This window comes from Anser anser (assembly GCF_964211835.1).
Source record: "Anser anser genome assembly, chromosome: 2".
NCBI classification, from domain to species: Eukaryota; Metazoa; Chordata; class Aves; order Anseriformes; family Anatidae; genus Anser; species Anser anser.
Window position 1 is genome coordinate 147,484,035 of NC_139721.1, and position 144,179 is coordinate 147,628,213.

Below are 144,179 nucleotides of genomic sequence, written 5' to 3' on the forward strand. Positions count from 1 at the left end.
ACAAAATAGCTACGCACAAAGGGCATGTAGCTTATACCACACGTTTTGGTGCTTTCTGGAATCAATTAGCTCTATATTTTAAGGATATAAAATGCTAGGAGACAGTTCAACCCCTTTTTTTTTTTTAAATAAGGAGGTATATTATAAAAAGGCAAGTGTAATATAAAAGAGCTAAAAGTTGAAAACAAGTATAGTACAGAGGCTGATTTGTAAAACATAATGGCTGATATTACTTATGAGTTCTCTGTTTTAGTTTTATGGAACGCATATTTATTTGAAAAAATAGATCTTCACAGCAATAGCCAGTAGTAGCAGTGAACATCTGATGTCATTCCACACTCCAGCCTCACTGGAAGATTACTTCCTTGCCTTCCCCCCCAAAAAAAATGAATCCAGAGTCAAGCTAGGATTAGAAATCCCAGTACATTTGACTCTTTACATATATGCATCTTCTCTGGCCCTACTTTTCTTGTGCCTACTTAAAACTGTAGCAGATTTTGAAAGTAGAATATGTTAAGGGTAAAACATTTTTCTCGCTTATCAACTATTTAAAAAGAGTTTTTACAGAAGATGCTACCATGTTTTCATAAACTGAGGAATAGGCTGTGTACACTAGGTTACATACTCACTTCTTTATCCATAAATATTTGCAATTTTGTTTATTTTTTTTCACTCAGCCTACTTTATACCCAGTTTCTACTATTGTAGAGCTCACTCATCAACTAATTATATAGCAAATTTGATAAGGTGTTTTTGGTCTTTTAGCTTTGTTATGGTTGACTACTCTGAACTGATAAAAAAAAGTATTACTGCCCACCCCTGTTTTCAATAATCACGTATTATGAAATAGCAGTTTAGGAAATTCCCATCCTTTGTTTTCTTTCCATAATTTACTCTTTGGAAAAGTATAGGTGGTTCTTTTGTTCTATGGTAAGAGATGATGGATTCTGTAAGCATATTCCTGGTTTACGTTTGCTAGTGATTCTTCTGTTCAAATTTGATTCTCAGCTATCTTTTTGTGCTTATGTTTCATATCATTACAAATAGCTAAATTCTTTTAAGTCATCGTGGTCAACTAACTGGAGTTTGGATTAAAATGAAGTAAGTGTAGGCAAATATGACACTAGATGTTCTTCATTTTATGAAGTTTCACGCTACAGTAGTAAGTAGGCACATTGTAGAAATTACCTTAACAACATAAAGATTTCAGTCACAAATGAACTGGTGTCATTCATAGTAAATTTCACCTTATCTGATGATGTCAGCTACCTGTTATAAAAGAAATAATGGACCTGTCAAACATGTAAAGCATTCAGATACCACACTACAAAGCTGGTACAAAACACCTGCGATAACTTCTGGCAGATTCTGAAAGACAATTTAATGTCTCATAGCTTTGGTATCTCAAAGAATGATGTGGTATATTCACTCAGTTATTTTAGGCATTCACAGTTGAGATGCAACAGATACAAAGCTTGTCTGAAGTTCTTATTGAATCATAACTTGAAGTAGCGACCAAGTGAATCACTGTTCCTCACTTCTTGTCTCTATCAGGAGAAAGTGCTTTGTCATACACACACACACACTTTTTTTTTTGTTTCTGTAGCGAATGGGAAGGTACATGTACTGCATGACCAATTCTTTTATTACTTTTTTTTTTGTAAGCACCTTTAATTTACACTTTGGAATACAAAATAGAGCACAGAATGGATAATACAACACCTAATCTTCTATTTCTGTTCCCACTCAACATATAGAGGGTAGAAGCAATCCTTTAGATTCTAAAGCTGCATAATTTTATATCTCAAAAAAAAAATCACTGATAAAATAGGAAGCTCAGAAGCATTAAACATGAGCATTTTTTCCACCATAAAGCCCATGACAGCTAGTCTCATGAACAGTACCTTATGCGAAATGTCTAGTAAAGCAGCCTAACAAAACTACCTGTCCTTAACATTCAGAACAGAAACACAGAAGTTGACAACAAAATCTGAAGTTTCAACGCTTTGTTGCAAGTGCCCATACTTAAAATTGGATAAAGGATTACCATCTGATCAATGGGTTTCACATTTTACAACTACATGAAGGAAGTCACAAGACAGCATTACCTAATGTAAAATAAAGTTAACAAAACACGACAGGCTGAAATGAACAATAGTTCCGTCATTTCACAGGCTCTGAGCACAAGACTGTGGTTTTATAGTGTGCTGCCTTCATTAACAACATTGGCTTAAGATACTACAGTCCTGCTCTCTGCTCTGCTGATTTGTTCTTTCTCCTTTCTCAGATCAGGTGAATGATTGGCACGTGGCTGCTGCCACCTCAGGGATCTGGGATCTGTGAGCTGGGACGCTGACACCAGATGGGACGCAGCTGGCCAGGTGTGGCAGGAGCATTCTGGGCAAAGTTGGCTGGGCTTATTAGCAGAGCTTTAAACTGGATTCAGTGGAGGAAAGGAGATGTAGTTCTGAGTGACAGGGAAGAAGCAGGGAACACCAACACTTTAGGAAGCAGCAGGGAAATACTTGAGAATTGTCCTAAAGGAAATACGGAGGGCTCCTCTAAAAAGGTGATGTGGCTGAGAGCCCAGCTGAAGTGCCTCTACACAAGCATGCAGCTTGGGAAACAAGCAAGAGGAGTTGAAAGACACAGTGCAATTAGAAAACTATGAGCTAATTGCTATCACAGAAACATGGTGGGACTAATCACACAACTGGAATATTGCAGTCGAGGGCTACAAACTTTTCATAAGAGACAGGCAGGAAAGGAGGGGTGGTGACGCTGTCCTCTACGTTGAAGAATTAATATATTGTGAAGAGCTGCCTCTGAGAAAAAGCTACAAACAGGTTGAGAGCCAAAAGGTAAACACCAAGGACCAGACCAATAAAGGACGCCTTGTGGTTGGGGTGTACTACTGGCCACCTGATCAATGTACTACTGGCCACCCGATCAAGGGGAACCTGTTGACACGTCCTTGCTTCAGCTGCAAGAAGCACTGCACTCATGCTCTCATCCTGATGGGGGATTTCAACCACGCGGATGTCTGCTGGAAAAGCTACGCAGCAGGCTGTGAGCAATCCTGGAGACTCCTGGAATGAGTTGAAGATAACTTCCTGGTGCAGGTATTAGACAAACCAACCAGAGGAGAAGCGTTACTGGACCTGGTGCTCACCAGTGCAGATGAACTCATTACAAAGGCTAAGACTGGAGGCAGTCTGGGCAGCAGCAACCGTGCCCTGGCGGAGTTCCTGATCTCAAGAAATATCAGCCTGGCAGAGAGCGAAGTCAGGACCCTGAACTTCCAAAGAGCGAACTTCCAGCTATTTAAAGACCTAGCGGATGAGGTTCCCTGGGAAACAGTCCTTAGGGACAGAGGAACTGATCAGAGCTGGCAAATCTTTAAGGAGGCTTTTCTTACAGCGTAAGAACTCCCCACCTCCACGTGTAAGAAATCAAGCACGGAAGGCAGGAAGCCGGTCAAACAGATGTAAGAAGGAAGTGCACAGGCAGCAGAAGCAGGGACATGTGGCCTGGGAAGAACACAGGGATGCTGTCCAGATGCATAGGGATTGGATCAGGAAAGCCAAAGAATATGTGACACTGAACTTGGCAAGGACTGCAAAGAGTAATGAGAAAGGATTCTAGAGGTACACAGGTCTGAAAAGAAAGGCCAAGGAGAGCGTACCCGCTCTGACAAACGAGAAGGGAAAACTGTTAACAACAGTTACCTCTAGGCAGGGGCTGGAGGAGCAAAGTCCCTCCTACTGTAAGCAAAGAGCAGGTTTGATGAAACTGAGCAAGTCCTTGGGTCCTGATGGCATCCATCCCAGGGTCCTGAGGGAGCTGCCCGATGTAGTTGCCAGGCCTCTCTCCATCATATTTGAGAAGTCCTGGTGGTCGGGCAAGGTCCCCGGTGACTGGAAAAATGGAAACATCACTCCTGTGTTTGAAAAGGGTAAAAAGGAAGAACCAGGAACTGCAGACCAGCAAGCCTCACATTTGTGCCTGGGGAGATCCCAGAAAAGATCCTCCTGGAAGCAGTGTCAAGGCACACACAGGACAAGGAGGTGATGTGAGACAGCCTGGTGCCCTGCTATGATGGAGTGACTGCATCAATTGACAAGGGAAGAACAACCAACGTCACCTATGTAGACTTCTGTAAGGGCTTTGGCATGGTCCCACATGACATCCTGATCTCCAGACTGGAAAGAGATGGATTTGAAGGGTGGGCCGTTCAGTGGATAAGGAATTGGCCTGATGGCTACAGCCATCGAGTTGTAGTCAAAAGCTCTATGTCCAGGTAGAGGCTGGTGACAAGTGGTGTTCCTCAGGGGCCTCTCTTGGGACCGGTCCTGTTTCAGTACCTTGATCAGTGACACAGACAGTGGGATGGAGGGCACCCTCAGCAAGTTCTCAGATGACACCAAGCTGAATGGTGCAGTTGATACAACATAAGGAGGGGATACCATCCAAAGGGACCTGGACAAGCTTGGGAAGTGGGCCCATGTGAACCTATTGAGGTTTAACAAGTCCAAGTGCAAGGTGCTGCATCTGGGTCAGGGCAATCCCAGACACAAGGACAGACTGGGAGAAGAACTCACTGGGAGCAGCCCTGCAGAGAAGGACTTCGGGGTTCTGGAGGATGAAAAGCTCGACACGAGGCAGCAGTCTGCGCTTGCAGCCCTGACGGCCAACTGCATCCTGGGCTGCATCAACAGCGGGGTGGCCAGCAGGGGAGGGAGGTGATTGTGCCCTTCTGCTCTGCCCTTGAGAGGCCCCGCTTGGAGTGCTGCATCCACGTGTGGGGCCCCCAGCACAACAAGGATGTGGAGTTGTTACAGTGGGTCCAGAAGAGGGCCATGAGGATGACTAGAGGGTTGGAGCACCTCTCCTGTGAAGAAAGGCTGAGAGAGCTAGGGATGTTCAGCCTGAAGAAGAGAAGACTCTGATGAGACCTTATTGCAGGCTTTCAGTACTTAAAGGGGGCTTATAAAAAGGCTGGAAAGCTTCTTAAATGGGCAGATGGTGATAGGACAAGAAGGAACGGTTTTAAACTAAAAGATGGGAAATTTAGATTAGATGTTAGGAGGAAATTCTTCACTAAGTGGGTGGTGAGGCACTGGCACAGGTTGCCCAGAGAGGTTGTGGATGCCCCATCCCTGGAGGTGTCAAGGCCAGGCTGGATGGGGCTTTGGGCAACCTGGTCTGGTGGGAGGTGTCCCTGCCCATGGCAGGGGGATTGGAACTGGATGGGATTTAAAGTCCCTTCCAACTCAAGCCGCTCTGTTTCTATGATTCTCTGTAGCAACACTGTCCCTTCATTCATATCAGGACACCTGCTTATGAAGCTGCACTGAACACCAAGTTGGGGATCTGATCAGATACTTCAACAACTCAAGAAAAAAACAAAAACAACTATATAAATCAGAAGGAAAAAACAGTAAGAAGACCCGTGCTAGAAGTTGTTCTTCAAGCTACAGCTTAATGCCAATGCCCTCTTCCCTCACGTGATCCAGTCTGTGAAAGCCACAAAATTCTGGAATGATAAACTTATGCAAAAAGGATTTGAGAGTGACCAAACTACATGCAATTTACTACATACTCAGGACAATAAAACTGTCATACGCTATATATTTGAAAACCTTGACCTATGAGACTAGTGTCTGAGCTAGTCTATACATGAAGCATTAATTATTTTCTTACAGGCTGGTTACAACTGTGTATGGGTGGGATTTTATCGTTTCTATTACATACAGAACAGGCAACCTTTTTCCACCTGAGTGGAAGGCATTAGATACCATTTTAGCAAAGTAATCCTGCTTGGAGAATGTGTAGGACCAGTCACACATATGCAAAAGTGAAGTCCAGCATCCTCAGGGTAACTGTCTAAACATAATCCTGGAATAATCAATTTACTGCAGGCAGAATTGAAAACCCAGGCTGAACCTCAAAGGTTGTGCCACTGAGCTACATCCAAAAGAGGAGGTAAAGCCAGCAGCAATCAATTCTTTTTCTGAAAAGAAACAAAGCTTACAGAGGAGCAGCAAAAGCTATTACCACACTTCTACTTGTACAACTGGAGGTAGGATCTTCAAGACATTGCAGGCACTCTGCCTCCACAGGAGGAGCAAAAAGTCTGCAAGAGGCACTAATGACTTACACCTCCTTCTAAAGGAGGATTATTATTTTAAACAGTCAGCATTTGTTCTAAGGCAGACAGAATGGTAGAATAGTCTCTATCTGCCTAAGACATCTGAAAGCACAAACAGTTTGCAGGGTATGGGTTTTTGTTCATTTTTATTTGTTTTGATTTAGGGTGGTTGTGTTTTTTTTTTTTCCCCTTCCCCTGGCACTGTCCAATAGAAATTAGCTTTATATGGCTTGTTATTTAGGAGACTTAAGTTTTTGTGTGTGTGCGGAAAGCAAGTTATGATGGTAGCAGTGATTGTCAGATACAGCAGTGCTAAAGAAACAAAAATTACTTGTGCTGAGACTCTTCTATACTGAAAGAGATATCTTTCCCTTTTTAAGTTCTTTTGAAGTTTTAGAGTTCAAGATAACTATTCTGAATCCACTTAATGTTATAAGGTAAATTATTTGGAGTTTCTCTTTTATTCTTCAATTCTGTAATATATACTCCCTCCAAAATACAAAGCTAGACACACCTTGAATTCATGCTCTAGTCATCTTTTCCAGCAAATATTCCACAAAATAATATCTAAGAATTTAGTAATACGACAAAGTTGTAAAATATAACTCTTTAGTGAAGTTAAAAATAAATAAATTAAAAAAAGGAGGGGAACAAAAAATCCTGAAATGTCTGACTTTATGCTCTATTCTATAGTTTGGAATATATCTATTCATGAGATGATCACTAGAAAAGAAAATGAATTTGTGGTTTTCTAGAATACCAATGCAGTAGTTGATTAATTTTATTATGAACTGGACAACTTACATGAAATATACAATTCCCATTGTGAATTACTTGATGCTCTACTTTTTTCACCTAACAGTTTCTCTCTTTTCTGAAACTGTGGTGTAAGCTGAAACTTTTAAAGACTCTTCTATAGTTATCCACAATTCTCATCTAAGTTGAAGGAGTACTTTCCCCTTCCTTGAGTACTACTAAGTTCAATGCTGAATACAAAACTTAGTAACCAGACCAGCAGATTAACACATCAGATATTGACACTGGTCCTTTTTTTTCCCTTAGCACTCAGCATAAGCACTTAATTTCAATAGTATAATTGAATTTATAGTATTAATGGAAATATGTTTATAAACTACATTAAAATAATGCTCCTACTTTAGGAGGTGTAAGTCTTTAGTGCCTCTTGCAGACTTTTTGCTCCTCCTTTTGTTCCTCCAGAACACCTGCAATTTATTTTTAAATTTATTTTTCATTTCAGTTCTTCCTATTCCACTAGCAAATGACTGTAAAGCAATTAATTTTAAAAAGTAACAAAGTTCCAAAATGAAATAGTTTATTATGAATGTAAAAAACTGCTCTAGGGACCACCACAATCTCTCATATTTGGCTGCCTTTATGACATTCACTGAAGCTTATAGAAGGAACTGCATTAGTGGGATCCTAGGCTGAGCTTGTAGAAAACAGCACTTTGATGCTGCCTCCCCCCCCCCCCCCCCCGCCCCCCGAAGTCCTTTAAAGAAGAAAAAGGAAATTTTAGGACTTTTTGAGAAGCTCCTAATTAAAAGGCACTACCTATGTAGTCCTTAAACTTTGTTAGTCTTTTGGGCATTTACAATACATTGTTACCACATCATAGGGTTTCTGCAGATGCACCCAAACCCCTCCAGTTAAGCAGATACCAATCGGGTGCTGTCATCAGGCAAGAGGAGTTTATGTTTCAGTAGAACTCTAAGTTTCAGAACAACAAAAAAACAACTTTATCCAAAACATTTTTGATTCTGAAATGCAAATCAATAATAATATTAGAAATCACTATTCATTCTTTTGTCATGCTAATTATTCTGGTAATTAAATACTAGTTAAAAAAGCCACAGTAACTGAAATTTGAACTTGGCACACAGGCTACCCACCCCTCTCTTAAGTATGAACTTCTGAGAACACTGGTTTATAACACACACTTACTGAGTCAAGTGAAGTTCATCACATGATTGTGCATTTCCAGTAGAACGGCAAGAATCTTATCCTTTTCTTGCTGGAAATGCAGAGGATTGGGCTCGCCAAAAATAATAGTAAAAAATATTAAGACCACCAAATTAAAAAAAAAGAAAAAGAAACACACCAAAGCCACCCTCTCTACCTAACACAACTGCTAATTCATTAATCAAAGAGCTAAGTATAGACTACTTTGATATTCCACATAGGATAAGCTGAAGGGCTAAAAAGGTAGAGCAAATATAGAAATTATGGTTATACTTAGGTTTAATGGTAGGCACAGCGATGAACTCTAGCTTTAATCTGTCAACTGACCATCAAGTTAGGAACAAAAGGCCCCCATGCCACTACACAAACCTTAGGCTGCCACAATGTCCACACACTGAGCTGGGATAAAGGGATGAAAGAGTGTACTGGGGCCAAGCCATGTTCATGGCATAACTGGAGAAAGTTTACTGCCGTAATTGTTAATTGCATGGCCCTGTGCATGTATTTGCAACTTTATTGCAAATTCAATCCACAATTTTCAATGATTTTAACTTTTTAAATTTTGTTCTTAAAATAAAGCATTTACTTTAATACCTTACTCTCCTAGGATAGAAACACTATCTTGCAAGTTGTTGCAAGTGCTTCAGAGGTTCTGGACAGAATGATCCAGTCCTTGCAGACCTTCAGAATTATATCGCTGATGTTAAATAAGGCAGAATTATAGCCGATACCTACTCTATCGTGTCACATGCTTTAAATTGTAATTCCTGGTTCAGAATGAAAGTTGTGTATCTGCTTGCCTCAGGCAATCCAGGAGAGCACTGATTTATACCTAGATAGGAATTAGCTAGATTTCAGATTTTTGAGGGGCAGTACAGTGTACTTGCCTCTTGGAACGAAGAGGTATTGCCTAATATACATGTTTAGAGGGGAGGAACAGCAGGGTGGAAGTTAGTGGGAAATCCAAGCTTTTTTGTTCAGTTAGTTTTGTTTGGTTTTAAATGTCAGTGGCCCTACCTACCCACCTACAGTATGACTAAACTCAAATTCCAGATCAAAGTAATAGGATTGCGCTGTTCCTTTCAAACAACAGATGCTTGTGAAATTCTGGGTTGTTACACTTAAATTCTAGCGGCTAGTGGAGTTTGTAGGAGAGTTACTGAAAATATATTAGGAATATAGTAAAGTCACATAGATGTAACCAAGCATCTAATAGAGGCTATATCATTTTTACTTAGAACCAATAAATTTCTCCAAAGAAAGAAGAAAAAAAGACAAATCTCTCATCTTTTGGATTCTGAAAGTCTGAAACTGCAAGACTAACACTTAAAAAATCTGTAAACTGAGGGATGTTTCACGTATAGACATGGCATCCTGAAGTACAAGTTTTTTTAGTTATTTTTAATGGTTAGTTACCTTGATTAGCTTTTGTCTCCTCAGTCTTCAATTTGAAGATTTTTATGGTACTTCTGGATTTTTATTAGCTTATGAAAACACTAATTATTTCAACCTCAGATATGGAATCCTTTACATTACACACTGTATTTTGATTTATACTTCTAAATTAAGCATAAGAGAGAACACTACAAAGATATTGTTTGTCTTTGGGATACAAACTAATCATGATCATATTTATATGCAAGCATTTGTATACATGCTTCAGAAGGCTCAAATAATACCACTCTATTAGTGGAAAACACAATGAACTGAGTTTGAATGTACATATCCAGCAGAGGAGGCTAGATCTGCATACAAAACCAATTGACAAGACTGTTCGGTGATATTATATATGCATATGTGTGTACCTGAGTGTGTGTGTGTATAAATGATTCTATCAGAGGCACGAAAATGGAAAACTGATAGGGTTAACCTGAAGATACATTGTTAGAGGTCTTTCAACATTTAGAGAATGCAAAACACTTGTGGGAGTTTGGCAGTTGTTGACAGGGAAAGTGTTTCAGTTGAGAAGGATAAATCAAGCTGCCCTTAGACGAAAGAAGAAAGTAGATTATTTTCCCTATGCCTTTAACATATGTGGGCTCAGAAAACCAAAGCTGACTTGATATGGGCTAAGGGGTTGGTCATCCTGTGTAGATTACATTCTGTGTAGCCACAGAATGGCTTGGGTTGGAAGAGATGTCAAAGACCATCTGGTTCCATCCCCCTGCCATGGGCAGGGACACCTCCCACCAGACCAGGTTGCCCAAAGCCCCATCCAGCCTGGCCTTGAACACCTCCAGGGATGGGGCATCCACAGCTTCTCTGGGCAACCTGTGCCAGTGCCTCACCACCCTCCGAGTGAAGAATTTCCACCTAATATCCAGACTAAGTCTACCCCCTTTTAGATACTGAAGTAGTCTTCAAAATAGATCAGGACACCACATATATTTCAGGTGTTCTCCTCAAGTCCAGCGTAAGGGCATCCTGAGAAACACAAGCAAGTGGAAAGTGGTATTCACAAATTACTTAGAGTACTAGTTAAGGCTCTCTCCCTTGCTCCAATACAGATACTTGATTCTCTTAATGTGTTAAAATATTAAATAATGTGTTTGTTTTATTGTTGTCTGGCACTCTCACCTTCCAAGAGGAGACAGACCACTGTCATTAACACAGGGGCCTGTGCACAAGCCAGCTACAGGTCACAGGTGCCAAGTTTGCAGAACTTCATCTAATTTGTAAGCAACTCAAGAAGGCTGTTAGCACAGAAGTTCATAACCTAATTAAAATAATGTAAAAGTAAAATTAAAAAAAAAAATCAAAGAACGTAGAAGACAGGATGGAAGACAGTTTCTCATATTAAAGTAGCTCATCTGAAAGTATCCTTGCCTAGAATTTCTAACCTGCTACAACAGCAGATTTTTAGCTGGGAAATTGACTCAGAGATGACAAAAGAAATTAGAACATGTTTTTGTGGAATTCTCATTCTTTGAGTGCTTGTAAATGGATATGGGCCAGAATATGCGCACGTGGAGTCAAATATAAACTGTTTTCCCCTCTATCAAAAAAAAAAAGCTGATTGCATATTCACAATTCAAAAAAAGTGCTGCAATCAGCATTGAATATCATCAAGGTATTCTGCCTTGTATGGACACCTTTAAGACCATCAGAAATAACACAATTGCTCTGCATTATAACATTTTGAAATTAAATTTTAATTTTTCTTCAAGAAAAAACTCCCTGAACCAATACATCAGGCTATAAGATGCTCTGTCTAGGCCTGGTATTAAAGAAGATGAAAAGCTGCCAGGTGAAAGGACTCTGAGGAAATTATTCTTTTAGTCATCACATTGTATCAGCAGCACCAAGATTCCTAGTAAACAAATATAAGACCTAAGGGATGCCTAGAGTGCTGAAAGGCCCAGAGTTGAGTCACCTATTTTTCATCCTGTTCAAATAAACATGAAAAACTCCCCCTTATTTCTGTTAGTGAACATTCAAACTGCACATACCTCTAAGGCCAAGGAGATCTTGCTTATGTTTAGCAAGTTTCTTAAAGCTCTGAATAGGAGAGAGGATTAAGAACTAACTCTTCATTACCTAAATCACACACATGTCAAGGTGAAAACAAACATTAGGGTGTGGAATTTATCTGATTAAGTACGGATATTCACATCTGAGCTAGTCATACTAGGCAGGTGGAGATCTGGTCAGGATAATTAGCGAAGTTTAAACTGTTCTTCACCTCCAAATAGACACAAAATATTTGGGTTATTATTTGTAAGATATGGAATCTTCAACCTGTTTCTTTTCAGCAGTTAGGGTTACAGATTTAACAATACCCATCTAAAGTCAGTTAAAGCAAGTTCTACATTAAGCGTTTATGATACAGTGATTCCAATTTACTCAGAAGCATAACTTACTGTTAATCCACTGAAGCATAAGTTAACACCATCTTACGGGCTTGTTACTTTGACATCTAGCCATATGTTTGTTCCCAGAGAAAAAGCAAAATGGAACCTGACACAAAGAGGACTGCTCTGGGAGGAACAAGTCCTTGGTTCTGTTCACTATTCCTGGGTTTTCCTACATTTGTTTTCTGTTGTACAGTATTATATGCCTCTGAGCAACCATCCATTTACCATCTGGGATCTCTATAACAGTATCTCAATTTCCTGCACAGCCAGCAAGGATTAGTACTCACAAAATATTTAGCAGTTCCCTTTTCTCTCTCTGTTGTTTATAGGGGAAATATTTAAGGTGGGTAAAAAGAGTCATTTTTAGCAAATGTATGTAATTTTTAATCACTTCAGTGCCCACTTTAAGGGTCAAATTTTGCACACCGATTTTAGGTTCTAGCTATTATCAGTAGAAAAGCTTATGAACAAAACATCCTATTAAGGAAACCTATAGTACTGATATATTATCTTGCTGCCAGGGCCAGTGGTAATATGATATACTGGAAACATGACTTAAGAATCTAAAGAAGCCCTGGGGAGCTGAAACCACTGGTTGTATGCGTCAAAAACGTACATGATTGCTTTGTTGTGAACAACAGCAAATCAGAGAAATTGTTTCAAAGCACTGATTTATTTTCTTCCCCACCCACGTATATTTACTAAAACACTTACAATCCTAGATTGTCTCATGGATTTGGACCTCTACTACAACATGAATTACCTTCTTGAGCCTTTTGATAAAAGAGGAAAAATATGAAGAATGCTAGGTGGAAGGATGCTTTAACCCTTGGATGCAGCTTCCTCTGACGCATAACACTGAAGAGCCATACAAGTTGCAGTCTGGAAGAGGCATGGAAGAATGAGAGTCTGGAGCAAGACAGACATCCTTTGTTCACAGCTGGGAAACAGGTTACCCTTGAAGAAAGTTTTTTAAAAAATATTTATTGCTATGATTTGTTGCTGACATGTATGATGTGGAGTACTACAGATAACAAGGAAGGTGAGAAACAAGATTCTATGTCAGATGGGTTTATAAAATAGAGAAGCCTCTTTTATTCCCCTTTCCTAAGCCTTGTTGAGTGTTGAATCAAAGGATCAACTAATAGTTTAAAACCTTCAAAAAAGGGAACAGCCAGGAGTCAAAGCCATCAAGGTACGTTACCACATGCAGGAAAAGAGGAAACAGTGGTATATGGAGTGAATACATCAGGAGGTACGGATGGCTGTGATTTGAACTGAGTCCCGGGTGATGTTCTCTTACACCACTAGCACACATCTGGGGAGCTGTCTTCACATCGTTATTGGCTAACTTTGGAAGCTGGTTAGATCTGCCTGGGGTCTGTAACATACATCTGCACCTCTACAGCCAGCCAGCGTTACCTTCTCTCTCTTACTTGAGTATATAATACTAGTAATATTGGTAGGAGGAACGTCACGAAGGCATGCAGAACCTATTGATTGATCACAGGTCCAGCTGATCGGTCAGGATGGGTTAATATCTTAAAGATTATTTAGTTTATGGTTGGAAGCTATACTTCAATTAGTTTTAAGCCAGGAGAGCCAAATATCTTGAAAAGGTATATGAGGTCTACACAAAGTTTCTAGGTAAAAGGGGAAGTGTATTACAAGCAAATCATATTAGTTTTGCTGTCTGAGAATTGGAGGGGTATATAGGGAAAAAAAAAATCAAGATCCCCTCCAAAAAACCAAACCAAAACAACAACAAAAAAAACCAACAAAACCTACAACCTCTTGTGTTTTAGATCCTGATATTCCACAGACGGGCACAGACATTTCAGAAGGAGTGGGGCTGGGAAACGTGCAGTCGAGGCAAAGCCACTCCTCAGTAATGTGTCTTCCAGACATTTCTGCAGAAGATGCAGGAAGTAAATTAGTTGTGACTTAGCTTTGAGAGAACACTACATCTTAATCAATTCTTATTCCTCGTTGGCAACACATCTGCTGGGAACTGTTTCTTGTTCAACAATGGCTCAAAAAAGAAGCAGGAAAGAAGTGAGGAAACCACTAAGTTGCAAAACATCAGCACTTCACTCCTCTTACCTTGTAACTTCTTGGTAAGAGTGAGAATAGACGCTTTCATAAGATGTAGCAAAGCTGCAAAACCACAACCAATGATAAATAATAGCCCTGCCCGAAGAGGAGAAAATAGCAAATTTCTACTCAGAATTCATATTTTTGCTGACCAGAGCTAGAAGCTGCCTCTCAGCAGCATGATCACTAGCAATCAGTTCGCTTGTGGCCTGCACGCACACACTGCAGTCACAAGAAGTCACCACTTCCATAGTCCAGGATGGCAAGAGGAACAGAAACATGAAATTGTCTTCAGAAGTTCATCATTTGTTCAATATTGTTATCAGTGAATGAGCAAATTGAACACTGGTCTACATAACGTAAAGAAGAAAAGGAAAGTTGTGTAAGAATTACTTAAATCTGTATGACCCAGAGATCCTCCAAGATTTATCGTTACTATAATAGATTCAAGAAGTGGCTTTACTGCTACTGGTGTAACCTCAAGTGCCAACCTTGTGATCTGGCAACCTGGTTTCAGAGATGGAAAATGTCCAGAATTCTTCGCAGAAGGCCCATAGCTTGATACAACTCTTGGATCTAGGAAAAGTACAAGGGCCTTGAAGACATAATGCTCATAATGAACCTTCATGGGCCAGCGGGGCTCCATGCTGCAGCCAAGACTTGATAAAAGCAGATCTTGTCTGACAGAGAAAAGAGATCCTGGAAGACGACTGCTGTCTCGAACATAAATGCCTCTTACTGGAGGAAGGTTACAAGACATATTTACCTAGGACAGAATTAAATTTTACTTCACTTTTTTTGAGAGAGAAGGAGGGAGACCATTACAGAGAAGGAGAGAGACCATTACTTGAAGCTGCACATCACTTTACATTAAACTAAATAACTTAATAAGCAAACTTTCTTTAAAAAGAGGCCAAATGCATTTTTAAAGATGAAAGCGCACAAGAAAAATGTAAAGATGGTTTTCAAATAGTAAAATACTTGTCAAGTTTATTCTTTAAAAGCAATAAACATATTAAGGTATAAGATGCAAAGGTTTGTAAAATTATTAGCTTCATATTACTCCAAAATAATGGCCACAAGGATGCCTTAAAACCGTGGTGGATTTAATGTTAATTTATTCCTGAACCTGTTGAGTTTTTTTTAATGTATGCTCTGCTCATAGGCTTGGCTGTGTCTTCCCACCCATCTTCTTCCAACATTAATCACTCCTGTTTTCTTAAACACCGAACATGGCTGTTAGCAGAGAGCCTTCTGAAAGATTTGCACTTGGAGCTGAGGTGAGGTGTAGATTGTAACAAAAGGAAGAGAAGGCAGAATGAGATACAGATAGATAGACGGATCGACTGATCTGTCGAAACTCATGCTCCACTTAGAACAGGGAAGAAGAAACCCACCCACTCCAGGTGAACCCTGTTTCCACTCTGAAGAAACGGGTCACGTTTCTCCATTCTTTACAGTCCCCTCCCAAGCCCAGCTCCTGGGGACAGGGGAGCCCAGGGGAAGGAGGCCACGCCGGGGCCGAGCAGCAGCCGCGGCCGGCCCCCGGCCCGAGCCGGCAGCAGGCAGACAATGGGCGAGCCGCACAATGCGCGGCGCGCAGCCTTCCATATTGCGCGGCAGCCCAGCTCCAAGCAGCTCCTCCGCGGCCACCGCAAAATCGCTCGGGGAGGGGGTGGGGCCGAGAATCTCATTACCGAAAAAAAAAAAAAAATTAAAATCTTTAGGTGGATGGGGATAGAAAAAAAAAGGGAAAAAAAAAGGAAAGAAAAAACCCAGCTCCCTTCCACAGAGCGGCGGCAGGGTGAGGTCGTGCCCGCTGCTGCGGGCACCTCCGGGGCGGGGATGTAGTGGGGCTGCCAGCACCCCACCTGCCCCCAGACCCCCCCTAGATCCCCCCAAATTCCCCCCGGGTCCCCCCCTCTGCCGCCAGGGCCCGAAACGTGCGGGAGCGCCACAGCGCCGCCGCCGCAGCTCGGCGCAACACAAAAAGGGGCTCCCCCCCCACCTCCGACCCCCCCCCTCCCCGTGCGAGAGAAAATGCGCCGAGAAAAATGCCCAAAATTACAAAATGTCTCCCAAATGTACCTTTCTTAGGAGGGAAAAAGGCAAAGAAATAAAACGCCCCCCCCCCGCCAGCCATCCAAACGGGGAGCGGCGAAACGAGAGCTTTTATATAACTAATGCTCGGAGCTAATTGCCGTAACAGCGCTAATTTGTAAATAAAAAGGTCACGGTTTACTAACAGCCATAACTTCATATAAACCCTGCTATGTCAATCCCCACCTCCGCCATACCAAGGGCAGTTTCCCCCCGTAGTTTAGACCAAAGTAATCCATCAAGAGCCATCGCAAATGGCATTTTAAACTCTTTTCGCCACGGCCACCGCCGCCGAGCAGCGACATAATGTGCTGCCGTGTGGCTCTGGGCTGCATTGTATTTCTAAAGACGGGAAAACACTCGGCCAGGGCTACGTTTGTTACTCGGTAAGGAAACCACCCCCCAGATCAAAAGCCAGAAGGAAAAGCCAAGTCCATCTCAAAAAAATACCCGAGTTCTTCCACCCTTAAATCGAACTTAAATCGTTGGTAAGCTCGGCGTGCATTAAATTTTAAAGAGGAAGCAAAACTGACTTTGGCAATTGTCGCTATTAAGGAGACATCGCTGGGTGGAATACACACGAGATCAAAGCTAAGAAAAATACAAGGCTCTGTTTTGTTCGCCAGCACAAGGCAAACCGTCCACAGCACGAACACACGGGAAAAGAAAAATAAAAAATAAAACCCCACGAATATTTTCGCTTAAAACCCCGAACTTACCTTCGGAGAAGGCAGCCCTCGCAGACCGCCTGGAACAATATGGACCGCATACTCGCTCTCCCACCGCCAGCCACCTCCATGCCGCAAAGGGCTCCCCGAACATCCTTAAAATATTTCGCAAATGCAAAAAAAAAAAAAAAAAAAAGAAAAAAAAAGTCAGACTTTCTCTCCCCCCCCCCGCCCCCCGGTCCCTCCCCCCGCCCCCGCCTGGCTGGAGGGCGAGGAAGGCGGCGGCTTCCCCGGGCTCTGCGGGCGATGCCGGGGGGGAGCCACCGGGGTCACAACTTTGCCACGGTCGCCCCCGGCTCCCCCCCCCCCCAAAAACATCTCCACCGCCACCGCCTGGAAAAATGCGGCGTGCCATTTTCCAGCCGCCTTCCAGCCACCCAGGACCAAAGTCTAGCGCTGGTTTTCGGTGACACTGCAAAACTACGGCTCGCTCCGCGCAGCCCACCCCCGCCTCGCTTCCCCCCCCCCCCCCCCACCTTTTTTCCTTTTTTTTTTTTTTCTTCTTCTTTCCCAACGCCAGCAGCCGCCTCCCGAGAACGAATAAATAGAGGCAGCTGGAGCAAATAACGCCGAGACTTCGCCCTTCTCCCTCCCTCCGTGCCGCCCCACCCCGCCGGCAGCCCCGCAGCAACTTGGTGCCCGGGAGCGCATCCCCCGGCCGGGCCCGGCGGCGGGGGCACCCCGGGGCCAGCCCCCGGCCCCGCCGCACCTCAGCCCCCCCCCCGGGCGGCTGGAAAAGCCCCAGTCATGCCCGAAGCGAAGCCTGGGAAGCGGGAGGCTTGAATTCCCAGCGAAATCCTCGCTTTCCTTACGCGCGGAACCACCTACCTTCCGCGAGAGCTAAATTAACGCTAAATTCACCGGGTACGCCCGTCACGGCGGGGATAGTTTTTCCATAAATGCCGTTTTAAAAACCCCTCCTCGGACTGACTGACAGAATTCTACCATGCTGCCCACAAACAAAATGGCTGTGGCACCGAGTTTTTTGGTTCCTCCCACCGTGCCTCCCCCTGGCCTCCAGGAAGTGGTAGAAAATCCAAAATAAAAATCGGCACGAAAAAAAGTACAATGCGGCCCCAAAACTCCGGGCGGCACCGCCAGGCACCGGGGCCGGGGGAGCACCTTCCCCGGCGCCGTACTTTCTCGAGGATTTTATTATTATTATTATTAATTAATTTATTTATTTTTTAAAGGGCATCAATCACTGGAAATTTACATCCCTGTGTAATTCGAACTTCCTGCTTTACATATTTATAAGGTCTTTCACCTATCTTGGCAGGCGTTCAGCTGAAGTGGGTTGGGAAATTCGATGCTGTGGCTCCAGTTCGGGAGCTGAGTCAGGTACTCGGCTGCTGGAAGGCGGCTGGCGAAATGCTGGCAAATTCTCACACTTCCAGGGCTCGGCGCGGGATTAAATCGCCCCCGTAGCCTGGAAGCGAGCGTGCAGCCGCAGACAGGACGCCGGAATGGGCATTCTCGTCGGGATCGGGAATTTGGGGCTCTTGCACGTAGATATCCGTTTTGTAATGTTTACCTTTTCGCGTTTGTGGCTCACGGTAACCTCCCCGGGTTATGGTTTCTGCGGAAATAATGTTGCATTTTCCCTTGTTACACCCCTGTATAGTGTTACCACCTTAAACTTTTCTTGATGTTCACCTTAACTAAATAAACACGGAGGTACGGCGTATTCAAATTAGAGATGATCATAAAAATGTCAATATGTGGTCCTCCATCCCAGCCAGCAGCCTCGCTAGGCAGTAGCAGAGCTCCTCCTGCACGCTGCTTCTTGGGCCCCATAGGGCCTGATTCATTTCCCAGGAGAGTCTTTTCACTGCCTTTAGTAGGAGTCACGGTGGAGACAGGCTGTCAGACCTGCTGAGCCTGATCCAGCGCTAATTTAAACGGCTTGAATTAATATTCCCCTCCACTGCTATTCTAAACCTTTTTCAGAAGACAAAAAAAAAAAAAAAAACAGTGAAATTGAGGGGTTTTGTTCCTTAACCACCTCCTATTTCTAGGCCTTAAATTTCAAAAAATTATCTGTAAAAGAACATAAAGCAAATTTTGTCATAATTGTGATTTGTTTGTACTGTCCTGATATCTAGCAGCCTTAATCCTGGACTATGATTATAATAATATACCACACAGAAATATAGGGCAAACAGATAATTCCTACCCTGAAGAGCTCAAAAGTGTAAGACAAAAGACAGCAGATGGCTACGGACAGATGAGGGAAACAATGAGCCTGTATTGATCAGCCAGGAAGGCACAGTTTGCAACACACCATCAGCCCAACCTTGTTTCTGTGTATACACCATGGGAAAGAAGACATAAGGTGGGATTTGATGAAGAAAATTAATTGTTCTTATGGTTGTTTAAAGAGGACTTCTCCGACAGGAAGGACAGCATGGAAGAAAGCACAAAGAAGCTTGTATGAAAAAGAAGCAGATGAACTACATAAGTCTAATAAAATTGTCATTAATTTCTTTATAATGACAGAAAAATGATGAGGGGGGATGTAGGCCATGACAGCATTGAATATACAAATGTAAAGCTTATCTTTGATATAGGAAAGGTCAGGCAGTGAAAGGATCCAAAAGGCAGGTTGAATGAAAAAAGCATAAACCAGGCCTTTTGGCAGTCAACAAGTCCTAGGAAAAAAAAATAATATATATAATATATATATATATATACAGTAGCTTAAATTTTATGGGTTTGAAGAGGTGAAGCTGTTGAGATTCTGTTTTGTTTTGAAATTCACCGTGTTTTTGTAGGAATAAAAGTGTTGTTCTTAACCATTACCACTACATGTTGCTCATCTGAAACTCCCGCCTAGCATGTGCTTAGTGAATTCATAAGTGCTATTTCTTGTGGCAGCGTTCGTTATATGAACCACTGCTTAGTGAATAAGCGTCACCTCAGGCCTGTTAGTGCAGGTGTTAGTACACAGGTCAGCCGGCACCAGGACCATGCAAGCTGGGAAGGTTCCTTCTCCTGTTACCTGCTTTTTGTGAAGTCCTAGCCTCCTTGCAACGTCCCGTAACTTACACGTCCATCCAAAAACACCAGCCCTGATTGGAACGGTGGGGAAGGCAGAAAGGGCCACGCAGCTCTGCTGGATGGCGGAGCTACCTCCAGAGAGCTAACCGTGGTCTGGAGGAGGAGGATGGTATGTGGGCTCATATCCTGCTCTGTTTTATGCAACGGTGTTTTGCATTTTTAAACCTTTTTTTTTTCTTTCTTCATTCTTATCCACATTTAACAGCAGCTCTGCAATAGTAGCAGTTGCATATTTGCAAAGTCTGTGTAATTCTTTTGCAGGGAATGCCTTTAGTACAATTATATTTACTATACCAATAAGTGCATGTTAGCTAGTCATGATATAATGCATTTTAGTAAATTACCTTAATAGAGTTAGGCCTTGGTGGATGTCTGTGGATATCGTGGTGTGGCACGGGTGAAAGACTTTGACTGGATTCTTTTGTTGCAGGCTCAGCTAAACTGAACCATCCCAAGTTTCCTGCTGATTTAAAGCTCACCAGTTCTGTAGATGGGCTGGTGTATGGTAACTGTTAAGCCAGCCGGGGTTGTTTTCTCTTATGTTTGAATTCATCATCAATTTTAACTGAAAATAGTGGATATCAAGTGCTAAGTGCTGAGAATTGAGATAGTGATCGAAATGCCCATTGCAGCTTTTTTATCTGAGTAACTGTTCCAAGAAAAGCCGAATGATACATTCCCATGCCTTAAGAATGGCCCTCATTTGACCTGATGTCAAATTTTCCCAAATTTCTTGTTGTTGAGACTAATTCCAAAGAGCACCACCACGGTGAATCCAGTCTGCACTTTTCTGAAGGATTGCCCAATGCTTGTGTAAGTGTTCATCTTGAGATTTTACTCAAAACCAGGGAAATAGAGAACCTGTGTGGGAGCAGAGAAACAAACTGGCTATATTTTAAGATGTAAACTAACACAAAAAGTGGCTAAAACTGATAGCATTCAAATAACATTTTCTTACTCAAATGAGTAAAACTACTTCTTAGTCTGTCTGCCATGTAATTGCTTTTATTACGCTTCATCTTTCATTTCCATTAATCTTTATCTTACCCATAAAGATTTAACTCTACTGCCATATTTTCCAAGTAGGTCTCTGTCTCTACTCTTGTAATAAACAAATTACACTGATCTTCTTTTTACAATCTTTTCTTGACGTCTTTATGAAGTAAATTATCAATCCTGTTCAGTCAGTAAATCATTTGGTAGACAGCAATAGCTGGGGGATTTCAAAGTGCTTTTACCACTGGTATGTAAATTATCATTTGTTTTCTTTTCATAAAACTGGCATTGAACGTTTCGCAGTTGAAAGATCACTAAATGCATAAATATTTTGCATTTTAATTCAGTAGATAAGGTTCACATAGCTGCATAATTGCTCTTGAAGAATTTAAGAAACCCATTTGCTGTAATTTGGAAAATTCATAAATTATAGCATAAGAATGGATCATTGATGCCTGACTGTATAAAAGAGGACATAAGACTTCCCTAGCTTAATTCTTGTTTGACCCAAGTCAGATATTTTTAAAATGTATCCAGTCTTAACTGAAAATATATAGTGATTAAAAATCCACCACAGTCTTTTCTAAATTGTTAGTGACTCAAAATTTAAGTCACACACCTTGTAACATATTAAACCTCTTCTTTCCATCTCTCTCTGTCCAACTTCTTTTTTTTTTCTTTTTTTTTTTGAGTATATGAGACTCACAGAATAAGATGTTTTTCTGTTATAGACGCTACACGATGGTAGTGCTTCTCTGAGTTGTCTCCAGTTTATCAGCAATCTTCATGCTTCACAAGTCATGGACATCAGAAACAGGTGTAATATGCCAACAACAGTCATGCTGTTTGCCACATACTGAAGTAAGGCAATACCTGATCTCCCCAGATTTCCTTTGCTTTCTTGCTGCATTATCATTATGAGTGCCTGCCTTCAGTAAGCTGTCCAATTAATTTCCATATCCTTTACAGTCAGCCCTTTTTGTTCATACCTTCTTATTTCTTTTGTCAATAGGATTGTTCTTAGAATATTGTTTCCCCTCTGTGCAGATATACATGTTGCTCACTTGTGCCCACCTTAATAAACTAATCCAGGTTGCTTTTTACAAATAACCCGTCAACCACTATTTTCCTTTCATACAAACTCTTCAGTAATATGGAGCATCAGGAAGGATTTTTTTGCTTCATAATCTCACTTCAAGAAATGTTTTTTCTTTGTTTCAAACAGTAACATTGCTGATTTTCTTTATTTGTGCTGGGTCCTCATTGTCAAATATTTTATGTTTAGACCAAGTAGGTTTAAATTACAGCATTGTCACAGGTGGATGTGTCATTCATCCTTTTCAGATCAGAAGTCCTGCCAGTGATAGTTCAGATGGTTTTAGGATAATGTTCAGTGACAAAAGCTGTGGAAAAAGAGCCAAGTCAATAAAGTTGGAAAAGCGGTTGGTTACAAAAATGCATGGGAGTCTTCTGAAAAAAAAAAGACAACAAAACCCGTCAACATAGAAGTAAACCTCCAAAACATCTGTTGCTGGTAGTTGCCAAGTTGTGCCACACATTTGTGATGATAGTTTTTTTTTTTTTTTTTTTTTTTATCCCTGTTATTTGTGCTACATCCTTGTATAGTGGTCTGAAAGTATCTACACAGATCCACTGTACAGATTGGTCAGCTCATAATCTATATCTTTTTATGCATTAACAATTTTCATGAGTTTTGGAAAGTATTGCTGCAGGAATCAAAATGTGCCATAGAATTAAATCTATGTTCATATGAAAGGTCCTATGTAGTAGTATTCTTATTAAAAGTTTGCTGTTGCCGTAGGATATTAGCACAGATGTATTTCAAAAAATTCTGGTCTTTCAGTTGTATTTTAGTTTGTTGGAGCTGGTGGAGAAATACTAGACATGAGTTCAGAGCAAAGTCAGAAAAAAAAATAAAGTTCACTGTAAAATCTTTCTCTTAACTTTGGCAACTGCTTGACTAGCATTGTTCTGCACACTTTCCTTGTTATGTGATCATGTTTCAAAAAAGGTCTCATCAGCCCTTGTCCAGGTCTTGGAATTTCAGGTGTAAAATTATTCATTGCTTTTGAATCCGATAAGGCACAGAATATTTGTTCCTCATCCTTGTGTAGAAACTGAAGCTGAAGAAATATTCACTGAGATGTTCACAAGCAGAAGTAACAGATGAAGCATCTTTTTCACGTGCATGCATTCCTTTTTTATGTCTGCAGTGGTTCTTGTATGAGCATTGTTCACAGACGCTAAGATGCAGCAGTTGCCACTGCTGTTGGGTTGCTTACAGTGTGTTGTGCCAGGCCAAGGGAACATGCAAGTGATGCTTCTGCTTTATTAAATATATTCTGTCGTCTCCTCTCTCAGGTTTTCATTTTCTGATGATTAAGGGGATCCCTTGTGGATTTCATTAGATGACCTACTATTGGAGACAATTTCCCCATATGATTTTCTCTACCTAGGAAATTTCAGTAGAAATGTGATGGATTTAGTTAAGGTGAATAATGGCTTCAGTCCATCTGTGTTCAGCCAACTTCCCTGTTGACTGGTTTATGTGTTCAGCACATTTTATTTGTTCTTTTCTGAATTCATGTTTGTCATTCAGAATAAAGGGCCACTACTGAAAGCATCTAAGAAAGGTTCAGTCACTCATAGCACTCATTTTTATTTCTGCTGCAAACAAATGCATCATCTGTATGGCAAAGGCAATGCTGTCACAATTCAGTTTTCTTTTTTTGAAATGTTCTGATGATGTGATATAATGAACTGAAGCCAGTTTAGTCAGCAAAAACTTGATGAGCATAGGAAGAGTATATCAAGGGAAATTTAAGAAAAGCCTGTGGTTGTATACAACTTTGAGGATATTCAGGTCTGAGATGACTGAACCAACGTCCCTTACAGTTCCAGATTCAGCAAGACTGCAGTGAACCGCAGTCATAAAAGCTTTAGCTTCTTCTCTTTGTTTAGTGATTTCTATTTCGTCTTGGGTACCTTTTACTGAGGAACTAGAATCAGACAGCATAACCTGGTCATCAAGCTCAATGGATTCATTGGGCAGCTCGTCTGGAATTCCAGGATGCAAATGATAAAGGATTAATTCTTTTAAGATATCAGAATACAGTGGCTGTTGGAAAATAAAGTAGTTCATATATATCCTCTGGTATTATTATGTCATCCATCATATTCTCAAATATGAAATTACCTATTTGACATATCTGCTCCTCTGCATTATTTTTATTAGCTGTAACATTTCAAACCACTCAGGGGCAAATAAAATACCTGCAAGCTTTTTTTTTTTTTTGGGTGGGGGGGTTAATTTCCATAAATTCTTTCTCATAACCCTAATTTTTCTGAATGAATATTCTTTGATTTTTCACATTCTTGAAGATTTCCTAGAGATTCTAACTTATAATACATATTTATTGTCAGTTTCCTTATTTTTGTGTTTAAACAATGTGCTTACTATTAGCTTCTTTATTAATGTTAGAAAAAGCTCTGAAGACTATGCCCAAACTTAGCTACCTTGTTGATTATAAGTGTAATCAATAATCCAAAGAAGGTATATATCAGTAGACATACCATGTTGCAGTGATGTGGCATTTTCATTTAATGTCCTGTATATCTTATGTCCCACTGGTCCCAGTTTTGCCTTCCCCAGTCTCCCCACCCTCCTGCATGTGCTACAGATATGATAGTAACATTCATTCCCATGCTGCTCATGTACAATCAGCAATGCAGTTCTTGCCCTGCTTGTTCCACTCATATTGACCTTCAAGGTAGCAGCACCTCTTAGCAAGGGACATGAAGAATTTTTCTGTTGTGCCAAAAAAACTTCTCCGTAGTTTCCACAAAGAAACAAATATCCAGACCAAAAGGAAGTATTCTAGAGAGTAAATCTAGTACATGTGTTGCCAGCTGGATCACAATACCTACTTACAAAGTAAATTTCCAAGAAATATTGCCAGAGCTCATATGGTCTTAGCAAAGATGCTAAGCCTTGCACGCTTAGCCACACAAAAATCTTAATGCAAATGCTTCTTATTGGTTTGTAATTGACACACCTGCAAGTGATGAGCTACACTTCTAACACTGATCATTAAATATTATAGAAGCGTGATTCACGCTCTAGTATAAAGCAGAAAAATGTGTTTAGTTTTGCCTTACATACCTATGTCAACCTAATGTAGTATGTTGTCAGTCCATAAATGGAAGAAAGGGGAACTTAGTTTATAAATATATGCTTTACCTTCAAAATAACACCTGATTATTTCTTTTATCTCTCAGGTTCCTCTTCATTTTTAAAACTAGCATGGATTTTTCTGTGTGTGATCATAGAACTTAGCTTTTACCTTATAGCCACTAAATTTTCTCCTGGTGTAGCTTTCCCTAAAATTATTTAGCTTTGAATTGATTGATTTTTGATAATTAAATCATTTAAATCATTTATAGTTTAAAAGTTATTTGCAGACATATTTACTGCTTTACGACTCGAGTTTTTAAGGGGAGCAAATAACAAGATATTAACTGTCCAGCAAAGGTGTCTATGTGTTCCTTAGGAACAGAAATTCCTTGTTTTAAAAACATTCCTATTTGTGTCATTCAACTATTAAATTAAATGTTGGAATATAAATTTTAAATAGTTCTCCCGTGCAGCTGAATCCTTTATGTATGAGACCTGAGCATCCACTGAAATACAGACCACCAGAAGGTCGTATGGCTGGCTACTTTTGTTTTGGCTGGGCAAAACCTGGACAAGTCTCCCTGCAGCCTGTCTCTTCAGTGACCAAGGGCTTAGCAAGCCCCATTAATTAGGAACTGGCCACTGATTTAGCATTTCCCCAATTTAGGCTGTATTATTGTTAGGACAGAAGCTGTCCTTCACTATCAATGTACTGCTGTGCTATCAGATTCTCCCAAAGCTTCATTCCTGCTGCTTGACAGACCTGTCTGTCCTGATCTGCTCCTCTGATGTACATAGATAGTGACAGTGACTCCTCTCCTTCCTGACTTTCGGTTGTGCCATAGAATACACTCATATCTTGCTCTTCAGACTGAGTCGTCCACTGGTTTTTAATCCTGGGTTACGTTGGATCTGTTCCTGTCTTTAACCTGGCTAAGTTACTTTAAGCTGACCAGTGTGCTCAGTGCACATGCAGAGGGCTGACTGCATCTCTCCAGTCCTCTCTCAGGTGAGATCCAGACTTCCACATCTGAGGAATCTTCCAGACCTTTTACCATGCCAACAGGTATTCAGGCTCTTTAGTACTTACTCCTCCACTTACCCATCGGATGATACAGGTTCCCCTTGTTTCTCCAGCAGTGCCTAACATTCTTCTGTCGTCAGCCAGATTCTCTTAATGCTCTCGGTTCTTCTCAGGGCTGTGTGCCCTGCATGCTCTTCTATGTAGCTTTGCCATTCTTTTAATCCTTTGCATGACTCTTTATTTTAATTTTCCTGTTGTGACCTTCAGTCCTCATTTTCACCCCATTCCACAGTCACTGTGTGTCTTCTTCTCTTTCCCCATATGAGTTTTCTCTTTCTTTCCATTTGCAACACTATGCCTGTAACTTCTATGCCCTTGGCACTATTATTTCCTTTTCTTCTGTCTAAAAGATAAGACAGAGAAGCTCCTAGAATTTTAAAACTGTATTTGGCAGATCAGAATAATGTTATGTTCAAAGCTTCAAGTTATAGGGAAAAGGAGAAGTAATCGTGTGCTTTTTCAGTCTAACTCTGAAGAATTCTCATCTGTTCCTGAGCGCTAAGATTGCGGCTCCCAACAGGAGCTATTGATGTCTCCTAAATGAACGACATATTTTTGGGCCAGTCTTAGTCTTTTCTCCTTCTTACTGTTATGCATGAATAGGAGTAAGAAAGGTAAATGTGACTGCTGGTTAGTTATCCTTGAAATAAAGGTGGCTGAGGCTCACACGAAAGACAGCCGTGATTTTCCAGGCCCTGACTTTGTTGAAGCGTGCCCCTCGGTGTTGCACGGCCACGATCCCTAGGTGGCACAACAGCGTAATAGCAACCGCCACCACACAGCCGGAGCAGCCCTGAAGTGCTTTGATTTAATGGGTCAGAACTGGGCCTAAGCAGCCATATCCCCTCTTCACCTTGAATCTTGCTCGGAGAGCAGCTCAAAGAACAGAATTTTTCTGTCTTTAGTTTGGAACTTCCGTGTTACTTCACGTGTTGCAGCTTTCCTCGGGGTTCGGTGCTTAAAAGGATAACTCCTTCACTCCTTCACGTGCTTACTAGTTTTTCACAGCTGCACCAAACCTCGAAGGAAAATGAGTTTATCTAAGGAACAAAATTTGCCTTTGTGACTCCCTTTGTTTAAAGGAAACAAACAAACAACAGCAAAACACCAGAATATGCCTTATAGAGCTTTTTGAGCAACTCAACACAAAGAGGTGAGGAATAGTGCTGGCAACGTAAGGAAGGACCCAAGAACAGCAGCTTCTAAAATATCAAGACACAGATCAAAATAAAATGTCTTTTGCAGCACTAGTTTTTGTGGTTTATTTTGTTTAAAACACTCTTTGTCTAACTTTTGGTCTGTAGTGGGTTTACGTGGCAAGGTTTTGGTAGCAGGTGGCCATAGGGGTGGCTTCTGTGAGAAGGATCTAGAAGCTGCCCCATGTTTGGTAAGGGCCCCACTGCTGACCAGGGCCGAGCCAATAAGTGGTGTTGTTTTGCGCCTCTGTGAGAGCATATTTAAGACAGGGAAAAAAAAACGCTGCGCCACACAGCAGCTGGGAGAGTGAGAGGAGTGAGGAACAGCCTTGCAGGCGCCAAGGTCAGTGAAGAAGGAGGGGGAGAGGTGCTCCAGGAACTGGAGCAGAAGTCCCCTGCGGCCTGTGGTGAGGCCCATGGTGAAGCAGGCTGTCCCCCTGCAGCCCGTGGAGTACCACGGTGGAGCAGGGTTCCACCCTGCAGCCCGTGGAGGAGACCACGGTGGAGCAGGTGGGCCTGCACCGACGGAGACTGAGGCCTGTGGAAGACCCCTGCCGGAGCAGATTCCAGGCCGGACCTGTAGCCTGTGGAGAGGAGCCCACGCAGGAGCAGGTGACCTGGCAGGAGCTGCTGCCCGTGGGGGATCCAGGTTGGAGCAGTTCGCTCCTGAGGGATGGACCCCGTGGTACGGACCCATATCTGGAGCAGTTCCTGAAGAGCTGCTGCCTGTGGGCAGCCCACGCCGGATCAGTTCAGCAAGGACTGCATCCCGTGGGAGGGACCCCACAGCACAGGGGACGAGAGTGACCGAGAAGGAGCGGTGGAGAAGAAGCGCCATAGACTGACCATAACCCCCGTTCCCCCGTTCCCCTGCGCCGCTTGGCGGGAGGAGGTGGAAGAGGGTGGATGGGGGGGAAGGTGCTTTTGGCTTCTTTCCTTTGTTTCTCACTTCTCTAGCTTGTTAGTAATAGGCAATAAATCTTACTATCTCCCTATGCTGAGTCTGTTTTGCCTGTCACAATAATTACTGCGCGATCTCCCTGTCCTTATCTCAACCCTTGAGCCCTTTTCATCGTATTTTCTCCCCGTTCCTCTTTGAGGAGGGGGAGTGAGAGAGCAGTTGTGGTGGAGCTCGGCCGCCCACCCGAGTAAAACCACCACATGGTCACCTGACCATAGGAGATTAAAAAGTAGCCCTGAAAATGGATACCGTGCTGTTTGCCTTAGGTGTTCATTCAGCTACAGGCTCTGGGAAAAATAGGCTAAAAATTCTCCAGTGTCTGTAAGCAGACAAAAATATATGAAACAATCTCAAGAACTTTCTGGAAAATTTTTGTCTAAGTGTATCTCACGAACCTTTGAATTTAACCCAAAGGTTCATGATGATTCTTTGTGAACAATAGGTAAGGCCTTACATATGCTTTAGACTATTTTGTTGCCTAATAGCTTTAAAGTAATTATTCAGTTCTACATGTGGTTTCACAATGCAAGGGCTGGCTTTCGATATTAGAGTAGTACCTTTTTAATAGCTGACCTGTAAAAAAAGTCATGAAAACATATACATTACTGTAATTATGTCTTATTAATCCAAAATAACAATGAAAACTGTTACTGCTGAATATGTACTCTAACCTATAATATTGTATTTTTTTTGCCCCCAATGAATGCTTGCAGAAGTTAATAGGTTTCACACAGCCCTGATGGTTATTAAATATACCCTAACTTTCCAGTCTTTTTTGGCAGCTAGCCATAACAAAAAGACCACGTGGCTCAAGAATCATCATTCAGGCTTTTTGTCAATTCATTCAGTACTGGCTTGACACCAATGCTAACTGCAGCTGATGAAGAACAGTTTGGTGTCTAGGACAGCAAACAACTGTCCTAGAGTCCCTAGGTGGATGGAGCATTTAGAACATGGTCTTATTTTATAAGGAGCTGGTATGCCTTCTAGTCTCAAAGGACGGACTTCTGACTCAGATTGTAAAGAAATGATACACTAGACCTTTCAATTCCAGCCTTGATTGGTGAAATAATCTCTTCTGAGTTAATTTCTGTACCCTGCTGACATATGTGACAGCAACTGCGGATTTACTAAGAGCTAAGAGCTCACCAGTCCCTGTGCCTCTTGTTGCCTGGTGCAATAGGTGTGAACTACACACACTTATGACAGGTAACAGCCTTGAAACTTCTATTCCCCATCTGTGTTTGCACAGCGGTTGCCCTAATCCTTGCACCACAGCATTGAGTGTTGAGTTGTAACTGGACGGGAGATTTCTCATCCCCTCATCCTGATTCTAATGTGACGCCTGAAGTCCCTTCTCCTGTACTGAGCAGCACATAGTAGCATTATTTCAGATAATACAGAAAACGTTCACATGAGAGCCTTGCAGCTGTGTGGAAGTGGCTGATGGTACCCAGGTGCGTACTATAGTTACTTGATATGAAAACGAAATGTTAAGAAACAGTGAAGTGCCTTCTGTATGTTTGCCACATGGGATATCTCAGACTAACTAGTGCCAGAACACTTACGTGTGATAATTTGTATGTGGTTAGGAGAGGTACTGGAGAACCAGCAGTGAAGCTTTAGTGTCTACTGTCAGCTAACACGTTGAATGAACTGATGCAAGTACAGATGCAGCATTTTTTGTTTATATGTGAAGAAACAGTGATGATGAAGTTTTGGACAAATATTAGGTAGCTTCACCATCATTTATATTTCTTCATAATTGTTGTTAAGTACTAAAGTGAACCATGAACTAAGATAATCCATATTGCTTGGAAGTACTTTGTAAGACTGGCAATACTTTTATGCAAAGCACTTCCCAAGAGCTATGAACTCACAATGGAATTGAGCTCAATTATTTTTACATGAGACAGCTCTGTTTGGTTGCTTTTTATCAAGCTTTAGCATAGACCTTTATTTCAGGTAGACCTAAGAAGCTTGTCAGAGAGGATAGTTATAAACATTTCTGTCACAATGCAAAAAACAGCTTACCTGGTTTTACTTCATTTTAGTCTAATTTAGTTTTCTGAGACAAAAGTCATCCTCCCCACTGTTAACACATTTTTCTCATTACTTACTGGATATCATTTGATGGATCACTAGTTAACCTGTTGACACTACATTGAATTTCCTCATTTATCAAACAACACAGCAAATAGACTTGGGAGCCAACATAAAATCAAATGGACTTTATCGCTACAGAATTACTAGTTAACATCTTTCAAAGAAAGGAAAAAAGTACTGAACACATTTAAGTTTTGTAATTCTCCTTAGACTTAAAAAAAAATGGAAAAAGAAGATGAGATTTTCTAGAAAGCCTGTGAGTAAAGCTTCCCAAATGAAGTATTACTTGCTGAAGGACCGGAAATCTTAAGAATATTCTATTTTATCAGCTTTAAAACTAAGAATATTCTATTTTATCAATTTTAAAACCCATCCTAGAACTGTTAGTGTTTCTTGGAACATATTAGAAAATATTTAATATGATAAAAAACATTATTATCTTTGGTGTAGTTTTAGTATTGGAACTCTGTAGACTTGTGAAATTGCTTATAAACTGATTTGTTTCCCCTTCTTCACTTTTCATAGTAATGCTCAGAAGTTCACTAACACTTTTATTCTGTATAATTGCCTTAGAAGATTTTAAGTAGAGAGTCCTTAGTGTAAGCATAATATTAGAACTTTGTAGTGCCTAAATTTTACATTAATGTAATTCATGAAATGTTAACTATATTTAAACTAAAAGTATTTCATGAATTTTATATATCATTCTACTTATTTATAATTTCAGTACGTTAAGTCAACGCTTTTTTTCAGCTCAGGTTCTTTGCAGCAGCAAGTTCAGTGAACAGAAAATCAAGGGACAGCAGATCAAACTGGCATAATCCCACATTCAAATGTACCATCTATGCCTATTTTCTCATTGATATACTTACTTTATTGATATACTCAGATGTAAAATTGCTAAGAATGTACTTTTTTGGCTCCAATGATATAATTTAAAAGAAAAATTCTTTAATAAAATTCAAAAACCAAGAGCGGTTTGTCAGTCTCTTTGCAGTCAGTCATCCAGACCACTACAGATGAGAGAGGGAGTTAGGAGAATCTTAGCAAGTAGAGGTAGAGCGCTGACAGTATCAAACTAGTGGATGCTGCTTAATGTCTTTGCTAACTATTGTGCATTGTGCAAATTAACTAAAGCAAGAAGCCTTGGGCCCCTTACCAAGGTGAGTCCCTTGATAAGAATGTGAGCCTGTCCTAAGAAACTGGCAGAAACTGGTCCTGCGGATGGACAAGAGCCAAGGAGCAACTGAGTCTGCTGCAAAGACAAGAGGTCAACTAGCGGTGACGAGGAAGAGTCACCAACCTTCATCCCCACGACCCCCGGCGACCACCACCAGGAGACACTGCGCAAGCGCAGATGGGAGGAGCTCATGGAAATGACTTCTGGAACTAATTTTAATGTGAAGCGGGGACAGGTTATGCATATGTATAGGCACATTGTGAAACTTCATGCATATGTAACTCTTTACTGCATATAACCATGGCAAGTTGCTGCGTCGCATGCACACGACTTTGGTGGGACTACCCCCCGTGCTGCCCAGCACTGAATAAACATACCTACTTTACAATCTTACTGATTGTGGAGTCCGTTTTCTGCAAGTCACAGGCACAAAGGACCATGTTATTTTCAGATAAACTTGATCTAGAAAATCAAACTTAAAGAGTTCTAATTCAGTGTACAAATGTGTTCAAGTATTGTTACTAAATGTCTACAGGCAAATGCAAGCCATTTCTTTTCTGAGCTTTCTTACATGTCTATGCTTACAGAGGCCTTCTGTCTTGAAGGTGACTGATTAGGACAGCATCTGACATGTCAAACCATTGATTCATTGTCATTCATGTTGCTTGCTAAATGAGCAACAGTTAGAAGAGTGAGTTTGGTACTTCTCCTGACTTTCAGAAATCTGTTATTTCAGCAAAATGTCCTTCCCATTCAGAGTAATGCCACTTTGAGTTATCCCTTGCAGTTAACAGTTTCCTTTAATGTTTTCGATGTCTCTTTCTTCACTCTTCACCGTGCTTTTACTTTCTTTGCTCATTTCCATGACAGTAAGGTCCAAAGATCATTTCCTTCTGTACAGCTCTTCCCTTAAAGTTCTCACATGGCTTTGTAGCAGGTTTTACAGGGAAATTAATCTTGTACAGTCATCTACTGTAGTCCTCCTTTAATTATTTCTGAACCTGCTGGCCAGTTTCAATCACACGTGACAGAGGAATAAGGAGTGTTTATATCAGTCTGCTTTTGGATGCATGATTAATGTCTAACCACAATCAGAGTTTTGTGAGCTCCTAGAGTGACAAGTATGTATTTAAATGTATTCAACTCTTATTAATTTCATTAAGACAGAGACACCGTATTAATACCCACACTGAAGAAAAATAATTGCACAAAAAAAGACCTACAGTGGAGGCTAGGCTTGTATCCTTCCACTGTTTTAAAAATTCTTTAGTTTCTATTACTGAAATTATTTTTAACAAAGTACCATCCATTCCATTCTGGGGGTAGGTTTTGGTTTTTTTTTTTTTTTTTTTTTTTTTTCTGGGCTCCGTTACCATGTTAACAGTTCATTTGTCTGCTTAGGATTGCATCCTATTCATCCTATTCATTGGCATGCAAGGAATACTTTCACCCCATTTGTTGAAAATTTTAGAAATTGTTGAGAAGCCTGGTTCCATTATTTTACGAAGTAAAATGTATTTTCTGGCAGAGGTAATTTCCCTATTTCTACTGATTATAATTTTAAGAAACGTAGAAGAAGAAACTCAAATTTGAACCCCTGTTGAAAAGTAAGGTGCCTCCATAAATAGTTAGTTCTGGGTGGTGAGGAGTGGGAGAGTTTTCACAATATCAGAGAAATATTTTCTTTGATGTGAAAACATAGCAAATATACAATTAGTGGAAACTGAAAAAAAGCACAAGAATCTAGGCCACATGCAGATCAATGAATGCTTTTGCTTGTTTATTTGACATACTCTTGCTATGCTTATATTGCTCAGTAATGCAAGAATGTAAGAACAGCCAGAGAGTGAAATGAAATGTCAGGCTGCTGCTGCTGCTAACGACAGCAGGGAAGAATATAGGAAACAGGTCAAGTATAAAGTGATCCTTGCACTGGTATACATACATGCTCAGCTCTGACAGGTGGCGAGTTAGGGATTTCTGAAGCTTGTGTTTGCTTCACTACTGATATAGTTCACAACACTTATTTGCCACCAATGGGAACACACTCCATGAATTTGTGCATTATTTTAAAAAGCCATTAATATTTTTCATTTTTATAATATCCTGTGATGTCCAATTTGACTTTATTTGTAAATGGCTGATTGATCTTCTAACATACAACTCCCTGTTTATTTAATTTTTAAAATGGTGAATAATAATTTTCAACTCATGTTCTACAACCACTCGTAATTCTACACCATTATTTCTCTGATGGATAGTAGGGATTCTGCTGTATTTTGGGGGAAAATAAAAGCAAGTTCTTGACTTGAACTGAAGTAGTTCAAAGCTTATTTTTATCTTTGTGTCTTTTCTTTGCACCTTTTCTATTTTTTTATTCTGAGATAGGAATGTCAGAAGTAGATGTAGTAGTCAAGGTGTGACCATGCCATCCATGCATGCAGCAATAATGAAGTCTTCTGCTGTATTTTAGTTTTCTTTTTTCTTATTCTCCTTTCCTTATTTTTGTTTTCATTTTCCAACAGTTTTTAATATTATTTTCTTAGTATTAAGAGTTAGTTTGGAGAAATAACTGCAATAACTTCCATGTCTTCCTTTTGCAGGAGAGGAAGGAAGAATTAATAGCGACTTAGGATCCATTTATATATATGTAGTTGTATTTTTTTTCCCAATGTGCATTATTTTATACTTAGGGAATTGATGATGACTCTTCCCCAGGTATACCATATTTATCCACCTGTCTTTCAGTACTATATCTATAACAGTTTCTATGAGTTTTCCCAATATGAAGGTAAGTCTTGGTGGTTTATAGTTCCCACCATATACCATATTTTTCACATTTAATTTCCCTGGTACTGAGATTTCAGAACTATAAGGTCTAATATCACCACATTTTGGAGCAGGGATTTGGAGTTTGGCAGCAGAACCTCTCTGATATTAATGATATGCATTTGCTACTTTTATGACAGCCATCAAATATTGGCAGAATAAGCCCCTGAAAAACAATTTCCATCTGTTCAGTAAATACTACTAGGTTTCTCTTACTTCTACCTATAAATTGTCCAGTTTTATTGTCTGCACTTCTACATGCAAATCTTGTAGGGCTTATACATTTCAGAAAGATTGCATCTGTATTTACTCTGCATACGTAGAGTTCCTCATTGCCACATAGCTCCTATATATTTACTAGACTCTTATTCTGCTGCATCTTGAATGTCATCAGATCCTTACAACAACTGTTTATATAGTTCTGCTCTGATTTCTCCTCCCTTCTGGCTAACAAAGTGGTAGTTAGTCTGAGGACTGCAGAGCTCAGCAGAACTTCTTACACTTCTGTTATGGCATTAAAAGTTACAGTGGTGCTAAAACTAAGACTGGGGATAATGTCTGAGGGTTTTCCTTGTTCAGCAACTAATGTGCAGAGAGTTTGCAGATGCAGTCTGACTGGAATACAACTCTGCTGGGCTGCTCTTATTAAAGAAGACAAAGAGAAGTTGATTAGGAGGACAAAAGCAATGTAGAATGGCTAAGGAGGAAGGAGAAACTTCCCTGAGTGCCTGGAATTAATCCATGATTCTTGGAGTCAATGTGTGCCTCTGCCATCCGCAAATAGCAGTGGAAACAATGAAAAGGTACGTGACCTCTCTTCTGATTTCTGTGTGTAGAAGACAGTGACAAGTTACTGGGCAGTTGTCTGTGTGGCCAGTCTGAACACCGCAGTATTGTTCAGAATCTGTGTAGGGTATATACATTTCCACGTGATGAAATGTCTGAAGTAGAAAGGCAGAAAGCATGCATGTGTGTCTCCCACCGCCCCCTTTTTTTAATGTTTGATAAGTTATTTGCGTATTAAAGCAAAAGAAAAACAACATACAAGGCCCAATTTTAAAGGTTATCTCTGATATTCCAAGTTCATTTGTTTTCAGAATATGCAAACTGAATGTGCAGTGAATGAGGTAGAAAAATGCCTCAGAAAAAGAAAGGATTAAGGCAGCTTCATAATCCCCAAACAGGACTGAATTTCTCTCTTCCTGTATGATTCTGGCCCAGTTACTCCAAGAGAATTTAGAAAAGTGGTGGAAATGACCAATCCGGAAATGTCACAATGTGCAGAGGGACTTAAAATTCCTAATGCATGGGAAGTGAGTGGGAAATTTCAAAAACAGGTTGACACTACTGACTTTGGTCTCTTTACGCTCATTTATAAAATAACACCATGACCTCATCCACCATCCAAAGTGTCTTTGAAAACACGTGAATTCACATTTGTAAAGTACTCATACTGGTGACCTGCATTGTAAAGAGGAAAAAGCCATAAAGAATTAATAATCCCTTATGTATATCAACAGTAAGAATAGAATGAAACAACCACTAACTGCTGGTTTAGGGGTTCCCATCTTGGAAAGTGAAGAAGTTTCAGGTATATGATAACATGTTAGTTTTTCCATGGGACCTTAAGGTGTGTAAAACACAGAGAGGCAGGAATTAACATTTTTTGTGCAAATTTTATTATGCCATTTCCTAACCTGCAAAGACTTGACCATACAACAATAAATATTTAAATATAGTCTATATGCAAGTTCAACAATTACAATATAGTCCAGTCTAATAATCTGCTAATGATTACACAGCTTCACTGTATTAATTATGAAGTATGAATAAATAGTCTCTGTGTTTACATAAGTTATTCAGCATCAGTATCTTTTCAAAAGTGAATGATCATATTCATTTTTTTCCCATTTTCTCTTAGAAAATACATGGTATAACGATGAGTTGGTGTATAAAATGAACATACACAATTGCAGATGTTTATTTCTTTATTTTTTAAATGTTAGCCACTCTTATTTGCTCTAGATTTTACTCAATCTATCATGTAAATGCTACTCTGTTTTATTTAGACTTTATGGCAGGAATGGGGTTTCTGTTTGTTTCTTCAGGGATGATTTCTCTCTCACTGGAGCTGAGCACTCCTAATGAAAATATTATGTATATATCAAGGAGTGCTATTTAAATTATTTTTCAGTTGATAAATTTACTGCACTCTATTGTCACATCTCATGCTTCTCCTTGAATTTATATTTGATCTAAGCAGGTTATTTGTAATGGGAGAATTTTCCATTACAGAAGGTCCCTGTTGTGCTTAGCAACCTCCCCCCCTTCACATTTTAAAACAGGATTCTCTAAAACAGGATTCTCTTTGGGGTTTATGTATACATTAAGTCTGATGTATTGGAAAGATTTATTTATTCTTTTTCCCACAGGGTGAGAAAGAGATTCTCTTTCCCCCTGTCTAAAAGGCTCATTTCTGTTTTTTGTTTGCATGTGATGGGAATACACCACCTGTTGCCTGTGTGTAAAACAGAAAGTATTGACGTTAGAGGCCACATCTAGCTGCACTTTAATGTCAGATTATTTTAATTAAAGCCTGAAGCTCCAGTAACAATAAGGACTTTAGATTACTTGGTTGCTCTTTGTCATCCTACATTATTCATTTCTGAATTGCACAGCCCCGGCTGGGTTGACCAATTCCAGGCCCAGACCGCTGCTATCGTGTGACTATAGGTGTGAACATGCGGTGAACAACGAGCACAACACTGTGGTTCCCCGTATTTTGTGACACTACATGCAAACACACAGCTCAACAAGGACGATCAATTATTTTAGCTTTGTTTTCGTTAAAGTTGTTTTGTTGTACTAATTGCGCACAGCAAACAAGGCCTCGGCTCGGGAGACCGTGCGCTCTCCTCACAGCCAAGAGTTGGATTGGCACTGGGCAGGCCAAGCCCCCTCCAGCCGGTGTGTGTGTGTCTGTGTCTGTGTCTGTGCGTGTGTATACCGAGAGGGGGTGCCCCTCTGGCTCCCACCTTCCTCCCCTGAGCCTTGCTCTGGCAGGCCTTCGCTGCATCCCGCATTTGATCCCCAGATCCGGTCCCCGGATCGAAGTTCCAGAGCTTGAACTTGAAGATGGTGATAGGATTTGCGCTTTTTCTATACAGTTTCCAGAAGGACAAGATATAATTCTTTCATCAAATGGCACAGATATGGAACTAAATTGTCATATTGGCTTCAGATCATCTAGGCCAATTTAGTCTTTACGGAGCATATTCTTCACTGATGAAGAAGAAAAAAGGCAAGGAAGAAGAGGAGCTGAAGTGGGAATTTACAGGAAGAGCGTAAGCTATGTCTTTGCTCCTCTGTGACTTCAGGGCTGTTTTTGTTCGTGGCAAGGGAACTTTTGCATGCCTAGACAGAAGGAGAAACGACCAGGGATACAGATATTCTTAAAGAACAAGATAGGTGTATGGACTAGTGTGTACTAACAACCCCGAATTTTGGTGCAGGAAGAACCAGGAGCTAGCCCACATCTTTTGCTACAATACTGGAATCTGCTGAGGTTAAGGTACATCCGGGTGCATTCTCAATAGTTATAGCTGTTGTATAGTTTGCAATGGAACACATCAAATTAGAGCTACTGAAGGAGTTACTGTCCTCAGTAGGACTGGACTGTGAAAGCCCCTATCCCGATGTATATTTTACTTTAACTGGACTAGAGGATTCAAAACATTATGACTGGTGTCTTCCCAAACCCTGCATTACCCACAGAGAAAAGCATATGCAGAAGGTGCTATTCAAATTAGTCTTAAAAAAAGACATCACTGCTTTCAACAAGCAACAAAAAATAACCACGTAAAGCTAGAGGTAATGTTCTCATTAATACAAAATACCTTTTATTCCTATGTCTGTCAAGTTTTCTGAAAACTCTTTTAGAGATGGATAGAACTGATCTGTAGCTAGATGGATTTGAGGTGGATGTTTGTTCTGTATATCTGTGAACTTCTTGCAGCCAAGAATGATTTGATTATTTGAAAGAAAAAAAGGAAAAATTAAGGAACCTCCTAAAATAAATTTTCTTGCTACAAAAGCTCTCTTCTGACTCCTCTGAATTAGAATCCTGATCTAAGAGTATGATGAAAAATGTTGCACTCCAAGTTGGAAATTGGAGAGGAAAATGTTCATGTAAATGTAAGAATTGTACTCAAACAGCTGATGTTAACCTTTTAAAGAAAAACTTTAAACCTGAGAAGCAACAGGTAGTTTCTACATTTCCCTTGGGGATAGTGTACTTTTCTGTATTTTGTTTCCATACAAACAGTTCAAAATTTTAAAGTCATGTTGTCAGTCATACAACCAGACAACATTGCATGGCATTACATGTTCCCCCCCAGATAGATCAAGCCCTGAATGCAAGACCAGACACGTAAATAATGCCAACATGTAAAACTAACTTGTAAATACATTGCTTTTTGGCAGGCTTTTTGGCACTTTGTGGGGCTTAACTGTACTTCAGTGAGAAGAATGTCTTCTGGTGTGAACTGAAATTATACCTCTCTGCCACAATGTCTTTTTTTTTGGGGGGGGGGGGGGGTGTGTTGTTAATTCCTTGTGGACACCTGAAGGAATTGCAAAATAATAAAATTTAGGTGAAGGAAAAGTTCCTTCTCTTAATTGTTGTTGTTGTTTTTGTTTTCTTTGCCATACAGTCTTAAAATGAAGGTCCCATTTTCTGGCCTTTGGCAGATTGTAAGCATGCCGGAACACTTCACATTATGTAGATCACATTTGTCTGAAATGATAATATCGTACCTATAGTCTGCTGCAGGCTGAAAAGTAGCCTATGCCTCAGGTACTGTTTTATGCCTTTGCTTTTGTTACTACATCCTTGTACGTCTTCAAAAGGGAAATGAAATTATCCTATTCAGAAGAAACACCATCCAGAAGAAACTTCAGGCGTTAGGGCCTGAATTCTCACTGAAATCAAAGGCAGGTATAGAATCGTAGAGTAGTCTGAGTTGGAATGGTCCCATAAGGATCATCGAGTCCAACTCCTGGCACCACACAGGTCTACCCAAAAATTCAGACCGTGTGACTAAGTGCACAGTCCAAATGCCTCTTAAACTCCGACAGGCTTGGTGCTGTGACTACTTCCCTGGGGAGCCTGTTCCAGTGTGCGACCACCCTCTCAGTGAAGAACCTCTTCCTGATGTCTAGCCTAAACCTCCCCTGCCTCAGCTTGACACCGTTCCCGCGGGTCCTGTCACTGGTGACTAAAGAGAACAGATCGGCGCCTGCCCCTCCACTCCCCCTCATGAGGAAGCTGTAGACCACGATGAGGTCTCCCCTCAGCCTCCTCTATTCCAGGCTGAACAGGCCAAGTGACCTCAGCTGCTCTTCATACGTCTTCCCCTCTAGGCCCTTCACCATCTTTGTAGCCCAGTATCTTACTGACTTGAAGAAAGAGGCTTTAATCTATCCTGGTTTGTTTACTAACAAAGGAGCATGAAAGAGACGCGTGTCCTTGTCTCTGAAGAGGAGGTGAAGGAACAGCTAGTGCAAGGAACACAAAAATCAGTTGTGCCAGACTAATATGTGGTTGTATCTGAGCTTGGAGACTGCAACCCTATTCAAACTTCCAGATTTAGAGGAACACTTTGGCTGCAGCCTAAAAGCCATGTGTACATAAGCTCCCCCAAGCCAGCCAATCTTCTTCCCATGACCTGCCAGGAAACAACAATCACAGAATCACAGAATCATCTAGGTTGGAAGAGACCTCCAAGATCACCCAGTCCAACCTCTGACCTAACACTAACAAGTCCTCCACTAAACCATATCACTAAGCTCTACATCTAAGCGTCTTCTAAAGACCTCCAGGGATGGTGACTCCACCACTTCCCTGGGCAGCCTATTCCAATGCCTAACAACCCTTTCCGTAAAGAAGTTCTTCCTAATATCCAACCTAAACCTCCCCTGGCGCAACTTTAGCCCATCCCCCCTCGTCCTGTCACCAGGCATGTGGGAGAACAGACCAACCCCTACCTCGCTACAGCCTCCTTTAAGGTACCTGTAGAGAGCAATAAGGTCGCCCCTGAGCCTCCTCTTCTCCAGGCTGAACAATCCCACCTCCCTCAGCTGCTCCTCATAAGACTTGTTCTCCAGACCCCTCACCAGCTTCATTGCCCTTCTCTGGATTTGCTCGAGCACCTCGATGTCCTTCTTGTAGCGAGGGGCCCAAAACTGAACACAGTACTCGAGGTGCGGCCTCACCAGAGCCGAGTACAGGGGGACAATCACTTCCCTAGCCCTGCTGGCCCCACTGTTTCTTATTCAAGCCAGGATGCTGTTGGCCTTCTTGGCCACCTGAGCACACTGCTGGCTCATATTCAGCCGACTATCAACCAATACTCCCAGGTCCTTCTCTGCCAGGCAGCTTTCCAACCACTCACCTCCCAGCCTGTAGCTCTGCTTGGGGTTGTTGCGCCCCAGATGCAGGACCCGGCACTTGGCCTTGTTGAACTTCATACAACTGGCCTCAGCCCATCGCTCCAGCCTATCCAGATCCTCCTGCAGAGCCTTCCTGCCCTCGAGCAGATCGACACACGCACTTAGCTTGGTGTCATCTGCAAACTTACTGAGGGTACACTCAATCCCCTCATCCAGATCATCAATAAAGATATTAAAGAGAACTGGCCCCAGTACTGAGCCCTGGGGGACACCACTAGTGACCAGCCTCCAACGGGATTTAACTCCATTCACCACAACTCTTTGGGCACAGCTACCCAGCCAGTTTCTAACCCAACGAAGCGTACGCCAGTCCAAGCCAAGAGCAGCCAGTTTCTTGAGGAGAATGCTGTGGGAAACGGTGTCAGAAGCCTTACTGAAGTCAAGGTAGACCACATCCACAGCCTTTCCCTCATCCACCAAGCGCGTCACTTTGTCATAGAAGGAGATCAGGTTCGTCAAGCAGCACCTGCCTTTCATAAACCCATGCTGACTGGGCCTGATCGCCTGGTTGACCTGCAAGTGCCGCATGATGACACTCAAGATAATCTGCACCATGAGCTTCCCTGGCACTGAGGTCAAACTAACAGGCCTGTAGTTTCCTGGGTCAAGCTTCTGGCCCTTCTTGTAGATGGGCGTCACATTTGCTAGCCGCCAGTCGACTGGGACCTCCCCCGATAGCCAGGACTGCTGATGAGTGATGGAAAGCGGCTTGGCCAGCTTTTCCGCCAGTTCTCAGTGTAGGCATGTAACCAAATTAAAGCCCAAACCTTCAGCCCAGTCCTTGACCTGAATAGTGAGTGAGGATCCGGATCCTGGCATTTATATGTGATAGTTTATACACAGCCGAAGTAAATAGTGTAGTCAGAGGTCACGGGGCTAGATTTTGAAAAGTCCTACATAAAGAAGAGATCTCAGAAAAGCAAATTTAAATAACATTTATGTGAAGAAAAGTAATTCTGATTGCTATATTCTTTATCTGTCGTGACTAGACAGATGATAATCTATGATAGCAATTTTGCCTTTAAGGTCATTTTCTTTTTTCTTTTATTTCTTTTATGTCTTTTATGTCTTTTATTTCTTTTATCTATCTATTTATTTATTTTAAGAGGCTCTGTACTAATTTTCCTCACAGAATGACTAACAGAAATATGATCCTTGTGCACCTTTTGTAGTTAATTCATTAGGTCAACTCTAACCACTAGGCCCCTTGTCAGGTTATTTCTCTTAGCGATAAGGAGAAATTGACCTTAAAAGACTGAAGCCAGGTAGATGAGCCTATTCCACAAGGTCTCTTGGCTCCACCCTTGTTAAGTGAAATGTGCCAGGTGTGGATCATTTGACCTTTGCTGTATAGGAAGCATGAGAGCTTGTGGGGAATTGGCTCCCTGGGGGAGTTTGAGGCTTAGGTTGCTTTGGGTGCTTTCCTACTTTCCTACCATGGTGAAATGGACTCAGTGTTCCCTAGTAGGCTGCTTTTTCTTCATGTTTTCTACCATCTCTGTGAAATAGTTTTAGTGAATCTATAAGCTAGCTACATTGGTGGTGCCTTCTCAGTACAGTAAAACCCTGGTGGGTATGACTTCACTGTGAAGTAGTTTAGAAGTGATTCAAGCTCAGAAGCTGGCAGGTAAGTGTTCCTGGGTTCTACAGTTGTTTAATGTCGAGGAGTTTGAGTACTTCCTTCACCTTGTTTGTTTTCAGTGAAATTAAAACTACTTATGTGGATTCTCAGCTCCCTTTCCAGCCCTTAAAAATATAATAATAATAATAATAAAAAACAAACAAACAAAAAAACCTCAGAAGCTCAAGTGCTTACAGGTAAGCCTGACTTTGAAGAATGTTCTTAAGTATTTGTTAAGATTGAACAACAGACTGTGTGAAAAAGGTGCCTTAATGTGAATTCAAATTATGCCTTGTGGTAGGTAGAAACAGATTTGGATAGATACTGGTGGCATTATCGTTACTTTCACTAAGTGGAAATTGTGAGAATGTGCCGTTCATAAAAGAAATGCTGTTTTCCCAATATGCAAGTCAATAGCCTTTAGATTACCAGAAGTTATACCTTCAAGGCGATAACTTTAAAGAAAGAAAGTATTGTTGGATGTTTCCCCTTGACCCCTCTGTAGATTGGCTCCCTGAAGAAAAAGCGTGAAAGGTGTAATTGTTAATAGTTTCTGAGGTAGGGTCAGGGGAAGGTGTTTTTTCCCACTTGTTCACTCTCCCTTTCTTCTCCTCCAGGAGTGTTATGGTAGCTTTCCAAAACTTCGACTATCCTTGGGATGTTCAGACCAGCATGTTCTTATCGTTATGTCTCCTGAATAGACTTCAGGATTTGTCAAAGGTTAAACAAATACTTAAGAGTGTCATCCAGAGATCTGTCCTGAGGCAGGATAGTTGGGAGTGGCAGGGAGAGTGGGAGGATACGGGCAGGCATCTAGAGCAGGGGGCACCTCCACTGGAAAGGCCACGAGGAACCTACAGTGGATGAATTGGCTAAACAACCCTGGCAGTACGAAGAAAGTCTCTCCTCTTCCCTACAGGCCTGCGTCTCGGCTGTGGGTAAACTTTAGGAAGAGGTCCACTGACTGAGAGAATCTACCTCCCTCCCCACCTGTACAAACGAGTGTCTGAGGCATCAGGGGTAAGCGTCCTTCTGTGCAAGCAACATGACAGAGTGGGTACACAGCCCATGCCACCCTGTGGTTGTAACAACGTGACCATGCAGAGGACATGAGAAAAAAGGATGGAAAATCTACGTTGACACTACAGGCACAGGTACGTGATCTGGTCCCCGCTTTAAAGGGCTGTTGAACCGTGTTGTGCTGTTGCTGGCTCACCCAAGTGTACCTTCAGACCTTTGAGAGCTTTCTCAGTGCTAATAATTGTCTATTATGCTGCTAATATCATTGTTAGACTCCCTCCCTTAGTGGAGGCTTTGGGGCTCCTGGCGCTGTAGGTGCATCAGGGAGGCTGTTTTGTTGGCATATGATCCCTGCCAACAAATTCCAAAATCAGGTGTTGTGGGATGTTCTGACCAGGAGATACAGAGAGGAAATTACCTGTCGGAAAGCTTGGTAGCTGCTCCTGCAGTAGTCATATCACCTGTGCCCCGTCCTGTGTTTTATGAAAAGTGATCTGCTCCTCTGGGCTTTACCGGATGGAGTCAGATATCACCTGAGAAGCCAAAGAAACAAGAAACTTTCCCAATGCTGGTACTACCGTGTGAGGGAACAGGAGCCTCCCTTGGGCCTGATGTGCTCCTTGAAGTGTGTATGCTAGCGCAGTTAAAAGGCATGTTGTTAATCACATGGGGAATATGTCAGAATACATGTTGCGTCTCCTGTGTGGAACTTGTTCTGTGAAAACCAGAAAACAGGCTTTCTGTCCTGCCTGCACTTAGAAATAACAAAAGAGGCTTTGCAAATGAGGGGACTGGCAACATTGTTTTTACTGAGTTGTGGTTGAAGCACTAATATCTATTAAAACAATTGAAGTGGATTAATTCTTATACTGGTGTGGTTGTCACAATTAAAAATACAACATTTGGATTAGATTTAAAAAACTTTCAGTAGGCTGTACAAAGTTAGATATTGATTTACTTAATTCAACTACTGTATTGATTTACTTAAAGCTTAGATTACTTTTTATTTGGATGTCTTTTTAAAGGTGGGAAAGAGTTTCCATCTGCTGAGAAACAGTAATATAAAATTGAATTCTTAGAATACTTCTTCTAGTAAGTATTTGTTTCTCTTAGTTTTGCTTGTATCCTAATGTCAAGGTGTCGTTAACTTTCCATTACTTTAAAGGTCATGAATGCTTGTAACTACAGGGAGCTTTTCCACAAATGCAGAAATGGTGAATGCAATAGTGGCAATTATATTCACACTAAAGACTTTCTTTCATGATGTTATAAAATGGATTATAAATAAGCCCTTCTTTCCTATCATATTCCTCTAGTTTCTGTAAGCTAAATTGTGACTTTAGCTTAAAAATCTATATGTATGTATGTAAAACACAGACAAAATTGAAGTATAAAACAAAATCTGATCTACTTAAGAAGGAAAAGAATATATAGAGAAAACATTAATGCCCTTTCATTTGCATGCTGAACACAAGAGCCAAAAGTCCAAAGGTGTTTTCTGCTGTGTTTTTTATGGTGCTCAGAGTCAGCTTGAAGTCAGGGTTATCCAACCAAATCAGAAAAGCCTGAGAGCTCTTTCATTTTTACTACTTCTGGAAATGTGATCATCTTGCAACATTTTGTCTCTGATTACTCTGGAACTGTGCAATGGCTTTTAATTTTTGACTTGGCTATGAGGATTTTTGTAGGTAACCTGAAATGTACCAAGCACTTTAAAAAATATATATATTTTTATGTAGTGCTATGGAACACATTTGCTTTTAAATGTGCCAAACATTACTTTGAACCTAAGTGAAAGTATGTAATATTCTGTGCTTTGTTCTGAAAAAACACTCTTTTTATACAATTGCTGCAGATAAATGGTTACTACAAAAAGCAATAATACATCCTCTTAAAAGTAAACAGTACAATTTCTTGCTTACCTGTTTTCTTTATATTTTTGTTTTTTAAAAACAATACAATAATGCCATATTCTTCCCAGCGATTTGATTTCCTTGATAGCGATCAGGGAGCTGGATTTAACTTTTCAGCAGTATGACTAGGCAGCAGTGGGAAAGATCAAAACAAAACATCAGTTTGATTTGTGTACACAGTGACCTAACTCTTAATTAGATTTTCCCCATTTAATCTCCCCCATTTAATTAGTTGTTTATATCGGGTATAAGTAGAGGATGGGATTGCATGTGCTGGGGGACAGGGCTATGAGTTGTTGAACACAGTGGTTTTGGTACAATTTTAGGTTTAAGTTTGCAAGGAGGTGGAGAGAATTCATGTTCTGTGTACCAGTTTTGTAAAACCTCAGCTGTCTGCTATTAGCTGTTGCTGAAGGCATAGCAGAGGATGTCTTGGTGTGACTGGACATAGTGATCACAGTATAGCATGTGATTACGTATTGCCATTTTGACCAGCTCATACAACTCTTCTATGTAGATCTCACTCTTTAGGTTGGTTCTAACCTCTTCAGTTTGAATTCTAACCTAAATTCCTACCCCATTTTCTTGATATTTACTTTTATTGGCCGCGTATTTACACACAAATTGTATACAAGAAGCACTATTAATGGTAAAGCAACCCTGGGAAGCTATAGGCTATTATTCTAGGGAGAAACTGTGCAGCAGGGGTAATGTTATTTTGTGTCTTAGCCAGCCAGGAAAAGCTTTGGAAAACACAGTAACTTATTTTGCCTGTCTTCCTTATACCAGGAGTGACCTGGAAGGGAAAGGGAAATACCAGCTTCTTCTGCATTGTTTAGGGAGGGAGGCTTGAAACAAGAGGAAGATGTGCTCAGAGTTACTAAGAAAATGAGCTTGAACGAATTTGGGTTTGTTCATTTGCAGGCAATACACCCACTTACACGAAACCCATTTGCAGTGTCTAAGCACTACTTTTATATTGGTCTGATATTAACTGGTCCTGCTAGTCCAGCCTAATGCTGTTACTGCTTGTTGTTACCAGAAATGGGCAGTATCACATGGACACGTGTGAGGAATGAGAGAGTTTCCATAATTAGCTCTCTCTCCCAGCCTTAACAATGCCTGTGGAAATGGATGTTTCATAGCTTTCTACAGCCTTCAGCCTGTCTGAAAAGATATACCTCCTCAGACGGGGTTGAATGAAAGCAAAATAAAACCTGATAGGTTTGGCCGTGAACAAGTGAAATTGCAGTTTTTGTCACTCTGACGGTATTGATTAAACACAGTTTTGTATTAACAGCTGATGAGGGTTTTATACTGCGGTAAGCATTTAGCCAGTCCCAGACTTACCCTCATACACCCATGGCACACCTTGATGATGACAGGAAACAGCTGCCGTTCCTGCAGGAAATGTGATTGCGATCATGTCTTTCCTTCCTTGGGTGTCCTTCCTTTTCTACACGTTATTCATTAATTGCTGTGTGTTTATTTTGTTTTTAAACATCTGCTTTGCACAGCTCCTGATAGCACAAAATGAAAATGTTCCAATCTGTATGAGTCTGCTTTACCACACCACTTTTGGCTTCTGGTACTCTAATAGAAGCTGCTTATGCATTAAAAATATTAAGAAAATGATTGTCCTGACTGTGTCCTTAAGCTTTCCTCAGATCTTCCTGTCTTCTCACAAATCAATATTAAGTTTTAATTTCCTTGTAATCATGTTTACAGAAGCATGTAATTCTGTCTCCCTAAACATAACAAACAATAACAGGAGTCAATTTTGTACGCTTACACTAGCACGCTTTGTCTTCAGCTTGCTCTCCGGCTTCATGTCTTCAACACAGACTGGAACAGGTCTGTTGCTCATGGCATTTGACAGGTGCTAATTGACTTCTGTCAATACTTGGCTAATTTAAAACTAGCTCAGATATTTCTTTAACTTGGTAAGTAGCTATAGTCTACCTAATACGAGGTTTGATTTTATATATTATTTGAAGTAAGATGTAGGTTCGTGTCACCTGGACGCTTGCTGAAAAACATTATGTCAAAGAGAACTGGGAGCTGATGGAAGAATTCAGGTAGGACAGTATTGAAGCAAGGGCACATTAACAAATTGAAAGGGTTTTTATAAGGGTTTCCTAACCTTATATAAATACTGGAGGGAGGCCACTTATCTTTGTCCAAACAGGGAAAGAGAGAGGATGTTAAGCAGAGCTCAGGCATTGGTGAGGAAAGAGAGAGGAAATAAGATCCTCAATCCTCCCTCTGCATTTTTAATTTTGTGAGTGAAAACTGTAAAAGTATCCTGAGATTATGTACCTGAGTATCCAGAAAGTTATTTTTGGAAAGTAAAGATACTTTTTTTTGGAAAGAAAAATAGATCTTTTCCAGAAGATTACTCAAAGATGATAAAACCTTGAAATGACATAATCTGAGAGAAGGACAGAGGGAGGATATTACAAGAAGAGCAATTAATGATGCTGAGCTTGATTTATTAGTCATCAGCATAGAAATGATAACTGAAGATGTGTCAGCTGATGAAATTGCTTAGAGAGAACCTAACGTGAGATGAGAAAAAGGCAATGGATGCTGTCCTGGGGAATACCGAGAGTGGGAAAACAGCAAAAAGGCACATCAAGACTAAAAGAACAGTCTTGAAATGGACTGTAACAAGAAAAGCAATCTTCAAGCCTAGGGGGTGTGAAGTGCTGGGAAGGCAAGGTGGGTCAATGGCATCCAAAATAGGAAGAAGACAGAGAGAGAAAAGATGGGAGAAGACCTCATGCATTCCCCATCTATACATCTGACCATGATTCCCTCTTCTTATTGTAACACGTAAGATGGGAAAATAAGATACGATCCAGAGATCGGAATACGAATCACAAGTGCATTGTGATACAAATAAAAAGATAATCTTTGTTTTGCAGGGCTTAAATATATAACACATATAGAAGGGCAGGGCTGACAAAGATAATATAAGGCACAAAAGCAATGGTGCTTCTGCAATTTTTCACGTTGTTATTTAAGTATGAGGAGATAACTTTCAAGGCAAAGATTTCTTTTAAACATTACACTACAGGCTGATAACTTACTATATTATGGATGTCATTTCCAATATAAAGTTTTATGTTTAAGGTCAATCTGATAGGATTCAATTTTTAAACAAAGTACATAAAGGTAGTTTTCTAATTAACCACCTATATTTTACAGTTATTGCAGAGGATAGACTAAATGAGCTACCAAAACAGAAGAGTTCTTGTGATTTTTGGTATCAAATCTGAAAGGAAACATTGCCTTCAGGAAACTGTCTCCGGCAGCTAGTCGAACAGGCAGCATGCGTGGAAAGCACGCAGCTGAAGTCTGATACCGTATTGCTTACGGACACACAAAATTGTTAGTGAACACACTGGAGTTATTGAGGCAGTCTTATCTTCATGGAGTAACAGTACGGGATTTTTATGAACATGGAAATGATTTTAGAAAAATGTTAATGTTTAGAATTCTTTTGTTTGAGACTGATGTGAAAACGGTTAGAAGGCAATGTCTATTTTCACATGTCAAATTAATCATTGACTAAAGGAATGAGCAGTTCTGGCACTGGAGTGATATGTTAGGTTGCCTAAGTGCTACTTTGGTATTTTTTAAAGAAAATACATTTTTAATGGCTGATAACTTAGGAGCATAGTACTTGAATATACATAAAAATATCATCCTGATCCTTGTCTCAAGTACTAGATAGTCACTATAATTGGAAAATGTTTTCAAATGTATTATATAATAAGGTAAATGTTTCAGCAGACAGAAATTATTTAACTATTTATTTATTTTTCCCTTTAAGCTGCCCAGAGACAGGGTTTTACATACCTGCATGGTCTCTTTTGTGAAACTGTCCATAAAGTTTATAGAATAGTTTTGTTCTTCTGTGTACATATTTTTGAAACAACTTGAAGTAAATGTTGTACCTGATATTTAGTGTATTGTTTTTACTATGGGAATGCAAAGGCAAGTTTAATCAGCCTCTGAACTGTATTATACCTGTCCACACCCAGGGGAGGCTTGGTGCTCTGGATCCTCAATGAAGATAACACAAAAGTGCCAGTGCAATTCAGTAAGTGATCCACAATTTTATTTTTCATAATTCTTATTTAATTTCTTATTTGTTGACTATGGATGATGCTTCAAGCGGGAACACAGAACCATCATATTTTAGTTTTGGGGATTAAATTGGTTGGTATGTGGTTTGTTTTGCTAAAACACCAATTCTCATAGAAATGTAGATGGATATGCTTCAAAGTCTTAGGTGGTTTTGAATATCGCATATATTATAAATATTATTTCAGGAGGAATTCTTTCAGGAAGAAAATTCAGGAGGTAACAAAGAGGATAGATTTGCATACTAACCTGGAATCAAACTGGAAAGGTCTGTATTTTTTATACTCTGCCATTTTGAAATCAAGCATTGCTGTAGATGGTTTGATGTTTTCCAGTCTTCCAATAATAATATCCAATCAGTTATCACCCTTAGACTTTCTGATACACCTATTGTATCAGCATTCTTATTTCAGAAAGCAGAAATACTTAGACTATTACTGCTTTTGTAGAACAGATATATTTGATCTGTTTTTCTGTGCCTTTTTATTTTTATGGGGCTTTGAAGTAGGCCTTGATCCTGATTCCGTACTCTTCCACAAGTGTATTACTGATTATTCTTAGGGCCTGTGCTTTGGTTAGGAAATACTTTTAGAGTAAAATGTCTGACACTTTAGATATGCATTCATTTTTCACCTGTCTTCACCCTGTACTAACATAAAAATTAAATTAGATGAGAATAAAGCAATAGTTTGTTCATTTTCAGTATTTGTTTTACATCACTTAATTACTCGATCTAATGGAATGCAGTGGTTTTATTAAACTATATGGACTGTTTTGTATTGCCATGATAGTATTGTTGAAAAAATGCAAGCATTTTTTCCATGTTCAGCATTTCAGTTTTCATTTTACAGAGACACTCTTTAATACCAATCACACCTTGCATAAGTGCCATGTACTGGCTCCATCCTTGTCTTTGGTATACGGCCTCACAGTTAGCAGAGGAAAGGAAAAAACAGGTCATGATGAGTAGGTGTATTAGAGGCAAATCCACAGTACCTAATATATGAAGAACACTCTACACTTACATCTACAGCGTTAACTCATTCTTCACACTGAGGTAGTTTTAGGTGATAATGAATATCTTGATAAGAAATACAACTTGAAAATTTCAAATAGCAAGAAAACTGACATGTAAAAGACTATTGAATATAGTTTGCAGACTGATAATGGAAGTCTTATTCTTTAAGTCATTTAACAGTGACATTAAATATAAAGTGTGCATTAATGTTTGCTTTGACAATCCTAATAATATATGTAAAATGAGATGAAAACGAGTTTAAAATTTCACATAGCAGAGAATCAACAACACAGTACTCTTAGATCTTTTCTGGATCAAAATACTTGGTTTATGTACTATGTAACACAGTATTGAAGTATGTCAAGACAGATCATACAACCATCCTATGAAGAATGAACATACAGTGTATCTGATAACTTTCCATTGACAATATTTTACTCATTTTGTTTTAGAAGATATTTCTTAGATTGATATGCATCATTCTCTTCAGTTCATCATTAATCTTAAAGTCCTGCCTTCAAAAATTAGTATTTAACCCCAACATTCTTAAGTTATTTGATATGGTGCTGTAGAGGTTGATTTTTCCTAGCTGTAATTTATCCATTTTAATGAGAAATATATTAACCCCATGTGATTATCATTAATAGGCATTCACTTGAATTACTTTGCAGCACTATGTCATGATACTTGTATTCACAGTTGCTTATAAGTATTTTCTTTCTGCCAAATACTTTTGATTTCTTTTTCAAGAAAAAGAATTGCTTAGAAAACAGCCTGTAAACAGTACAGCTTTGTAGCTAGAGTATTCTTTATCACCTCTTCTCCTTGATCAAAACCAAAGCCTCAGTAAATAGTTTTACTTCAGAAAAAGGTGTTGTTTTGATATATTTAAGTCACATTTATAGTAAACAAAGATAATGAGATCTTCTGGACAAGACTTGATCATGTAATCCTTTTGGACAGAGAGGGAAGAGAGTGTTACTTGACTAAGAATAATATGTAAACACCAGTTGATTGAGTTAGGCTGTCACACATTGACATTTCCATTCAGGGAAAATTGATAAAAAAAAATAGAGAGATACCAACTTTTTGACTATAGATAATTTTGTCCAAAGTAAATCTGATTAAATTATTATTTACAATGCTTTTGTCTTCTGTATTTGGAAAGGGAACACAAGCGCCTTCTCAAACTAAGAAGCAATCCAGAGCAGTGCTGTGGACTTTGTTATGAAGGACAGCAGGCTACACTATTCTACACTATTGCATGGCTTCTTCCAATCTGTGAATTTGCTCTCACTTGCACCAACCAGCAAAAACCGTACCTGTTGCCAAATCCAGTAGCCCAAGAGAAGCAAGGCTGCTGCAGCACCATGTCGCCAGGGCCAATTGATAGTGAGGTGAAGCACACAGCAAGTGTATACACACAAAATATGCACATAGTACATAGATAGAAAACAGCACTCGGGATGACTGCCCTCATCTGATTTCCCCTTTCTGGCTGATCACAATGAAGGCCCAGTATTGGGAGACAGACAGATAGTGTCTGTCCCTGCAGTGACTGGGCTTGGTCTAACCAGGAGCTGGTCCCTGTATCTCCATTCCCCTGTTGCTGCTAGCTGTGAAGGCACTGCTCCAGCAGTGATGCAGATCTCCCCCCCTTGGAGACACCAACACACACAGGCACACCCTATCTACTGCTACTTCAGTTTATCCTGAGAAGTTTTAAAAAAAAAAAACACAAAACCCAAAAATTATACAGAGTCGATTCCATGGACATACTATACCATGTTTTTAATTACAAAGTGGTTTTGATAATACATCTAGAACATTGCACCCTTAAAAATTCATTAACATTTTCTTTTCCTAAAAATGCATTATTTTTCTCATGTGTTGTGAAACAGCATTAACCACATAGTCCGTTTGATAGAAGAGTATTGAACTACAGCACTTCTTTAGCACACATACAAATAAAAGGCAGTGGCTTAACATCAGTTGTCACTGTACGTGATACGTTGATGCTGTATGTGCTGCACCCTGGCCTTTATGCATTTTTATACAACAAATGACTTCTGTTACCCAAGATTGCTTTTACCTAACCTACCTTTTTAACCTAAATTTTCTCAAATTTTATGTAAAAGATGTACTTTGTATTATTAAGATATCTATTACCTCTTTCCCAGACACAGTTCTTTATTTTTTTCCCCAATAGTATCATCTTTAAAAGACAAAGAGACAAGATTCAAGTATTTTAAGGTACTTTTATTTAATAAATAACTTCAGTAATAGCACTGTAAAAAGTGAACATCTGTTAAAATAAAAAGGCACTTAAAACAAGAAGATGACTAGGATGCAGTTTGAATGGTCAAAGGCAAATATACATGGCACATGTCAAAAATGTGTGACTTGTCACATGACAAACTATGCAATCTTAGCTACAGGGCAAAGGCAAATTTACAGCTAAGACTGCCCAAAAAGAAAAAAAAAAGCTTGTGTTGATACAAAAATATTACAAAAAGAATTGCAAACAAATACATTAAAAAGATTAGAAGGGTGACAAAGCACCAGGCTTTAAACTAAGAAAACTACAGAAGAAAGACACAGTATGACATAAGGCCCTTATGGGTTTTGAGGATGTCTTGGTAAAGTACTTCATGATACTGCCACCCAGGGCTTGAATTTACAAAGAAAAACTAGGCAAGTTACCAGTCAGCAACTTTTTCAGTAATGGCACGTGTTTTAAAGCTATTTATTCCTTCTTAAAATTCTTTCCAAACCCTTTCATCTTAACCATAACCTGGCAATAAGCAATTAAAAATAAGTATGCACACACTTTTTCAGTCCTTTACTCTCCTCGTTTCCAACTTACTCAACTTACCATATACTTAATCATATATCTAGTAAGTAGAACACCAGTTATTCACCAGCTCCATGCTACATGAGTTTAATTATACCTGCAAACTCAAGCCCTGATTTCCCTGTAAAGCTAAAAAATTTTAATACTAAATGGCTAGGCAGAGCCCTCATGCTGATTGCTTTAACCATTTCCCTCCCATCATGTCATAGCAGTATCACACCCTGTAGAAGATCTAGATTCACAGCAAGGGAGTGGAAAAAGGTCAAAAAGGCACCATGTGACCTTAGCTGACTAGGCTATACAGTCTCAAGTTTTTTTGTCAGACCCCGGCACTGATTATTTTTATTTGCAAAAAAAATAAAAATAAAAAAATTACATATGGTACATTCTCAAAACCTGAACAGGAAAACAAACCTATATGTAATGAATTAGTAAAATCACTGCAGTTTGCCCTAAATCTATCTTACTGTGACTACAAAAATTGCTATGCTGCATACAGTGTTGTGAAGTTATACAAGCAGTGTTCATTTTCCCTCATATTTAGGATTGACCACAGTTGTCACTGCACTCTTGTAAATAGGATTTTCACCCTAGAAAAAGAAAAACATTTATATTAACATTCAAAGAGATGAAAAAAGCACTGTGTTTGCAAGAAGTATGAAAATTAGCTTAAGAAATTATCCACAAATGTTTTGTTTGTATACAAACAGCTTAAGTCAAACTATTTTTCCCTCTTGCAACTTTAACAAAGGCATGCTTAGCTAATAAAGCAAAGGGTTAGGGCATGATCCTATTCAGTTTATGCCACAGGTTTCCTTCAATACTGCTGCACCTCATATGCTCGTATCTCAGGGCTGAGCAGTCAACTCAGGTCTGTAGCCCATTATGCTTTTTTAAAGAACTGCAAACGATATCTTTTGAAACTATGACAGATCACAGACCACATTCTGCTATAATTAATATCTGAATAGCTTATTTCATATTATAATTTAATTCTAGTAACAGATTGGAAAGGCTTGTACTATTTTAACAATACACATACAATATTTAATGTTGAACATTAGCACTTGTCATTCTCATTTTATTCCTGCAGGTTTCCCCCCATCCCAATATACAGAAAATGCATAGTTAAAACTAAGAGATTAGTGTCCTGGTGAGAATGCTGTAATAAAAACATTATTTCTACTGATAAGAGGAATGCCCACATAATGCCCATCTCTTACTGAGATTTGAAACCCTCTAAAATAAGCTTACTTTAAGTTTAAACTTCCCTTGTCCCCAAGTTTCCTTTTATCTCAGTAAATCTTACTCCATTTATGGCACATCTTTGCACACCTACGATGAACTCCTTGAACTCTAAATGAATAGATAAGTCTTATTAGAAAAAACTCCACCTGCTAGAACTCCACTGATACAGCCTGCATCTCCAGTACTGTACTCTTACCACAACTACACTTCAAGCTAAATAAACATTGTTTATCAATGTAAAGCTCTTCTGTGCATGTATGAATAATTTCTGAGGAAATTCAGTACAGAGCAGATCTCAGCCTGAGCACTGCTCTGGCTAGAACTGTATCTGGCCTTCATTAGCAGCAGGGGAATATCTGAAGGTTAGGAAGGGAGTATCTTTGAGGTTCCTCCCAGCTGAGATAACTTATAACACCATTATTCAATTCTGCCCTATTAAATTACAAACCATTTAAAACATTTCAGGTTAAAATTATTGTTCCTACAGTCAAAGGAAATCCTAGCCCTACACCCCAACCCTGGATGACATTTTTTTTCCTTTAATCTTTGATAGTCTGGCTTTGGGTGTAGAGCAAACTGTGTCTGGTAGAGACTTATTGCTTTAATAAAGTAGATTTTCAAGTAGTCTTTTATCGTACTTCACACAGCACTTCAGCTCAGATGGCACATAGCAGGTGTTCTGTAAAGTATCTAAACCTAAGTGACTAGTATTACCCATTAAACGGGTTGCATCTTGCCATGAGATGCTGTTCCGAATATTCATTTTATTTCTAGGAAACCCAAAGCCCCTGTAAATATATGTGATTTATAGAGATTAAGCATGCCTGTTTTTTCCAGGGTCGTAAACATTGAACATCAACTACAAATACCACAGGATGTGCCAAAAGGTGACAAGACAAGCAAGAAACAACTTGGTCTGAAACCTTCATATCAATTCCTAGGAAGTTTGTTGCCTTCTATTTGTGAGATCTGGCAAGGGACAAGTGACTGTACCCCAACAGAGGCAGCTCCTGCTGCTAGGGCAAGCCCAATTAGCTGGTATTCTGCCTTTCTGTCACAGTTTCTCTCAGACAAAAAGGGTATTTCTCCTTAAAGTAGGCTTTTCTACATGCCAGAACCAAAGAAGCACATGCAATCTTGCTAGATCTGCCACCCCAGCCTAATCTCTCAAGTCCAGAAACTGCACTGCTGGACAGTGTCTCTTCCCTGGAAATCAAGATTCTCTACTTCATCTCCTCAAGACCTGAGTCAGCATCATCTGGTTTGAGGTAAACGTGGAACTAGGTGTCCAGTGTTGGCTAAACTTCACAAATACACGGTAACAGTAAAAGGCTCTTCTATCAGATGCCAGGACAACTCTCTCTTGATTAAAAATCTGTCATCTACTGGTTTGGAAAGGGATGGGTAGCTGAGGGAAAGAATTTATTTCTGACAGAAACACAGTGTTGTGGCTAGTTCTCAGCCAGAAAAATTATCAAGGCAAAAATTATTTGTACCTTCTTCCCAGAATATTTTTTTATTAAAAGGTTTTGAAACAGTAAGATACAGATTAAACTGAAAAAAACATCCAGGGATAAGGGATTTCATCAGTAACTGAAATACCTCATTATGCCTCAAAGGGCTCGGCAACGTATGTTGATTGTTTCCTAGACAAGTTTTAACAAAAACTTCGGAAACAAACAAAACAGGAAAAATCCACACACACAGAAAAAAAAAAACAGTAAAATTTGTAGTTCAGAGAAAGTCTATAAGCTTAGTAGGCTATATTGAATACAGATTAGAAAATAATGCACATAGCTTTTCAACAGCAAGGCATTATATAACACTTGTTACTCTGTGCTTTTAACCTTCAACATTTTACAAAACAGACTACCCCCTGCACAAGCATGGAGGTATATGTTTACATTTTCTTATTTGTAAAAGAGCAGTAACTTCCATCCATCAGGTATTGCAGGAATCAGTCCAAAGGTTAGGAGTAAAACCTGGAAATCTGCAGGGTACGACTCATGCAATTAATTTCTATTTGGAATCAGGTCCAAAATGCAATTTGCAAAATATGACTGTAAATATTTATTATAATGCTTCTTTAAGAGAAATCATGATTTGAGATGTACAAGCTCTTTATTTAGCTAGCATAAGGCCTATTTACAAAGAAAGTGAGATGCTGTACTGTCTTCCCCTGGGCTTACATTTACAAGAACTCACACTGGGATTTAGGTCACAGAGCAGCACTTAACCAGGTGCCTCCCCACATCAGCTGAGCGTCTCAGTTCCCGCTACGAATAATGGAGATTCAGTCGCCACAGTCAGAACTGTTCAGCTTAACCCAACCTGACGCTTAATCACCTTAGCAGCCTGTGTGGCTTTACTGCCTGTAACCAGAAGAGAGGCGCCCGAATGGCTTCTGTTAGCCAGGCACTGGCAGCACTGGCCCTGCCAGCCACGCTCAGTCTCTGTCTCAGCAAAGTCTTCTGGACAGTTTATTATTAAAACTAACATGGAAGTAGTAAATAATACATCCACTAGTCTAACCCAACTCTCACCTCACTTAGGCCCCTGACAGCTGGCACACGGTACGAACTTTCAGAGGTTAGCAGCATTCCCTATTTTTAACTGGCCACTAAAACGTGGTATTCCAAACTTGCTTAGACAAGAGCTACGGCTTTGTAAGTAAACCCATTTCCTTTATGCCAATGCAGAAAACACACTGGTTTAAGCATGCAAAGTTAGGAAAAACTTCTGCCACAAGTTCTTATAAATTAAAACATCACACACACTTAAACAAAAACAACAATAAAACAAAAATCAACAAACAATAATTATATGCAAGATAGAATGAAATACATTGGACAAAAGATAGAGGCATTTAAAAAAATACCTTCAAGAGAGAATAAAGCGTCATGTTCTTGCAACAGTACTTATTTTTAATCAGACTGGGCTGTTCAGAAGTAAACAGTTTAATCTGGTGCTTTATAAGGATAAACTTATTATACAGGATGTTTGATCAACCTTTTTATTCCTTTTTTTTTTTCCATGGACTTACTGCTTCAACAGTCACCTGAAATACCTATATAGTGGGTTTAAACCCTAGGTCTGTAGGAAACTGCACTCCAGAATATTTAAACTCGCCCAAATTGTTCAAGAGCTGGCTCTTACGATTTTCAGCTCTCATACTTTTGTTTTATTCATTATATTATCATTATCATTACTCATTATTTTACAGTAAAAGGACAAGTCATCTGTCAATCTGTAAATACAGCAACTGAATCAGAGGATAAAGCAAAGGCCCAGGTTGAGGGCAGTACAGGTGACAGAGGGCATCACCTACCACGACTGGAAGACCAGAAGAAAACAACTAGCCTACAACTAAGCAAATACTTTTTTAACAGCACAAATCTAAACCGTGCAGTCGGTGCTGCAGGCCAAGGACAAACTGAACTCGGTTCAGCGTAGCTGCCCTGAGCACCAGATGCAAGGGAGCTGCGGGGCAATCCCTTCGCTTGCCACAGCCCAGGGCTGGTGAAGTACCCGGGCACCTGGTCCATGGCGAGCTGTGTGCTGCTGCAGCTCTGCTTGCGGCAGTAACCGGGCCACGTATCAGTATGACTGCTATGGAAGGGATACACAAAGTGCACACAATTTCTTTTATTGTGTATGTACACATCTGGAGGGAACTTATTCCGGTGGATTTTTCTTGTAATGGGATTCCAGAAAACTTCCTTGTCAACGTGAGACAGTTCTTTCTTCCTCTCGTATTGAATGGAAGCCCAAAAAATCTGAGATATAGGGAAAAGGAAGACTTTCTCCTTTTTCTTTTTATGGGTGACCTGTTCTGCCAATACTTTCTGGTGGCCAATAAAGCTAAAACAGCCTGCCCTCTCTCTCCAAGGATCGGATATTTCCATGGATACTAGAAAGGATTAAAATCATACTTGAGAACCTACACTCCTTCATATTTTTTGATTTTCACAGTAAGTGAAACAAGAAGGCAGGATTCACTCTCCATGGAAAGAAAGCTTTCTGCAAGAAGTGAATTTTGAGAAGAAATGGCAACACTGAAGACATTATATCCTGGGAGGAGTCATGGGGTAGAGAGTGAGAAGAAAGAATGGAAGTTACACACCATGTGGTTTGTTACATGCTTGTTCTGCACGGAACAGAAAATACACAAGTCAGTGAACAGCAGGAAAAGAAGGTAACAGAGACTTAACAGATGGAATACGTGAAATATTCAAGAGGAGTAAGAACTCAATCTCCTCCCCAAAATAATCAACTCTGAGAAGAAAAAAAAATGGAAAGAAGGTGAATGTGGTCACTGTGACAAGCAAAACATTTTTTTTAAATTTTTTTTTTTTTTTTACAATCCGTTTTGGACACACTGGAAAATAAAAAGATTGTAAAGAGAAAAGGAAAGTACTTTTCATCAAGCTGGAGCTCAGAATGCTAGACAAAGTATTTGAAAATGTCATAGTGAGGACAGGTAAGAGCTCAAATACTCTTAATTCCCATTTTCTCTTTACAAAATCTTTCAAGTGCAACACTGGAAAATTGAAACAGCAGACAGAATAAAATTTGAGATAGAGATCCTTCCCTTCCACTAGCTCCTGAAAAAAGCCCTTTGATATTTAAAGGGATGTGCTGCCTTCCCAACGTTTTCAGGTCCCACTCCCTCCCTTTAATCAGATTTTCTGCATTTCTTACCTCTCAGCACTCTGACATCTGCTCCCCTACTCATCCCCCCTTTCCCACTCCTTCCCCAGCAACTGGGAATCCCAGGGAAGGAGGAGAATCCTAAAGCATTCAAGACAGTGCAATCTTAAAGTCTACACAGGATATCCATCGCTTCTGGTTTACTGTCTTGCTCTTCTGGATACTACTGTTTGTCTCTGGGTATGAAGAGAACTGAAGTCAGCATTTCCAAACAAATTAGGAGTTCAGACAAAGTTTAGGAAGGACTAAGAAACTAGGGCAAAATGTACATCTGGAGGGGACAAGAACACTTCCTCCTCTCACATGAATGCCCTTTTCTAAGGAAGGCCCCAAGCTGACTGAGCTACAAGGATCGATATTGCCAGTTACAACAGAAATAGGGATGGAAAAAATAAGATGCATATTTAATTACCAAATGAGTAGAGTATATGCATTTCACACTTTAAATTCAGGCTCATTCTATGCTAGGTTAATAAGCCAAAGCACTTAAAAAAAATATTATATTTATAGGCTGGATATCTCAGGAATATCTAAACCAGCTTTGCAAACACATCAGTTTTAAGCAAACTGATTGCTGATTTGAGGGTGTAGAAGATAAATCCTTCCCTGAACACTGCATTTCTTCACAATCCAAAGAGCTTCTTTAATCCAAAGAACTGTTCTATTATATACCCACATAGTTATTCACAAATAGTTCATTTAAAAAAATATATCACTTGTAGAATAGTTTAAGCCAGTACTGGTGATATTAGTAAGTAAGCAATCTTTCTGTCAAAACAAGTTAGACTTTCAAGCTGCATTCTTTAAAACCCCAGAATCAAAGCAGCAGTAGATAAACTGCACAAGACTCAAATTGTGATTAACTGACTGTGACACACAGTGAGTTCGAAGTGACATGCAAAGGAAAAAAAAGGAAGAAAATGAAAGAAGATACAAACTGAGACTTAGAGACCAGCTTTACGTCCATAGTTTGGATTCTTGAAATTGTTAATAGGACTCTTGTATATTGGGTTTTCTTGCTGAAGTAAAAGAAACGGTCAATGTCGAATAATTCAACAGGGAAAAAAAAGCAACATTCTCAACTGTTACTGAAAAAATCATGCCATATATAAAGAAAATTGTTAGTATTATTTTTCCAATTTAGACTTAATTTTCTTAACAGAAGACATCCTAGGAGATTTTTTCAAATTATTCCCTCACCAACCGTATATGGGTATTGACCTATAGAACAGTAGCACAGGGTTTTTGATTAGCAGATTCCTAGCATTTCCCAGAGGCAGAGACCCAATATCATATGTAAGCCTACAGACCATAAGGCTTGCTTTTCTTACGTATTTTTTCTGTTGTCAAGAGGTTGGGAAGATTTCAACAAGCCAGCACCAATCATGACCTTGCAACCAGTTATTGAAATCTCCCAACTAATCCCATGTGAATATTTACAAGATCTCTTTCATAAGCATAAAATTTCCTTCTTTATTTTATACAAGTGTGATTTTCACCTTCTAACAGACATTTTAATAGTATCTTATAGAATGTGGTACAACTGCAAAGCTGAACTATTCTCTCACCATCACATTTTCTCTCTGAAATTTTATTACAACTGAAGTTATTACTCACTTTTCTAAACCAAGATCTTCTTCTTGAAGAGGACTGTGATTTTTTTTGTTTGTTTTTGTTTTGCTATTGGTAACAAATGACACATTTTAAATCAGCTTAAAAAAAGGATATTTCTGTATTCCTGTCCTATGGAGAAACAAATCTGAAACATGTAGGGCATGTGAACAACAATCTCCTAATCCTCACCAACTACTGCAGCTTTTATACAAACAAAAGCCTCCTCACTTACCGTATCCCACTTGGCATTCATCTTCTCCTTTTCAAATTTAGCAAATTCTCTTCTGTCATGAATGATCATTAGTAGTTTCCAAATCAATAACAACGCAAGTCCAATAAGAACAATTCCAGCAACCACACCAGCTACAATAGGAATGATGTCAGGGCCACTAGGGCATTCTAGGGAACAAAACAAGGAAAAAATGATTTTACAGAATGGTGAAGGTAAGGTGTATGAAGATGCCTTTAAAATTTTATTTTGCGCTGAAGCCAGTATTTAGAGTACCAAAGATAATACTACTTTCACTTCAAATTACTAAAGTTTTAGTACAGAACATCTTGTAACATTCCATCTTATTTTTATCCTTCTAATTTTTGTTTAATCTTAGCAATAGAATATTTAATATTCTGATGAAGTCTACACACTGCTAACCCTTTAAGCAATTCATCCAGAGTATAAGAATAAAATAGCTAGCAATTGTATTTCAAACATGCAAGAGCTTTAAGTTAAAAAAGGTGTTCCTCATTTTATCTCAGACTGTAAGTAATATATATAGATGTTACTTAGATATGTGCTAGTTAGCAACTAACACTTTGCTTCTACGCAACTTTTTTTTCTTTTAAATATTTCCTTATCTTAGGAATCGATCTCTACTGAAAGAAAAAAAATACAAACAAACCGAAAACAAATCTATATACCTGATTTTTTTGTTTTTAAAAAACAAAACCCTTTCCCATCAGCCTAAAGAAAAAACAGATCTAGAGAGACTTATGTTTTTAAAAAAGCCACTGTGTTTCCAGAGATAAGCAACTCTCACACAGGAAATAGTTCCTATTGCTGAATGCATCTAACTCAGGCAAAACAACCAGAGCGACTTTGTACTATGTAAGTGCAGAAATTAAGGTGACAGAGAAATGACAACATCATGTTTATACCTGGGGTCTCTACCACATGGACATTGGCTTCACCATTTGAGTTGACGGAGTATGTGAAGTAGAACCAGCAGTCATCGACGTCCTTCTCTTTGCAATGAGACAGTGGATCGGGCTGGCCTGGTTGCGGTAATTTGTCTCGACTTTCTACCCGTGTCATGTTAAAATGCATACATTCCTGAGAACATGTTTCCTTCTTTTCACCCTTATTGAAAGCTCTGCATTGAACACAGTCCCTGTGGAAATGCAAATCAGAAGCAATGCTTTCTAGTATATTCACAAAAGATTTTCAGCATTTAATCTAAAGAAATGTAAATGAGGGGAAAAAACCAAAAAACAAAAACATTGCCATAAAAGCAAGAAAAAAAGAAGCAAGACTTTTTTTTTAACCAGTCGTAACATTAATGTATCTTTTGATTAACAAAAACCTGCTTTGCCAAATTTCTGTTTTACTGAATGACTGGCAAGCTTCAAGGACAGAGGGTTAAAAAAAAAGATAAAAGACCTAAACTTCTAAAAGGAAATAATTCTAAAACACTTTCAACAATTACACCTGGAAAATGAATATTCTCTCAAAGAAGTTAATGTAGAAGCAGAAAATTTACAATGAAACAGTATCTGAGAGACTGATGAGTTAAAAAGAACGAACTGTGTAATTAGTTTTACAGTAAGATATCACTTGAATAAATCATTGAAAAATAGCAGACTGAGCAGGATTTTTATAGTAAAAAGACTGAGCTGAGAGAAATCTTAAAGTCAGTTGCACAAAGCTAGGAATCAGCAGAGCCACTACTAAAATTTATTTCAAAATTCTGAATGTAGAAAACAGTTTCCTTGAAAAAATCTGGATTTCCTAAGACAGGGATGCAGATTTCATTGGCCCCCACACATCTAAGTTTAGTTTTTGCCTGTCAGGATAATCTGAATTCTTCAATAGGATTTTAGAAAAAAAAAAAAGGTTAAAAACAAAACAGAAGTTCTAAGCAAAAAGCTTAGCTGAAATTTTAACTATTCTGGAAACTGTGCAGTTTATCTATGCTTACTTTTGCTGCATTAATTTCAAAAGTTCAAGACGGTGGGACTTGACTTTACAGCCTGTCACATCAGACCTAAGCTTCCTGCAACTCTGCAGAAAGTTGGCTGTTAGCAGGCATACATGAAATAGGGGAAAGCTGTAACCTGCCCAAGTCAACGTGAACGGATAAAACGGATTTAACGTAATATACCCATTTCTGTGCGTAACAAAAAACAGCAGTGAAAGAATTTAAGAAAGAATTTTTAGAAAGAATTTAACACTGTTTAGTTTGTAATTCTTGATTCTCACCTTAAGACTTTTATTACCTAAACAGATAGCATTATATTCCTGCATTTCAGGGCACACCATATTTTTCAAATTACGCATAAATTCACCATGAAGCCAAATGAATGGAAGCTAGGATTTGGTTTTCTAGATACTTACTTGTGCTCTGCACAGACACCAAGGCAAGTCTGACACATTTCACATGTGGGGCCTTGGAATTTGGGATCTGTACAATTACAAGTTCCACATTCACAGGTTCCTCTTCCATTGCAAATCTGCCCGTTAGATGCCATACATGGAGTAGTATCCAGGGAGCAATCACAAGCACTGCCAGTGAAGTTGGGGAAACACTCACACACTCTGCATTTGCAGATACCATTTCCTGAGCATTGAAAAGATATTTCAGTTAAATGAAGTCTTATATTAAACAAGTTTATGACATTAAGAAACAAAATGTTTACCATCTTCAAATATATAGGGAAAAGAAAACTCTGGTGGACAAAAAATGAATATACTAATGAATCAAAAGAGCTAAAAAATAAATTTATGTCCTTAAAAAACTACTTACAGAAGTTTCTTTCCTTCTCCCATTTTCCTACATTTGGATTTCCTTTCATAAACAAAACGATGAGACTACGGAAAGCTGATCAAAACAGTGTAATGTGATGGCCATACCTCATGGGTGGATAGCATCACAGGACTGCTTCAGCTGGCAATTTTGTATGTATATAAATACTCTACAGATCAATATTTATTGATCACTACTGTACCTATCTCTATGTAAATTTATAATGCAAGATCTAAAAAGATGAGGAATGCACTAACTTAGACTTTATAACATAGAAAAATGAAACACCTAGAAATATAGAATATTCTGAGTTGGATGGGACCCACAAGGATCATCGAGTCCAACTCCTGGTTCCACACAGGACCACCCAAACACCAGACCCTATGTCTGAGAGCATTGTCCAAATGCTTCTTGAACTCTGGCAGGCCCAGTGCCATGACCACTGCCCTGGGGAGCCTGTCCCAGTGCCCAACCAACCCTCTTGGTGCAGAACCTTTTCCTGACACCCAGCCTGACCCTCCCCTGTCCCAGCTCCATGCTGTTCCCTCGGGTCCTGTTGCTGTCCCCAGAGAGCAGAGCTCAGCGCCTGCCCCTCCGCTCCCCTCGTGAGGGAGCTGCAGGCCGCCATGAGGCCTCCCCTCAGCCTGCTCTGCTCTGGGCTGAACAAACCCAGGGACCTCATCCGCTTCTAACATACATTCCCCTCTAGTCCCTTCACCATCTTTGTTGCCTTCTTTTGGAGGGGGTCTCTAATAGTTTTAAGTCCTTTTTATACTGTAGTGCCCCAAAATGCACACAATACTTGAGGTGAGGCCACACCAGTGCAGTGCTCCCTTAGGCTCCTTATAAAACCTTTCAGCTACTGTAACTCCGTCTCACCTGAGCTTTACGCTCTTTACATTCCCTACAGAGGAAACAGATATCCGTATCTCGAAAAGGGCAATTTGGATGGAATGGAAAGATCTCTGGCTACACTTCTTCTTCTCCATTGAAAATAAAGTGTTCAGGTCAACACTCCTCTGTCACCATCTATTTTTGGACACCACCACCACTGCTCCTAACCTTTGGACAGCTGATGAGCAACAGGTGTATTCCATCTAAATCAGACAGATTAAGTATTCTCTTAATTCAGTTAAAGCTTAGCGCCTTCTCTGTTTTGTTTTTTGGATCGCAGTCAAAACTGAGGTAGTAGTTACACTCCTACCAGCTACTTCCATGTATGAAGAAGCCTAAGGAAGTTACAGGACAAAAATATATGCAGCAAAATTAAGTTAGACACTCACTGCTAGACGATTTTCTAAATTGCTTTTAATTTCAGAATAAAGTGCCATTTAGAGTCTTGTTTCACGTACTTAAAGCATCTTTCTGGGTGTAGCACATTCTAAGCTTCACTCACCTTTCAAAATAGTCTCAAGATAGTATCTCACCGGTATGTTGTCAAGCACAAGCTCAAGCACTATTACAAGTAAACTGAGGTCATTATCTTTTTTTATTGACGCAGTGGTTACACTGAGCCAGAATAACTTTATAATCTCATGACAGTTGTCTCAGCATTCTTTACTATAATACCTGAGGGCAATTCTGTAATAAACAGCAGAAGTCAAGTTCAGTTTATATCCTTCTTTTAGCTCTGAATCAAGGAAGGCTGGAACATGTATTAACACACCCTATGTTCAGGATCATGAAGAGCTGTTTTATTAATAAAAAGTGTTTTCAGTCACTGTTACTCTGTGCGTTTTCTCATCTCATCAAGTAGATATGTATTTTTAAGCTAAGTATCACTGCTTTAATGGGTACAGTTGACAGACTTGTAAACTATTCACCAGTTTTGTCTATAAAAAAGTCTGAAGTCACTTCTCACCTCCACAAATCAAACCATTTGATCGATCACAGTTGAAGTTATCACATTCACAATATTTGCCAGAATACACTTCGTTGGTGTTTTCTCTTTTCTTGCATACACATTGTCCACAAATGCATTCTCCATTGTTACTACATATTTCTGTACTGTTCTCCCTCCTGCAGTAAGCGTCCATATCCTCACTATTTACTTCATCTGTACTACATTCACAAAGTCTTCCAATTCGTCCTTCATTACATCTGCAAGGTAAGAACATGACTGAAAATTTAAACCTAATTAATTAAAACATATACAATAAAAAGACCGCAAAAATAGCACAGAGAACAGGAGTAATAGTGACTTATCTCAATGAATGTTCCAGGTTCAATTTAAAATAGGATTTCTAGCTACTTAACAGCTCTCGAAGCTGCTGGAGGTAACTCAACTAAGATGCTCCTATCCTGATTACTTTTTCCAGGTGAGAAACTGTTGTCACCACCTCTAACTAGATTGCCACATAACCACTATTAATTCCTCTCCAATGTGACAGAACCGTAATTACTTTTAAGTGACAGTGACTGTTCACTGTAGCTGCTGTTAACTTTCAATGAAAGAATTTCCCATGAACAGCAGCAACTAGTCAGGGGAGTAGCTGATCTTCAGAGTTGCTGAGCACCAGCAAATTCAGCTGAATCTTTGGGGCTCAGCACTTATGAAGCATAAAGCAATGATGAAGAAATGGAGTTTGTTCTTGTTCAGCAATTGGCAAGCTGTTGTCACCTGTCAATCAGAGATGATGCTTCCATCATGAAACTGCTCTTGCTCCAAAAGCAAAAGGCTGTTCTTATCCACAGGTCTGTTATCCCCTGTGTGAAATTATGGGGATGATAATAACAGGGATACCAAGTTTAATAATTCTTTCTACGGTCATTGATGGTTCATTATTTAAAGGAAACACCAAAAAATGTCTTCAAAACGAAGCAATTTATTCAGTGTTTATTGTCTGAAGCAGTTATTCTTCAACTTACTGAGTATTAAGGAGTTAAGAGCCATATGTCATTCTTTCAAACACTCAGTTCTCTACAGTCATCAGCTTCACCACAACGATATTAGTCAGTCCTACACCAGAAGTCCTATGAACTTGAAAGTCAGTAACTTCTCCTTTATTTTCAGTCACATAAATAATTGCATATTGAAGTATGAGGAAAAAGACTTATAACTCTTATTTCAGTTACAGTTCACTGAGCAGGAACTAGTACTGTTTTCTGAAGTCCTGGATCTTGTTTTCCTTGGGAACTACTTAATTTTGTTCTGGTCTTTGCATTCTTGTCTCAAGGGTTTCCAATAAGAGACTGTTTTCATTTTTGCTGTAGGTTTCTTGGGAAAAAAAGCCTTAAACCTTGACGTACTAGAGGTCAATCTTCAACTACTCTCCTAGTGGTGTGTAAATCCAGAAAATCCAGTATCATTTTACTTGATTTTCAAATGTGTAATGAGAGATCTACATCTGATCTAATAACTATGATTGGCAATAATGGAAATTTCAAAGGCATAAGTATATAAAAGATTACACATAAAGATTTATAGATGCATGTAATTAGAAGAAATATTTTAATAAGACCCTAAAAGGTTAAAAATAACATATGGGGAAGAGACTGAGGGAGAAAAAGTCATCCAAAATAAAAGTCTCAAAAGAACAACTACTTTACTCTTCCCTTCTATGAAATAATTGGTGCCAACCTAGGTAGGAGCTCCTATCAAAACCTAGGAAGACTTTGAATTTCTTGAAATCAGTAGAATTCACATTAGAAAGACAAAATTAGATAAGTACTAATATTTGCAAAAATATCACAAGTTAATCCCATTTTCTCCTATAATTCCGCTACAATAGATAGCCCTTAAAATTAAATATGGGAACAAAAAAAGCATTAAAGCCTACATCTTTTAAAGGACTAACCCAAGGCCACATTCTAATTCCGATGTGTGCAATAGCTCCAATATAATGATCGATATTATGAATTCCAGCACAAGGATTATTTGCAGATATATGACAGTATGTCAAGATGTCCTAAAAGAAATAGGGTTATAACAATAATTCTTGTTCCTTCATTCAAAAATTATTAAAATCAAATAAACCTTAATTAAGTAAACCAAATATAGCTCATATTTCCCATTTGCAAAAATAAATAAGATCTATATATTTACCTGCATGCGCCACATTCAAATGTTCCATTCCCTTCGTGGCAGGCTGGACTATTAGGTTCTCCTTCGCTTTGACACTGACATTCGCAGATGAACTGGAGATTAATTTCCACTTCTTCAGTGAATCCCAGTGGTTTAATTTTAATTGTTTCATTTTGTCCTTTCTTTGGACATTCATTAGCTGTTACATTAATCTCAAATCTAACCTGCAAACAAAAATAAATGGAGTGCTATATTATTAAAAGAAACTTAGTAATATTTATAAAAAACAATAAATATTGGACACTTTCAATGAAATTTCAGAGTAGCACACGTATTGGAAGTTACCTCATCTCCTATTGAAATGTTAGAACATTTCCTTCCATCTTCTTGTGTGTCATTCACTCCATTCTTGCAGTAAGACTTGTAACTGATTGCCACTCCTTTTGGTAGCTTACTGTTTTCCAGGATAACCTCTGAAGAAAGGGACTAAAACAATTGCTATTAGCTAACTCAGAATGGAGTTGCAAAAGCATTTTGATGAACTCTCCCTCACTCCTACTGATGCAGAGATATGCCAGGAAATGCAAGACATGCAGAAGAACGAGCAAAAGAGGCTTTGGGACCTGCTCCCAGTCCGACCTCGTGTTGTGCCCAGTGGCTCTCAAGGGGAAGCACAAGTGGCCTCTGGCTCTTAACACAACAAGGTCCAAGTACGCTCTTCTCCCTCAGGTATGTTTTAAGCAGAGGGAAATGCTGCAGCGTCTGCCCGTGCCCAGCAGACTGGGACACTTTGCCCCAGCCTTCCAGGTTTCTGGGCTGGGCAGTTCCAGTGTGCTGAGACAGACAGCCTCAGGGCTGCCCATCCTCACGCATGGTGACCCCTTCTCACACCTGAGCCCTGCTACGCATGGACGTTGGCAGACACTTGTTCTATGTACTCCAAAGGGGGAATGGTTCTCATTTACACAACAGCTATGAAGAAAATATTTTGGAGCCAAATGAAAAAACCACTGAGGTTGACAGAGACATTTTCCAGGTTGAAAAATGGCCCGCTCCTTTTCCATGTTAAAATAAGGCAAAGAGCCAAAGGTCCTAAAGGAAGGGTTATGTTTGTTTGTTTAAAGGGAAAACATAGATGATAAAATTAGAAGGAAGAAGTAAAGAGGTTAAGAGACCGTAAGCGTGTATCTTTCTAGTCATCTAAGCTCCGATCACAGTGCCTGAAAGTCTGATGTGGTTTTAGTGCACTGGCTGTACACTTACAAACAAAATCTGAACTCACATTGTATGCATCAATGATCAGCTGAATCACATTGCTGGAGTTTGAAGACAACGTTCCCACTGCTGATTTTGGTATCAGATTTTTCAGTTCCTGTCAATATTTACAAAAGTAAAAGGGAAGTTACAGCCTGACTAACAAACCAAGTATACATTGTAGTGTAAATACCTGTATGGTGTTATAATGCTTTACTGGATTAACCAGTCAAGATCAAGTACTTCAAAAAATAAAGTTGAAGTGTTGCCAGCATTCTTCATGATTTTTGAGGTTATACAAAGGAATACTGGAATAAAAAAAATATCCATCTTTCTCTTCTGCATTTTCACTTTAAATTTGTCAATTAAGACATTGATTTTATGGTAACAATAAAACAGAATAGAATAAAAGATGTTCTCTTGCACAAATTTACCACACACATCTTCAAGATCTTAAAAAAGAAGCACAAGACTTCTAGGGATAGATGTAAAAAAGATGATTTCTAGTGGAAAAAAAACTTACAATTTGAATACAGATAAAAGAACAAATTATACCTTGTTGCATTAAAAGGAGGAAAAATAAGCATCTCTTTTACATAGTAATTTCTTATTTCATAATCACATCCAACATTCAATTTTAACCATCATGAATATAAATAGAGAAAAAAGGACAAAATATGTTCTTTCACAGGTGTCTACACTCTCCTAAGCTATTTTGTTGTAAAAACGTTCATAAAAAGTAGCATTGTAAGTATGTTCTCCACTGCCTTATATCTATAAAGGTATAAAAAGACACAAGGAGGATTATTTACTAAGGAAGTATGAGAACTGTTTTCTCCTTGGAAATTACTAACATGTTCAGTATCACTTTGAATGACTTAAAAAAAAGGTTTATTAACAAAAACATAAATAGCAAAATACTACTGTGATCACTTCCATCCATACTTGTTTTAATTTCAAATTAAGCAACTTTAATTAATTCAGTCCAAACCTGAAGTCTCTAATGGGTTAAAGAGAAAAAAGTAGAGACCAGAAATATGTTACTTATCTTTACCTTATAAACTGCCTGAAACTCTTCAGTAACAGCAAAAATTGTCTGAATATTGTTCTCACTAAGCTTCTGTACCAGATGAGCAATAGAGGGATAATCCTATTAAAAAACATCAAGCATAAAATGCAGTTCAAAGTTAATACATAAAGTAGAAAATCAGAAACATTTTGACAGTAGAAATACAAATTACTTCTAGAAACATTCGTAAGACCTCTAACTAGCCAGCTTATGTTACAACTCTAAAGAAAAAACAACCCCTCAAACAAACAATCCTTGAAAAGATTCCATATATGCCCCATGAAGATAGGTGATCGTTGAAGGGACAACAAGAATGTTATCCTATTCCCTGACATTTAAATCCTCCAAGATAAATTCCTAATCTCAATGTTCTCAGAAAATTATCTTTGATAGTTTTCCATATGACATCTCTGTGAAAACCACTAGCTTTTGCCCAGTTTCATAAAGAAAAGATTAAATAAAATTGAATTAATTGTAGGTTGTCATTGAACAAGCACTCTCAATTAGGAATACAAACATGCAAACTTTGTAAAGCTTATTGTGTTCACCCTATTAAGTAAGTGTTTTTCATTTCACTTTTCATCTGCTTAAATAAGACACGGTGACAATGTTGTTAAACATATTTTTATCATAAATTTTGCATCATAAGATTTTAAGCAGTCAGAGTTCTATCCCGTTTCCGTTACAAATCAGTGCAAAATTGATTTAAAAATTACAAGTATACAGTGAGAGTTCATGATAAAATGACTCACAATGGCTAACAGACATAAAATAAAATAAAAAATAAAATATAAAAAGTAAAATACTCATGAATGGAGACTAATTACAGGCAGTTCTATCATTTGGGTCCCAAAGAAAACACAACTAGGTATGACGTTAGAAATAACTGGACGGTAGTAGAACTACTTCTGAACAAGCAGACTAAAGAAATAATAAAATAATAGGACAGAGCACCACAGTTTGCCAGTGAACAAGCAGTTATTAACTACCACAAATCATAGTGGCGAAGTTACCACTTCTTGAAGTTTTCCAATTAAGACTGGATTAATTCTTGCAGTTTTGCTTTACTTAAGCAAAAGTCACTTGATTTAATACATAGGCAAATGGGTAAAGTTTAGAAGATGTAGCATTCTGAAACTGTGCCAGTTTACTCAATTGACTTTTTTGAACTTAAACACCAGAAAATATAAATTTCCCTAGAAGAAAATGCAAAGACTTACGTAATAGTGGCTCATTGTGTACATATTATTTTCCAGATGACATTTCCCATCATTTGGTAAAACAATTCCACCAAGTTTACCGTCTCCTGCAAAGTGAAATCCAGCATCCGTGGAAAACACTAATAGTCTTGTAACATTTCTCCATCCAATTTGATCCTTAGGAAATAAAAAAAAAATATTTCAGTATTCTGCACCACTTTATTTTATATTAATGTGGACCAACAATGAAGAGGTAAATACATGATAAGGCAGACAGATGTAGGAGAAGCCATATAACAAAAGCATCGTCCTGGAAATTGTAATTCACTCAAATCTTAAAAGCACTTATATTTAATTAAATGTCGCCTCTAAAATATTATCTGTAAGATTTTCACCAAAGGCAATAAACTTTCCTTCTGCACTTTTAAAATAAGACTCCATATAGTTACAGAAAGTCCTTACTTCATTGATTAACAATATATTAATAGAGTAACAAAGCAGTAAAGTAGGATATAATTTTTGGAGTCTATATTGCACAGGTGCATAGAACTGTGTCAGACCAGAAACATCAAAGAATAATGAAGCGATCTACATCAGCTCTCCAAAAATAAACAAAAATCTGTTTTTGATCTACTTCTGTCTGAGAAGCTAGTAGAAATTAACATTCACCAAGCTATTCTGAAACATGAGCTAGAAAAACCATAATGACTCTTTGAAATCACTGGATAACAATTGCCTGTTTAGAATTCCCTGCACCTCTGAGCAGAATTTGACTCTTCTTTTGCAGCAACCTCTAAAAACATCATCTTTAGAACTCATCTATCTGACGTGAACACAGCCTGTGATCAGCACCTTCACATTTGCTGGCTTCATTCACTCACTAGAGGTCTCCACAAAACAAATCAATGTATTCATGCAGCCTAGTTTACCTTATCTTGCTAGCACAAGCATGACAAGTTGAAACATCAGGCACCATAAAACATTAAGGCTGTATTAAAACAATTTCACCTAATAAAGTATTAGTTAGAACAATTTCATCTCAGAAAACCAACACACACTTACCCCACAAACTGCAACCTGCATTATTGCATCAAATCCACCTTCAGGAGAATCCAAATTCCCAGAAATGTGCTGTTTACCTACAAGTTCATTAAATCTATTTCCTTCACTGGTAAGACTGAGCACATTTTTATAGCTAAATGGACTTGTACAGTTCTGGTCACCTGTACAAGGATTTCTGAGTTTGGCTGGTGTTGTACTTATATATGGCATCACAGTTTTCTCCACAAAAGAGCCAAACCCTAGGAGAGAATGAGAAAAACTCTGTAAGTCGAAGAATGGAATTCTATTATTTATATCGCGATGCAATAGAATACAAATTCATTATAGTTGATCTGATGTTAAAAAATAGCTCTCATATTTGTTTACATTCTACCTTCTCCATTACAACTATTCTCATATTCCTCAGTAGGTTTTATGTGCTAGCATGTTTGCCATAATACTGCTAGTTTAAAAAAAAAATTATTATTCATATGATGTGATTTTCACTTTAATGATGTGAAAAACATCAGGAAGGAAACTTTTTTTGAATAAGTAAATCTTTCTTACCAATTCGAAAGTCTGAAGTTATTTTTTGCATTTCTTGCATCAGAGCTGTTCCCAGACTTTTCACATTCTCTAAGTCATCTTTCATAGAATAGGAGAGGTCCATAAGATAGTAAAGGTCAATGGGGTAATCTTCAGCTCTCTTAAATTTTAATGAAAATGTTTGCGGTTCCCCTGTTTCAGAGATTAAACAACAAACAGAAACCATTACAAATTCCACAGTAACTACACTGGCAAGAAAAATGTCTTTTTAAGTAAAGTCTTTGAGATATTGACGATGAAGGTTTTGAGCTAGTGGTGAGGTTTTTTTCTCCTGCTAATTGAAATGGTTAACATTAAATTATGATGAAAGAATTTTGAAGGAGTATTTATTTCAGATGCCCAACTTTACACGTCTAATGCATTTCATTTCCCCATGGAAAATAGTGTCCTGCTAAAACCAAGCCTCTCTTAGTTGCTGCAATTTTAAATCTCGATGCTTGCAATAATTTTAACAAAGTTCCTGAAAGATCTAATAGCATAAATTTTCAATATCTATTTGCATCCAAGATGACTGAAGAAATCCTAAGGGTTTAGTTTCGGAAAAACACTCTTTAAATAGGTTTATAAAAGAAAAATCAGTTCTGGATAGATTATTTCAAGTTACTTTGCATCAAATTTAGGCCGAGCACAGAAACAGTAGTTGAGATAATTGGTTACTGTCTGTTGCAAATGTAAGCCAAGACCCTGTGCTTAGCCAACAAAAGCATGTAGTTTCACTCTGATGTTGAAAGACAGTGCACAAGAACTACCCCCAAGTTAAATGGAAAATAATTCTTTTGCCTATTGTTTATGAAATAAGGAATGGAATTGAAAGTTTTTTCCTCCATCCCAGCTTTTAGTCACTAAAGTGAAATGGTGATATTGCTGCTGATTAAGTCTGTTTAATAATTAGCAAATATTTGCTTAATATGAGGAAAATTAACAAGCTGGGGAAAGCATAAGATGGGCAAAGGGAATGAGTGTATGGATCAGGCAGCTATGCAGCATGTTTTATTTAAAACAAATAAAAGCTTTAGATTTTCCTTAGCTACTGTTTAAAAGAGCCTGCACAGAAAGCAAACATTCCCCTCTGTATGCACACAAACCCTAATCAGAGACCTTGTGACCAAAAGAAGTGCTCATAAACTGAACAATGATCTTTTGGGTTAATAGGTTTTGGTTGCCCAGGTCCCTTGTATGCTCTGCTGATCAAACTTGTGTCAACAGACTATTATTTCGTCTCTTGAAGTTGAAAGGGTCACTAGAACTAAACAGGGCTAATACCAAAATTGTAAAATAATTTTAATTCCTTTCCTTCTCTTCCCTTTCCTCCCTGTGCTAAGCAGCCTCGGAACACATTGCATTTATTGATGCAGTCCCCAACAAGCAGCTGCCTCCAAGTACAGGCTCTTATTCCAGGTAAATACAATATATTTTTGGACCTGGTTGCAGCACCTAGGAACTCTCCTTAAGGTCTGTTTCCATTATGTTCAAGTATTGTGTGAACTACCAGAATTGTTCCCCCACCCCCATTTTAATCAAATATCTCTTTATGGGTTTGAAATGGTACACAACTGCTTTGTTTTCATTAATGCAGTCTCATATCCACTTCTTTACCCTCTGGAAACTTTTATATAGCAAACTGAAAATCTTGCCACGTATTACGAAACCATTTGGCGCAGACTTTGCGTAACAGGAGTACTTCAAGGAATAGCAAGTGTTCTCATAACTTCTCTAGGTTTTTGCATGCTCCTCTACTTTTGTTACAAGAAGTCACACTGCAGAAAATCAACTGTAAAATACTGAAAACAGAACAATTTAATTTTTGTGACATATCTGAATCATTCTGACATTTTTATGAGCTTTATCTATTTTCTCAGAAATTATATCTGGAATAAGTGATAAAAACCTGTATCTAATCTTTTCTAAAAATCTGACAGCATTTGAATTACCTAAACACCTGGGGTTAACCTGAATAGTTCTGCTATTATTCAGATTATCGGAACGATAGCAGTTTCAGAAACAAAATGATTATACATTCAAAACATAAAATGCACTTGTGGTGGTGACGGAAAAATCATATGAAGACTAGAATGAAACTGTCCTTACCGACTCTTAGTTTCAGTACTAATTTTTGTGGCTGGATCTGTGTAATGGCCTCTGGTTTCAGCTTCTCTGCAGCACCTATTTTACGGTTTGTTACTTCTCTATCTTCAAGCACCTGTTTGCTACCTCTAGGATTTTCTATATCTTCCATAGGACAGCCTTTACTTCTCAGTGCTGCCAAGTCATCACATCGGGCAGACGTTGGTTCTCCTTCTTGCAAGAAGTCCTGGAAAACAGGGGTGAACAAATATCAAATTTACAGCTATCTGCAACGTGCTATACTCTACACACAATAACACTTTTTTACAATGACTCCATCCTTATAAAAAAATTCCAGTAATAAAACACAGTTCTGAAATATGTTAAATTTTACTCAATGAAACAGTGGCTATAATTTAATCCAAGAGTTTGCATTTATGTATATAATCTGTGTATAAGCAAGATGAAAGTAAAAAATATATATCCAATGTCACCTCTAACAGAAGCAGGGCATCCTTTTAAATCAGCTACTCTACAAGTGACAGCAGATGGGAAAGGCTCACATCTTCATGCAGTTGTCAATTATGTGAACTTATTTGTACAGTCTACTTTCCAATTACCCTCCTTTTTTTCTTTTTGAAAGGCTTTAATTAGAGATTATGTAAGAGTACCTTGGTACTCCACAACAAAACAATGGCAATATGCTGACAGAGCAGGGGAAGATGGACAACAATCCAAAAGTAAGATCCATTAGCAGCAAAAAAAAAGTTACTTTGCTCTGAACACAACTTACTATTACCTCAAATCTTCAAAACAGCTCTAAGCTCAAATATAAGTAAACAAGGTTTCTAATTGAGGAGCTTGGCAATTCTGATTTTTCCCTCCCCCCAGGATATATATGTAAGTAAGTATATCTTACAGTTTGTCAGTTCTTGATAGGAAGCTGACTAAGACCAAATAAATAAAATTTGGCCAAATGAATCTGATAGCCAAATTTTAAAGTCAAGTCAGTTTACTAGAAAAGTTTAAAGCTTACAAGCTGATCCAAGGGACAGTAAGTTGGTACTGCACGGAATTAAGTACACAGTATCATCTTACAGCAGGAAACAGGAAAGTTTCCCAGTTTTCATTAACAAACCAAAAAAGAGCTCTAAAGAACCTTTCCTTCTGTTTCTAACCTGAAGACACTTCAACTCAACTTTAGCACATGCAGCACATAATTTAAGATTTAATTTTTAATTACACAAGCAAGCTTTCTTTTGAAGGTTCATACTAAAACAAAAAACCCACCCCTACAAACCAGTCTCCCACCCCCAAGTCTACCAACAACAGAATACTAAAATTTGAACATAATTTCCTTTAAAAGCAGACCTTCACTCTCTTCCTCTGCTCCACCTACGTCTAAATATACCTCTTACTCTAATGTCACTAAAAGAATATAATTAAACATACCTAGACAGCCTCCATGCTGGAAGGATTTAAAATAGCTATGATACAGCTTGTAGGGTCCTATATACATTTAACTTTTAGAAAACAAAAAGTAAACACGTTGTGAAAAGATCTACTCAAATCAGGACGTCAGGAAAATCATGGTACTGAATTTTTATGTACTAATAGGTATCCAATTGAAGAGCTACAGGATATTATTGTTAATGAAAACGGACATTTCTATACATTTAAATATTTATTTAAATTTGAAACCAAGGGAAAAAAATAAAAGGAACTGTGCAATACTTACTGTTTTTTTACACCAACCACAGTTTGGTCCTGCTTGTATACATTCACCACATGATTTTGCATTAGCTTTTATGCAGTCACTTCCACCTATGAAAGAACACAGATAGGTCACTTCATTTATAAAGACGTGCTGACAATAACGCAATTTTAATTTGTTTCATACTGGCCCTGTAAACCAAGTTCTACATGTTATGACTAAGAGATATGAGCAACATCTTGCTATGAGCACTCATCTAACCAATACATTTATTGGCACAAACAACTGCTAAATACATACAGTTTTAAAGCAATATTAAAGTAGTGCAGTGAAATCAAATGATTTACCTTGCTGAGCAAACCCGCTCCATATCAAGCAACAGAGGATGCCAGTCCACGTGAGAAATTTTAAATTAATCTGAAATACAAAACAAGACAACCAGACTGTATGATTTATTGTGACTAGTAAACAAAAATAAAGTTGCATGAAAAGTACACGCATGTAACTGTTTCAGAGGGGACAGGAACAGAGTAGACTCAAACCAGATGTTCCTATCCACACCAATTGGACAGACAGATGAATTTTCATCTAATACAACCGTTATTTATGAACCAAACTCTGCATTTATAAGACATCAAACAGGGCAGCTGCTACTTAAATTCTTTTGAAACACTCTTGTTAGATAAACTCTCAAGATACAAGAAATTTGGAAATGCTGTTCAGTCAGGGCAAAAAACAAAACCAAAAAACCCCAGCCTATCAACATCCCATCCAAAAATATTTATGCTCTGAATGTTATCAGAGAAAGACTTCAAAATAAAGATACCCGAGAGATATGAGAGAAATGGAGCTTCTCTATTCAAGCCTCTGCTTTAAGGTACGAAAAACTTCAAGGCCCTTTCCAGAATCTTTTCCTAGAAATCTTCAAAGGGTATTTTACAGCCTAACTTGGCACCTTATACTCCAAACTAGAAATTTCCTCTCAAAATATGTAACCTAAAGCATCCTTGATATAAATTCAGCCTTTTTTTCTTCTTCTTCTTCAGGGATAAGGATAATTAAGGAGTACCATTCTTATTAATGAAAAAACTCTTTACCCTTTTTCCAAAGCTACGAATCTTAATGAAAACCTGCCCTCCCCAAAATAAACACACACAAACTTTGTAAGTTTTATGAGATGAGATTTGAATGCTTGTAAACCACAACTGATCACTGACCAAACTGGTCTCTGAACTGTAACTTTCCATAATCAGTAGAGACTTCACTTATTACTCCAGAGTTAGGACCACTGACTAAAAACAGGTTTCAACCAGACCATTTTTTTTTGCCAAATTTTCTTCTCCTCTAATAGTAGACAGTCATCTGAAATCAGTTTTCACAGACCTTATACAACTTTGGAATTTTGGTGTTATTTTAAATTCCATTTCTCTATTATTCATTATAGAATGAGAACCTGGACCCTGGCCACCAATTTCCTTTGTAGCCCTAAAATGTTACTGCTAACTACGGCCTTTCCAGGCATCCTAAAAATATCAGGATTCATAACAAGCTTTTGTTCTAAAAGCTATCTTGCAATTTAGCCAAGAGAATCTTTTAAAATGAACCTGCCATTTTCTGGAAGATGTACCCTTATTCATATAAATTAGCAGCAAAGAGAGCAGTGCTTAAATTAGCACAGCAGTTGAGTTTTGGTTTTCCCACACTGATTTAGGGCCATTCATAATTGTAACTTTGCATATCCAGGCCTAACTTAGACGGGACAGCTGCTCTAAAATCTGGTGGAGAAGGTTTCAAACAGGAGCCAACCCTTTGTTAATATATTTTATCCAACAATAATATTAGATGTCTCGTATTTTTCTGACAAATCATTTTGGCCCACTTTTGCCTTCAGTGGATCCTGCAGCCAGAGGGCGGGGGAAGTTTAGACGTAGGAGAATTGAGAGAATTTGGTGTGGGATAACTCTGCTAGATGGTGTGTATAGGCACATAAGAAACTTTTGGTAAAAAAAAAAAAAAGGAAACACAACAAAACAAAAAATAGAAAAACTGAACTGTGAACTATACCCAACCCAACTTTTGAACATTATTCATTGCACAGCTAACTCGGGTTTCTCCCTCTGGCCATCCCTGCAGAGGTGTTGCTCCTTCATTCTCAGAACTACTTCATGAACACCCAGTGTTTAATGGGCTGTCTAAGCAAGCCCCTTCTAAATCAAACGTGTGTGACCGCAAGCCTTGCTGAGAGGGTAAGTGTGATTCAAAAAAGAGCCGAGGAGAGAGAAAGGGTGTGAGGTTGGCGAGAGACAGCAGTCAGAGGGACACGAGCAGCCTGGAGGGGAAGGCCTCACTGGGCCGCTGAGCTTCCTTCTGGCCTGGCTTCACGGAAGCCATGTTGTGTTTAGCAAACCTTGCCCCCTCCGGATGAAGGGATATACTGCTCCTCTGCTTTAAGTTTTGCTTTAAGTACAGCCCAGAAACGGGGTGGTCTTTTCAGTAAGAGCAAACCAAGCTGCTGGCATCAGTTTAGTACTGTCTTTTCTGTTGGCCAAGATTATAAACAGTTCACCTTTTTAGGGCAGACTAGCAGTGGATGCACAGCGAGCCCATGCAGACTATATAAATAAGCCAGCAAAGATGTGACACAGTGCTAAAACTATGACTAAGACGATTTGGAAAAGAAACGCTCCTGTGGAAATGCATCCACATGATGAATGCAGCTCTGGGCACCGATTCCCCGTGAAGTTAACGAGGAAAATGTCCTTTCCCTTTCCCATATAAGGCCGCGGCGGTGCCTCTCCTCAGCCGCTCGCCTGCCCTCCCACGTGCTCCGGCTCACTTCCTTCACCTCCAGCGCTGAATGGCTTTTCCATCTGTGAGTACTGGAACGACTTCAGGAAAGATTTGCTGGTGTGGACGCTTGCTTGGACTGCGAACCTCCTCCCAGCCCCTGCCGCAACCTGCTCGTGGCGGTGTCAAACCCGCTTGCCCTGTGGGTCACCGCTCAGCGCTCCGGATTGCCATGCTGCCGACTTGTATGTTAAGGGAATAAGCAAAACCAGTAACGCCCAGCTACACCAGACCGTCAAAAAGGAGCCCATGTAAACCCCTGGCGGAACAGGAACTAAATCCTGTGTCGGTATTCAACCACAGAATATGGGAACAGAAAATAACCCATTGTTACAAGGGAAAAAAAAGAAGCTTTTTGCGCAACATTTACATATTTTCCTATTACACTTGTTGTTCCCCTTTTAATTAAATCCTTGAAAAATATCCCAGAATCCTTGAAAAAGTTATTTTCCCCCTGAAAAAAGCAGCTCAAAAAATTCAAAAGGTAAGCTTGCCAAGAACTGAAATCTCTCTATATTTAACAACTAAATCACAACCTGGATCCTTTTTAAAAGGCTGCAAATGGCGTGCTGCTGAAAAGCTGATTTTAAAATTATTTCTGTATGTTTGCTAACCCTAATCTATTTTTGTTAAATATTTTAGGAAGACAAACATGGGCATAACCTTGAATGCTTGAACTAGTTGCTTTCCAAGATTTTTCACTAAGTGCCTCATCAAATAGTAATGTCTAAATAGACTTTTTTTCAGTATGAAAAAAAACAATCCAGCTTTTATGTACGTCTCTGAAGCTTCTAATTTGAAATAAGAGAATCATCAAGTGACAACAGGAGAAAACGGGTTACTTCTCTGCAGCGAGACTAATTTTAAATTTGCAAATCAAGTATCAACACCTTTGTATTCTGCTCATCACCACATATTTAGAAATAAAATTTACTCCTCCATATTACTAAAGCCTTTTGCAGGTTTTTTTCTTTAAATTAGAACAGCAACAGCATCTGTGTAGAAAATTAACCGGGCAAATGGGATCAAGAAAAAAAGATAAGCATTGTGGAAGCATTAATTCCTTTGAAATTAAGTGTCAGTGGTTAAGACGCTCAACCATTGCAGCATTGTCCCAGTCCGTCAAGCAGCTCCTCACCTCACCCTGGGCTCCAGCATCCATCAGGCCAATGCCAAGCAAAGGAAAAAAAACTACGAGGCATGTGCCTGCATGGTGTATTGAGTTGGGCCTTGCTGCAAAGCTTTATACTCATACATACCCACACTTCGGAACGCAGGGGAAGTATGCACAGGTCAGACACCCAGCAAGAACTGAGTTGTTGTGCAGAAGCCACCTTTTTGAGGCAATAACCACAGAGCCTGCTTACCCACATCCCCACAGACCACTCTAACTAAACTTATAAAACTAGAAATGAATAAGCAGCTCACACTTTTGGACTACCATTTGCACTTCCTGCAGACTGACACCTCTATACATCAGCTGTGTTTTCACGGGTTTAAAGCTTGATTGAGAAATGCTGTACAGAATTAATCCCTTCTAAAACTGAGATGGTGTTTACAACAGCCACTTTGACCTAGCCCTAGAATGGAAAGTCACTAAACAGAACTGCCCCATCCTACTCCTCCTTGTTGGTAATTCTTACTACTTTCCTTTCTGACCTGTCACCATTAATAAAACCACCAAGAAGAGCCAGAGCAGTGAAATGATCTGGCGGATGCACTAAGCCAGCAAAGAAAGTACCTGTTTTCAGCCACTGGGTACAAAAACGCTCATCCTGGCATGGCAGAGGTGGTGAGAAAAATCAGATAGGGATGGAGGAAAAGAGAACTGGGAGAAGAACAAAGGATGCCTCTGCCCCGCACAGCCTGTGGCTGTATGCTGGACTAGAGTGGTCACACGGTCAGCCCCGACCCCCAGTCGCCAAGGCTCTGTTTATAAAAGGAGCAGGAAGAGACATGTTTCTAAAATAAGCAGAATTAAATACTCTCTGGAGACATCTGACTCAGGACTCGATGGATACCGTGCTAAAAGAGTTTTCTTCATTCAGTCCGGAAGGTTTACCCTCTTTAGCTAAAGGCCAAAGTTTTCAGTGTGAATTTTAGAGACTGGCAAGATGGTATCCCATTCACATTTCTGAAAAAGATGGAAGAAAAAAAGGACATGGCAATTTTCCTTAACTGGAAAAAAAAAACAAACCTGGTGACATGGGGCAGATACTAACAACAGCAACCCACACCACTGCCAGCACTCCAGATGGCCACAACTGCAACCGATGTTCACTGCAAACCCTAACTTGCCCCGATATGCAACAACTGTACGCACTATCCCTTCTGCTTGTGTAACAGTTCACTGCTAAGCAGCAATTCGCTATAAAAAGATGGTGGTAAATCAGTGTCTTTCTGCTCTCTCTCTTTAGAGAGGTATATTGGTTAGAAAAGCACAGGTACAAAAATTAAAATGTTTCACGCCATAGAGTTAATCTTGGTATTTTGAATCAAAGGTGTGGGGTAGATTTTCCAACAAAACTAAAATAGGTAATTCCTTACTTGATACCGTAGCAGCTATCTTATTTAATCAACAAGAATGTTGCTGTGACACTGAATTCTAGTTGGAATACACTGCTTGCGCTGCAAAACCTGCGACCATCACATCAAGAATATACCTGGAGCATCGTTCTACATGGCAGTGGAGATTTGGGGTACGCGCTGACAGCTGAAAAAAAAGCAAGACATGTTAAAGAACCCAAACCTTCACTCACCATGCAAAACTACTTGCTTCCCAGCTGCAGACCTGGCTTTTTGCTCAGTGCCCTGAGGACACGCTTTCACAGGCCGGCCCAGCTGCTGACCCTGCACCAACAGAGATCAGCAAGTGGGGGGTTTGTGGGCTGGGAACTTAGTGGAAATGGTTGAGAATGAAACTGGAAATGCGGGCTCAAGAGTGGGACTTTGCAGCATTACAATTCACACAGAAATGCAAGACCTAAGCCTGTTTGCACCAGCTTACTGCATGGTTCAGCAAGACCAAGATGTTCCTTCTCTCCCGGGGAGCTTAACAGACCTTAACAGATCACTGCAGTAATATGGAAAGAATGGGACATTAACCCAGATTAATGTGCAAAATAAGAAATTCTTTAGTACTGAAACAGCTTTTGCACAAAAATTCATCACATCAAGACTGCTTACTCAAACTGCGTCCTGAAAAAGCTTTGTTAAGGCATAATGTCTTCAGCTACTGTGAAGCTACAGGATAAACCAACCAGCAACATTTCACACTGGACTTCGTTTCTCTTTGTTATTATCTCTAAGTTGATGGAATAAAACAACCATGTTCAACAAATACTCCTGATAAGCATTTCCACAACCACTTTGTTCTACTGGGGCATCATATGTTAAAGTAAAATATGATACACCAGCTAGGACTTACATTTTAATTACAGAGTTAGAATCTCCAGGAAACTAGTTTTCTGCTCAGGTTAGGGAGACCAAATCCTCTAGTATGGTTATCTGAAGTTATGACACAATTAGTGTATGTCACTGTTTAGTTCAGAAAACCTCTGCAGAGCTGGGAGTTCAAAAAAAGGTGAAAACGCACATTTCTGAATTGAGAACCACAGGGAAAGATATCATAGTTCTGCAGCTTCTGCAAGGGAACCTGCAACCACCTCCTGTACTTAGGAAGGCAGACAAACATATCTGGTGACTCAACTGGCTTGCTGAGAGGCTCAGTAATGTCTTGTATCACATAACTGCCCACAGTTAGTTTACACTTACAGCTGTAGAAAAGTGGCTTAAGATTCACTGAAAAGCATGGGAGTCGGTGGGAAATCCACAGGTGTTAGGTTCTAAAATATATTTGTGGGTCTGAAATCACAACTGAAAACCCAGCACGCGGCACCTGTGCCACGCTGCTCTTCAGCTGAATTCATGCAACTGTTCACACGCATGTACCAGCAGGCTGCAAACACAGCTTATGAACAGAGGTCCAAATGTGTTCTCATGTCTGCTTGTGTCCCTAGAGGACGGGATTTCTCTTTGTTAGTTTATAGAAGACACAGCTGTTTTAAAACAGAATAGCTAACTTAACAAGCAGTCACAGAGTTTGATCATAGTATTTCTTTTATATATGGTATTTATTGATATTTATTCCTGGATTTCAAGGGAGCCCTCAACCTAGTGACAGTTTTAAATAATGGAAGGAACAGCAATTAAGTATTTTTCTGAAGAGTACATTTTGGTCTTGATTTGAATCAGAGTGGAAACAAATCTGCCCAAGTTAGGTGCCTGGCTGCACGGAGGCGGGTGGGGATGGAGATTTTTCTTGATAGAACACGTAAGTTTCCTCTGTTAGCAGAAAAAGGAGGTACCTGTTTCAGAACAACTGCAGATGTCAAAGTTTCCTTCTGTGTGACACCTTTCCACCTCAAGAAACATAAAACTAAGAGGACACGGCACATCTTCTGGTGGTACGGTATGACAAAAGGAAGCTAATGGTTCCCAGATATTTTATAGCACATACCCAAGACGTGAGATAACTGGGCTCCAGAGCCTCCTCAGCCTCAAAGGGTTTGAATTCACATTTCCAGGGAATGCTGTGGATATTCCGGTAAGAGCATTCATCATTATTCTTATAATAACTATGCTGCTATGCAGCCAAGAACAAAAGGCACCAAGACAGAAAACAAGCTGACAAGGTTTTGACTGCTGTTTAAGGGCTAAAGCACTTGGATGACGGGAGGTAGAAGAAAGATGTAAGCGGGGTTCCAGATCCTATTTGCTGTAATCATATTGCCAATGGATAAAAGCAAAGAGTCTTGGAGATCATCGTTTGGAGTGTTAGCTTTCCTTCTTTCTCCCTGAATAACATAACCTGTAGAGAAGTGGAGGGAAACGAACGTATGTTTACAACCAGATGCAGAAGAGAGCCTGAACTGCACATCTCCCGTTATCACGCACGACCACTCTTAGTGGACACCAAGCAAAAATCATTCTCTAATTGTGGACCTGACAGCTCCGAACCATATGGTCTATGGAGGAACTATGGAGTAAAGGAAGGTAAGGTGAACACTCATCCTCCAACAGGCAACTTAAGGCAAGGAGAGACCTATTAAATTTAGACTCCTATGAAGCACAGCAATCCTATTTAGGCAGGCTCAATTACATACCATGTTTTGCTTCATTGGACTGCATTTCGATACAAGTTTTCAGTAGCAAAGTCCCGTGATAATTTCACTTAATGACTAACAAACTCCTGCAACCAGCTGCAAACCTAAATAACATTGATCACAAACAAAAACAAGTTATGTAGCGCTCTAGTAAATTGTAAAGATTACTCCTAGCATGGCCAAAGCCTATTCAGACAGAAAGATGTTCCAAAAAGACAAAGTAAATAGTCACACAAATCCAGATTTCATGCCGGTGACAGTGACTGAAAGTAACAGAGTGAGGAAAAAAGGGAGCTCAGGGACACCACGAAGATGCTGCTGCTGACAAGTGTTTTCACCTGTTGAATCAGCAAGCCCCGCGAGTAACCTCAGTCTCTTGCCTTCGATGTAATGCCTTCTGGAGAGCACTGCGGTACGGGCAGGCCGACGTCGGGTAGTCAGCACCGCTTCCAAAGCAGGGATGGCTTCTCAAATAGTATGGCAAATAGTATCTCCTGTGCATGGCAATGAGTCATGACTAGATCTCCTCTGCGCTACCACACTATTAATAATTATTCATTTAACAAGAGCATTCATCTGCTGTACTGGACATCCTTGTCCTCAGCTTGGTCCTAACGTGGACAAAGAGCTTATTTGTATAACGTTTTCTTAAACTGTTGAAACATACTCGTAAGGCAAGGTTCCTCAGTTCAGGATTTGCTTTGGAAAGCATATCGATGCTTGTAAGGCAAGTAGTACATGGACAGCTCACAAAAACAAGCCGTCCAGGATCACCACGTATAGGAAACGGCTTGAGAGCCAACTGAGATGCTCTGTCTCAGGAGAATATTATTTTTTCCATATAGATTTACTTCAAAAATATAAAAGGAATTTATCCACAGACTATAGTTTATGGAATAAACTCACAACCGTATTTCAGAAATGACATGAACTAGCAGGTACATTGTGCTTAATGTTCAACATTAAATTAGGAGAGAAACACAGCTCCTCATATTCTCAAGCAGAGAAGGCAGAGGCCTGCAGCTACATCTAATTAAAACACCAGCAATATGCTTTTACTGTTTAATACCTGTAACTTACTCCTAGCTTCAACTACGATGTGCACCTTTTTTTCCAAAAAGCCAGTTTGTAATTTTATCTTGCTGTTGCACACCTCTCAAACTACTGTGTTTGATAAAATACCAAATAAAAAAGCAGAATACCGCCTCCACACACATTTCTCTAACAAATCACATGTTGGTGCATCCTGTCTGCAGAAAGCTGCAATTCCTACAATGACATTATGAAATTACTTAACTTCAATCAAGAAGAAAATACTAAAACCTATTCATGCCGCTGCTTATGGTAGCGTGCAAGCGTATCACAAAGACAGCTGGTTAGCCTTCCAGAGGTGCTAACAGCAAGACCCTGTGTACAGATACTGTGGTTGAAAGTAATAGTTTCTCTATCAACAGCTTCTACACAAGTATATCTTGAAAGCTTCCTCTTTAAGGATAAATATATGGGGATGGGTTAAGCGTTAAGAACTGAAACATCTCACTTTCTTCAAACGTTGATTTTCTTCACCTCAAAATCTTCACTGCCAAAAATGTTTCCTGATCTGTTCCCCAGAGGTTTCCAATAGTTCAAGTCAACCGCAGCCTTAATGATTCCAAGCATACTATCTCCAAGACCACACTGTACCAATTCTGTTATCAGTAGCCAGTTTTTCATAGTAAATACTTAAGTTTTTCATTATTACAAGCATCTCTTTACACAATTGCGATTAAAACAAAGCAAAATATCTGTTGTTGCGTCACTTTTCAAATGCTTTGTAACCCACCAGTGATTTCTGCCATGATAATTTAATTTCCCCTCTTGCTTAAATGTGGCACTTTTGCATGGGGGGAGATGAATTTAGCATCCAGCTTGTTCACAAAGGTCTTTCTAGTACACAACACTACTTGGCTAAGTTTAGCATTTCCATCTCAGATTACAATTAGGAATGCTACCTAATGATTTAAGGCATTCTAGTTGAAAACATGGGCGTCTGTTCCTTGTGGTAGTATTAAATTCCCATACACTCTGCACCACTTACTACTCCCATAAAGAGGCTATTTAATTTTGTGCAACTCAAACCTCACATTTATCCACACACAGGGAAAAGAAAAGTTTAGTTAAACATATAAATATAGCTCTTAACACAGCTGGCCGTAATTGATGCTTCTGAGGCCGTATTGCCTTAGTAATATTCCACGACTGTCGTAACGTCTGGCTAAACTTACTTTAATCCAAGGCTTTGTTTTAAAGGGGAAGCAGAAGAGAGGTATTTACGTTCTTAAGCAAAAGGAATGTCAGTTAATACAGTGTTTCACGTCTATTTCTTTAAGAGAAAAATGCTTGAAAACGTCCCACTCGCTGTCACGGCAGGTACTACAGGAAATCACAAGCTGGCATACCACAAAGTGCAAACTTAACGGAAACTCCGTTTTTACATGGCAGAGTTACCCACCAGTAACCATCGTGAACACTCTGGTACAGTTTCGGCGACTAAAACCAAGACGAAAGCCAACTGCTGCTGAAAGAAACTGTAGTGCTACAGCACCCCCACCTCCAAAAAATCCAGTTCTGTGCTCCCCATCTTGCAACCGACCCCATGCCCTCAGCTGCCACCTCGGCCTGCAGGGCTGCAGGAGGACACCTCGGTCATCCCCTTCCTCTTCCACATCCAGGCCAATTTTCTGGAAGCTTCAGAAAACTGAACCAGGCCTCCAAATGGACAGATGAGTACTGAAAAAGCAACTTCTGCGAGGTCACAGCCGGCTGCCGGAATGACTGACCTTGGTAACTGCGCTGCGCCCCTTGGGTGCTGCTAAACCAAGGCGGGCCCACCTACCTTCCTGCCCTGCTCTCCTCCGGTACTGCTCCGTAACAGCGAGACAGTCTGGGGAGCTGTTCTGAGTTATATATATATATATTTATTTTTCAATTGTTTGTTAGCATAAATTAACTGGCAAAAAATTAAAAAAAAAAAATTAAGACTACTGCAGAGCAAACCACTCGATTTTTTTATTTCAGGTTTCTAATGACAAGTATGTGGTGTAACATTTATATATATAGTATCTAAATATTTAATTGTGAGTTTTAAAAAGATGCATTATCTAACACACTTTAGAGTGAGACTTGCACTGAAACAACTCTCAGCCCCAACATACTTTGAACATTGGGTAAATGGCCAGGAAAATGAATATACAGAATTAATAATAAAAAAACCCTGCCATCCCACTACATACAGCTTCACAGAGCTCTATCTATCTATTTTTATATACATATACATACACACACATACAAAATATACACACACACACAGCCCTATAAACAAAACGACTAATGATGATGATTAATACAATGGCAGTGACAACTGGCTAGGTATAAGCATGCACTGGAAACGGTGGACTTCTCCCAAATTTTAATCTGGGAGTTTGAATACTTGGCAAAAATTCACCCATCTGACCAAAACAAAACAAAACAAACAAAAAAAAAAACAACAAAAAAAAAACCAGCAATCTCAAAATGAGTAAGTTTTACGTGAGATCCATCACAAAGCCGTCCTTGCCTGAACAACTTGCCTATTAACACACTTCTGCTGCTTTTCAGAGCAGGATTTTAGGCTTGGAGATCACAAGGTACTTCTAAGGGTCCTGCAAAAGATGATAAAAGATGAGGTTTCTCAAAGCATATGAGCAGATCTGCCAGTTTGTTGCTACTGAACGGCAACACTTCCACTTCTTCAGACCCTAATTCTGACTTTGCAACTTTTGTCTGTAACTCATATCCACTGCGGACAATGCTTCCACCTAACTGAAATGCTGAGTTATTTCTCACCTGATCTAGCAAGGTAACACGGATTATTCAAGTCAGAAGAGCACTGACGCATGCACGAGCAGATGCTGTAAGGCTCCACAACAGTTTACGCCAATTTAATTCTGGATTATTGCAGTTCCACACTCCTCTGATCACAAGCCACGCATCTCCCATTCCTCCCCTTGACCTAACGAGTGTTACTGGTAGTGCACACAGCCACCCACTTGAAGCAGCTGATTTAAAGGAAAGTTATTTTTTGTCACGATATTTTTCGACCAGATGAGCTACTTCAGTGACTTACTGTACTGCCTTGTGCCTTCCGCTGCTGGTGCAACGAGGACGAAGGCTGCAAGCTACAGGGAGCAGGGAGAATCAGACTGCAACAGCTATGACCTACTTTGGTATAAATTGCTGCAAGACGGTGTTCCTATGAAAATGAAATGTATTTTCACTTGAACTTACAGTCCCAGGGCTACTGGGACACTTTATGAAACACAAAATTCAGGTAAATTTGCAGAAGACAAGTGGTTTTCATGGTTTTGTGTTCTCCTTAATGAGCGAGTTCCTTTTTTTCTTTAAACTCTGCAGAAACACAATCTTAAAACTGCTGCCAGCTACAAGTAAACATTAATAATATTAAATACAGACATTAATTCATTCAGAAAGTGAAACTGCATTGAAAATTATGCACCAAAAAAAGCCAGTATCTATGCAAGCTTTTTTATTACTATCTAAACGCCCTCCAAATTGGTCAGCTGGCAGTGAAAGAAGTGCTGGCAGCAATTTTACATGCTATAGTTACTTTTTAATGCTAAAACTGAGTTCTTCGCTGAAACTGCTGATATCAGCAACATGGCTATGTAACATTTTTGTCTGGCCTTTGAAAATTCAAGCAACATCTGCAGTGGAGGGAGGTAGCACACAGGAAAAAATAATGTTTATCACTGTTTTTTAAAATTTTATGATGCAGTTTAAACAACCTATAGCTGGTATGTATAGTATGTTCTTCCGAAAAAGGAAATTTGCTGTTTCCTTTTTTTTAAAACACCCAAGTCCACGCCCAAGAAAATCTAAACACTGAAATTCTTGAACATTTGTTTCTCACACGGATTTTTATTTGCATAGAAATGAGAAAAACAAAACAGATAAGGAATGCCCCATTTTCGAACTGTACAGTAAAAGTAAAGAAAAAATGTTATCTCCTAAAACGTTACACTTAGAGATATTTTGCAAATTCACATAGGCTACGTTCATGCACAATTAAGGATAGATTTGTATCTATTCTGAGGCAAAACCATCAAGCCTACATTTCAAAAATGGTCAAGACTTGTAGTTTACAGAAATCAGCTACAGTACTACTCTCAGTATCTGGACAATCTTCAACTAACACCAGAAATCGGGCACATTAACATATACTAAATACAAGCTTGCAAAAACACAAAAGAAACTTCATAGACTGTAATTCCTGACTTTCTTTCATGCCCATCACTAAAACAAAATTTCAGTCCAAAAAGAGAAAAAAACAGCCCGAACACACTGTTTCAAAGGCAGCAAATAATCAACCTTACTTACACTGGTTGATCTTGTGTATCGTGCTAATAAAAACTACCTCATTTCTTCTTTTTATCATCAGAAGAAGGTGCATTTCACTTCTTGAAAGGACAAGTGCAAAGTTTTCAGCCATTCCACTATTAAAGATGCTGTAATAACACAGCAACTCATCCTGATGGAGAATTTGATGCAATTTTAACCACAACCAACTACTGAGACATGTCACCTCTTGATCCTTTGGAGAGTGCTTTATATTTAACATCAAAAAAATTGCAGTCGTTTGTATTTATCTTCACTTCAAAAACAGTCCTTCCTTTCACCTGTTCTCATCTTCACACAAAAGCCTGAATCTAAGATCAGTAAAAGCAGATAGCTGAGGGGCTCGGCAGAGCGTGGGTGTTGCCCGATTTAATACTTGGGCAACTGAAGCTGCAGAGGATGCTGGCCAAAATGCCCCAACGCCAGGCCCTTCAAGTGATGTCCTGCAGCTCCTGCTTGGTTCACGATAACCCACATTACTGCACAGCTCACCGGGAGAGAGTGGCACGGGACCCCACGTTGGGACAGGGTAAGGCCATGGCAGGCTGCCCCATGCAAAGGCACCAAACCGAAGGGCTTCCCCCGCAGCCAGCCTGCTGCACCCCGGTAAGACACACCGAACTACAGCTCCCCCAACGAAAATTAACAAGCCGTGCAATGACTGATTCTCCTGATTTATTATTTTCTCCCTTTGCAAAAACGAACAGCCCCACGTCCTTATCTCAATACTTTCTTCAAGGTCAAGGTTGTACCAAACCAGAGAGCTCAGCAGCAGGTTTCTTTTTCAAAAACATGATTTCGGGGATTAATACACGTAATACCCAAGATACTGCCTTTGACTTACAAGAATCACCATTTCCTACATGAAATGCTGACTCTTTCTAAATTGATCTAATCCAATTATTTTTCTTCTCTTTTAAATAACCACAAATCAGTCATTTTCGCATGAGGGTGATTTCATTGTTTCAGTTTAGCCCAATATATATAATTACTGTTTTTCATTTTACCGCAAGGAACGAGAAGAGAAGGTACTTTCACTTTTTCAGTTCAGCTTCCACATCAAAAGTGCCATTACCTGTACAGTTCGACACGTAAAAAGAAAATTATTTGTTTATAGTCATAACAGAAAATTAATTACATGTGAGTACTTGTACATAGTATAGGTACTACACAGAAGTCTACACTTTCATACAAGTCCATATAAATGATGGCTCTCCTTCCTGCTCATACACTAGAAACTATCGACAGCAGAAGTTAAAACTAAGTGAAGTCAAAGCTAGGACTAAGTTGAACACAAGCAATCTTGTACAAAACACATATCATAAATAAACTGCAAATATTATGTTGATTTTTTTTTAGGGGAAAATACTATATCGAACTTGTTACAGCTTACAAGCATTTGAGCATTTTAACAAGAATGTGCAGTTAAGTGTGGTCTCACAAATTAGAGGTTTAGGGAAAACATCTATAGATAGAAAACTAATGGTTTGTTGGCAGAACTCGAGAACTACATTAATTTATCAGAGACACGTGACGTTTTTCTCTGAGAAAGAGAAAAGAATGAAAACGATGGTGAGAAAACACCAAACTCTTCTTAGCTCTTCCTAGCAATAACAAAGTTAAGATTCCAGCCTCAATTTTGTTACTCAAAACTCTCCCCTCTAATAAAAACCACAAGAATACTAATGATATTTCACTGCTGCTGTTGGAAAAGAAAAAGCACATGAAAGAGCTTTTAAGACAGAAAACATATTTCATAACCCTTTTTGCAGCTGACTGTAAAGAGAAATTGAGAAAGATATAGACAAAAAGATCCTTCTAATATACAAAATAGCTTTTATTCAGTGACATCCCAAAGAGGATTACAGGTCAGGTAGGAATCCCATCACCTTTCCCCAAAGTAAATGTTGATATTATAGTTTCGCCAAGCTGCTTTTGTGCATTTGCTTAGTTATGCGCAAATTTTGTACTAAATTACTGACTTCACCATCTCTACGGATTTAAAACATCTTCAAACTGTTAATGGGACAATAAAATACCCTAGGAAGTCCACAGAATCACTCTAATTGGTTTAAGAATGGAAAAGTAAAAGGTGGTTATTACAAAAATACAGTATGTTTAGTGACAACATTCTTCTACAGAGAACACCCTTAATACTGAAAAACACAACTGTACTATTAAGTGATGCCAGTGAGATGCCTGTTGTCTTATTTTCTATTCACAGAAGTCAGAATTTTCATTTTCTCTGCATGACATTTCCAAAATAATCTACTAAGCAAGCTGATACATGTTTTACATCAGACTAGAAGCTCATACAGCCAAAGCACATGTTGTTTTCTCACAATTAAGTTGTATATACTTTTTTCTGGTACTTACACTACTCATCCACACGGGGGGAAAGAAGCAAATTTAGAGAAAGGTCTTATTGGAAATCTACCCTGACTTAAAATTTCAAGTTTAGGTTACCAGGCCATGCCCATGGAGGACAAACTGGGGAAGGAATAAAAAAAAAAAAAAAAAAAAAAAGTAGAATTTGTCTTTCCATTTCTGGGTAAACATGAAAAAGACTCTGTAGGCTACCCCAGTATGTCCATAACTATGACAACGCACAGACACTGGTCAATACTGTGGTCAGCTGTGGTTACTGCACAGCAAGTAACATCAGCCTTTATTCAGAAGGTTTACAACACAGTATGTAACAAAGCAGAGCAACACAGGAAGAACTACACAGAAAAAAAAATAGATTATATTTGACAACATAAGTGACAGTCACAGTAAGTGACAACATCAATTAATTAACCAACTAATTTCAACTTTTTGTCACAAAAGGAGCCTTAAATCTGGGCACGATACTGCCAACGTCTGACCAGGAGATCACGCTGCAGAACATGTTCATCTGCAGTTTTGTGATTCTTTGGCACCCCCCTCTTAAAAAATAATCCAGACCCTCTTCAGAAATACCAGCTAAGCCTCCACTAGGCTAAAGACTCATTTTCCTGTAAAGCCTTAAGATGCACATCCTCGTGTAAAAAATCCCAATGCACATATACACCAGAGCAGCAATGTTAAAGCTCCTAACAAGAACACTACTGTTATGAAGTGTCTTCAAAGCAAGGCAGAGTAGATGCAAGTGCATAATTAGCAATATACGAGACGGGATATGAAAGGCAGGAAAGTACAGAGCTAATTCTGAGCTTTCTGCTACTGAGAGACAGGCAAATTTCTACGGGGCCACATAATGTGGTAGATGGCATAAAAACTTAGTCAAAGGGAAATAGCACACAAACTGGTAAGTACTTTTAAAATGACAATAAAAAAAATCTAACTACAAGTTGCCCTAATTGCATTTTAAAGAATTATTTAATTTATGTAATTGCTTTATGACCTCTACCAGTAGATCCTGAGAAGCTTAAAAAAGAAAAAAAGGCATTCCAACAAGGATTCCCTCTCAGAGGGCTCACTGCAGTTTCTAAAAATAAGTTTGCCAAGGAGAACAGTCAACCTATAAAATATACAAATACATACATCACTTGAAATTCCAGAAAAGAAAATGACAGCAGTACAGGCTCCACTACTGCCAAGCCTGGATTCCTCTTCCAGGTCTAACTAATGCCCTTCCAAGTGCCATCTGAGAAGGCACGATGAATCTTAACGCCAGTTAACTTGCCATACTTAATTAACATTGATTTAAAAAAAAATAATAAAATTTAAAAATGCCTGTTTTAATTGCAGTTTTGCAAGGTCTGACTGCTTGCAGCAGCAGCTCTCACATGGAAGAGGTACAAAAAGTATTAGGAAAGGGGAGGCTGGGATGGGGAGGTAGGGCCCATCAACTGCCAGAAAACGTCCGTTCTGCCTCTGCTCTTTCCTCCCAAAAAAACACTCCTGAGACCACATACTGGGGGCAACATTTTCTCTCAACTAGCAGTGAACGGAAGGCATCTGCACCCTACCTGCAGCGGTGACATGCCCTGAGGCTGTGCCAGGCATCATGTGCGGGTCTGCATTTACTTCTCCTGCAGGAGCTCACCTCCGTGTCCGCTACTAGAGGAGAAAGAGCAACATCTGGGGGAGCCTGTTCCAAAAGCACAGCCTTTGATGGCTTACAAAAAAGGTCCCATCATGGACCAGGTACATCCGCTGTCCTTAACAGCAGTCGTGCTGTAGCCACCATCAGGACGGTTTCTGAAGGCCGCGCTGCCACGGAGAGCCATGCGGTCTGTAACAGGCTGGTCCTCGGGCTTCACCAAGGGGCACATGTGCACCACAAACCTCGTCTAAATCAAGAGCAGTGGAAGGTGGGCATGACAACTGCTTCTGGGCAAGTTGAAGCACTCATACTAAAGGCAGAGAGGGAACTATATTTGGGGTAACAGCATGCGTCAGCCCCGCGGCTGTGTCACTCTCTGAGCTGGCCCCGCTGCTGCCCAAGTTACTACTTCCTGAGCTGTAGCAAACATGCCCTTTTTAAAACTGCATGACAGCAGATCTACCCTGAGAGAAGTACGGGGAGCATGGCTAAGAGCAGGGGGATGAGAACATGAATCAGGAAGAAAGAACAGCAGGAAAAGTTTCCGGACAGTTTGCATTCAGCTGTGGGAATCACTTCCCAAAGGAAGTGGCAGAAGATTAACCACTCGAGTCACTTAAACTCAACCAGACAAAACACTGCAATTCTGCACTCACATCGGCAGCTCATGAATATTCCAGAGAAACTTGCAGCCCTCTGAATCTGTCCCTCGCGAGGGCGGACACAACTAGGACCATTATGCAGAGGGGACAAACGCGTGTCCAGAACCAAATGGTCTCCCTGGCTGCACAGAAAGGACACCAGATTTGTAACTGCTGACGCTTCATTTTTGAAGTAAGACTGGTTATTTATCACACGGCTGGCAAACAGGCACAGCGCTTACCAGCTCCAACTTTGACTACAGTAAGATACCGTCCTCCAGGCCTGTTGAGTTTGCACCTTCCACTTCACGGAACATCTTTGGAAAGGACAAAAGTTGAAGGTGTTCTCATCATGAACTTGCCTCGTCTTGCCTACCGATTGCCAATGGCTCACTGTTTTTGCAACCCTTAAAAATATAGCCTTAGGCAGGCTTGCAAAATGCTACTTAATCATTTGCCAGAGGCAAATATTTTTTTTTTTTTTGTGACAGGGCAACGAATCATCAGTTTCATCACAGGGATGGACACGGACAATGAATGTCTTCACTACTTTTAGAGTTTTGCTTAATTTGTCAAGTTTAAGTCCTAGTAGCACAACGCTTCTTTAAAAAGAAAAAAAAAGTTACTATCAAGTCATCTCATTTCACAGTAGGAAACTGGTTCTTCTCACCCCACCACCATCACCTAGTGAACGTGCCAGGAGCGCAGATTATCTAAAGCCGTTTCCACACACGTGAAGCCCCACTCCATTTCAACACCTAAGCACACGCTCAGCGTTCGCCACGAGTGGTTTCACTGATCTGAATGGAGGTGATCCCTCCTCCTAAAGGTTTGTGTGCATTGGCATGAACAGGACTGCAGCACCAAGCTGGTAAATGCACCACAAAAATCAACATTTTCACCCGACAAGTATGCGCACATGTGTTGGCATGAATGCCCCGTTGTATTATACAAAGGACTAATCCAGCAGAAATGAAGAACTCCTGTCCAACTTTTTTGATAAAGAAATACAGTCACGAAGACCACCTGATGAGTCTAACAGGCAGGCAGACGTTTATTCCATAAGACGAAGACATCTGACATTGGCTCTAAACGCGACCTAAGAGTGAGTCAGGGAAGAATTTCCTATCCCTTCACGCTTCCTCCCAACCATCTGGTACACGAAGGCAGTAATACTGGACAAAACGCGCCGCTCTCATTGTTTTAGGGCATTTCAGAAATCACCACGTGAAAGGGATCGCACACAGCGGCCTCCCATTCCCACTTCCACCCCGAAACACGCTTATATACAGTAAAGGCTCAGCGCCAGCAGAAAAGGCACCGAGCCGAAGGCAGCGAGCAGCCCAAGCGCTGCATTGTGCCCCCGCAGCCATTCAGACAACCCCGCACGCCTCCAACTCGAGGCTTTCAGACAGGCCCAAAACCTCGAGATAGCTACCCAAATTCCTGCCCTGGCTCACACCTTATCGCCCCACTCCTGTCACTCACTCCTTCCCCTTCGCCATGCCGGCAGTCCCGCAGGGCGGACACCCCTCGGGGGGGGGGGGGGGGGCGCCTCCAACTTCACGAGGCGCTGCGGACACCGGGGGGGGGGGGGGGGGGCGGCCACGAAGCGAGCCCCCCGCATCCCTCCCGGGGCCGGGCGGACAAAGGGCCACCGGGCGGGGAGGCCCGAGGCCGCCGTCCCGCCGCCACAGGAAGGAGCCGCAGCCTGGGCCCGGCACCTTCCCGCCCCGCTCCCGGGGCCAGGCGGCTCCCAGGCGGGGAGGAGCCGCGCTGCCCGCCCGCCGCCACCGGAGCCCTCCCGGACCCCCACCCGGGGGCTCCCCGGCTCCGATCCCCGCCCGGGGGGCTCCGATCCCCTCCCGGGGGGCTCCCACCCCCCGCCGGGGGGGCTCCCACCCCCGTCCCCCCGCTACCTCGGCCATGGCCGCGGCGCTGCAGGCTCCTGCCAGGGGGCGCGCTCCGGCCCGCCCGCCTGCGGCTCCCCCCGCGCCCCGGCGTCCCGGGAGCGGGCTGGGCTGGGCTGTGCACGGCGGGACGCCCTGCCTGCCTCCGCGTCCCTCCGTCCCGTCCTGTCCTGTCCTGTCCGCCCGTCCGGCTGCCCTCCGCTCCTCCGAGCTCGCTCCGGGGTGTGCGGGGGGGTGCCCGGCGCGCGGGGCGGCGGGGGAAGGGAGAGGAGGGAGGGAAGGGGAGGGAGGGGAAGGTCCGCGCTCGGCCGCCCTCTCCCCGCCCCGGAAACACATTCCTCCCCGCTGCCGTCAAGCCCCAGGCGGGGGCGCGGAGGAGGCGCTCCGGGCTGCGGCTTGGGGAGGGACGGAGGGCGAGAAGGAGGGACGGAGGGCGAGGAGGGGGGCAGGAAGGCAAGAAGGGGGGCAGGAGGGCTCGCTGCTGGACGCCGAACGGCACGGCATGGCCGCCGCGGGTGGCGCCGGTTGCGCCCTCTCAGCAGCCCCGCCGGGCACGGGACGGGCTCTCAGGGATCGCCGGTGCCCCCGCTGTCCCTCGCCTCCCCTGGTGGCAGCCGCCATCGCCTTATTTGGTGGGGTTTCATTAGCTGCATGCCCGCCGTCGGGGCTGGGAGCACGCAGGGCTCCTGCACTTCTCGGCCCCGGGTGTGAGGGGCTGGGGGGGGGGGGGAGCGGCAGGGAGCGGTCGGGGTTCGTGTGCTGAGCCCCGGGACAGAGCCCAGGAGGGTCCCCAGCGCCGGGCAGGAGCCTGCTGCTCCTCTCCGAGTGCCCCCCGACGGGGGGAGCCGCTAATGAACAAGGGAAAAGGGGCACTTGGAGCTCTTCGGGGAGGTAAAGTGCCGTAGGGCGCCCAGTCAGCAGCTGTGCTTTGGGACCGACCTGCTGCCGCTGGAGCTTGTGCCGGTGCTTATTTTGGGAGGATAACTGCAGATTGATAACCGTTTTTACCCTTTTTTCCTCCAGTTTCTCACTAACAGCGGTTTAAAATAAGAAACTCTTCCTTCCTTACTCAGGCACGTGTGGTTCGGATGTGTCTTCCCTTTGTGCAGTTGTTTAGGATGGAGTCTCTTAATGCAGCAACAAGCTTTTAATGCTGGTTCAACTGCAATTCTACAACTTTACGTAGTGTTAGGAAATGAAATTGTCGGTTGCTTTCCAAGCAACTTCATCACAAGCAAACACCAAACAACCGAAGTGGCAAAGAAATAACTCGCACGATCGGAGATAAAGAAGCCAGGAACCATATGGTGCAGCAGTTAACTTAGCATGTATTATTAATGCTGCCAGGAACAGGGAAACAAGCTGCTGTAAAAACAAACTTCCAAGATGGCATATCACACAAAATAAAAGCAAATGCAGGATGGATAGCAATCTGCCATAAGACATTTAAGTACTGGGGGAGAAAAATGTCTTAAGGCAAGGTATACCATCCTTACTGTAAGAAAAAAAATAAATCACGCTTTGCCAGAATATGTTAATAGTGAGTGGACTTACAGTATGGTGTACTGCAAACAAGCAGTGGCAAATGTGGCCCCCATTCTCGTGGCTGTGGCTTGCTGGGGTTGAGGAGTCAATAAACCGGTTAGCAAACTGGTGCTTCCAACGCTACCGCAACTCCCAGCGCAGACATCTGTGCGTCGAGTTGCCAGTGGCTGACTGTGCGATAGGAAGCTGGCAGGAAAAACCTCCCAAATGGCTGAAAAGAATCGCTGAATTATTTGGCCGCTTTCTGGACTCCTTTTGGAGAGTGCAGATGTGCATGAATGCCATTTGTTATTTTCCAACGCTTCCGAAGTACTAAAGATGTCAGACAAAGTGCTGGAGGTATCTGAGCCAGCAGACGCGACTGCAGATGATGTCAAAATGTTTAATGTAGCATCTCCATATTGTGGTATACACAACATCTGTGAGAGTGAGGGAACATTTTTGCATGAAGGTGATCAAGCAAAGGCAGGTTTTCATGGTCTGAGCGGGCAGCAGGGAAGTGTTCAGGTTGCTGTTAGGCGTGGGTACCATTTCTGGGAATCCACAGCCTTGCATCTCACAGAAAACAGGTGAGCAAATGTGACACTGGGGAAGGGAGAATGAAATTGTGTGTATTCTCTCAGTATGTACACCGATTTGTTTGATATTGCTGGATTTGCTTTCTGTTAGCTATTGTTTATTCTGTAATTTTGAGAGATTGTGGTTCTTTGTTGCCGGACTCGGATGTAGGTTTTTGGCTCTTCCTTCTCCATGTACGTGCATGTGTCAAACTAATACAATAATTGGAAAATATCAGAATTATATTACTTCAGTTAGCTTAACTTAGTTTTATTTATTCGGCTTAATTATATTAAAACAATACTATTTTTTTCCCTTATTTCTTCATGTGTATTTAATACTTGGATTATATTTAGGAAACCATAAGCACTGTCACTTGGTAATGGTGCCTTTAATTTTCTGTGTAATCTACATGCATTTTCTGTGAACAATGTAAGAAATAAATTTCTGTGCTGTAAAATAGACTGTCCCAGGAGAGCAGGCAAAGTGGTGTCTGCAGACATACCAACAGAAATAGCAAAGCAGTTTGTAAATACCTCTTGTTTTTATGATTGTTTGCATAGCATATTATTGAAAAAGTCATAAGTAGTCAGAAAAATATTTTAGCATTTTAGTTATTGCTTTCAAAATGGTTACAGTATATTTGGAAAAATATATTACTTAGTGAGTACAGCTGATTTAATTACATGGAGTTATGTTTTATACCTACTAGAGTTTTGCTATAAAAGTCCATTAAAGAATATGTTTTAATTCTGTCTAGCTATCTTTTAATCTGAGCCATTGGCAAAAGAGAGCCACATATCACGGAAAAGTAGCGAGTGGTTGGTGGAGCACCAGGTTGCAGCCTGAGAATCTCTGGCCAATTGTCAGCGCATCATTTTATCCACAGGTATAAATATATACATTTTGGGGTGGGGTTCTTGGCTGCAGTTTCCCGGTGGCTGCAGGTTGCTGCCACCCACTGAGCTCTGGTGGGTGCCCGAGTCCGCACAGCTGGGGGCTGTCACGGCCGTTCTCCACCTTGCTGCCTCTGCTCCTGAAACTCAGCGAAGGGTTTAAAGGGAAATGCTTTGCAACTGGGGCCACAGCGAGGAGTGCTGCGTTTTGCATGTTGGTCCCCACATGCCCACAATTAGGCAGGCTCTCCCCGGAGCATTGCTGCTTCCCACCTCGCTCATAATCTCACCACTTCGTAACACAAGGCTTTTCCCCTTCGCTTCTTCACACCACATGAGATAACTCAGCCTGTCTCAGCCTCATTGAGTGTTATCTGTACTGCTTCTCTTCCCCAACATGTGTTACTGAGACTGGACTACTTTCTTTCTCTTTTCCCCCCTTCTTTTCTTTTCTCCCCCTTCCTGTTCAAAATGCTTCTAACCTACCTAGGACTTTTTTTTTTCTTTTCAAATTAAAAAAAAAAAACAAACCACCGCCACCACCACACCATACCATAAACCGAAGGCAGACCTCCTGGGATGCTGCCACCTCTGCAAGCACCAGCCTTCCCTGCCCTGGCCTGGGAGCGGAGCAGCATCCGTGGTCCCTGCTGCGGAACTGCAGCCACCTCGTCACGGTTGTGGAGGTGCACGGCGAGCGAGGGGCCCTGCTGGAGGCTGCTCAGCACGGGGCTGTGCCTTCTGGCAGAGAGAATGAAGGAGATGTTAGACACGGCCACAAGACTGATAGCACGTAGTATTAAAAGATGGGCTCGCTTGGTGCAGGAAGCGATGGTGCTAGGTGGTTGTGGTAATTACTTTTGATGTCAGCCGCTGTCTCTTCTTTTCACAGATGCAGGCAGTGAGCTGACCTGGCAGCTTATCGGCCACGTACAATGTGCCCATTATATAGAGTGGTGCGTTTACATTGGGGTGAGTTTCTCCTGCCCTGCGCGAGGGCTGCAGTGAAGTGAGTCACGGGTACGGCGAGCTGGAAGATTGCAGCAGATTGCAGTCTGGTGGCAAAGACTTGCTCTCCAAGACTGTCCACTTGCAGGACGCTGAATGTCCTGCTGGATCTGCCTCCTGTTCACGTTCAGCACTTAGCTGCTGCAAGCTTGATACATTAACGCCTGGTTTATGATCAACTCTTAGCTCTCTATTTTGTTTAATCAGTCCTGTGTCTAACATGAGGCTAAAAAGGTCAGAGTCCACCAAGCCCTTCCTTCAGCTCGGCGGTGTTTAAGAACACCTTGCAGCTTTGGCTGTCAGGCAGCAGGACAAGAGGGCATCCATCGCGCAGGCACGCAGCGGGCTGCTGGGGCTGAAGGGCAGCTTGGGTTATAGCTGCGCTGTGCCCCGTCAGTCTGTCTGACTTCCTCTGGCTCTTCTTCTGCCTTTACTTCACCCACAAAACTCCTCCCTCATCCTTTTGTGCATATTTTTGAATCAGCTAAGCTATTTCTGTTGCAGTCGTATGTTTTCCCTGCTATCAATAGTATACGCATTCCTTGTTTGCCACATGGATATATTTCTTCCCAAGCTGCTTTCTGAGTCTCTATCATTACAAAGACAACTGATTTTATGTATAAATTCTTTTAAATGTTTTGTCTCTCATAAACAAGGTTTCCATGCCTAGGCATGAAGCACAGGTTCCTACCGTGTTCCAAAATAAGGAAGTGAGTAGGATTTAAACAAAGAGAATAAAGTCATTTAGATTTGTGTTCCAAGGAAACGCTTATGATAACACAGGGCAGAGTTTCTGCACCAGCTCAGTATTTTGCTTGAAATTAAGCATGTTTGGTAGAGAACTTGATTTTAAAACTTCAGGCTTGAAGATCTTCTAATGTTTAATTAGCCAAGAAAAAACGCCTATGGGATATTAGAAATATCCCCAAAGGATGATAATTGTGAATGCACAATAACCTTCTGAGTTTCAGCAGTTAGTTAATTCTTACCATGTGCTGCTTTTATTCTGTGATGAGGGAGGACGGGGCTCTGAGGCCACATGCCTGCAGATTCCGTTCCCTCTTTCTCAGGGGATTCCCACTGCTTGGAGAAGCAGCTCATGCATGTTAGGGGAAAAACTGAATTCCACTGCTCCCAAAAAAAGCATGCAAGGAGGGTTGTGAGAGTTTTCCTTTATATAATTTTTCTTTCTCAATTTTGCCATGAGGGACATGCTCCAACATTTTAAATTCAATGCAGTTGTTATTACTTTTGTAGAGCAGGGAAGGTACAGGAATGAGAGAGGAGGACTTTGATATCATCTGCTGCAGAAAAAGGAGGAGAGGGCAACAATCTACTACCAGTGAATGTTTGTGGCGTAAGAGCAGGAGTAAGGACAAATTTTATATTCATTGGTGTTCAAGGGGAAAGACGAGCTATACGGAAAACAAGATTGTAAGCAAGCAAGACTAGAAAGCAAGAAACAGGAAGAATAGTCTGAAGTAAATAAATAGAAATGCCGCCTCTGGGAAAGGAGATGTGGGCAAATGGAATCACTATTGTATAAGATGATCAGCTGTTCTAGGGGAAAACAATGGCAAAAAAAAGGCCAGAACATAATATTATTTTTCTGATATTGTTTCTGTCAAGTAGAAGAAAGAGTCCTATGCTGAGATTCTTCTGAAATCCCCAATTTATCCTCCTCATTCCTACATGCTCAGCCTTATTCTCCTGGCTGTGTTTCTTCAAATCATTTCTTCTACTCATTTTTCTATTTCCTATACTCATATCTAAAATGCTTTGGCAGTAATAATGTTTGGTCTAAGATGCCAGTGATTCACAGCCAAAATTTCTCACTTGCAAACTCTCAACGATCTCCATATATTGTTCTCCTTCTAGCACAAGTGTCATAAATTTTCTTGTTCTTAAGAGGTTACGTCTGGATGTTAATAGCAGTTTTGCCCGAGTATTGATTTATCCCACTATCTTGTCATCTGTGCACAGGCTAATACAAAGCAGTTCTGACTTTGTGCTATTCACCAAGTTTCTCTTTGACTCTGCCAGCAGTTACAGTATTTTGCAACAGTAAATTGTCTACCTCACCGGACTCATCAAGAAAAAAAAATCAGTTTCTCAGTCTGCTCGCACAGGCTCTTAAGTACCTCATTAATTAAATGTTAGGTGTGAAACTACAGTAAGAAGCCCTGTTATTTGCTGGTATTCTTTATGGTAGGATATTCTGGCCAGAGTTGATATTGTAACTGCTATAAACACAAATCTCCATTCTGATTTCTCCTGGGTATAATGAACCAGCAAGGAATGCAAGTGAAAAAACAATTGTCAGTGAATATAGTGGAAAAAATCACAAGTAATTCTTAGAACAGCTTAAAAAGAAATAGGTGGAACACCATGAGGAGGTGAACTCATCAGCCTAGTTCTTGTTTAAAAAAAAAAAAAAAGCAACAAAGTACCACAACAACCAAAAACAAAAAGCAAACAATAAGAAATACTACAAGGGTAATGCAGCTGTAGGCCGTGCTGGATGTCACGCTGCTCAGGTGGTAGAAAGTCATTTGGCTTTCAGCCCTTTGCCTCACAGCTTACTCAGAATCTGTGGTATTTTCTGTAACCACATACTTTAATATGTGGCATTGCCTTTCTACTGTAGCTGAGGTTTAGCTAAAATTAAACTGTCTTCAAACCAGTAAATGTGAATTTTAGGTCTTTTTGCTCGGGTAGTAACAACATCAAAGAAAAACTTGTTCCCTATATGATCCATCTTCCATCTTATCCCGTCCTTGTCTTTCCTTCTTCCTGTTTTCTTCTGTGAGCCTCTAGATCGCCTCATCTGCTTTGTCTGAATATTCCTCCAAAGCTTTGGAAAATGTCAAATGCTGTTAAGTTTCTATCAAATACATGTGAACTGAGATAGTCCATTGTCATAAAGCGGCCCGATTTACTAAATTGCCATCAGGAATGTAAAGGATACCTCTGGTGGCTCAAGGGCCAGATGAGTGCTGAACATCAAAACTTTGCCCCAAGCATGAGAGATTGCAGGAATTATTTTACCTTTTTTTTTTTTTTTTGGTATATTAATTTTACACTATTGGAAATAGTGTAAAATAGTTTTCTTTCCAAAGAAAAACATACACATTCAGGAAGGTGGTTTTCTTAGATGCATAAATATAAAAAAGCTGTATAACAGAAAAAGGCAAGTTATAAACAGAAATTTGGCCTTGACTGAAAGTAGTAATGGAATCATATAATCACAGAATTGTAGAACCATAATATCCAGAGTTGGAAGGGACCCACAAGGATCATCAAGTCCAACTCCTGGCTCCACGCAGGACCACCCAAAAAATAAGCCATGTGTCTGAGAGCGTTGTCCAAACACTTCTTGAACTCCAGCAGGACCGGTGCTGTGACCACTGCCCTGGGGAGCCTGTCCCAGTGCCCGACCACCCTCTGGGTGCAGATCCTATCCCTAACCCCCAGCCTGACCCTCCCCTGTCCCAGCTCCATGCCGTTCCCTCGGGTCCTGTCGCTGTCCCCAGAGCAGAACTCAGTGCCTGCCCCTCCGCTCCCCTTGTGAGGAAATAATGTTTATACATTAATTTTGTTGGTTTACAGAAACATTGCTGAGGCTGGCATTAATAAATTCCCTAGAACCTTAAAATAAATTACTGCAATGCTAACATTGTAAAAAGCTCTAAAATGAAAAGATGATATTCGGTTCAAGATGCTGTTCTCTCAGATGCCAGTGCACTGAGCTAACATGAACCCCAAATAAAAATTGGCCTGTCATTTTATTGTCTAAACAGATCCAACACTGTAAGCTTAAAAACATGATTAATAGTAAATATTAAATTAGCTTTGAAACATATCCCTTTAGATAATTTAACATCTTCTGCCATTACTGGCAACACAAGTCTTTTAAAAAACAGCACAGTTGTCCAAAACCCTCCTTTTGCACTTCTGCACTTTTCTTTATTGAAAACATCCTAAAAGTCTAAACTTTATTTTAAATTAAACCCTTTGTTTTTATTACTTTTCAAATATCAGAGGAGCAATGCTTTATTGCTGTAAATATTTATTTGTGCATTATAAAATTATTCTGCAAGGAGCCTTTAGCAGCAGATCAGTTGCTCAGAGGCTGCTGGATTGTAAACTTGGCAAAGTCCAAGGTGCAGATCTCTGCCTCCACCAGTTTCACGGCCCCACTGGACCCGTAGCTATTGACAGCCTGACAAAGACCATCGGCCTGTGATCCATCCTACATGCAGACAGCACGAAACTTTTGGTGGGCTCTGCCTCATCCAGGGACAGCTAATTAGTTTCTAGGCCGATACCATAAGTCAGTGGACAGAGTGATTCATGCCGCCTGAAGATAAGGGCCTCAAAGGTCTCGTATCTCTCTCTGCTGACTGTAGCAGTCGGCTTGTACTTGGCAGTGGACTTTTCCTAGGCAAAGCCAAGTGCAAAGAGCCCTACCTTTTATGTTCCATAATTACAATTACTTGGGCTCTTCCAAATACTGGAAGAAACGCGTGGATGTCCAATTTTAGCCGTGACAGGAAGTTGCATGCAATCAGCTAAGTAGATTAGAGCCTGCCGGCCAAGTCCCAGCTTCTTATAAACTTCTTACTCAGTTCTTACTCGGCAGCGCTCCCTGTGAAGCATTTCCACTTAGTCACTGGCTACTCAGCAAGAATGATTGATCAGAAGCATTCCTCTAATATAAATCAGTCTTATCGTGTTCAAACGCAAATATAACTTCTACCGGCCAGGATGTTAGGCATAGTGTGAGCGGGAGGGACGCAAACAGCTGTGAGCACTGTGTTTACCCAGTCTGAAGTGCCACAGGGCTTCTTTGCATAGGCCGAGAGCTGCTGGGCAGAAGGAGCAGCGTGCAAAGAGTTTCAAATTGTTTTGCATGAGAGAACGTGGTTTGCCTTTCATTTTATGCCTTGATTTCAGTCCACTGTTTGGGCTAAAAATAAGGAGACAGATATGTTAAGTATGCTGGCATTTTCTTTATTCCGCTGATTTCACTGCCAGCCAATAGTGGAGAAGGCCTTCCCACCAAATGCTCCTTCCATATTTCAGAGACTTCTTTTGTACTGCCGAGAGTTGTATTTTTCTGTCTGTGATGGTACCATAAAAGTACACTGCACTTACTCAGGCTGACTCATGGCTCATGGTTGGGGCAGACGATGCTTGCAGCTCAGCTGATTCAGCTGATTCTGGATAGCATCACAGGTTATTTATACAAAATGTTTAAGGCTTTCAAGTGACTTGTGTCTTCTTTTTTTTTTTTTTTTTTTTAACCAGGAAAACCCTTGGGTGTTTTTGTAACCACTTCATCTGTTGCACCTTGTCCTTTTTAGTGGAGGTAAACCGAATATAAGTAGCATATTGTTTGCATGCATATTTTTGAATTTTTGTTGGGAAGGACAGGACTGAAGTGAAAATGAAGGTTGTTGTTCTTGTAATCTGGACATTTTCATCTTAGTCATACTCTTAGGAACATCTTGACTTCACCTGTTGGAACAGCTCCAGGCTTGCTTAAGGTTTGTCTTTTGCTCTGATTTGGTTGTTGGAGTAAATCCAAATGACATGGAACTGATAAATCCATGCACCAAGCTTGTTATATCACCTTATACTCTCTTTTTCCTACCACACTTACTACCTTAAGAGCACTGTGGAAATATTCTGTGGAAATTATCTGGAAATAAGTTTTGTCTTGGAATGCAGGAAAATGAGCTAACAGCAGATGATTATTCTATATTTTTTTCCCATTCTATATTTTTTTCCCACGAGGCCATTTTTATCATTTTGTCTTTTCACGGACATTATTGCTAAAGAAAAAGCTTGGTTATGAGATAATTACATGTTTTTGTTTGGCACTCAAAAATAATTGTTACAGTTTGACTTTGTAATACTTTGTAATTTGATTTAGCCTTTTGATCACTGGAGGAAGAAGTATCATGGACAGACTAGTGCAGGAAGCAAAACAGCACTTAAGGACCTGCTTTGACATGATTTATGCATAAAAGGAAATCTCAGGACAGTTGCGTTAAATGATCTGTTATATGACAGAGGAGGTCTCGTCCACAGACTATGCAATATGCAGTTAATTTCATGCAGGAGTCCATTGACTGTCTTCCCAACAGCTCATGGTATTAAAGTTTAATTTCCCAAGCTTATATCCAGTGGTTGAGAGTGTACCCCAATGGCTCAGCGCTGGGTTCTGGGTAAGGAAGGAACGTGAATCTAGCTTACTATTGATTCACAACATTTAACTCATTTAAATAAAGTAACTATTTACTGGTTTCTTAAAACTTTATAAACTAAACTTTATGGGTTATATTCAGGACATAAATAGTTCTGCTTTGAATTTCTTCAGCAGTGTTTTTATGACATACCAAGAAGAGTGTCATGTCTCTTATCAGCATTTAAGTTCCCATGCTTCATGTTCCTCTGCTGTTCCTATTAGTTCTAGAAATAAGTGAGATTTATTACACTGAATTTTGGATAGAATTTTAGATTTGATTTTCTCAAATGTTTTCTGCCATACAGCTCTTGGATGCCACCACTGCTCATTATTTTTCTAGTGCAAACATGAACCTTAGTGAGCAAGTGAGTTCATAAGAAAATATTGAAGGCTGTCCTGCTGGTCATTTGTAGCCTTACAGTTTTCTTGCTTTTTAAATGAGCTAGGTTAATACTTCAGTTTTATGTGAGTATATATTGTGCAAATAAATTGTTCTTCCCATCTCCTGTAGGATATTTGGGCAGGAGCATGCAGACTGCTGTATATCTGTTTTACAGCACCCTGTTTCTGGCATGAAGGATAATGCTGTGCTGCTGGCATCATGCAGCAGTCCTGTACTTACGCTATTTTCCTCATATTATCCCTTGGGTTTGAGTTATCTCAGTGAGGAAATGTCCCATAATGTCTGCCAAAGGTTTTCATTTCACAACCCTCTTTCTACTCCTATTGCCCCTTATCCCCACCCCCAGGCCCTAAGTTGGCCTCCAGATAAGCCCACATTCCAGGCTGACAGCCTCTGTCCATTGCTGGCTGCCCAAAATGCTGTGTCTGCTTGAGGACTTCCCACTGCTCAGCTCCTGCCATCTCTTTACCTACTGGTGCTGCGGGCTAAATCTTTCATCTCCTGGATGCCATCTCTTGAGCTGCCCCTTCCTCTGCTCAGCCCCTGGTCTGAGAACACCAGATGGAAGCAACTAGAACTAAAAATCTGCCTGAGTAGAACTGAGGGTAGAGCAGGAAGAATAGCATCCCTTGAAAAGCAAAAAAAATGCCATTTATTAGTTCAAGATACATTCTTCACTAAAAATGTCTCTCAGGCAAGCAAAAATGTTTGTGTTTTGTCTCATGAGTTTGCTGGAAATCCACTAAAGGGTCCAAATGTTATGGGACTCACGTACATGTACCTATTTCTAGTCAAGGGATGAAAAACGTTTTATGTTTCCATACTAAACTGGGCAAAAAATTGAACAAATAGTGTGGAAATAAAAATTGTTTGTACAAAGTAGAAATGTTTCATATATAATACTTTTTAGCAGACTACCACCATATTGAAATTATTATTCAAACAGGCAAATTGGACAACCCTAAAGGAAAACCTAGACCCTTAGTATCCGTGGACTGCTTATTCTGTTGTCTCACCCTCCCTTGAAAATTATTTTCTTGAAAACAGTATTGCAGGCTGGTTGGCTGTTTTCCTGGAAAATAACTTCTGAAAAAATACTAGTGCTTGGTGGAAACTCCATGGAAACTGGGGGAACTGGGGGTGTCAGCTCTGTTTCCAGTTGCTGTCTGTGTCCACATCTCTATTGTAGCCACTGGTTCTATGAAAATGTAAATCCAGCAGTTTCCTCCCTGACAGGCTTCCAAGTCTTTTCCTTCACATTTTGACTGTGTGGAGGATTGTATTTAGGTCCTTTACAAGTCCACGCACTTTGCCCAGAAGGAATGACTATCAGAAATTACCAGTGTGGTTGTAGTAATTGGGTAAACCTACTTTGTCTTGAGTCCTTTGGCCTCGTGGACTGAGATAAATTGCCATGCCAAAAAGAGAAATTACTTGAAATCAAGCATGATTTTGGTTTTGTAAAATATCCTGAGCAGCTGTTTTTGCAAATGCTGGGCTCATTTTTTTCCTGAGCTCCTAAACCTAGAGTTCTCTGCAAGGTTTGGTAGCTCAGCCAAATAATATTTTTGACATAATGGTGGTATAAAGAACAACAGAAAAAAAAGAAAATACAGAGACTATAGAACAATTTTATTTCATATCACAAAGCAGTTTTTTTTTCCAATAGCTTAAATAATTCTTTTATGCTATATTTTATTTTAATTTTTCATTTCAGTAATACAGAACTACTTTCTTATTGTTTGCGATACTCACTTGTGTAGGCAGTGAAAGAAAACAGCAGCCTAAAGGTCCTGGCATAGGCTTCTGAAGATAGAAACTGTACAGTAGGTGTGGTGTGCTTTTCCTCTGGGTAATAATTCTGCAAGGCAGGGCAGCAATGCTTCATGTGGGATTGTCTCATTTTAACACTGTTAAGTGAGTGGATATGCAATGATTTTTTTTTTTCTCACTAAATGTTGCCAAAACAGTTTTAAAATTGGATTTCATTAAAACAAGACAGAATTCTTTGCACACAAATAATTGGGAAAAAAAGAGCTAGCAGCTTTTTAGAGAGAATTACAAATATCTAGATTTAGTATACAGAGACAGTAATCCTTTACTGTAGAGTAGCGAAAAGGCACATCTGGCAGTAGGCTCTCCTCCTGTCTCATTTTTTTGGGAAGGACGAAAGGAAAAATGTTCCGCCCATGGTTTTATGAAAATTCAAGCAGTGCCAGCAGGCCCAAAACTCCAGTATGCTTCTTCATCGCCACACTAAATTGTGTGCAGTAGTGGAGAGATGTACATCAGCACTGAGATAGTATCAACTGATTTTACTGCAACTGATTATAAAGAGTTTCCATCTGCAGTACATTCATTTATTTAAAAAACAAAACAAAACATATTTTTTTTTCCATCTTAGTGTGAAAACATGTAGGTGAGCCAGAAGCTGCTGGACTTGCCTGTCTCCCAGCTCAGAGCTGTACCTGAGAACAGGGCTCCAAGGCTCTGCTGCACCAGTGCTGTCCATCCCCCACCCACCAAGCTTCCTTGGAAAGCCTGGCTTTGGCCACGGCCTGCCAAATCAAGGCTATTGCAGCATTTCACATTCAGCAATGTGCAATGTTTTTAACAAAACTCAGAAGTAATCCTCTAATTAGCTTTAGATTCAATTCCTTTGTTCCTGCTATGGCACCCAAGCACAGAGATAAGAAATGCTATCATTTGGTGAGACCTTGGGCTAATTTTAGTCTAAATAAGGATTTTAATAGAGCTTTTAAGCAGGGTTGTGCTTTTCTGTCCCTTCATGAAAATTGTGGTGCAAGTATTGGCTCGCTGGATCTTGCCAGCATCCTTTCCCCAGTGGCAGAAAGAGCAGGAGCTGTGACCCTGAGCCACACACGCACATCTCTGGAGCCAACTTCTGGGGAAGCGGCAGTGTCTGCTCGCCCAGGTCTCAGGTTCTTCCCGAGGCTATTGATCATTGCTGGAGACACAGCAATAGCTTAAGTGACTGCGGTAGAATCATTCTTACATTTTCTGCTGTACAAAGACAAGCCTTTGCTGAAGTTTCTTCTGCTGTCGAACAACAATATATTCTCTCTTACTGCAGATTCGCTTCCAAATGCATTTTCTGCTTCTTATGAGGAAATAAGCTGATTTTGCAGCCTTTTTCTCTGTGAGGAGATTTAACAGGTTTCTCTCCTCTGCCTGTTTCATACAATTCGTAGGCACTTTTCTTAAGATATTTCTGTCATTCTCCCGAGTTTTCATTACAATATACATAAGAAAATGAAATAATACATACATGCAGAGTTTGGCTAGAAAACAAAAGGAGGAGGATTAACACTTTACAGGTATTCAAAAGGCATCAAGAAAGGAGAGGAGTTTTCTAGGAGTATCTAATAGCTTATACGAGAATCACGAATAACAGTCTCAAATAGAGCAAAAACTTATCTTTGGACAAGTAGAAGGAAAAAAAAATATCCCAGGCTTACTGTTTTGTAGAATAAACTCCGGAGATAAAGGCTTTATGCATCATCTTTCAGTCCTCTTGAACACTCTGGATGGAAGCATGCTGTAGAAGGATGGAAAAGATGACCCGAATGTCACGACTGAAATTCTCTAGGAAGAAACAAATTTATTAGGATTATTTAAATGGGCTCCCAAGCATGATTCCCATCCATGCCCTGAGAAGATCACTGCCTAGGGCACTGATCCTGTGTCTGTATCTGCAGAGGAGGCACCTGGAGGCAGGGACGGGTGGGAACCCAGAGCTGCAGCGCTGCGGACCTGGCTGCAAGATAAGGCCTGCATTAATGTAGGCCTTATGTAGGCCAAGATGTTGCCTTAAACTTCTTTTCGAATACTGGTGAGGGAAAGCGAGAGGCACAGTGCAGTTTCTGAGGTGCTTACCAGCCCGGGTTCTGTGCTCAGATTGCCAGTGCGTGTTCAGACATCCTTACCCGCTACCAGAACAGACTTGCCAGCCTGACTAACCTGATCCGTCAGCCTGCTGTCGCAGCGGAGGAGAAACTGCCCTTCCCCTTTTTTTTTTGAGTAACTTGCCTGAAAAGGGTTGAATTCTGAAAATATTTGTGGCTTAGCCCTACAGCCCCTTTCTAGGAAAATGACAAGCCATCTGACACAGGATGATTACAGGACAGTGCAAAACAACCCCCAAGCCCACGTTTGCCATCTTGTTATGGGAGTTACATACAGAAGCTCTAAACAAAACTGCTTGTGGGGATACTATTTTAGTTTGGGGCATTTACTTTCTTACATACAGAGAGTTCAGGTTTCTATTTTTAAAAATAACTCGAACATCTCAACCCCATAACTTACTCAGGGAACATCTTCAAAGTTGTACAAAGTCTGCACTGTTGAGATGTAGATGCGAGATAAGTAACCATCTCTGTCCTGCTTTGTAAGACGGTCTTACATGAGCTGTGGTGCAGGGAACCATTTCACCTTTGGGTACACTCTCATTGCTTTCTCTGTATGTATGTATGTATTTATTTATTTATTTTTTATTGAGGGATCAGAACTTCACACAGTATTTAAGATGCAGCCACACCATGAAGTTATATGTTTTGAAGATGATATTTTATAATAAGAGGCTTTCTTAAGACCTGTGCTTGCAGCTCCTGTTCATGAAGAGGGACAATTTTTCTTCTATTTAGCTGCCAATGTAACATGAAGGTTTGGAGGATTTGTCTGCATCATGTGACACTACCAGCTTAGCTACATTTTGGAGAAGCTACCTGTTTTAATTTTCTTACTAATAATGAATATAGTAGTTTTTTATTTTTTATTTCTTACCCATTTCAGTTTTCAGAAATGATGGGAAGCAACAGAACCTCTCTCTTTCTTCTATTTTGCTGTTCACTGTTCTGCTCAATTATACATCTCCATTTTCCTCATTTAATTCATAGCTGCCCGTTCTGTTTCCATTCCTTCTCTTCTCTTTCTTTCTTACTTCCTTTTCTGTTTCTTCATCCACATCATCTCCTCCCCAGCAGTTGTCCAGTTCAATGCATTCTCCCACCCCAAGTGGAAAAATACTTAGAAAATCCTCAAGGAGGGTCACAGGATGGAAGCAGCAGGAAATGAGGATGCAGAAATAAAGAGGAAGCTCTTACTCATGAAATGGTGCAGCATTGTCAGCAAGAGGGGAAAGAAGTGGTGAAGAGAGAAAGAATGTGCATGCTGAAAATGCACAGCGAGAACTGGGACCATTCCTCTTGTGTGGGGGCTTTGGTGCCTTTATCCTTAGAGATAACGAACAGGAGAAACATAATCACCTCTAATGCTAAGCTACACCAAGAAGCACGTAACTAACATACTTATTTTTGAAGGACACCAAGAAGTAACCTTTGAACCAAAGTTTACTCCTGTAAACAAAAGAAGCTGAATTTGTTTTCTGAGAATGGATTGTGAGAGCAAATATTTCTGCATGAGATGTTTTTTTTTTTTTGCATTCCAGAAATAACTGGTGATTTATGTGTGCTGTAGATATGCAATCCATTCTAAATTAGTATAATTTTCATTTCAAAATGTACTGTTTATCCTTTTTCTAAATCCTTAATAAATATTTTAAGTAAAACTTGAAACAGTTTGTCCTATTGGGTATGCACTCTTCTCTACTCCAAGTTAGAATGATTTTGTTCACTAGTATTTCATCAAGAGCCTCTTAAAGTATGCCTGTGTTTCGGTTACTGCTGTAGTTATTGTAAGAGGAAAACTATCTAAGCTAGCTTCAAACTGAAAATAGCTTGGTTACTCATAGCTCCATAGAAATGGCCAAACGAAACTTAGAATGGTTTGCAGCGCCTACCTAGGAAGGCTCTGTGGTTAGAGTCGAGCTCTGTGGTGTCATGGTTATCCTCCTTGTCATATCTGAAGTAGATGGAGAAGAGCTAGTTCATGCATATCTGCATATTGGCCAAGAATAGTGCTGAAACTACAGTCATGACATGACTTCTATGAAGTCAAGCCAACTTGCCTTCACCGTTTAAGATAGTACAGTCAATGTCACAAGTGCTTCCTGGCATCAAATTGTTGCAGACTACATCTATGAAATGGCTCTCATTTTTATAATAAGAAACAAGGTGTCTTGGTTTGTCAGACGTGATTTACTTTTTATAACTCAGCTCTTCTGTTGTCTAGACACTAATATCTCTGCTTGTATTAGCAGAGCAATTTCTGGCTAATTTGGAATTCAGACAGCCTGTCAATACTTCTTTTACCCTTTTCAAAACAAATCACTTTTCTGCTCAACTTTTAAGTCTAGAAGATTCTCATAAACCAAGTTCAACTGTGTTCTGAATTTCAGCCCCCCTCTGTAAACAGTAATGATTACATGAAATGACAAAATAAATGACTTATATACCTCTTGCTAATCTTGGAAGACTTCATATTTCTGCAGCCATATCACATTTAATGGGTCCACGTATGTCAGTGAAAGGGATTCATAATGTGAGAATAGAACAAAGATGCTGTAATTCTTTGCTCAACAGTGCTTTGTGTTCAAGCAACTGACCTGATGGGACACTGAAAGCAATTCTTTCACACACTTGTTACCCATTGTGTTCTGAAGGGGCCTTCACAGCATTAGAAGCATCTTACACAATTCGTGCATTGTAGTGGTCCTGCTAACACCACATGGGATCCGAAGGAGCTGAAATACTGGGTCTGTAACAGTGAAAGACGCTCTTTATTCATCGATTATAAAGCCATAAGGGATCCTTGAGATCATCTAGTTTATCGCCTGCATAACACAAGCCCTGCATAAATTCCTGTTTGAATAAAGTGTATCTTTCAGAGAGTTTTTCACTGCTCACTTGAAAGACACAGCTGATGGGGAAGCCACCACAACCTTGCATGTTTTGTCAGCATTAGCAGTTTACTGCCTGAAGCCTGCTGCCGATTTGCAGCCTAGATCACATTGCTCCTGTTCCCAGTCTGCTCTTGTTTCCTGCGGACTGTTATAACGTGACCTCCTTGGCTTCTTGTTGTCTACTGGATAGAAGATAATACAGAGTAGAATAATAGGATATGTATAGAGAAAATATTAGTGAAAATATTAACATTTAATTCCTGTGTAGTTTTATTAAAGTAAATGTTGCTAAGATCCTACAACCAAATTTCAACAGTTGCTCTAGAATGTTAGTGAAAAGTATTTAGGTGTCTGTATGTTAAAGATGCAGAAGGAGGCCCAAGGGCACTTTCAGACAGGCTAGTAGGCATCTGACTCTGCAATGCTGAATGCCCTCATGAAGAAATGTCTCTTTCTTATTTCACTCATTTCCTGTCAGTTTGGTAAAACTGCATACAACGAGTCATCATGTGGAGGCACGAAGTGTAGTTCTGAAAGTGGTAGAGCTGTATCAGTGCACAACTGGGCCCAGGTGCAGGATCTCTGCCTCTTAAGGTTGCTTCTCGCTCTGTCCGCATTCCTGGGGGGGTATGTTAAGCTGTTCCCATACTGTTAGGAAACCTCCAATCAATTTTCGTTAATTTGCTGATATTAAGTTCCTGTGAGACATCTGTAAAAATCTGTTCATGAAAACCTGAGAATTTTCTGAAATGCATTTTTATCATGGTGTGGAGGTGAAAGAAATACAGAACAAGTAGATATGTAGATGGCTTAACTCTAGCAAACATCTTGCATGAAAACTGCTGGTTAATTACCAAATTAAAAAAGAAAATCCCATTAATTCCAAGCAACAAACATATAGAATTAGCAACCGTAGTTCCAAGTAACATAAAAATTTATGGCTCTTTACAAAAGATGGGAGAACTGTTTACATATACTCGGCTACTTTCTATCCCTTAATTATATGCAGCTGTTACAGGCAAGTTGTCACCACACACAAGCTTGCAATAATATTTTTTTGAAGTGTACTTCCTGTAAGCTGGAGTAAGGACTTGCACAGTACTACAAATTTTTCATCAGTTTTCTGGCTATGGCATCGTTGAAACAGATATTGTTTAACTCAGATAGACTGGAATCCTTACTGCCAGATAACTTTCTAGGTTAATGACACTTGCAGGCATAAATTCTTCCCCCAAGGCCTCTACTTTTCCATCTCAGACCAGTCACACAACTATGTGGAAACATGCTTTGTTGTATGAGGCACAGAGAAGAGATGCCCAGGACCATTCCTGGAGGAATGCAGTACTGTAGGGTTCAGCCAGGTACTCTTGACACAGACCAGAGCAAGTTAAATACAAATAAAAGTACTTATTTACACAGTTGAAAATAGGTAACAAGAAATGCAAAACATGTGAAAATACATGAATGGAAATGAAAGTAAAAAAAAAAAAAAACAACACTCATCTCTGCTGGGGACTCTGGTTAGCAGTGAAGGCTGATTTCTACCGTTCTGAGTCACCTCTCAACTGCGTGGGTGCCTTATACTGGTCTTGGCTCTACATCCTGGGGATGCTTTCACAGAAGAGAGTCCCCTCCTGGGGACCACTTCTGAGGAAGAGGAGTAAGAAATCACTCAGAGTCAAGTCCCCCTTACCCGCTCTTACATCATCTAGTATGTGTTAATCCAAGCAAGGAAAGTTTTTTGCCCCTCCTTCCAGCAAACTGTGTTTACGGCTTCCTGCTTAGGTGAGTTTAGAATTGGATCTTTCTCAAGTAATCATGGACATGGTTTCAAAGAAGCTGTGGCAATTACTAACAGCTCACAGGAAGTTGAAAGTTCGCATCTTTTCAGTTAAATTATAACCTCACTCACATACAGAAGTTGCACCACCTTATACTAATGTGATGACTGTGTAAAGTGGCACCAGGAATTGATAGGCTTAGTCTTTTGGAAATGAGCTATAAAGAGTCCTATAAATGCTTTTCCTTGTTATGTGCTGTTTTTTTTTTTTTTTTTTTTTTTTTTTCCCCAGAATTAAGACAGACCCATGCAAAGCACTGGTACAAAACAGCACATGAATTTGGAATAGTAAAATGTATCTGTTTCCTTAGGCTTTTGGATCTCTTAGGGTGAGGAAAAAATACTTAATAATATGTAAACAGTAGAAGTGAGTACTGGATTTTTCTTACAAACTGAAACACATATCCTTTAATGGAAACCATGTGAGAGATTATTATATCACTTGAATCTTGTCCCAGCAGTTGTCTTTTGAATTAATTATAGATGCTGCTGAACCAAGTGGGCTTTTCTTTGCTTGCCACGCTATTATTTTATATTGCACTGAAACGACAGTATTCCCTTCCCTCTCAACAAGCCGCTAAATAAAATCTGTGTTTACTTTCTGAAGCTGCCAAATTAGGCAGAGTTATAAGGAGAAGAATAATAGTTCTGATGGAGGAAGAGGGGTGAGGTTTTATTGGGAAGGCTATCTTCCCAGTGGGTTTTTATAGTGTGCTTAGACTCGTGTTTTGTGCTCGGTCCCTTAGTTACATTCCAGGCTGATGCTTTGGAAACGATTTTTGATTTCTGAATCAAAAAAGAAATAATACAGTGGTTGTTGTGTGCCATCTAGCGTTCCTCTAATGAAGTAGGTTTTCTGCGGAGGATTGCCGGCGGCCTCTGGATGTCCCTTACAGGACAGCTGGCCCCTACCGGACAGATGTCCCGCAGCCTGTGTTTGATAAGAAACCTGTGCAAAAGGCTTGCAAGTCATGCGCTGGGTGATGGCACAAGGCTGGGTGAAGGGAAGGAAGAAAGGGAACAGCAGGAGAGGAGAGCACTAAAGCAGGTCTTTCGGATTACATATGGACACCACAATTAAAATAACCCCTGCGGGTTGCACTAAAATATAGCAAGGATCAAATCAATACTGTGGCAGTCCCTGGACTTGAAGAACAGAAATTTGGCTTAAAGCAAATGAACTGAATGTTCCTGTGCTGCAGCTGAAGGTCTGAATATAGACACGGTGTAGTTCAAATCCTATTTCAGTACCACGTTGGCTTCATGTCCAGGGGCCCTGCAGGAGACACCGTCCTCACAACGAGAAGGAGTGGTCTCATACTCATCTTTCTAAACTTTCTACACTATTATGATTTATTATGTCTCACTTTCAATAAGTCTGTTTTTATTATCCAAAAATAACTAAAGCGAATGCTTGGAGATGGGTGTTACAGTTGGTAACAGGCTAATTATAAATGGTGTAAACAAAATACGACTGGAGAGCTGAGAAACGTGCAGGGAATGCAGTAACATGAAGATGGTTTGAACGTCACCAAGTTAATAAACGGGTGAAAATTTGGAAAATTAATTCCACATGGCCCAAGTCTCAGAGAACCAAGCCTTGAAGATTGTCATTTAGCTCTGCTGTTGCTTATGTGAATTTTGTGGGTGACCATGGGGCAAACATTTGAAACCATACATTTTTCTATGCATTAATGAGGAAGTGAGTTGTTGAGAAAGGGAACATTAAATGGAATTGAAAATATTTGAATTAGAGAAAGCAAATACCACTGGGTGTGGGGAGGGAAGGAAGCAGATCTGAACAACAAGTCAAAGTTCAAGCTGGATTTTGACAGGCCATATTTTTGTCACGCTCCTTTGTTTCAGTTTAGCTTAAATGTAAATTATTTTGGAAAGGTATTCTTTCCAAAGGAAGGTCAGCGTAAGCAAACCCATATAAACAATGTGGAAAGAAAAGCTAAACTGGTAACTCATTCTGTGTGTGTTCTGTGGTTGTAGGTAAAATTCACAGTGAAAAATGCTTATTGTTAGAAAGCACTATGAGAAATCATTCAAGAACAGCAATTCATAGTATCAATAAAAATAATTGAACTGACTGACATCTAAAGAGTATGACAGCCTTATTTTTGGGACCCCTCAGAAATCCAGGGCAATCCAGTGTATGCATACAATGAATCCATCATATTTGATATAAACAGTAACAAAAAATAATTGTGGTGACTATTCCAAGTGAGAATGTTTCAGATTTATCCTCACAGGCAACACACGACCCAAGACAGGTAATTTTACATCTTCACAGCATTGACATCTTTTAATTCAGTTGCTTTTGGCTTCCACAGACTCTGCAGATCCTCTTTCTAATATTGTAGTACTTTTTTTTCCCTTAATATTTACCTCGGTAATTGAAGCAAAAAGTTATACAGGCTTTTCAAAATGATTAAATAAAATCAGTCAACTTGAACAAACCCAAAAAATATCCTGTAGACCAAAGAGTAAGTACCCATCCCCTTTCCTAACCATTTGCACGTTCTTTTGAATTAAATCAAAATGCTTTCGGAAATTCAGGATTCTTTTTCTCTTAAGCGTAACTTCTCTAAATCGTGGACTATGTCTCTTACTTTTTCAGTTAGTTGTTTATTGACCAGAATAGCCAGCAAAAGATTCATCTATAGCCCCTAGACCGCTTTGCTGCCTTCATGATCCATCAGATGAGTCACTGCATAGTAATTTCTCGTCCAAAATCCAAACAGAGGAAAACCTGAGGATGAATTATTTCTTTCTAAGAGGACTTGAGCTGAATAGGTGATCATCATTAACTCTGTGCAAAGGGCAGGAGTTTTCCTTGTCATATCCTGAGGCTTTTGATTTAAATAGGGAAGTAAAAGGCAGCAGAGAATACCAGAAAATCCCACAATTTAGTCAATGTAGTATGTGATGGGCATAAATACACAGATACACATTTATACTGAAACCCAGAGACTGTCCCCAATATCAAAGGGCAACTTGGAGCTGCGTGTAGATTCCCCCAAAGTATTACACTATTTTTTAAGATTTTTTATTTTTTTTGGTGTATGTGTGTACTATGCACAATACAACTAACAGCTGATCGGGCTGGGCACATCCTCCTATACAATGTTAATAATGGGGAAAAAATAAACATTGCACACAGCAGCATAAAATGATAAAGCAGCCAGTTTCCTAATTGAAAGATGAGATAAAGCTTGGGTCTGTAACTCAGGAAACACATCAGCATTTTCATCACATGCAGCCTGGAATGCTGGCTATAAACAATAGGCTGGCAACACAAGGGGAGGAAAGGAGAGAATTACTTAGTCTAAACAATTTATCTAAGAAAAGTTTAATGAGCTACTTCTGTATTTCAGTACAAACACTGGGTTTTAATTCAAATGAGCAAGTTCTTTATGGCAGTGGCGAGGGGATTGTTGGCAGTGGTGGAAGGGAGAAGGCTGAGGGTTGTGCAGTGGGATTTTTGTCATCACTTTGAAGACAGGGCTTGCTGCATCCTGGGACAGGAGGGGAAGGGGGAAATATCTGCAAGGATATTTATCCTTTCCTCTGACCTTCCGCATTGCTTGGTCTCAGTGATCCATCTTTTCTTATTTAACTGCATCCAGCTCTGAAGATGCTTTGATGGAAGAGAACACAGGATATTAAGATGGAGAAAAAGAGCACAAAAACTCTCTCAGTTTGAGTTATGATGGCCAATCGAATTTATGTGAGGTGTAAGTGTCTCTCTGGGGCAAAGATACATAAGAAACAATATCACAAATGCCTTCTAAGCTCTGTAATGTTAAGCACTACAAAGCCTGCCCAGCTACTTATTTATTTATTTTTATTACCTTAGAGCCTAGCATCCTCTGCCTTGGAGCAGGACCCCATCATAGCAGCCACAACACAAAATGACAGGCCCTGTCCCAAAGACTGCAGAATTGGACTGCAGAAGCAGTGGTGAGACACAGCAAACAGAAATATGAACAACCTACGAGTGGAGCCCATCAGCCGAGATGAAAACTGGTGCCCTTTGTCTCCTTGCAGGGATGGTGGAGTTGGCGACAAGGAAGTGTTTGAAAGAAAGGATTTAGTTTGGAGAGAGGTTTGGAGGAGGCCCAGACAGACAGGTGGGTCTGTGATGCGATGGCATGGCGGATGAATTGGGGTTCACAGGTGAATCTGTTAAGGTCTAAACACTGTTTCCTGGGCTTTCATCTTCCTTGAGATTGAACCTCCATGGTGAGACCCAGAAGGTAGAAATCCACAGCAAATTGTATAATCACTATGGCAAACTTGCAGGCATGTCAGAGAAACTCTGATAAACCTGATAAACCTCTGATAAAACTCTGATAACAAAAGCTGGGTTTATAAGGCTCCAGTCCATCAGATTTAATGTGAACCTGCCTCCTCCAGGCTGCAGAGGGAGGATTCCCAGTGCTTATTCCCTGGTGTGAAGTGAGGGCACCCAAATGCCCAAACCAAATCCAGGTATAGACTTTGGTCTGAAAGTTTTCAGGGTACATAAGTGGAGATGCCTTGATGTCTTTCCTCCTTGGAAGATTGGCCTCATTTCTGAGTACATATCAGGGGAGCTGGAAAAAAAATCAGAGCTATGACAATGTTTGAATAGCTGGCAAACTTCCCATGCTTTCAAACGGCTTTTAAAACATAATGCTTTCAATGCACGTATTGCTAGGTAACACTGAGGCTGAAACCTTAATTTCAAGGTAATTAAGTTATCTGTTCCTAACCATCAGGATTTCACTGACAAGGGCCAAGGGCCTCTGGGAACCAGAGATCCCAGTATAACAATTGAATTATAATTTTGGAAATTTCTGGAGTTCTGTGCATATTTAGACATCACTGCTTATACTCACCAACTGTTTGTTTTAAGGAAGTGGAGTCTGGAATGGAAACAATAGGCTGAAGTCTTCACTGAATCAACAGAAATTGACAGTGGTATTATGCCAATTCACAGGACCTAACTGGCTAGTTTGAAGAAATATCTGGACACTGAGGAAAGAACATTCACAGATCCCTGCAAAGCTGTCCTACGCCTCCGCAGGGAACAGTCTCTTGCCTGTGGGCATCGCAGTTGTCCTTGTCCCACCTGGAGACTTCATGCAGACCTCTCTGCAAGTCATACACAGGTGGGCTGTATACCATTAAACTGACTTATGGGGAATACTCAAGCCTTTTCTTTAAGTATGTTTAAGGGAGAATGGAAAAAAAAATAGTTCTTTGGAGGTGAAGTAATGGCAAATATCTTGGAGTTGAAAAAGGGAGGCCAAGATTTAGACCTCAGCAAGCTTGCCAGTGGAATAAGCTCTGCTATGTAGGATGTGAATAAAGTTCCTCTCAATGCATAACACTGTTTTATGATCCCTTGAAAGAGGAAAACCATCTTGCCAGCACAAGAATTCTCATATCAACAGTATTGAATGATTCAACAGAAAAGCCTTGATGAAGTGAAAGCCAAAAATATTAAGGATGCTGAGGCCCCCTTTTCACACTGATTTTAGAAGCAATGTGAGTTGGTAAGAAGAGACAGTACCAAAGTTTTTTGGCTTTAAATATCTTAGGAAATATTTTCTAGCTTGTGAGGAGAATTCATATTTTGGGACAAAAGCTTTTCCAAGAAAACAAACCAAGAAAGTATAGAATTATGTTCTAATTAGGAAGGTTGTGATTGTTCTGCCAGATGGCAGGACTTTTTACTGTGCCATAAGATAGGCTAAACTGCAAATATAGTAATAGCAGAATATGTCTTACAAATTATGTGTTATGGAAATCAATCAGCTCAAAACTCCCTAAAAATTTTAATAAAAATATGATTATCATCTCAAGAAGTAACTAATGACCTGATTGAGATTTTAGTGTGTGCTTAAATGTAGAATGCTGACCAGATGTCACTAAAGATGGACATGCTTTTAGCATATGTGGTATACAAAAATATTTCATCAAGATTCTTCTCCTAAAAAAAAAAAAACAACACATAAAGAACTGTTCTGCATTCTCCTGCCCCTCCATCAGCCCTCCCCCAGACCCATTCCCACCACACACATTCCCACTAAGAGTCTATAGCAATATGTCACAACCACTCTGTTACTATGCTTCAGTGTGAGAGTTTACTATGAAAAAAAAAGAAAATAATTAAAGCCATATATTGCCAGTGTAGTCTAATGGAGCTTGTGATTGTTCTCAGTTGAGTTTAATGAGATAGTAAGCAATACTTTTGCCTAAATGCAAAGGGGGAAAAAGCAATAGAGAGACTTTAAAAAAGAAAGATTAAGACAGAACATATTAGAGATGAAACAAGCAGAATGTATAGTTTGCATCACATGCTACAGCTTGCATTAACTTCACTCTATAAAGGATCAACATCATGAGCAAAGTTGTTTTTCCTACCAGATAATTAAACTGGATACATTTTTGGGGATGATTCAGCTACACTGTTTTTTTATGTGGTATGAGGCCAGATTCTGAGCACCTGCCATCATTATTTAGGCAAAGAAAAACCTTGTGAGTGGGTGTTTAGTCTTGGCAGGGGGCATGCAGGTTGCTGAAATGAGGTGCATAGGCATATGTGAGCACTGCAGAGACAGAGTACCCCTGAAGACCTATGTAGCACATGTGGATGAAATGTTTTTTCCAGGTTTAAATCAGGAGCTTAGTAGCTTATGTAGGTTGATGTAGGGCTCCCATGTGTGGAACAGAGTGCTCTGAGACCAGCCAACGTCACACACTCAGGATGGTGAAGAGGTGCCTGACACACGGCTGTATTTAAAGTTGGTGTCTTGATGATTTGGAATTAAGTATATATCTATGTTTCTTTTTCCCAGTAGGTGCCCAGTTGCTGAGGATGTTATGTCCTTTGCTGTTCAGGAAGCAGTTCAGAGGCCAGGCATTTCCTCAAGAAACATCTACACCTCCCATAGTGCCTCCCAGGACAGTCCGAGCAAGGCAGTGCTCTCTGACCCTCCTACCAATGCAGAGCCACCATACGCCAGGAAATGCAAGACATGCAGGAGAATGAGCAAAAGAGGCTTTGGGACCTGCTCCCAGTCCAACCTCGTGTTGTGCCCAGTGGCTCTCAAGGGGAAGCACAAGTGGCCTCTGGCTCTTAACACAACAAGGTCCAAGTACGCTCTTCTCCCTCAGGTATGTTTTAAGCAGAGGGAAATGCTGCAGCGTCTGCCCCTGCCCAGCAGACTGGGACACTTTGCCCCAGCCTTCCAGGTTTCTGGGCTGGGCAGTCCCAGTGTGCTGAGACAGACAGCCTCAGGGCTGCCCATCCTCACGCATGGTGACCCCTTCTCACACCTGAGCCCTGCTACGCATGGACGTTGGCAGACACTTGTTCTATGTACTCCAAAGTATGGTTCTGTATGGGAATGGTTCTCATTTACACAACAGCTATGAAGAAAATATTTTGGAGCCAGATGAAAGAACCACTGATATTGATGGAGACACTTCCCTTGGGGTCAAGAGGCTGCAAAAATGGCCCATTCCTTTTGCATGTTAAAATAAGGCAAAGAGCTGAAGATTCTGAAGAAAGGGTGGTTTTGTTTGTTTGCCTTTTTTTTTTTTTCAAGAAAACACAGCTGATAGCATTTCTTTGTTATTGTGTTTTAGGTGGCCTTAACAGTGTCTTTCATCTCAGCTCTTATCACCATAGTGTCTGAATGGCTGATGTGAGTTTATTGCAATGGTTGTATATTTGTGGTCAAGTTTATTATTTAACAGCTCAATTTAAAAGATCTTACACTGCTATTAAGATGAGATGTGTGAATCAAAAATGCAAGGTTTGTCTAATAATGGTGTGTGGTACTGAAGGGCCGAAAATACATAAGTGTAATGATTTGTTTTCTGTGTACAGACTTTAAAAGAGAAAAGCTGGAATCATTTAGGAGAAAGGACAAAGAAAATGGCAATAAGCTAAAGCCAGCTTTCAACAGACTGAATTTACATTGGCTGTTTTAGAGATTTTTGGAGTTTGTGTTATGAGGGAGAAGGGGTTGTGCAGGCTCCTCCTACATCTCCGTGAGCTCTGTTCCTCTCTGCCTCTGGATACTTAATTATATGTGAATATTTTAACAGGAAAAAACAACCTATGGCTAAACTAGGTCAAAGAAGGTTTATGCAGCTTTCCCATGTAATTTACAGGAAGAGGTTGTGAAAAGAAATCCTTTCTTGCTTTTCCTGCTTCTAAGTAGCTGAAATGTGTGTCCTTCTTGCTTCTGTTTTATCCAGAATATTTATGGATATGTTTACTTATTAATGAAATTTCTTAAAAGCAGACATAAGACCCACTTCCATTCTCCAAACCACTTACAGTAACTGTATCAACTTTCTGCATCTACTGCTTACTTGGAGACTACAAGTTCCAGGAAAAAGATGTGTGGGTGTTAGCAGGGAGTGGGCAGGGAGAAATATTGCTTTGATTTGCATAAGGCAATGCGTTTTCCAAAAAGTTTTGTGCTTGAAGGATGAATGCTGCAGCCCTCCCAGGCCTCTCCAGGACTTCTTTCTGCAGTATGTGTGGTGGCAGTGTGTCAGATGGTGCAACGTGGATGCGGGAAGGCTAAGGCAGCCCTAAGGCAGGCAGCAGGCATCCTTCTGGCACAGGGCTCTCACGATGGATTACCCAGTCAGGTACCACACAAACCCACAGCCATTCACATCTGGCAAGTGTGGTCAAGAGGCTGGAGAGAGAATGTGGGTTTGTCCTGAGTGAGCTGTGAAAAAAATGCATGAATGTAATATTTCACCCTTGGTCTGGCAGGACAGGTGAGTGTGCAATGGAAACGACGGTGTCGTGAGTGCCAGTTCACAAGGTACTACATCTGTGATGTAGTGCAATCATACAGCCTTCAGTATTTGTGAATTAACACTGAAATTTTCAGAATATTCTAGGGAATTTCAACAACTAGCCCCAAAGCACTCATGTGAGAGTTCTCTATCCTTTTCCTCCCAGCTGTCCTCTAAACAATAAAGAAAATGAAGGAAGGAGATGAGAAAATAGATGGTATTCTTCTTTTCTATGTTCCCATTACACATAAGTAAACCTCTTTAGAGCTGGTGTGTGTGGTGCTGAGCTTTTCTTCCCAAGACTTGCAAATTACAGATGAGCCCCTTTGCGGTACTAGATAACTGAAGCATGCAAACAGCTCACAGGCATATGCGGCTCAAACAGTTTTCATGGGAATGAGCAGAGGGGCTAGGGTTTTAGTGGGAGAGAAAACATCATGGAAACATACAGAGAGAGAGCGGGAAAAAGGCCACAGAGGAAAAGCAGGTTATGGCATAGGAAAAAAAGTTGATGGAGAGCTTTCCAAGCAGAAAGTTGGCTGAAAAGAGGCTTGGAACCGTGACAGAAAAACATAATTCCTCCTTGAATCTTGTTCTGTTAAGGAAGACAGGCTGCTATATGTTATTTCTAAATGAGGAGGCTTGCATCATAGGAATAATTTATTTTCTCCTCTCAGAAAAAAAAAATCCACACAGGGTCCCAGTTTGGCTCAAAGAGTTTAGGTCAAACAGATAAAAAATATTTATCAAGACTTTGCTAATTGTGTCTTTACAGTGTGCCCTTGCTGGGGTTTATCAATGCCAAGAGCATGCTATAATTCTAGAAGGAGGGAGGCAAGGGAGCCCTAATAAATAAGTTACAGAGAAATTTATGCTTCCAGCCACCTGCTACCCAGTCAACTGTGTTAATGCCTGGCAAAATCGAAGTCCCAGTGAGATTTCCTGTCTCCTGAATATTAGTTTCCCCTGTAGTAGGTAGATACCTCTCTAATGGGTTTCTGGCCACCTGCAGACCTGTCCAGCTGGGTAAATTGCACTGCATTGTAATGAACCTGCTTAAGCAACCAGGAGGAAAGTTGCTTCAAAATTATTTCCATAATGGGGGAAAAAAAATCTTAATTAAAATATTATGCTCTTAAAGAGCAAATAGAACAGCTAGAAAACTGAAAATACTTATTAGTAGCTTGTCTTTATGTCCTATCTTAAATGCTAATGAATATAGCCGATGATATCTATTGCAGGTCATATTACCAGGGCATACTAAGTTGTGTGATCTGTGTAGTAAGACATATGGGGACATTGCAGGCATTATCTGGACATGCTGTTTGGATATTTTATTAAAACATGTTTTCTAGACACTTTGTAATGCACCTGGAGCCTAATGTATTCATAGTTAATAAATTATAATGGATATATAAATTTACAAAGGAGGCAAGGTCAGTGAGAAGGTAGATGTATCCCATAAATAGCACACTCCAGAGACTTGTCTATAAGATGACAAATATCACCCTCCTTTCCTTTTCACCCCCTTAGAAATACTCATGGGAAAAGTAGCTGGGGAATCCAATGGATATGTGACTCATAGAAACATCAAGGATGAATGGAAAGGAAAATAACCTAGTTTCTCACACTGCCTTGTGACTTGTCACAGAAGATGAAGTGGCAAATCCTCATAGAAAAGAAGATTTTCCAATGTGTCAAAGGTGACAACGGGGACAACCATCTCTGACCATATAAGCTGATAAGGTGCAGTTCTTTCTGGAAAATTCCTCCTTCAGGGTGAGGAGGTGAATAGCCCAACACACAAGCCAGCTCCTGTGTACAAGCGACTGGGGAAATCTTAATCAATAAGCATAACCTAGAAGGATATATTCCTGCCTCCTATTTTTCTACAGCAGTTTTATTATTACAGATCCCTATTTTAATCTGTGTATGACAAAATGAAATAGTTCTTATGTGTTATCCTTATTTTGTATAGTAATAAAATGATTTGCTATCACTGAGTAGGCATTAGGTATTGTAAGTTGCCTGGGTAGGCATTAAGTATTGTAAGTAATTATGATTGCTGGACACCTCTTAGAGTACCACACACTGCAAGGATGGTCAAGAGTGTCCCCAGAGCCTGTAAAGTAGTGTCCATTTGCCTGCAAATGCATGCTGTAACTTGTAGGTTTGCCTCTCTACATTGGAGAGAAGGAGAATTTTCCAGGGTCTAGATCTGGATATTACTTATTTTGCATTGTGATGCCTCAGTGGGGATGGGATGCTTGCCTGCCCCTTACTGCCATTTCCCAGTGGCTTACTTTCTTACTTACTTTCTTACTTACTTTCTTACTTACTTTCTTACTTACTTTCTTACTTACTTTCTTACTTACTTTCTTACTTACTTTCTTACTTACTTTCTTTCTTACTTTCTTTCTTACTTTCTTTCTTACTTTCTTTCTTACTTTCTTTCTTACTTTCTTTCTTACTTTCTTTCTTACTTTCTTTCTTACTTACTTTCTTACTTACTTTCTTACTTACTTTCTTACTTACTTTCTTACTTTCTTACTTACTGCCAGTTCCAGTGGCTCTCCTTGCAGCCAAGGTCATGGGCTGACTCTGGGTTGCAGAGATACTCTGCAAGACAGAAAAGATGTTATGTTTTCAGAGAGGAAACACTTTTGCAGCCTCTTTTGTAATCACTAAAAGAAGTGGGAAGAAATGTTGGAACTATGATCTCCCATGATCCTTCCACATGGCAAAACTTCCTTGTGATAATGGTAAATTTGACAATGGTAAATTTACCAGTGTGCAATGGTAAATTCATTCTGTCGTTGCACTGGGGTTTTTGCTTTTGAATTTTGCTCTGGTTGAGTAAATATTCTGATTCTGTCTGGGCTTGTCATCCTTCTAGATTCCTTTGATTTTTTAAGTGAACCTCTGTGTTCAGGCATTGCTCACTGGGCAAATACTCCTGGATGCCAGAATGAAATAGTCAGCAGTTAGTAACAGCAATTACAAACAAACTCCAGGCCAATTTCTGCTCTGAAAATTAAAATATAGCAGCTTTTACTACCATTTCTGAGTCTCTGCTCCTTTTGTGATCTTTCTACAGATACATGAAATGTGGTTAATTAACCTGCCATCACCTTCTTTTCTGTGAATCAGTAGTCACGCTATCTGCTCTGCACACTGAAGTTTTTCAGTGATGTATGTTCTTCCCTTTGCTGACATTTTATTTAACCTCTTCATAATCTACTAACTTAATTCAGTTTTGCATATTTTTTTTTCTTGTATGCTGGTATTTCTAGTATTTCTGTTCTTTCTATTCATTTTGAAGTAGATAAGCCACATTAGTGTAAGACGACCCAGTCGGTCATTCTTTCAGTTTGTTTCTTTGGTGGAACGTGGCCATGCTTTTCTGGAAGGTAAAGCTTCTCTGCCTTTGCAGGTATATTTCACAATTGGAATTCGGAAACTATTTTTTTTTCTTGATAGTTTGTCTGTTATCCTAAATTTAATGAAAAAGAAAACTACAAGAGGAGAACATTTGCATTTAATAAAGAAGCTATGAAAAAAATGAAGCTTGAAAATGTCATCTTGTTTGAGACAGCCTTAGGATAGTGAAATTAGTAAGTAAAATTTAGATAAAACAGAGAAAGATAGCTACCACTGCAATGCAGTGAAATGGAATTAAGGAGTCTGAGTGATTCTTTCTTGTAAAGGTCAACATCATCGACTGAGTTTTTGTGAACCTAATAAATTCTAAGATATGCTATAAATAGGAGCATCTCAAGGGCAATACTTAAGTCATTCAATTGAAAAATGGGACAAAATAAATAGTAAAATGATAATGAGAAATGGCAAATCAAGTTAAAATGGTACGTTTAGACCTGACTTTCTTGATAATACAATTCTAAAATGTTACCAAATCAATTCTTATTTATAGTGCGCTTTGGAAAGAGATTAACTGACTTTGGATACAAACTCAGTTTCTACGCAGGTTTTCAATAATGCCAACACTATATGTATTTGACTATTTTTAAAGGCAGTCAGAGCAATTAAAATCTCTCTTTACATATTTAAAATCTTGTGTGAATTTTAACCTGTAAATCAAACGTAAGATGAGAAAAGGAACCAATGTTTTACTGTGTTACATTCTAGACAGAGTTACAATGCTTTATCTAATTTTTAGCTGATAAAAGTGTAGTTTATTAGTAAGGAGGATAATTGGTCAGAGGCTTGTAATAAATTATGTCAAACTGTATTTTTAAATCAAGAATTCAGGGAATTCGTTTATTCAGTGACCTGTAGGAGATGAAATTAGATGAATACAGAGATCTATTCCAGCTTTAAATTATATTCATAGCTTTATAACAAGTACCTCACCAATTGTGTATTATATAATTTTCATTTTTATACAATATTTTTATAATTCTAAATTAGCTAGATCTCAAACATTATTGTCAAAAGTAATGGTTTATTCCTACTGGTTCTAAAGAACCAATATGTTTAATATCTCAAGCAGAAAATAGAAAAAGGCACCGAGAAGTGAAAAGACATTCCTGAAGATGGGCAGTGGTGAGTCTGGAAGGGAGGCTGGTTCTCAGAATGACAGGACAGTCTTTGTCTATCCATTCACTTTATTTCATACCATCATATACATATATATATATATATTTTAATAAAGGATTAACATCAAAGTCCTTCATGGGTTCCACAAAGTCTTTGATGCTTCTGCCTTTACAGAGCCATTCCTCTGTATGGGATGGTGTTTCTCATGCTAAAGAGGTAGGACTAGGGGGGAATTTTGTGAACAATATCTTTCTCAAGAAAACTTTGCAATGTTTCCTAAATATGATCAGACTTCAGACTAGTATTTTCTCATAAAGAAGAATGTCTGTAACTCATGATCAGCCTCCAAAAATACTCTGCTCACAGCTCTGTCCTGACTGTAAAATCTCCTCTTGTGGCTTGATCAAGTAACTATATCATCTGGAGATGTGTAGGAGCTGGAAAAGGGATTTTTGCTGGTGCCTGTTGTCTGAATCAGTGCAGAGGAGAAACAGCTGCCTCCTGGCCTGGTTGGCTCCTCTCTGTGTGCTGTACCTCCCACTGAGGACATGCTAGATTCACCAGCCAACCATGTACACACTCCTCTTGAGCAAAGCAAAGGCTTTGTAGCTGGTGAGATGGAGAGTGAAAATGCAGAGGAGAGGGTGGCAGCCCTAGGTCCTTCTGCAGAAAGGGGTGCACCAATAAAATGCAATCATCACGTGGACAGTGATGCTTATGTTCCAAGGGCCAAGCAATCATTAGCTTCTGTGCTGAAAGGTATTGCCCACTAGAGTTCACCCCCTTGCAGATCATTTGCTCTTCCATGTAGATTAATATTTTCTACAGTTGTCCCTAATAACAGTTTGGAGAAAAGGGGGCCAAGAGGTGATCTCGTTACTCTCTGCAACTTCCCGAGAAGGGGAAATGGAAAGGGAGGTGGCAGTCTCTTCTCCCTGGAAAGCAATGATAGAACACATGGGAATGGCACAAAGCTGCACCATAGGAAGTTCAGACTAGAAATTAGGAAACTTTTCTTTACCATGATGGTGGTCAAACTCTGGGACAGATTTCCTCGTGAGGTGGTTGATGTCCCATGCTTGTCAGCATTCAAGAGGCATTTGGATAAAGCCCTTAACAACATGCTTTAACATTTGGTTAGCCCTGAAGTGGTTAGGCAGTTAAACTTGATGACCTGTGTAGGTCCCTTCCAATTGAGTTATTCTAATTTCTAATTTATTACCGTATTAAAAACAAACAAACAAAACAACCTAAACAAAACCAACACAAAACAACCTAAAAACAAACAAACAAACAAACAAAAACAGAACAAGACAAAACATCAAAAATCCCCAAACCAGTTTATGTAATGTTTAGCCACTTTCCTCAGCTAATGCTCGCAGAACAGAGTAGTGAAGGGGAGCACTCAGGTCTCTGTATATTGTAAACTGTCACATTAAACTACATCAGAAGAACTACATGGGGAAGCTGTGGACACACTACTCTGTTATATCTAGCACAATTTTGGGTTTTGAGATCTTTTTCATACCCCTATTTTTCTCAGTTAATGCATTTTGTCTACAACTTCTGCCCTCTCCACCTTGTATTTTGTCTGCTGGGAGCACATGCAGCAAATGAAGGTAAAGCAACAACAGGAAAGCATATGAACATAGATGTGCAATTACCAGAGGCACTCACACAGAGCAAGTGGTAAGGTCATGGAGAAGTCACAGGGAGGGCAGAACCTAGAAGAAAAAAGGACTAAAACAGGATATGTACACAGAAACAATGCTGATACTATCTTCATCTTGTGTTCAAGGCACTCTGCCCCCTAATGAATGATAGCACTGTGACTCAATGGGTAGGAACTAACGATTAAAAGAGCAGCAGGTAACCTGGCACTGTGGCCCTGGGCTTCATAATTCCTACCCAGCTGATGGCAGAGTGGTGGATAGTTGCTCACCCAGGCCAAAAGGATGTGGGATCTCAGAAGAATCTGTCCCATCCCTAACTCTTTTTTGGATCTTCACCAGAACTCTAGGAGAGAGAAGGACATCATGGTAAATGGCCACTGTTGCCTTATTTACAATCCTGCATTGCTCTTATGAGGTTATCTGAATCAATTCATGAACTCATAAAAATCCAGTATGGTATTTTCTAAAAAATGCCAAACGTGCAGTAACACACCCGTAAGCCCTATGACAAAGGCCTAATATGAAAGTAGCTCAGGAAAATCTTGCAGAGGGAAGGAGCCCAGACATGGAGGCATGTTCTGTAGCCATCAGTGGATACAAAGGGAGGTAAATGATAAAGACTGCTAGGCAGGCTTGAGATAGGCTTGTCTTCCTGCGTGGTGTTACAGCTTTAGAAAGATATTTCTGTTATCCAATAAGCAGAGAAAATTCTGTAGGTGTAATAGTGTGCAGAAGTCTAATCCAGCTGGCTGTTCGGAGGTGGCCAAGGTGTGAGGGAGGTAGCGTCTGAGTCTGTCTTGTGAAGCTGACCACATGAAGAGGAAAGGGCAGGCAGACAGTATTGCTGGAGAGGTTTTGTTTTGCAAGATATGGCAAAATGTCTGAGAGTTCTGTAGGGAGCTGCCTGAGGCTGTGAGTGAATTATACGTCCCTTTGTGCACTGAAGGTCAGACAAGGTGAACCAACGATCCTTTGGGATCTTAAACTCCGTGAAATGGAGTCAAGGGTGACTGGCACAGAAAAAAAGATGAAATAAGTTGTGGTGGGTTAATGCTGGTAGGCAGCTGAGTGCCACACAGCTGCTTGCACATTCCCCACTGGAATGAGAGAATTGGAAACGCAGAAGTGAGAAAACTCATGGGTCAAAACAAAGGCAGTTTGGTAGGTAACACAAAAGCTGCATGTGCAGGCAAAGCAAAATAAGGAATTCATCCACAACTTCATATTGGCACGCAGATGGTCAGCCATTCACAGGAAAGCAGGGCACCATCACATGTAGCAGTTACTCAGGAAGACAAATGCCATTAATGGACATCCTGCTCCCTCTGCTTCTGACCCTCAGCTTTTGTTGCTGATCACGGTGTCACGAGGTATGGGATACCCCTTTGGTCAGGTGGGGTCAGCTGTCCTAGCTTTGTTCCCTCCCAGTTTTCTTCACTGCTCAGCAACAGCTTAAAGGTAGGTGTGTTATCAACACTGTTTTGGTCACAAATCCAAAACAGGACCAAAGAAGAAAATTTAGTCCACCCCAGCCAAAATCAGTAAATAAGCTCATCCTGCTGGTTCTATTGTATTCATTTTTTTTTTTTTTGATTGTAGTCATTTTCTTTTGAGAGAGAATACAGTAGAAATGAATTTCCTGCTACTCTAATGACTCGAAGGAAGCAGCCCAGGGGTGCTATAGAAGTTAGCACATAGGCAGTTATTGTAACCATGTCATCCCAAGTTTGGGAACCATCAGTGTAAACTGCCCCAGAACTTTGTTTTTTCTTGTCTATTCATTTCATCATAATATCTCCCCAGTGATTGCTACTTCAGTACACCAGACACCGTATACCTCCAGACCCAGGTGGAGCTTGCCCTTTACATATAACTTGCATAACAGAAAACTAAGAAACAAGCTTTTTTTTTTTTTTTTTTTTTTTCTTTTTTTCTTTTTACTTTTGTAAACCATTAGGAAAACTTGTGGATTTCTCTGAACACCTTTAGGGCAGTTTGCAATGAGATACTTTTGTAAGAAGGAGAAAGTAAATACTCAAACTGCTAGCTTTCAGCATGTATCAAGGAATCTAACAGTCAGAGCTGTGGTTTGTAATTGTGGTATTCAAGATAGATGAACCTAAATAGTTTTTGTATAGATTTCTGAAAGATCAATATTGTTGCCTCTTTTTCAAGCCTGTCCTATGACATAGATAGATACATTGCTAGAAAAGTTGTGTATTTGGCTGCTGCAGATGTGGGAGAATTTCTGACAGGTTCCCTGAAGATACCGAAAGAAACAATTAGAGCTTTCATTATATTCTCTGACATGTAAGAGTTTAAGATGTTACCTATAAATGTAACATACTGGTTTCTTTTATAAAAGAAATGGTTGAGCTTTTGCAGGAAAAATAACCCTTAAGTGTTAAGTCTTTGGATACCTAACCTTGTAATAAGTAATTTGAAGAGGTATTGGTGATGGTGAGTGATTTCTCTCTCACAACACCCAGGAACAATAGAAGTGAAGGTCATCATGGCGTCAGTCAAGACCTGCTCTTGTTTCTGAGTCCTCCTATTGTGTATATATGTTCATGGGACCTGAATATTAACTGCAAACTAAAATGCAGTTTGAATCCCAGTGTTCTTTTTCCCTCATTAGATGAATACAGAAGAACAGAAAACAACGTCAGGAAACCCTTGCATTTATTTTTAGACCTATTCGTTAATGGTTTTCCCTCCCCCACTCCAGCCAAACTTCTGTTGAAGTCGATCACCAAGGACTGCAAGACTTGTCCCCTTCTTGCAGTGGGCTCTGATTTTGGCTGAAGTGAAGGCCTGCCAAATTTCAATTGCTCAGTGAAGCAAATAGCAAGCCTCTCCATGCAAAGGGCAGTTCATTGCCCACATGAAATTGTGACTGTGATTTAAAGGGAAAAGTGGTAGCTGGAGAGAGTTTAAATGCACATTTCTCCCTGTCACTGTGTGGTCTTTGCACTTACCAGACAGCAGTTTCATGCGTACTGTAAGCCCGTCAATGTGCCCCAAGACAGAGAGAAGCAGTCCTGCCTTTCTCCCTGAGCTTGTAGCCCTGCTGTCCCTGCTGGGCACGCACCACCTAACTTCCCTGAAAATTTACCCTACCAAAAAAAAAAGCACAAAGAACTGAAAGCACAGTTGTGGTCTGGCTGGCAGTGCGGTTACACGAGTGGTGATGCGAGCGCAGGCAGTGGGGTGGGGACATACAACCACAGACACTGGGATGGCAGGGTCACCCCTCCTCAGTGGCTGCATGGTCTTCAGTTGGCTTAAAACACTTGTGAAAGCACACCATGAAATACAGACAGGTAGAGCCTTAGAAGTCGGTGATGTGAATTGCTGGGGAGTTTAGCGGTGAATGAGCAAATCCCCACGGGAACTCCACAGTAGGTGTCAATGAAAAGATCAAAGAGCAAAGATCCAGGTGCCAAAATTAGGTGATGATATTTGCAACAGAGAATGATTGGAGTAGTGAGGTGTTAATATATGCAGCTGGAAGAGAACTTTAGAGAACTAATGGGTAGGGGTAAAGTAAAAATAATTAAAATTATATTTAGTGAGGGAAACAGGAAAGGAGGCTAGCACTGTTTGCTCTCTGAGGAAATGAGAAAGAAGATAAATGAGTGAATAGAGAAGATAAAGAAGCAAAAAAAATAGTTAATGGAGGAAAAATGAAAATCACTAATTTGTTTCCTTTGTCTAATGGTATTATAAAAAGAAATATGAAAAATATAATTGTGACATTAGGGGAGTTTCATATTCCTTGATGATACATCAGTCTCAGTTTCAGATGTATTTGATCATCTGGATAGCTATCAGTAGGTAAATCTTTTGTCAAGATTAATCAGCTTTAGGAAAGTATGATTTAAAAAGCAGGTCTGTAGGGGCTCATCTGCAGTGGAGGTAAACTTTGCTTTCTCTGGCTGTATAGCACCATATTTCTGCCAATATGTTGTGGAAAAGCATCTGGCTTATTCTTGCTCACAGAAAAGGACACAAAAGTGCATTATATTGTGTGGTTAAACTACTGACTTCTAAGCATCTGCTGCAGTTAGGGAGGAGTATATTGATATATCAATATCAATGCCATATGGCATATAGAGAGTTCCTTGCTTATAAAACTCTTCGTATTTGTATGGGGCTGCTTTTGTCTTACAGGTAACCAGACTGTTTCTCCAAACTGCACAAGCGTTAAAATATTCTATATGCACAGGTATGGTAAGAGGCCTGAGACTATGCTGATGGCATGGGGAGAGGCAGTGCCAGAACTAAGAGCAGAAAGAAAAGCCCTTGATTTCCTGGCCACAGTTTTATATTAACCTACTACTTTTCTTGGGAAGAATGACTCAAAGGTAAGTGGGAGGTTCAAATTACAAAGTCACTATAGTTCAAATAGCACCATGAAAAATTTAAAATTCATAGCATGAGAAGTCAGTGGGAGAAATGGCAGGGGAGGACTGTGCACCCCTGTGCTCCCAATAGCATCTCATACCCTGAAGTCTCGTCTCTGAATACCACCCCAAAAAAGTAGCTTACATAGGATACTATGAGTTTCCAGTAGTGTCTGGCAATATGCTTGACCACAGAAAGTATAATACAGGCATTGATGTTGGAACTTGGTTGCTTGGCATAAATCCTTAGAAGGGGGAAGCCTACATCTTGTTTATTCCACAGGCTCAGTATCTGTCCTTATCTCCTAAGTACCAGAAAGTTTTGTAGCTCAGACTACCAGCAACATGGGCTGCCTGCCAGCTGGGGGCAAAGCAGTAGCATGGCAGCCTTTACAAAGGTTTCTTTCTGTTTTATTCCACAGTTTTCTTTGGAGGTGATCTGTTGTCTTCTCTACACTCTCATGGTAGCTGACACTGGCACAGGGACCTCTCTCAGGCAAAGTCTGTCTTCTACAGAGATCTTTGATCCTTCTAGATCATGAGGTTGGCTTAACAATGAAGCCTGAGGTTGTCTTCTCAGCCTCTAGGCAAGCAACCTGTTGCCACCTGAAATGTGGTCATCCACACTGATCTGTTTTTCCATTAAGAACCCAGTGTGTGGGAGGAGGGAGAAAGACTGATGTTGAAATTATGAGGCATTTTCTTTCAACTCTGTGTATTTGCCTTGTGGTTTCCTGTTAGTGTGTTATCTCTTGTCCCTTCAGGAGGACCGAAACCAGAACAATGTACTCCTAGCCCTCTTAGCATTATGTAAAATTTGTATTTCTCGTGTTTTAAAATATAACTAAAGACACAATTTGATCTGTCTACAGTCTGACTAGAATTGCTCTGTTATGTCTGTCACACAATATTCTTACTAATCTATAACTGACATTAATTACGGTAGACTAGCAAAGAACCAGGAAGGCTATAATGGTGGTTAGGTGACTCTGAAGAAGCAGATACTTGCAAAGAGAAATTTATTATTGTCTTTTCTGCTAAAAAAGAGGTTTGGCAGGTGTGAACACATCTAGTCACAAAGTAATACAAGTGTAAAAACCACAGATTTTAACAACAACTATACACACACGCACGCATATGTATATATATGCATATTTACACATAAGTGTCAACCTTATCAGAGATCTTGGAAGAAATGTCTGCAGTGTAACTTCCTGTTTAGAAAAGCTAAGGTGTTAATAAAGAAATATTAGACCTAGTCTTGTGAGTTGGGCTGTGTACAATTGTATTATAATGTTGGCATATCCATGACTTCCTATAATTTTAGCTGAGATCTTAAAGTTGGATCTCCTTGATTTTAAACCTACAAGATCTTTTCCTACTTCTTACAGCTCACAACTGATTTTACCTTGCTAGGTTAAATCAGTTAACCTTTACTGTGTTCAGACCAATGGCTGCTAAATTCCATGATGTTGTTAGACATAAAGAAAAGACTTTTTCATTTGTAATTCATATAAGCTGTAAACAGTGTGCTGTTGTTGCATATGGGGCATTTGTTACAGCATGGAACTACTCTGTCTTCAGAAATTAATCTTTCACCTTTTATGCCTTTGGATAATATTTCTGTAGTGCAGGCCATGCTATTCGACTGTTAGATGTTTCTTCTCTTGTCCTCAGAAGCTGCTGGTGTTAGAATTTCTCAGAGACAAGATATTAGACTAGGCAGAATCACAGGAACTACACTGTCAGATCAAAAAGTGTTAGGAATATATTTGTAGCAAAGTCTCAGCACAACTTTCAGAACAGCACCCATAACATTCTGTGGCAATAACTAGACTTGGTTGTGATTTCTTCTTATTGTGATCCAGTTTTTCATCTGCAATATTTTTTTTTCCAAACATGGAGAATAATTAACATAGAATATTTTTCACTTCAGAAGAGGTTTGCCAGTTAGACAGGGGAGGAGGTTGTTTCCAGGTCTGCATCCTTATGAAGTGTGACTTCTCTCCAGCTCCATTTGGAACTACTAAGTTCTTCCCATGAGCCCTCAGAACTTATCTGCCTTTCCCATGTCTTTTTCTGTGCTCCTGTTGGTTCTCATAAATACCCAACAGGCTCTAAACTCTCTTCTTATTGAATCTGGCTTCCATTCACACCTCCTACATGTTCCAACTGATGCATTCATTGACCTTCAGAGATGAAATGAGGCACAAATAGCACCTATAACTTTTGAAGATGAATTCCTCTATCTTGGCAAGGCCTCACAGGCTCTGTCTAGACGAGTCAAACAGGACCTCGTGTCATTGAACTGACTTTTTTTTTAGTTTAAAAAATCAAGAAGCTGTTTCTTTAATACTTTTTTTGGTGTTTTTCTGAATCTTCAGGTGAAAATGCTTCAACTTTCCCAGGGATTCTTCTCTGCCAAGAGAGCTGGAAATGTCCCTGTGTGCTGTCCTGAGTCCACTATCTGAGATCCTGGGAGTAATGCCAAATGTACAAAGCATGACAAAACCATGAATTGAAAATACTACTAACTAGACCAATCTAATTAATACTTTCTAAAACCACAAGTTTAGAAAATGAAGCATGTAATTAGAAGTAACACCAGTCTTTTGAAATCCTAGCCTTGGGCCATGTGGATATTCTGTAGTATAACTAGAAAACAGGACTGGGATCATTAATAATACTACTAAAAGAAAATTCAAGGCAGTGAATAGAAGGGACCAGGGTCAGGACTCTTTGATGGTGGTGGGTAGAAGTGCCTAATGGCCAGGACTCCTTGAGTCCAATGACTGTGTTCAGTGAGTTGTGCAAAATTGTGTGTGGGAGCCAGTGTAAGGCAACAGTTTCCTTGTGTCTTGGGCCCTGCTTTCCCATTCAAGCTATCAACCTCCAGACTGAAAAAAAATATATGTCCCAAATCACAGGGAAGCTGTGGGCATTGAGTTTGTCATCTGAAAAGTGCAGTAGGTGTTGTTGGCAGGAAGCCGTGGCATCCTTTATAGCTTCACTATGATTTACTGCAGGCAGAGATTCTTTCTGGGGCTGCAGAGGCTAAGGCTAAAAGTGGTTTGAGTGTCAGCGAATTGGGTCGAGATTTTTCTTTTGAGGCAGAAATATTGGTAAGATAATTTGGAGCAGGAATCACTGGTGCTATGCTATTTTCTTTTTGACATCTCACAGTGCATAGCCTGCACTTGGGCTCAGTTTCCTTGAACTGACGTGTTAATAAACCATGTGCAGGAAAGCCTTGCCTTTGGCCATGTCTGCTGCAGCATCCTCTATTTCTAGGATGCATGGAAAAGACAAAAAGATCCAAATGACTGAGGGCTCTTTCTCTTCTCTTAGGGGCTAACCCTTGTCTTTTCTACTCCGTACCAACTCAGTTCAAAGACCTCCTACCTAGCCTAAAAGGGGAGTTTTGCCATTAACTTTCCCTGTCCAGTTGCTTGGCAACACAAGGCAAAGATCTAAACAAAAGGACAAAGAAAAATGTTTTAATTCACAAGACACCCTGAAGAGCTCTGGAGGTAGTTACTTCATAGTACTCTTTCTGTGGTTTGGCTTATGCTGCAAAATTTTGCTCAAAAAACAGTGTGACACCCCCAGTTATCACCGGTATGCTGAAAAAAGCCCTTGTAGCAGACGCACATATGGCTGGAGAAAAGAGTGTTTGCTGGCATGGCTCATGCTGTCTGGGGAGGAGGTGTAAATAGATCAACAGAAAAATTCGGCTTGGTGACATATGTTACCTCCACCCTGGGGGTCTACAGCAGAGCCCTCTCTGCTGGTGCAGGGATGTACCCCGAGCATGTGTCTATGTGACCCCTCGTGTGCCTGCTCCTCTCATCTCTGGCCATGGGAAAACATCGGGGGCCGATTCATTCATGTCTCCTTGCTGCCTCCATTGCTGGGTGACATGTCTCATTATGTACTGTGGTGGCTCTTGGCACTTCCATTCAGTGCTGGAATGAGATGCAAGTCCTCACAAGGCACGTAATGTATGCACTACTGGTGCCAAAGCGGAGCCTACCTCTTGTAAAATGGCTTTGATACATCGATAAATGGAGCTAGCTGACAAAAATTCCTTAACAATGAAGTATCATTTCAAAGCCAATATTTTTTTAGAGTGCTGAAGGTACAAGGAGCCCTAATGACTAACAGAGGATCGTTATGTATGCAGGTGAAAAAGGAAGATGACAAGGATTTTAAATCAATCTATCACATTATGCATTTACCTGCCAGCAGTGAGTTTTTCACCCCTTTCATTTTCCACTGCCAAATACCACAGATTCAGGATGGTAAGCAGAGCATTTGGGGGCAGAATTTACATTAAAAATGAACCTTTTACATAAATTATGACCTCTTTTGTTTCCCTGCTGACTGATGCACTTTAGCTGTCACATGCCCATTGTAGAGGGACTATTCTTTCCCTGATGTGTGCATGTAATTCTCATTAACATTTAGGCGACTTACAAGTACTCATTTGGGAAAGACAGAACCCGAAGTGCTTCTAAATGCTTATGACAGGGGTGCCCGTAGTGCCAGGTCCTACCAGCCAAGATCCAAAATTTTTATCTGGCGGAGAGCCTCTCCCTCCCTAACATGTCCCTCAGACACTGAGTCCCAGTACCCTAACTCGAGTGCCCTCCCTGGCCCTGCTGCAATGCCCCTCCACCTCCCCACATCCTCCTGCCAACCTGAGCCCCTCACTGGTCACACTCCCACCTCTCCAAACAACCTGGGTACTCTCACCCTGCAGCTGCCAGCCCTGTTCCGTGGAGCTCCCTGAGCTGGAGAGAGGCGAACGCATGCACATCATCCCTCCTGTTTCCATGAGCAGGGGGGCCTCCTTGCAAGCTGTGGTCTTCCCCTTCCTGGTGTTTGACCTGCTGTTATCCCCTCCCGCTCTGGCACATCTGGCGTAAGAAAATGGCAGCAGGCTGGGGGAGCTGGCAAGCTGTGTGCAGATGACAAAATGTCACTTGGCTGCTCTCTGTTGTGGTCCCGAAGCATTAGGACTGCGAAGAGAAGGCACCACAGTGGGAGGTTAGCTCAGGAAGGGGGGAGCTTTGTGGATTGCTTTTATCTTTGTGTGCAGTTAGCATGATCTCTGTGTTAGGCATGGGCAAGGTATCTGTTTGCAAGTGGCTTCTCCCACTCCCAGGTCTTCTTGCGGTGCTAGTACTGCAACAGAAGGCATGGGACCAAACTTGCGCCTTCTGCAGACATAGTAGGTTGGTAGGCAGGGAAAGAGTGGAAAGTCAGCAAGGCTATTCCAAGGGCAAGGGAAGAATGACCAATGAAAGTTTGACAGTGCTCATGTTTAGCATCTGTAACTTGTTTCTTGGTCTTGGTGAATAAAAGATCACAGAGACTTCTCATTTGATGAGTGTAAAATAAAAAATTGCCCAGCTGATGTTAGAGGAGCTTAGTCCAACTGATGTTAGAGGAGCTTAGAGCATAAAAATACTTCCAAATCATTTATCTCTGAGAGCTGGCAGCCCCTATTCCAGCCTTCCAAGGGGCCACAGACTAATCACAACAATAAAGTAACTTGCGAAGTTAACAAGTTGTCTGCAACATGATAGAGAGGAGGGAATTGCCTCACCGAGGAAAAGAAAATTGCCTGCCAGTAGCATTGGTGTTTCTTAAAATTAGAAGTCATGAAAGAGAGAAGAATTGCAAAAACACAGACACAGATCACTGCTACACCTTTGGGAAGATGCCTTCAGTGACTCTGTGCAGAAGCAAGCAGCCACCTAACTCCTCCCTGGACCGCCACCTGGTTGAATACTGAGATAGATGTGTTTCATAGTGGCATGGGGTTATTGGGCACTTGAGATTTAGATGAGTTTAGCAGATGCTTTCCAATCTCCAGAATTTTCTTGTTATGAAACCTTGTGTATCTACCAGCTTTTGTGAACCTTAAATTAAAACAACAATACAAAACATGCCTCTAGCTGTTTTATAATTTTCCGTAAGGATGAAACTGGGCACACGTAACTTTGCCTTAGAAATTTGCCTCCTGCCAGGTATCTGAATGCATTTAGTTTCTTAATATGCTGGAGTCATGTAAGTTCAATAAGCCTAACAATGCACATTGTGGTATGGTTTACTACTTAATTACGCAGTTATTTTCTGCAAGAAATGTCTTTTCTTTTTTTTCCCCTTAATAACTCCTTCTCGGGCTTTAGTGTTCTTTATCTAGAAAACAAAAAAAAAGTCTTCTTTTTTAACTGCAGAATGGGCAAACTGAGAGTGGCAGAATGCTTTTTGGAGAGTGAAACTGGCAAGTGCCTGCCAGGTTGTAGCGGTATTATGTGGCACGACTTGCAGGCTGGTAAACATGTGCACTTCTTAGTACTTGCTTTCATGTGGGGAGGGGGTGTAGTCTCAATATTTCACATATGTCACCTAAGGGGAAACAGAGCCATCATACTGGTACAGACCGGTATCCGTGCTGAGACTAGTCTGTTTTTCAGTAGTTTTAGAAAATAATAAATCACATGCTTTGTGCTTTCTGCTTAACAGCAGCATGCTCTCTAGAAGCTTAAGTATCTCTCAACAGTTGTTTCCTATGCCTGAAGAAGGGAGTAAAAAGACGAGCAGTAACAGTTAGATGTGAGAGAGGATTAAGGCTGTGGGGGTGGTGAGCGATTCATACATATGTTGACATTTCAACTCTAATTAACTAAGAAGCATTGAGTCAGTGGTGGCATGTAGCTACATGGCTGTTGGAACAGACCAGGGACTCATCTTTTCTTAAGATAGACATCAAAGAAATGTGGGCTGAATTGCCATCTGGAGGTGCCCATCTCTACTCACAGAAGAAAACTACATGGCTTGCTTTGACCTCACTTTTGGATGACTAGAGAGGATGAAGATGAATCCCACTGCTGTGACTCAGAGCTTGATCTCTTTCTCTGCTGTTTTGCAGAAGGATGATAACTCCTTTCAAGTTTCCAGCTTCCAAGCCTCATACCTTGCTTCCTTCCAGACTTGTCCTCTTCCCCACCATGTGCAACTCTTTGGCAAGAGGCAGCAAATGACCATTTTTGTTTCAAGAATACTGCCAGGATTTAAAATTCTTTGTATGCAGTGGAACAAAATAAGACCTCCACTTTGTGTTGCTTTATTTTCTTTCTGGTGAATGAACAAAAGCCTGGTGATGGTACTTATCTGCATGATTTGGAGACCTTTTCACCGTAAGATCAACCGGACTGTGACCTTGGGTCATATTCAGCTCCTCTGCACTGCAGGTTTCCCATCTCTAGACTACTGACATGGGAGTTTTAATAGCAGAAGTTTTGTAACTTCCTTGTCACAATCCTGTCCCCTGAGAAACCTACTTCTCTGAAATATGTTGTGTTTAACTACTTAGGATTTTCAAAGATGAATAAAGTGAAGCTGCAAAATACTGGCCACCTTCAATACATTCAGTATTCTGACTTGACCCTCTCTCCTATTCTGAGGGAAAATCTCTGTTCTGTCCATGGTTCAGAATGAAGTTACTGCTGCTTATATAAACATATCCAGTACAATTCTGAAGTGATGACTTGGCTCCTGTTTGCAGTATAGTGAATGCTTTTCCAAACTAATTCTAGTAGCCTGCGCTGAGCTCCATGCTTGCATGGCTACACCACCACACTCAGTAAGGGACCAGTGCGAACACTGCCTTGCTCAGACGACTTGAATATGTGAATGGTGTGACACTTTAGTCTTAAATAGCAGCTTTGATGTTACAGTCCCTTTCATGCAAGAGGCTTTCTGTATTTGAGGACTGCCTTTATATGCACTGAAGTGCAATGGGAGAATCACTGCAGCAGTTCAATAGGAGTAGTAATGTCTGGTTCAAGACAGAAAGAGAGCTATATCCAATTGCATCCAGACAGGTGGACTTGTGCCAAGCTAGAATTTAATTAAAACACTGGGATTAAATCCACTTTTCTAGTAGCACCCTCTTTAATTAAGTGCTTAAGGCAGTAATATGACTAAGCTGTGTATCTTCTTGTTAGGCCTTCAGTGCAGTCTTCAGAAAAGAAAGAACCAAACTTGTACATTGAATAGGTAGAAAAATTAGACTATTTGCCACAGCCAAATGCTCTATTTCATTGAAAAGACAATGGGACTTGTGACAGCTGGTTCTATTTCACAAGCCAGAGAAAACAATAGAAATCATTGTCCAGATGGAGATGAAAACATG

At 40.3% G+C, this 144,179-nt stretch overlaps 2 protein-coding genes and 1 long non-coding RNA gene across 6 annotated transcripts in view; 1 reads left to right on the top strand and 2 right to left on the bottom strand.

Annotated features, from left to right (window-relative positions):
• Positions 1 to 17,998, bottom strand: part of EPC1 (enhancer of polycomb homolog 1) — a 68,202-nt gene extending 50,204 nt beyond the window's left edge. Inside the window, exons 1-2 of one of the 3 annotated variants that reach the window (XM_083827616.1) lie at positions 17,736 to 17,998; positions 16,899 to 17,002 (exon numbers count right to left, since the gene is read on the bottom strand). The gene's annotated coding sequence lies outside the window, so the exon portion shown is untranslated. The remainder of the gene's footprint in view (positions 1 to 16,898; positions 17,003 to 17,735) is intronic. The other 2 variants (XM_083827617.1, XM_083827618.1) reach the window with 2 other exon arrangements.
• A 34,988-nt stretch (positions 17,999 to 52,986) lies between these two features.
• ITGB1 (integrin subunit beta 1) lies at positions 52,987 to 97,519 on the bottom strand. 2 transcript variants are annotated; one of them, XM_083822944.1, is made up of 16 exons: positions 97,201 to 97,519; positions 77,513 to 77,582; positions 77,190 to 77,275; positions 75,476 to 75,698; positions 73,349 to 73,519; positions 72,803 to 73,041; positions 71,762 to 71,917; positions 70,527 to 70,622; positions 69,501 to 69,590; positions 68,564 to 68,704; positions 68,240 to 68,442; positions 66,056 to 66,294; positions 63,786 to 64,008; positions 62,330 to 62,562; positions 61,407 to 61,573; positions 52,987 to 54,192 (listed from the first exon to the last, which is right to left on the bottom strand). In XM_083822944.1, exons 1-16 carry the CDS (start codon positions 97,207 to 97,209, stop codon positions 54,127 to 54,129), a joined length of 2,412 nt encoding a protein of 803 aa, XP_083679070.1. In that variant the 5' UTR covers positions 97,210 to 97,519; the 3' UTR covers positions 52,987 to 54,126. The 2 variants fall into 2 exon arrangements, with proteins under 2 accessions (XP_083679070.1, XP_083679071.1); XM_083822945.1 differs by lacking the exon at positions 52,987 to 54,192 and adding an exon at positions 56,293 to 60,579 and having other exon boundaries at positions 97,201 to 97,414.
• A 101-nt stretch (positions 97,520 to 97,620) lies between these two features.
• On the top strand, positions 97,621 to 117,086 carry LOC310893655. The gene is made up of 3 exons (XR_014579183.1): positions 97,621 to 100,183; positions 101,083 to 101,162; positions 112,858 to 117,086. It is a non-coding gene; the product is annotated as an uncharacterized lncRNA (long non-coding RNA).
• Positions 117,087 to 144,179: the final 27,093 nt, after the last annotated feature.

Coding starts and splice junctions, on each gene's coding strand:
- ITGB1 (XM_083822945.1), bottom strand. Junction 70,623..71,761: donor ACACAATGAGCCACTATTAC/GTAAGTCTTTGC, acceptor GTTTTTTAATAG/GATTATCCCTCTATTGCTCA. Junction 64,009..66,055: donor AAATGGTTTGATTTGTGGAG/GTGAGAAGTGAC, acceptor TTCAATGCTCAG/GAAATGGTATCTGCAAATGC.